The sequence below is a fragment of the Chlorocebus sabaeus genome, chromosome 11 (genome assembly GCF_047675955.1).
Source record: "Chlorocebus sabaeus isolate Y175 chromosome 11, mChlSab1.0.hap1, whole genome shotgun sequence".
Classification (NCBI taxonomy): Eukaryota; Metazoa; Chordata; class Mammalia; order Primates; family Cercopithecidae; genus Chlorocebus; species Chlorocebus sabaeus.
In genome coordinates this window covers 108,785,350-108,913,722 of record NC_132914.1, presented here as the reverse complement: position 1 = coordinate 108,913,722, position 128,373 = coordinate 108,785,350, and the positions used below count along the sequence as shown (strand labels likewise).

The 128,373-nt window shown below is 46.1% G+C and overlaps 2 protein-coding genes and 1 pseudogene across 11 annotated transcripts; 1 reads left to right on the top strand and 2 right to left on the bottom strand.

The window, feature by feature from the left end:
- Positions 1-10,385: 10,385 nt before the first annotated feature.
- Positions 10,386-79,983, bottom strand: ACAD10 (acyl-CoA dehydrogenase family member 10). 8 transcript variants are annotated; one of them, XM_008004737.3, is made up of 21 exons: positions 79,787-79,981; positions 71,408-71,607; positions 61,816-61,964; positions 57,896-58,090; positions 54,070-54,228; positions 51,412-51,571; positions 47,938-48,079; positions 42,748-42,816; positions 38,955-39,136; positions 37,147-37,297; positions 33,079-33,224; positions 30,138-30,311; positions 22,755-23,155; positions 21,550-21,690; positions 20,646-20,783; positions 20,447-20,537; positions 19,349-19,507; positions 18,135-18,307; positions 13,548-13,691; positions 11,734-11,811; positions 10,386-11,145 (listed from the first exon to the last, which is right to left on the bottom strand). In XM_008004737.3, the coding sequence occupies exons 2-21, from the start codon at positions 71,592-71,594 to the stop codon at positions 11,005-11,007; spliced, it is 3,180 nt and encodes a 1,059-aa protein (XP_008002928.1). In that variant the 5' UTR covers positions 71,595-71,607; positions 79,787-79,981; the 3' UTR covers positions 10,386-11,004. The 8 variants fall into 8 exon arrangements, with proteins under 8 accessions (XP_008002928.1, XP_072877211.1, XP_008002930.1 ...); XM_073021110.1 differs by having other exon boundaries at positions 20,447-20,783; XM_008004739.3 differs by lacking the exon at positions 20,646-20,783.
- Positions 79,984-80,046: 63 nt separating this feature from the next.
- On the top strand, positions 80,047-124,535 carry BRAP (BRCA1 associated protein). 3 transcript variants are annotated; one of them, XM_037996515.2, is made up of 12 exons: positions 80,047-80,316; positions 82,710-82,871; positions 84,205-84,403; positions 87,165-87,354; positions 94,083-94,196; positions 99,209-99,357; positions 105,334-105,409; positions 106,663-106,801; positions 107,148-107,257; positions 110,772-110,861; positions 116,754-116,857; positions 122,113-124,535. In XM_037996515.2, exons 1-12 carry the CDS (start codon positions 80,235-80,237, stop codon positions 122,474-122,476), a joined length of 1,779 nt encoding a protein of 592 aa, XP_037852443.1. In that variant the 5' UTR covers positions 80,047-80,234; the 3' UTR covers positions 122,477-124,535. The 3 variants fall into 3 exon arrangements, with proteins under 3 accessions (XP_037852443.1, XP_037852444.1, XP_072877217.1); XM_037996516.2 differs by lacking the exon at positions 94,083-94,196; XM_073021116.1 differs by lacking the exons at positions 106,663-106,801; positions 107,148-107,257.
- LOC140712710 (small ribosomal subunit protein uS13-like) lies at positions 119,724-121,985 on the bottom strand (annotated as a pseudogene).
- Positions 124,536-128,373: the final 3,838 nt, after the last annotated feature.

The window sequence follows — 128,373 nt, the reverse complement described above, 5'->3', positions numbered from 1 at the left end:
AGACCCGGCCCCGCGAACGCAGCTCGCCTTGGTTGAGCCCCCAATGTGTGCCTTTGACCCCAATGTGTACAGGCCCGAGCCAGGACGACCCTGACCTCCCCGGCTGATGCTCCAGGGGAAGAGACCGGTCGTAAATCCAAAAGCGAGATCATTTCGGAGATGAAGGAGATGAACGAGGTGACATGGATGGGGCAGAGGGCACTGCTTTTGTAAGTACCATGGTCAGGAAATGACAATGAGACCTGAATGATGAGAGGGAACAGCAAGGGCAAAGGCCAGGAGATGGGACATGGCACGTGTTAGAGAAATGGAAAGAATGAATGCAGCCCAGTTAACAAGGGGAGAGAGAGGGGGACAGGCGACCAGGGCCAGGGCAGGGAGGGTCTTGGAACGCAATCTCGGCCCACTGCAAGCTCTGTCTCCCGGGTTCACGCCATTCTCCTGCCTCAGCCTCCCAAGTAGCTGGGACTACAGGCGCCTGCCACCACGCCCGGCTAATTTTTTGTATTTTTAGTAGAGACGGGGTTTCACCATGTTAGCCAGGATGGTCTCGATCTCCTGACCTCGTGATCCGCCCGCCTCGGCCTCCCAAAGTGGTGGGATTACAGGCACGAGCCACCGCGCCCGGCCATGATTTGCTTCTTAACTCTTCTCAGGTGGATCTAAGGATTTTGCCAACTCTTTTTTTCTAGGGACATGCTGGGGTTGGGCACTGGGCATGCAGGAAGGAACAGAGGACACTGGCTGGGAAGGGAGGTGGGATACCCAGTCAAATGTGTGTATTTCAGCCAGATAAATGTCAGCAAAAGCCGGAGGAGTGGGTGAGAGGAGCTCAGCTGTGCCAGGAGAAGTGACAGGAACTGAGCTGTGCCAGAAGAGATATGTTTGGACAGCAGAGAATTGCAGAAAAGGGGCACATCTAGGCAACAAGCATCCAGGGAGCTGTTTGTGGCTGGAGCCCCTGGAGCTGAGGCCAGAGAGTTTGGCTAAAGCAAAATGTGGATTCCAGGGCCAAAGATGGCCTGCAGAGTGTGTGAATTTTTTTTGCTTTGCTTTTAAGGGCTAATACGATGCCAAAGGGATATTACAGCTAATTACGGTCTGCAAGAGAGATGCCCCAGAATTCCAGTAGAAATGCAATGAAGTCCCTGCTCATGTTGCTTCCAACAGGTGGACTCCTGGAATTCTCCTCCAGCTGGGAACTCAGGGACCCAGGCTCCTTTCTTTGCGGGACTCTGATTTGAATACCAGCTTCCACCAAAGTCGTCCTGGGGCTCAGCACCATTCCACACAAACCAGAGGAAGAAAAGGCATGGAGGGTGGCCCAGGAGAGGTTTCCGTGGGCTGAGCCTGCTTGCCTGGCTGGATTTCAATCACACAACAGTGCCTCCATGCAAGAGTCTGGGAAATGAGTGGCCCTGTGTGCCAGGAAGAAGGGAAATAGGTTTGGAGATCAGCTGCAGAGATAATCTGATAAGCAAGACTCCCTTCCTTCTCTGAATGCAGCCATGCAGGCCCCAAATTCCCCTTCCCAACAGCACCTTTTTTTTTTTTTTTTTTGAGATGGAGTTTCACTCTTGTTGCCCAGGCTGGCACCATCTGGGCTCACTACAACCTCTACCTCCCAGGTTCTAGCGATTCTCCTGTCTCAGCCTCCCAAGTAGCTGGGATTACAGGTGCATTCCACCACACTTGGTTAATTTTTTTATTTTTAGTAGAGATGGGGTTTCATCATATTGGTCAGGCTGGTCTCAAACTCCTGACCTCAGGTGATCCGCCCGCCTCGGCCTCCCAAAGTTCTGGGATTACAGGTGTGAGCCACTGCGCCAGGTACTTTTTTTCCCTTAATACTGTGTGTGGAGATCGCTTTGTCACAGCACATAAGGAACATGTCCCCATTCTCTTCGACAGTTTCATGGTATTCCTCTGGATACATGAAGTAGTTTTATTTCATGAATTTCCTATGATGGACATTTAGGTTGCTTCCAATCTTTTGCACTACAAACAATGCCACAATATATGTTCTTGATTTGCTTAAGAAATTAATAGAAATGAGGCTGGCACAGTGACACATGCCTGTAATCCTAGCACTCTGGGAGGCTGAGGTGGGTGGATCACTGGAGGTCAGGAGTTCAAGACCAGCCTGGCCAACATGGTGAAACCCCGTCTCTACTAAAAATACAAAAAAAAAAAAAGAAAAAATATTAGCCAGGAGTGGTGGCAATGCCTGTAATCCCAGCTACTCCAGAAGGTAAGGCAGGAGATCGCTTGAATCTGGGAGACAGAGGTTGCAGTGAGCCAAATTGTGCCACTGCACTCCAGCCTGGGTGATAGAGACTATGTCTCAAAAAAAAAAAAAAAAAAGGAAGAAGAAGAAAAAAGAAATTAGTAGAAATGGAACAAAGAATATTTACAATTTAAATACAGATAGGACTATATTACCCTCCAAAGAAGTTTGGTTAATTTATGCCCCACTCCCTGTCATGTCTGAGTTTCCTTACACCCTCACCAGTAGAAGTTTCAGGATTTTTGTTTAGCTTTGCTAATCTGAGAGACAAAAAAGTAGCATTTCGCTACCACATTAATTTGCTTCTCTTTTACAAGTGAGCTTGAACATTTTTGCCTAGATGAAGTCATGCATGTTTCCTCTGCTATGAACTAGCTGCTCATGTTTCTGGCTCACTTTTCTATTGGATTGTTGGTCTTTCTGAAATGGATTTGTAGGTACTTTATATGTATCCAGGCAATTAACATTTTGTCTATCATATATGGCACAAACACATCCTGCCAGTCATCTCTTTACTAGTAAGTGCTGGAAGTAGTTATTTCTGAACTACAGTATATTCTGTGTCATTGATCTCTCTATTCATGTGCCAGTATGACACTGTTTTCATCACTGTAGCTTTCTCCTTTTTGTTTTTTTCCCCCAAGACCAGGGTCTCACTGTCACCCAGGCTGGCGTGAAGTGGTGCAATCACAACTTGCTGCAGCCTTGACCTCCCAGGTTCAATTGATCCTCCCATCTCAGCCTCCTGAGTAGCTGTGACTACAGGTGCATGCCACCATGCCTGACAGGGTTTTGCTGCATCCCCACCCAAATCTCATCTAGAATTTGTAACTCTCACAATTCCCACGTGTTGTGGGAAGAACGTGATGGGAGGTGATTGAATTACGGGGGTGGGTCTTTCCTGCGCTGTTCTTTTGATAGTGAATGAGTCTCACGAGATCTGATGGTTTTAAAAACGGGAGTTTCCCTGCACAAGCTCTTTTTCTGCCTGCTGCCATTCATGTAAAACGTGACTTGCTCCTCCTTGCCTTCTGCCATGATTGTGAGGCCTCCCCAGTTATGTGGAACTGTAAGTCCATTAAACTCCTTTTTTCTTTTCTTTCTTTTTTTTTTTTTTTTTTTGTGAGACAGAGTCTCACTCTGTCACCCAGGCTGGAGTGCAGTGGTACAATCTCTGCTCACTGCAACCTCTGCCTCCCAGATTCAAGCGATTCTCCTGTCTCAGCCTCCCAAGTAGCTAGTATTAAAGACATGCCAGCACGCCTGGCTAATTTTTGTATTTTTAGTAGAGATGGGATTTCACCATGTTGGCCAGGCTAGTTTTGAACTCCTGACCTCAGGTGATCCATCTGCCTTGGCCTCCCAAAGTGCTGGGATCACAGCACCTGGCCTAAACCTCTTCTGTAAATTGCCCCGTCTCCAGTATTTCTTTATCAGCAGCATGAAAACGGACTAAGGCACCAGCTAATTTTTTTTTTTTTGGTAGAAATAGGGTCTCTTTATGTTGCCCATGCTGGTCTTGAACTGCTGGGCTCAAGCAGTCGGCCCACCTTGGCCTCCCAAAATGCTGAGACTACAGGCATGTGTCACCATGCCTGGCCGCCTCCTGTTTTAATAGCTTGTACTAATCTTTCTCTTAACCAAGATCTTTCAGCCTGGAAGTGAAGAGGTTGCACATGTGCCTTCGAGGGATTCCTCTGAGAACTGCATGGAAACTCAGTTGTAGAGGGGAGGCAGGTCACAGCCAGAGAGATGAGGAGGGCCCAGTTGGCAGAGAGAGCATGAAGGTGGAATTGACAGGTAGCTGTGTGGAGATGAGGGCGAGAGAGGAGTGGAGGGGGTGCTGAGGTTCCTACCATGTGCTCTTCTTCAGGATGGGGGAGCCAGGAGCAGCAGTAAACTTGGTTGTGGGGAGGGGAAGGAGAAAATGAGCTGACTTATCCACAGTCACATACATCGATACCGTGTGGGCAACGTGCTTATTCGTCCCTCCTGGTGTGTGTGGTGTGTGTCTCAGTGCAGGACACGCTGGTCCACAGGTTCATTTATTCTGGTTTGTCTGCGGTCTGTGGTGCTCACCATAACCTTAATCAGCAGCTCTCTCATCCCTGGTGCCCTACTGTTGATGCACCTCTTCCACCCACGTCCTGCCCTCTCTCCTTATGGAAATCTTCCCTATCAAGATCCAGCCCAAGTCCCATCTTCTGGGAAGACTTTTGTGACCATAGTAGCCTTCCTTAGGTGCTTTTTTTTTTTTTTTTTTTAAATTTTGAGACAGCGTCTCTCTCTGTTGCCCAGGCTGTAGTGCAGTGGTACCATCTCAGTTCACTGCAACCTCCACCTCCTGGGTTCAAGCAATTCTCCTGCCTCAGCCTCCCAAGCAGCTGGGATTACAGGCATGCACCACCACGCCTGGTTAATGTTTGTATTTTTAGTAGAGACAGGGTTTCGCCATGTTAGCCAGGCTGGTCTCAAACTCCTGGCCTCAAGTGATCCACCCGCCTCAGCCTCCCAAAATGCTGGTATTACAGGCATGAGCCACCGCATCCGGCCTCAGCTGCTTTCACACTGTCCTCAACAAAATACTGCAGACAAAGATCACCTGGATGTGCTGAAACTCTAATATAATTATGGCTCCTTGTGGCTCAGTCTCTCCAAAGCATGAACTAAAACTTAACTCTCAACCAAGATTTCGCCCTGACAGAGTGCTTTCCTCTCTTCCACGTTTCTTTCCATCTGTTTCCTGGTTCTTCATCGCCCCTTGTCTGTGGGCTCACTGGCAGGAATGGGGCCGGCAGAAGCACAGGCATTCTCTCAGTGCTGAGACCTTCTGTGGAAACACCTCAAGCCACTTAACTTCCTCTAAGATATTCAAATTCTTAGCTTTCAACTACTCTGAAATCTTTCATTGTTAGGGCACAACTGATGTGTTTTCAGGCTTAAAAAAATCCTAGTTCCACTTGCTCTCTAACAAAGATGGGGACTGAGGTCTCCTTCAGGGTCACTGACTGGTGAGATTCTAGATGTTTGGTTGTTTAGTTCCCATTCTGGGACACTGACTCAGTCTATGGAAGCTCGTTGTTGTTGTTGTTGCAAACAGTGATGTTAGGCGGGGAATTCAAAGCTCCATTTTAACAGGAAGACATCTGGCTGGGCGCAGTGGCTCACACAGTGGCCAACACTTTGGGAGGCAAGGTGGGCGGATCATCTGAAGTTGGGAGTTCTAGACCAGCCTGACCAACATGGAGAAACCCCGTCTACTAAAAATACAAAATTAGCCAGGCGTAGTGGTGCATGCCTGCAATCCCAGCTACTTAGGAGGCTGAGGAAGGAGAATCGCTTGAACCCGAGAGGTGGAGGTTGCGGTGAGCTGAGATAACACCACTGCACTCCAGCCTGGGCAACAAGAGCAAAACTCTGTCTCAAAAACAAAACAAAACAAAAAACAGTAAGACATCTGCCCTCACAGGTAGGAGGAAAAATGTGGTCAGCCCTGAGCCCCAGCTCTGCCCTCTTTGTTTGCATATGCTCTCTCTCTCTCTCTCTCTCTCTCTGTCTCTCTCTCTCTCTATCGGACACACAGCTGGCTCAACACCCCACATGCAGCCAAAGGCACAGGGCAGACACCCCCTGGTGGAGCCTGACCCCCTAAGAGGCAGTCGGGGGGGGCATCCCGGAGATTATTCTGGAAGTATCAGAAGCTCATGCACTTCTTGAGGGCACAGCATGCTCTCCTTGAAGATGTGAGCCTCATCATCTTCCTCCTTTCCTAGGGGAGGAGGCCAGTACCTCTCAGGAGGTGATCTTAACAATCTATGCCATGGAGTAGAAAGAGCTCCAGGATCTTCTGAATTTAGGTTTGAATTCACTGACAAGCTGTGTGATCTTAGGCAAGTTGTGCAACTCCTTTGAACCCCTGTCTTCTCATCTCTAGCAGGGGCAGAATAAAAGGATCTGCCAATTGTTAGAGAGTTCAAAATAACCAGCCGGGCACAGTGGCTCATGCCTATAATCCCAGCACTTTAGGAGGCTGAGGCGGGTCAATCACCTGAGGTCAGGAGTTCAAGACCAGCCTGGCCAATGTGGTGAAACCGTCGCAACTGAAATTACAAAAATTAGCCGGGCGTGGTGGTGCACGCCTGTACTCCCAGCTACTCAGGAAGCTGAGACAGAAAATCACTTGAACTTGGGAGGCAGAGGCTGCAGTGAACTGAGATCATACTACTGCACTCCAGCCTACATGACAGAGTGAGACTCTGTCTCAAAATAATAATAATATACAGATAGTTCTTGGCATCTGGTATGTACTAAATACCCAGTAGCTCTTATGATTCCAGCCAGGTGGTGTCCGCTCATTCTCCCTCCCCTGCGTATCAGGTTAGGGAAGTCAAGCCTTTCTCATCCTCGCTTCTCAAAGTGGGTCCCAAAACAAGGAGCACGACCTGCAAGTGTGTTAGGAAAGCAGGCCCACCACACCACACTCTGCATTTTAACCTGATCTCAGTGGCATTCCTTTGCTAGTTAAGTGTGAGAAGCATGGCACCTTAGCTGGTCCAGGCTAGTCCTCAGCCCAGATGAGGCCCCACATGCTTGCACCCCAGTGTGAGCATAGCCGAGACCTCCTCTTTAGCTGGTCCTGCTCCTGACTCCAGCCACACAGGAACAGCTGGTGTGTGCTGTGGCTTATGGTAAGCCACGCATCATCCCATTTAATCCTCAGGTGATTCTGGGAGGCAAGGACTGGTCTATTCATTTTTCAAATGAGAAATCTGGCCAGGTGTGGTGTAATTCCAGCACTTTGGGAGGCTAAGGTAGGAGGATTGCTTGAGCTCAGGAGTTTGAGACCAGCCTGACCAACGTGGTGAGACCTCTGTCTCTAAAAAAAATTTAAATAAATAAATAAAACAAGAGATCTAAGTCTCTAAGATGAAGGAACATTTCCCAAGGTTGCCCAGCTACTCTGTCACAGAGCCAGGATTTAAACCCATTTGAGGCCGGGCGCAGTGGCTCAAGCCTGTAATCCCAGCACTTTGGGAGGCTGAGACGGGCGGATCACGAGGTCAGGAGATCAAGACCATCCTGGCTAACACGGTGAAACCCCGTCTCTACTAAAAAATACAAAAAATTAGCCGGGCGAGGTGGCGGGCACCTGTAGTCCCAGCTACTCGGAGGCTGAGGCAGGAGAATGGCATAAACCCAGGAGGCGGAGCTTGCAGTGAGCTGAGATCCGGCCACTGCACTCCAGCTTGGGCGACAGAGCGAGACTCTGTCTCAAAAAATAAATAAATAAATAAATAAATAAATAAATAAATAAATAAATAAATAAAAATAAACCCATTTGAATTTGGGCCACTTGAATCCAGAGCCACAGTCCTGACAAAAATTCTCTCCTTGACCACACTCTTGCCAGCCTCCCTCTGAGCTCCCATCTCCACTAGACCTCAAACTTGGCCTAGAAAAACTGCAGACTTTCAACACAAATGCTTAAGTCCACATTCCCATACTCTCATGAAAAGACTTAACAGTTACATGGTGTCTAACAGCTCAAGACCACATCCCTGGGATGCCCATACCTGCCTGAGAAAACCCAAAGCTGCTGAAAGAAGTTACTGTTTGTTCCAGCAACATTAGAAGATGAACCCTGTCCCTGAGCCTCTGAGGGAGGGCAGGAGCCTAACCCTAAGAGCCAGTTAGCAAACCCAGACGGGTGTCACGCCAACCACGCTCCTTCCTGCTCTCCATAGTTCCCCTTCCTGACTCTTGAGCCCCCCTCCCAAACACCACCCCTCCCATCACCTACGCACAAATCCAAGTGGAGCTCAGTTCCCACTGGGCCCTGCTCCCTATGGCAATGACTTATGACTGATTAAAACCTGTCCCTGCTGGGTGCGCTGGCTCATGCCTGTAATCCCAGCACTTTGGGAGGTTGAGGCAGGCAGATCACTTAAGTTTGGAGTTCAAGATTAGCCTGGTCAACATGGCAAAATCCTATCTCTACTAAAAATACAAAAATTAGCCAAGCATGGTGGCGCATGCTTGTAATCCCAGCTACTTGGAAGGCTGAGGCAGGAGAATTGCTTAAACCTAGGAAGTGGAGGTTGCAGTGAGCCAAGATGGCACCGATGCACATCAGCCTGGACAACAGAGTGAGATTCTGTTTCAGAAAAATAAATAAAAACCTGTTCCTACCACTTTAGTGTCCACCTTTACCTCTGACAGCTCTTCACCATTGTGTCATCTGTCTAATGCTGATAGGATAGAAAATCCCCTGGGCCATTTCTCCATTCAGTCAACTTGATTAAAAGAAACCCTATCCCAGGTTACTTGCAGATGTGGGCCCCAGGCCGCTGGAGTCCGGGACTCACCTGTCCCAACGCACATCCATTTTGGTAAAATGGACGAAGGGGAGAAATCTGCACCCATGTCACAGCAGGGAAGGCAGCAGAAATACCAACCAGAGCGGTCTCTGAGTGACAGCTCTGGCACACCCAAGGCATTCCTGGGGAACTCTGAAGCCCTGGGTGGTGACAGACAACCCCAGGGGACTTACAATGGGGACATGCAGCAGAGATCGCTGGAGCCTGTTCTTTCGGTGTCACTCCCAGCTGCCATCTTAAAGGGGACCTGCCCAGACAAGTTGCCTGGAATTGTCTCTTTGCAGCCTCTGTAGGATTGTTGTGGAATGATCTGACAGTATCTGAAATCAGGCCCTGGCGAGCACAGGTCTTGGCATCCAGATGCCATCTGGCCTCCCAAAGTGTTGACATTATGTGTGTGACCCGCAGCACCTAGCCTGCCCTTTCTTCTTGTCAGGCAGGTTTGGCTGAGACACCTCTTCTGGAGAGAGTCCTCCCCTCAGCCTCCAGCCCCAGCAGTGCTTGCCCCATCACGTGCCCAGGCCTCCAGGGCACTAACCACCATCCCCTACTTGAGATGCAAACCCCAAAGGCCAGCAGTTGGCCTGATTTGTTTACTTGCACATTCCCCCAAGGCTTGGACTTGTGCTGGGCCCAGAGCTGGGGCTCCCTCAACAGTGGTGGGCAGAATCATCTAGCAAAGGTGGAGGGCCTGCAGGGACCTGCCTGTCTGCAGGCAGCATTCCCAGGGTCCCCAGGGCCTCCAGCCCTCAAGGCAGAGGATCTGAGGGAGATGTGGGGGTGCCCACAGCCTGACTCCCATTTTCCTCTCTGCAGCTGTGTTACTGAACAGGCAAGGTTAACCTCAGAGGCCATGAAAAACATTCTTAGGCCCACGAGACAGGCCAGGCCATGACCACTTCCTTTTCTTGAAGAAAACCCCTCCTCCTGGAGCCTAAGGGAGCACTCAGCTGCTGTGCTCCTGCCACACTGACCAGGAGGCCAGGAGGCCAGTGTGGCAGGCGTTGTGACAGGCATTTGTTTGGGGTTTAACTTCCTTGAGTAACAAGCAGTTTCTCAAGTGTGGTGAAGGGGGACCTGCCTCCCCACACCCCCACGCACACGGGTCTGAGGAGCCATTCACGGGCCCCTCGTGGTGCCGATAGTGCAGGGGCGCAGTCCTGGCTGGCCATTCTCAGGGAAGGCAGTTCCCACAGGGTCACCTCAGCAATGTGGCAGCCAGGGGGATGGTCCCTGCCCGTCTGGTCTAACCCGTGACAGGTTTTGGCTACACCACCACGAGTTATAAGACCAGTAGGCTGGGTCCTCACTGCCCCTGGCTCATCTTTGCATATCGCTGGGTTTCTCAAGGAGCTCAGACCGCAAGTGAGTGAGCGTTTCCACTTTCCTCAGAGAAGAGAGATTGCACTCCAAAGTGTAATGGCGAAAGCGCCACCACCTCCTGTTCCATCAGATATGATTCTGACTATGGAGCAGGTGGAGGCTGCAGGGGCCTCATATGCCAGCTCCTGGGTGAAGTGTATATGAGTACAGAGCCCTGGGCTACATAGTGAGGGAAGGCAGCCAACTCGGGAGTTATCGGACCCGTGGCCTCTGCACTCCCAGCATGTATGAGACTGAGATGGCAGCTTGGACCTCAAGGAAACACAGGCGGGAGGAGGCACGAAGGGAACCTCTCCACTCGATTCTCTTTGTATGACACAGAAAGTCCACAAAGCCTCTGAGATGTGTTTTCTTATTCTTTTGTGATCCCAAAACCCCTTTCCAAAACAACATTTAAATGAGTGTTCTGTGCTGTGTGTTCAAATGGAGACAATCAGATGCCAGTGGCTTTACAATGTGGGTTGCATTCCATTTTCCCAGGCGCCCAGGCCCTGGGTCTCCAGGCCGCTGCCCATCGTGGCCACCCCTCTGCTCACCAGGGAGGACAGACAGGAACCCTGCAGCTGCCAGAGCAAGCACGTCCCACAGCCTCGGGAGGCCTCCCAAAATGTGTCCAGATCCCCACAGGCAGAGAGAGGGACTGAGAGGCTGAAGTGAAGTGACCGTGCCTGCCCAGCCCGGGACTGAGAGCCTGAAGACCAGCTTTCCACACTCTGTCCTGGAACCCCCTTGGCCCTCAGCAAATCCCCTCCTCCTGGCCTGAAACAGACTTTAGGCTTCTTGCAGAGACGTCTTCTGTGGAGAACCAGAAAGCTTGAGCGCACCCTGACTGTCCTGGGACAGAGCTGCTGAGCAGGGTGCAGGAGCCACACACACCGGATCTTTCAAGGCACATCAGTGACAGATCTGAGCACGGCTGGTCCAGCCAGGACACTGGGCTCCTGCAGCCCCAAGCCTCTAAATGCGGTGCTTCAGCTCTAGCTTGGCCACCGTGGCCCGGTGCACCTCGTCAGGGCCGTCGGCAAAGCGCAGGGCTCGGGCCCAGGTGAAGAACTGAGCCAGTGGGTAGTCGCTGCTCAGGCCCGCCGCTCCGAAGGCCTGGCAGACACAGGGTGGAGGAAGGCGGCCCTGGGTCAGCCCTTGTCTCTGAGGGCCCCAGGAATGATAGCCTGCTTTTGATGGGCCATAACAACCATCTTCCCAGACTTCCCCCGTGGCACCTATGTGATACAATCACTAATATTCCACAGGGCTTCCGTGGGGCCACACCTGCCATCCCACAGCCTCCAGACTCCCCAGGTCCACTCTGCAGGTGCCTTCTGCCCCATGTTGGGGCCGGGGGTTAGGATCTGAGGAGGCGGCCTCCCTGCATGGTAAAGAGCCTGGGCTCCGGGCTTATGAAAACCCAAGTTCATGTGAATTTGAGGTCAGCTACTTGCAAGCTCAGTGACCTGGACAAGTCACTTTACTTTTCTGTGCTTGTTTCCTCACATTAAAAATGGGGGTAGGATGGCACCCCACACCTTGCTGGGTCATTCTGAAGAGGAAAAGGAAAGTCGCATGCATGGTGAGTGGGTGACACAGGGTGTCTGCCAGGGTCTACGGGAGGCTGGGTGGCTGAAGACAGGGGAGTTTGGCATCTGGTATTGATGGTTCAAATAAGCCAACTGTCTAGTCTGTGCTCACCTGAATCGCACGATCAATCACTCGGGAGGCCATGGATGGGGCGACCATTTTAATCATGGCTATATCCAAGGCTGCAGCCTGTAAGGAAGAGGAGACGTGGTTATAGAAGACCCAAGGGCAGCCTGGGTGGCAGAGTGAGACCCCCCGCCCCCCATCTCTACTAAAAATACAAAAACTAGCTGGGCATGGTGGCATGTGCTTGTAGTCCCAGCTACTCAGGAGGCTGAGGTAAGAGGACTGTCTGAGTCTGGGAAGTCGAGGCTGCAGTAAGCCAAAACTGCAACCCTGCACTCAAGCCTGGACAACAGACTAAGACCTCATCTCAAAAACAAACAACAGGCCAGGCACGGTGGTTCAGGCCTGTAATTCCAGCACTTTGGGAGGCCGAGGCAGGCAGATCACCTGAGGTCAGGAGTTCGAGACCAACCTGGCCAACATATAGTGAAATCCAGTCTCTACTAAAAAATACAAAAATTAGCTGGACGTGGTAGTGCACGCCTGTAGTCCCAGCTACTTGGGAAACTGAGGCAGGAGAGCTGCTTGAACCCGGGAGGCGGAGGTTGCAGTGAGCCGAGATCATGCCACTCTACTCCAGCCTAGGCGACAAAGCGAGCCTCCATCTCTCAAAAACAAAACAAAAAACCAAACAACAAAAAAGACCCGAGGGCAGAAAGCTTGGAATAATGATCAGATTCCCAGGAGGAAGTCAAACACCAGGGTCCACAACAGAGGCCCCAAGGTCTCACTGATGTGAGCTGGGTGAGGCTGCCCCTGCCTGGTATACGACTAGACAGCACCCAGGGATGAAGGGCGCCATGTTAGCAACTACTATCTTATGTTGCAAGATGTGAAGCAAGTGCTGGGAGAATGTGGCTGTCTTCCCAGATGATGGGGAACACAGCCAGCACACACTGAAGGGACAAGGGGGAGGGGCCTGTGCTTTGCTCAGGGTCATGGCCAGCTCTGCCTCCAAGCAGCGGTGGACCAAGGCCAGTCAGGGCTCTGGGAAACCGAGCTATAGTGATCTGCCCTGGGGCAGGGTGTTCAAGGGGGACACCCAGCAGCCTCCACCATATCTAGCACGCCAGTGTCAAAGAACCAGGAACTGTGAACCTGGGTTGGTCCCTGACGGCTGAGGATCTTGGGTGGGGGTGGAGGCTGCCCCACAGAAGGCTGGACAAAGCATGGTCAACATGGCATTGTACTTGGTCATCACAGGCACTTAGAAAGAGCCTTAGTTAGCCTGGGTAACATGGTAAGACCCGGTCTCTACAAAAAATAAAGAATTAGCTGGGCATGGAGGTGTGCACCTGGAGTCCCAGCTACTTAGAAAGCTGAGGCTTCAGTGAGCCATGATGTACCACTGCATTCCAGCCTGGCTACAGAGTGAGGCCCTGTCTCAAAAAATAAATAAATAAAAGGTTAAAAAGCGCCTTAGTTAATGACTAATGTCACACTTGAAAATAAGCTTCTATTTTGCTAATTCGATATTCAGATGAAGGCCAGTAGAGGGTCTCTTTTCCCTGACTTACTGTTAGGTTGTCCAACACCTCCACCAATGGCCCTGGGAGTCCAGGGCCACCCAGGGGCGCTATGGCCCCATCAAACCCACTGCCTTGGACTAAGCAGCTCATCAGGTCAGTAAAACACAAAGACCAGTCCTCTCTTCTTGTTCAATTTTTGAAAAACTGCCAAAACAGCTCCAAGTAGAGGTGAAATAGTTTCTAATGTCAAGAAGCCAGGCTCTCATGCTTTGCTGAATGAGGAGGAAGAATCTCTGCCTCTGGGAGGCCCCTTCGTGCCCCTGCCCCTACCTTGTTTCCTGCCAGGTCCATGAGGTGGGCAGCTCTCAGCACCAGCAGCCGTGCCTGCTCGATCTCCACGCGTGACTGCGCAATGTCCGCCAGCACTGTGCCCTGCTCCACCAGGGGCTTCCCAAAGGCCACGCGGGACTTCACCTGTCGACACAGGAGATGGGCTGAGGACACGCTGGGCTGGGGGTGGTCACAAGAGGCGGGGGCTGGTGGCCTGAAGAGTTGGGTGGAAGCAGACAGGACACAGCAGGGGAGGAGAGTGAAAGCAGGACCGTGCAGCTTCTCAGCCAAGGTGCCTGTGTGCAGCCATGGGCCATTTCCAGGGAGTAGGTCTGACACACAACCTTCATGTGCGCCACAGCCAGCCATAGCGCACAGGGTACCTGTAACAAATTGCTTCCAAGAACCCTTTATTCCAGCCATTGTACATCTGGGCAGGCCTGGCTACCAGACAGGAGCAGTTACAGATCTGAGCCAGCGTCTGGTCCAAGGCTACACCTGGAAATGAGGGAGTGACTGCAGGCACTGCACACGGCACAGGCGAAGGGTGCCCTCTGCTGACCGCAGCACCCCTTCCCACCCTGCAGCTCCAGTGGAAGCAAGGTCTCCTCAGCCCCCTCTCTTGCTCCCAGCCTTCTGCTGTGGGCGGCTGTATCTGCAATGGGGATTTTAAATTCTGAAAGTCACAAGGCATCAGAAAAGGTTCTAAGTATTCCTTTTTTTTCCTGTTTTATTGATTATTTTTCCTTCTTTTAAAAATTTTTTTGGAGACAGGTTCTCACTTTGTTGCCCAGGCTGGAGTGCAGTGGCATGATCTTGGCTCACTGCAACCTCCACCTCCCCTGGCTCAAGCAATCTTCCTACCTCAGCCTCCTGAGCAGCTGGGACCATAGGCGTGAACCACCACATCCAACTAACTTTTCAATTTTTTATAGAGACAGGATCTCACTACATTGCCAAGACTGGTCTCGAACTCCTAGACTCAGGCAATCCTCCTGCCTTGGTCTCCCCAAGTGTTGGGATTATAGGCATGAACCACCACACCCAGTCTAGTTTTTTTCTTTTTTTACTAAAAGAATCTACACAAATAATTTATCTCATGGCAGAAAAACTACCCATTTTCAGAACAAAAAAAGAGAGGACAGTAATTACGAACACTTAGAATCCCACCATCTAGTCACCTCTAGTTAATATTTGGTGGATATTCTCCTCTATCCTTCTAGACTTTTTGTATATATACTTATTTTTTCCAAAAACGGGAGCCATACTCTACATATTGTTTTGTAGCCTTTTTGTTTGTTTGAGATGGAGTTTCGCTTTTGTTGCCCAGGCTGGAGTGCAGTGGTGCAATCTCAGCTCACTGCAACCTCCGCCTCCCAGGTTCAAGTGATTCTCCTGCCTCAGCCTCCCAAGTACCTTGGATTACAGGTGCCTGCCACTACACCCGGCTAATTTTTGTATTTTTTAAATAGAGACGGGGTGTTTCACCATTTTGGCCTGGCTGGTCTCGAACTCCTGACCTCAGGTGATCTGCCTGCCTCGGCCTCTCAAAGTGTTGGGATCACAGGCGTGAGCCACTGCACCTGGCCAGCCTGCTTAAAACAATAACAACAACAACAAAAAAAACCAAAAACATTATTTTGCATCAAAACTAACAGCCTGTTTCTTTTTTTTTTTTTCCCCCCAGACAGGGTGTTGCTCTGTTACCCAGGCTGCAGTGCAGTGGCAGAGTCACAGGTCGCTGCAGCCTCGACCTCCCAGGCTCAGGAGATCCTCCCACCTCAGCCTCCTGAGTAGCTAGGACTATAAATGCGTGCCATCACACCTGGCTAATTTATTCATTTATTTATTTATTTTTGAGACAGAGTATTGCTCTTGTTGCCCAGGCTGGAGTGCAATGGTGTGATCTTGGCTCACCGCAACCTCCGCCTCCCAGGTTCAGGCAATTCTCCTGCCTCAGCCTCCCGAGTAGCTGGGATTACAGGCATGTGCCACCACACCCAATTAATTATATATTTTTAGTAGAGACAGAGTTTCTCCATGTTGGTCAGGCTGGACTCGACCTCCTGACCTCAGGTGATCTGCCCACCTCAGCCTCCCAAAGTGCTGGAATTACAGGTGTGAGTCACCACGCCCAGCCCCACCTGGCTAATATTTTTAATTTTTTAATTTTAATTTTTTTTTTTTGAGACAGAGTCTTGCTTTGTCACCCCAGCTGGAGTGCAGTGGTGCGTTCTCAGCTCACTGCAACCTCCACCTCCTGGATTCAAGTGATCCTCCTGCCTCAGCCTCCCAAGTAGCTGGGATTACAGGCATGTGCCACCAGGCCCAGCTAACTTTTTTTTTATTTTCAGCAGAGACACAGTATCACCATGTTGTTGAGGCTGGTCTTGAACTCTTAATCTGAAGTGATCCGCCCGCCTCAGCCTCCCAAAGTGCTGAGATTACAGGCATTAGCCACTACACCCGGCCTTATTTTTTATTTTTCATAGGGATGAGGTTTTGCCATATTGCCCAGCCTACTCTCAAATTCCTGGGCTCAAGCAGTCTGCCTGCCTCGGCCTCTCAGAGTGCTTGGAGTGAGTCACCACACCTGGTCACAGTCTTTTTTTAAAAAATTTAAATGTATATAGTGAACAATTTCTCCATGTTAAGGAACAGATTTCCACAGCATCATTTAAAGTCTCACTGTATGTCATCTCGTGGTTCATTTGTCCAACAGTCATTGTTATCCTTATAAGTTGTTCAGAATTTTGCTATCTGAATGAGCACTGTGGTGAACCTCCTAGTAGCAAATCTTTTGTAGATTCCTAATTACTCCAACCAAGTCCTCAGTGGAGGTGCCATGTTCATGCTATGTACTTTCTGCAGACTTCTGTCTGATTCATTCAGTCCAATTGTTCTGCCAGGTTGAATTTAATGCCGCCTGGGGCTGAAGCACCATACCTGAGTCCACAGACAGGAGCGTTTTACTTAGAAAGAAAAAATAACTGGTCAGTCTTAACTAAAAAGGGTATAAATCACAGGTTTGCTCAGTAATCAAAAATGCAGACTGCCTCTGTTCTTTCAATAGCAGTTCTTGTGAGACACTGGTTTTAGTCTCATGGTATGCGTCACCTTTCTGAAATTGATAATCACCAATTTGAATTCTTGTCCTGGCAGCAGCTGTCTTTTAACCTAGGTTTCCAAACTTTGGGGGCGGTGGGGTCATGGCAGAATAGTTTTCTGGATGTGCTGTGGAGGAGGGTGGTACAGGCCAGATGATGGAACCCTAAGGACAAAAACAAGCCACATGGGGTCTCCCTGGTGTCTGATTTATTTATTTATTTGTTTATTTATTTTTAAAGAGACAGGGTCTCACTCTGTCACCCAGGCTGGAGTGCAGTGGTGTGATCACTGCTCACTGCAGCCCTAAACTCCTAGGTTCAAGCGATCCTTCTGCCTCAGCCTCCCGAGTAGCTGGGACTTGTAGTCTGAGACATGCCAGCTGACACATGCCATCATGCCTGGCACTTAAACTCTTTCTTTTTGGCCAGGCGCGGTGGCTCACGCCTGTAATCCCAGCACTTTGGGGGGCCGAGGTGGGCAGATCACAAGGTCAGGAGATGGAGACCATCCTGGCTAACACGGTGAGATCGAGACCATCCTGACTAACACAGTGAAACCCTGTCTCTACTAAAAATACAAAAAATTAGCCGGGTGTGGTGGCAGATGCCTGTAGTCCCAGCTACTCAGGAGGCTGAGGCAGGAGAATGGTGTGAACCCAGGAGGCAGAGGTTGCAGTGAGCCAAGATTGCGCCACTGCACTCCAGCCTGGGTGACAGGGTGAGACTGCATCTCCAAAACAAAAAAAAAAACAAAAACTTTTTTTTGCCGGGCGGCACGGTGGCTCATGCCTGTAATCCCAGCACTTTGGGAGGCCAAGGCAGGCAGATCATGAGGTCAAAAGATCGAGACCATACTGGCCAACATAGTGAAACCCCGTCTCTACTAAAAATACGAAAGTTAGCTGGGCGTGGTGGTGCACGCCTGTAGTCCCAGCTACTTGGAAGGCTGAGGCAGAATTGCTTCAACCTGGGAGGTGGAGGTTGCAATGAGCCGAGATCACCCCACTGCACTCCAGTCTGGTGAGCAAGACTCCATCTCAAAGAAAAAAAAAAATTTCTTTTTTTGTAGAGACTGAGTCTTTCATTTTGCTTAGGCTGGTCTCAAATGCTTGGCTTCAAGCAACCCTCCTACCTAGACCTCCCAAAGTACTGGGATTATAGCCATGAGCCACTGCACACAGACTGATTTTTAATAATGTGCTAGCAGCATGACCTTTACACCTTGGAAATTTGCCCTCTGCTGCTATAGAGCCTGGCCTTTCCGGTCACCTCGACAGAATGGGTTCTATCCTGCTCTGAATCCAAACTGCAGCAAAGTAGCAGATGCAAAGCAAAGACAGGAATGCAACTTCTTGGCAAGGACATCACCTTGCTTCACCTGCTGGGACTGCACTCAGAAAACAGGTAGGAATTGAAGCCCGACAGCAGAGCAGAAGGTGGTGGTTCTGAGTCAGTGCTAGGCGCAGGAGGAAGCACTCACGCGGGCCTTCATGAGCGCCAGGGCCCTCTCTGAGAACCCGATCAGCCTCATGCAGTGATGGATCCTGCCGGGGCCCAGTCTGCCTTGGGCAATCTCAAAGCCTCGGCCAGGGCCCAGGACCATGTTCTCTTTGGGCACATGCACGTGCTCAAATCGGACTTCACCATGGCCACCTGAAAGACCCAAATGATCGCTGTGAGCAGTTGCCATAGTCATTTCCCTTGGATGTGTTTCTTCCTCACCTTAGTCTGGGTTATCTGCTGGCAATGTCCCTGCCCTTTATTTAGCTTTCTTACTGGGACATGGTTAAAGGGAAAAGGATGGCAGGAAGGAGCCTGTTAAACACAGAAAATGAATTACTGATTTATAATGGCAAATGAATATTCTGTGATTCCTTTTATAAAAACATAATGCCACCTTAAGCTGAAGCTCCTAGTGGTTTGTGATAATATAGTGATCCTATGAAAACACTGAAAGGAAAAACGTGAACACTGTTAGCAGAGAACCAAACTGGGAGCGGACCAAACCAGGGCTGTGACCTAGAGGTCAGCTGTACACACTGGGGCCTGGAAGAGTAGGTCTGGGGTCCACTTCCTGCCTCTGCCCTGTATGGCTTCCTGCATCACAGACTCCTGCTTACCTTCTAAGCTTAGAAGAGGGAAAAAATGGCCGGGCCCGGTGGCTTAAGCCTGTAATCCCAGCACTTTGGGAGGCCGAGACGGGCGGATCTCGAGGTCAAGAGATCGAGACCATCCTGGCTAACACGGTGAAATCCCGTCTCTACTAAAAAAAAAAATACAAAAAACTAGCCGGACGAGGTGGCGGGCGCCTGTAGTCCCAGCTACTCGGGAGGCTGAGGCAGGAGAATGGCGTAAACCCGGAAGGCGGAGCTTGCAGTGAGCTGAGATCCGGCCACTGCGCTCCAGCCTGGGCCGCAACAGAGTGAGACTCCGTCTCAAAAAAAAAAAAAAAAAAAAAAAAAAAAAAAAAAAAAAAAGAAGAGGGAAAAAAAAATGCATAAATGCCTGTCTGAAATCCGCCTGCATGGTTGATATTCATGTATGGAAATGAAATGTAGGAGCATGTGACTCTCCAAATATCATACTGTCAGACGTGGGATGTGGCAAGTCCTGAACAAGAGCAGGGGCTCCCCAACGGCATTTCCTGGGGACCAGACCCACACCCAGGGGTGACACCACCCCTGGACGTCTCACCTGGTGCATCCTCCAGTCCATACACTGTCAGAGGCCGGATGATTTTTATCCCTGGGGTATCCATGGGAACCAAGAGCACGGACTGCTGCTGGTGTCTTGGTGCATGTGGGTCTGTTTTTCCCATAAACACACAGAGCTGGCAACGAGGATCCAGGATGCCTGCCAGGAAAGGAGACAGACAGACCTCATCATCTGACACCAGGGCCATCAAATCTCTACACACGTGGTCCTGGCCCAAGAAAGGCACAGCAAGGAAGCAGACAGATCAAATCTTTAAGGCTCCATGTAATCAGATGAGCATCTGCAGACTGATGACCAGAAATAAGAGCAAATTGGGATTTGCTCTTATTTCAGTGAGGAATGAATCCAACATCATAAGAGCAAGTTTTTAAAAGCATTACATAGAGCAGAAAATATAATTTAGAGACAAGAGGATGAAAACTGCTACTTGATCCCTGCCAGCTGGCTCGGCTCCCACAGGTGTGCACACATAATGGCTCTGGGCCTGGGCCTTGGAATCAGGTGAACCTTTGACTCTGGGTTCTCTACGTGCCAGCTAGGGGCTCATATTCCAGGCAAGGGACCTAAGTCTGAGTGTGGTTTCCTCCTCTGAAAAATGGGGATGCTCATTCTTAATGTCCAGGGAGGTATGGGCTCTGGGAGGTAAGCGCCACAGCTACTTGTGGGGGCCCTGTAGAAGTTAACACTGGACACTCCCTAAGCGTCAGGATTGTCATTAACCCTTAGGATGTAACACATCTGATCAAGGAGCCAGGAAGCCACCAAGGAAGGGGAGCTGCCCAAGGCAGAATGAACAGCAGGAAGTGGAGAGATTCCTGGGGTCACATGCAGGGAGGCATCCGTCCATGTGTGGGCACCGGGGGACGTCCCTGCCCTGCAAAGCGCCGCCTCTGAGAACAGCGTGCTCCATGCAGTAACCCTCCTATTCTCCCAGCTGCCTCTGCTGGGGGCACTAAGTGACAGAATCTCCTTTGTGTCAACTTGAAAAAGCAGAGGCTCCTCCCAGGCATTGAGAGGTGTGCCTATCAGTGCAGACTCCCTGATGTGCATTTGAAAACTGCATTTTAGGCCAAATACCTGTGATCCACCATTTGTGACCATTTATGACATAGAAGCTGTCCTCCTCTCTGATGGAAGCCTCAATATTGGTGGCATCTGAAGAGGCAACCTGAGTGGGGAGCACATTCCAGTCAGAGCTGCCGGTAGACAGCCCGCGTTTCCTGCGGGGCTGACAACAACAGGGCCAGGCAAGTGGGTGGCAGCCCAGGCAAGGTACCTGGGGCTCGGTCATAGCAAAACAGGAGCGGGCTTTCCCCTCCAGTAGAGGCATCAGCCAGCGAGCCTTCTGCGCTTCGGTGCCATACCTCACCAGCAGCTCCATGTTGCCCGTGTCAGGCGCAGAGCAGTTACATATCTGAGAAGGAAAAGGAGCGTGACCACGACTGTCATGTCCTCTTCTAAAAAAAATAGGGTCAAGCTCTGTCACCCGGGCTGGAGTATTGTGGGATGATCATGGCTCACTGCAGCCTCGACTTCCTCAGCTGAAGCCATCCTCCCGCGCCTCAGCTTCCCAAGCAGCTGGGACTACAGGTGTGCACCATCACACCCGACTAATTTTTTATTTTTTTGTACATACAGGGTCTCACTATGTTGCACAGGCTGGTGTCGAACTCCTGGCCTCAAGTGATCCCCCACACTTTGGTCTCCAAAAGTACTGGGATTACAGGTGTGAGCCACCATGCCTGGCCTTCTCATGTCAATATTTCAAGCTTCAAGTTGGAAGGGCATGGTGGCTCATGCCTGTAATCCCAGCACTTTGGGAGGCCGAGGTAGGTGGATCACCTGAGGTCAGGAGTTCGAGACCAGCCTGGCCAACATGGTAAAACCCTGTCTCTACTAAAAATACAAAAATTAGCCAGGTGTGGTGGCATGTGCCTGTAATCCCAGCTACTCGGGATGCTGAGGCAGGAGAATCACTTGAACCCGGGAGGCAGGGGTTGCAGTGAGCCAAGACTGCATCACTGCACTCCAGCCTGGGTGACAGAGTAAGATTCCATCTCAAAAAAAAAAAAAGTTCAAGTTCATGCTGGTGCTTCTGAATCTGGTCTATCTGTTTAGGAGTGAGTTCTTTTGAAGATCAGGATGTTCCCACACACTGAGGAAAACTTTAAAGAAGGTACCTCAGGGGCATACAGGGACGTGCCCATGAGCTCACACAGATGTGCATATTCCACATTGGTCAGTCCTGCTCCGTATTTTTTCTCAGGATCAGCCTCCAAGGGTAGAAAAAGGTTCCAAAGTCCTTCAGCCTTGGCTTTCTCCTATCATGGGGAAAATAAGTCAGGAAACCATAGTGGAAGATTTCATTTTATTTTGAACCATGGAAAACAATGAAATGGATTGGAGGAAACAAGGCAGACAACCAAACATGCATGTGTGCCCAAAAAAATGATATGAGGAGCTGGGTGTGGTGGCTGCACCTGTGGTCCCAGCTACACAGGAGGCTGAGGTGAGAGGATCACATGAGCCCAGGAGTTTTGAGACTACAGTGAGCTATGATCACACCACTGTGCTCCACCCTGGGTGACTAAGCAAGACCCTGTCTCAAAAAAAAAAAAAAAGAAAAAGAAAACAGAGATGGTGGCTCATGCCTGTAATCCCAGCACTTTGGGAGGCCGAGGCGGGCAGATCACGAGGTCAGGAGTTTGAGACTAGCATGACCATCATGGTAAAATCCCACCTCTACTAAAAATACAAAAATTAGCTGGGCATGGTGGCATGTGCCTATAATCCCAGTTACTCGGGAGGCTGAGGCAGGAGAATCGCTTGAACCTGGGGGGGCGGAAAAGAAAAGTAGATGATGATTGCATTATGCTTCTGAGGATCTCAAGTAATTTCAAAACTAACACAATCCAAGGTTCACCTGATAAGGAACAGCAGGTGTTTCTGTTTATCAGCTTAAGTGATAGCACTGGGAGACAACACAGAAACTCAGCTCACAGTGGATTTGGCCCTCTAGCTGTGACATTACGGGCTCTCTAGAGAGAGATGTATTAGCTGATACAGCACTGTTTCAAATTTACGTAATTCAAATATGCATGAGATAGGCCCAACCTGCCCTGGCTTTCTAAGGCCAAGCATTCCGCTGCCTGGGCTGTGCAGTCACACCTGAGCCATCTGCCTGTGACACAGGCACAGCAAAAGCAAGAGATGGAAACTGAGTCATGAAGAGCTAGCTGGCTCTTTCTGAGATGATGGAAGCAAAGATCATTCAACTCGGCCCTCCTGTATCTTCACTGCCTGGGATGGCTCAGGTGAGCCCGGTGGGGTCAGGGAGGGTGTGCCATGGTATTGGGGTCTTACCACCTCACCACGGCTGCTTTACCTTGAGGTCTTCGATCAGTGGGGAGGGGCTCCACCTGGCTGCTGAGGCCTGGTGACTCTGTAGCTCTGGCTCCGCAGGGTACACATGCTGCTCCATGAAGTGCTTCAGCCGGTGATACAGCTCTCTGACAGGTGGAGAGAGGCTCTCTGGAGAGATAACCAGACCTCCCCTTGAGGCATGAGCTGGGGAAGCTTCTGGAACGGAGCTATAACTCCTGGTACCTATGGGGTACCACTGGGACTGGGACCTAGCCCACGTGTGGCAGGGCCTTGTTAACGGATTTTTGAAGGGCATCTCTTTGAAAACCCGGAACCCTTCTTTGACTGCGAAATCCCATGCCAGGTTAGACACAAATTCGGTCAGCTTTCCAGTTTGTTCCGCTTGCGCGGAGCTTGCTTGCCCTAAGCAGAATCAAAGAAAAACAGTGATTACTCCCACACAACCCATCACAGGGATGTTAACATGTGATGACATTGTCACTTCAACAGCTATTGTCATTTGCTGAGCACTTGCTAAATACCGAACACTAAGAGCCACTATAGCTCACTGAATCACCAAAGCAATACAACTGCTTTCACCTGCACTTTGCAGGCAAGAAAACTGAGTCTTAGAGAAGGAGGTGACTTGGACGAACTGGAAGTTAGGGGGCTGGGGGCCAGAGTCCAACTCAGGACTTCCTGCTCCCTGCTCTTGATCTCTGCTTTCCTAAAAGACTACATTTAATCAGTAACACCCCAGATCACCTCTGCCATTGCCAGTGGGCTATAAGAAGTCCTGCATCCTAGACCAACCTTGCTACAAAATTGATAACAGCAATGCCACAGCTGACTAGAGGAAGAGCCGATTTCTAGACACAACTGTCTCTGGATGGAATCAACTCCAGCATCACTCAACTCACTATTTGGCTCTCGCACCATCTCTTTCTTCTTTTAAAATGTGCATCAAGACTTTTTTTACAAACACATTTTTCTCCATTAAAAAAAATTAAGGTGGCCAGGTGCGGTGGCTCATGCCTGTAATCCCAGCACTTTGGAAGGCCAAGGTGGGTGGATTACTTGAGGTCAGGAGTTTGAGACCAGCCTGATCAACATGGAGAAACCCTGTCTCTACTAAAAATACAAAAATTAGCCAGGCATGGTGGTGCATGCCTGTAATCTCAGCTACTCAGGAGGCTAAGGCAGGAGAATCACCTGAATCTGGGAGGCAGAGGTTGCAGTGAGCCGAGATTGTGCCATTGCACTCCAGCCTGGGTGACAGAGTGAGGCTCCCATCTCAAAAAAAAAAAAAAAAAAAAAAAAAAAAATTAGGGTGTGGTGTACACACACCTCCTTAATGTAGAACTCTGCAAGTCTTAACAAACCCATAGTTGGGTAACTACCATTGCCATCAAGATACATAATATTTCGGCCAGGTGCAATGGCTCACGCCTGTAATCTCAGCACTTTGGAGGCTGAGGGCAGGCAGATCACCAGAGGTCAGGAGTTTGAGACCAGCCTGGGCAACATGGTGAAACCCTGTCTCTACTAAAAGTACAAAATTTAGCCACGTGTGGTGATGCACACCTGTAATCTTAGCTACTGGGGAGGCTGAGGCAGGAGAATCGCTTGAACCTAGGAGGTGGAGGTTGTAGTAGGGTGAGATCATGCCATTGCACTCCAGCCTGGGTGACAAGAACAAAACTCTGTCTCAAAAAAATAAATATTTATTTTTAAATAAGAGATGGGGCCTTACTATGTTGCCCAAACTGATCTCGAACTCCTGGCCTCAAACAATCCTCCTGTCTCAGTCTACCAAACTGCTGGGATTACAGGCATGAGCCACCATGCCCAGCTGAGACAGTCATTTTCATGCAGCTTTGGTGTTAAAGATAGTTTAAACTATTCCTTACAGAGTTAGGAACAAATTCTTTGCTACCCTGCTGAGAATTAGCCCACTGGACCTCACTAGGTCTCTACTGAGGACCTTCTTGTATGAACCTAACCCAGGGAAGTCAGTGGGAAACCAGATAGCCCCTTCCTTGCAGACACACAGTGCGGGCTGAGAAGTACAAGGGGCTGCATTTTCCCCTTATTCCTCGGACTGCACACAGCACATTGAAGGGGAAAGATACTTCCCTTATGTTCCCTATTATTCATAAGGATTTTCTTCTAATAGAGTAAGAGGTGTATTCTTAATTTTCTTCTATTTAGTTGGCTCGCAATCTGAGACCGCTACTTTGTCTCTGAAAAAGTCACTTGTATAAGCTTGGATTGATTTCGACCTATTGCTTCTGGTATATTTCCCAAATGTAGTTCTGGCAGAAGAGACCACATCACTGGTGTCCACTTAAGTTGCAGTCGTAAGTACTTTATAGAATTTCAGTGGCCATCTGCCAGAAATCTAATTTCTGCACCCACTTATTAAGGAAGGAGAAGGACACATGGGCTGGGCAGGTACATACTGTAAATCTTCTGCTCAGTGGGCTCTGGTCTCTCTCATCCCTTTCCCAATCTAATGCTGATCTGAGGTCTTTTGTAAATGACACCATAGAGAGAATGTCTTGGAAACAGATACCCCTTCTCTAAGCTCCACTTTCCCTGGGTAGTACCAAATATTTCAGCTGTTCAAACAAAAGTGATTTTAAAGCTAATTGTAGAAGACAAATGTACAGAAGTAATATTTATATTCATATAGTTGGGTTTTTCCCCATTCATCATACATTTTTATGTTATTCTTTCAAAAAATGGATTTTGTTGTTTTTATGTGAGAAAACTAAGCCATTTCCTCAGTGTGTCTGGATGGCTTCCTGGGGGAGGGAAAAGAGTGCACAGTAAGATAAGAGGAATAAAGGCTTGAACAAACAGACATTTTTCTGTCTGGTGGCAAAAGGTGGGGTGTTTTAGCTCTGGGCCGAGAGAAACCAGAAGCCACGACGATGGCTCACAGGATCTTAGAAACATGTCAAAGGAGAGGCTGAGAGACAGGCTGAGGACACTCAGTGGTGGAGATTCTAAAATGGGCAAAGTCTATTAAGCTCTTCCCAGGTCACTGGAGCAGAGCAGGGAGAAAACTCGGCAGCCTGCTAGGAAATGTCGGAAGCGACCAGGCCTATTCATCACCATAAGGACTTAGCAGCCATTCTGTTTAAGTACATATTTCTGGTTAGTGTTTATCGGAAAACCATTAAAAAAATGTGAAATGGTGGCTTACAGCTGATACTATATTTTCCCAAAAGAGGGAAAATATTGTTTCCAGAAATTCCTGCTTCCTGCATCCCCTGCTTATCAGACCAGGTAGAGTTAAACTAGAAATTCTCTGGGTACTGGTTTTTCTCCAGACAGTTTTCCCCACGACTGTGTATCTCCAGGACCACCTAGCACAGTGCTGGCTTTTAGTAGAGGCTTATATACTTGGGAATGAATGATCAGTTCTCCTACTGCAACTGCTTCTCTCAGAAGACTCTGGCAACCTGGCTGGGAACACAGGCTGCCAGTAAGCTTGGGGAGTCGCTGACTGCAAAGCTAAACACTCCCTCAGCACCAGCAAACCCCATGATGAGTTCCTCTCTCCTTCTTTCTTCTTGCCTTTTGTTTTTAGGTTTCACTTTTGGAAAATTTCTTTTTCTTTTTTTTTGAGATGGAGTCTCGCTCTGTCACCAGGCTGGAGCGAGCAGTGGCACAATCTCGGCTCACTGCAACCTCTGACTCCCTGGTTCAAGCTATTCATCTGCCTCAGCCTCCCGAGTAGCTGGGCACGCGCCACCAAGCCCAGCTAATTTTTGTATGTTTAATAGAGACAGGGTTTCACCATGTTGGCCAGGATAGTCTTGATCTCCTGACCTTGTGATCCCCCTGCCCCGCCTCAGCCTCCTAAAGCGCTGGGATTACAGGTGTGAGCCACTGCACCCGGCCTTTTGTTTTTGTTTCTTTTTTTTTTTTTTTGAGATAGAGTCTCGCTCTGCCACCCAGGCTGGAGTGTAGTGGCATGATCTCTGCTCACTGCAACTTCCGCCTCCCGGGTTCAAGTGATTCTCCTGACTCAGCCTCCCATGTAGCTGGGATTATAGGTGGCATCACCACACCCAGGCACTTTTTATATTTTTAGGGGAGATGGGGTTTCATCATGTTGGCCAGGCTGGTCTCAAACTCCTGACCTCAGGTGATCCACCTGCCTCGGCCTCCCAAAGTGCTGGGATTACTGGCATAAGCCATCACGACTGGCCTCCTTTTGGAAAATTTCAAAGACACACAGGAGTAGAGAGGCGCGAATAATGAGCCTGTGGGTTCTATTGCTCACCTTCCGCAATGATTGATGCCAGCCCAGTCTGGTTTCATTCCCTGCCATCCCCACTCCCACTGTCCTGGATTTTTTGGAGTGCATCCCAAATATCTCATCTAGGATTCTTTCAAAACTCCAAAGACAAGTACTTTTTAAAGAACCCACAATACTATTATCACCCTTAAAAAATCGTTGACTGTAACTTCTTCATATCATCGACCATCCACTCAGAATTCAAGTTTCACTGACTATCATCAAAATTTTTTCCAAATAATTTGTTTAAGAAAGGATCCAAATAAGGTCCCAACACTGTAACTGGCTAATGTATCTTTTAAGTCTCTCTCTCCCTTTTTTTTTTTTTTTTTTTTTCTGAGACAGTCTCATGTCGCTGCCCAGGCTAAACTGCAGTGATGCAATCACTGCTCGCCACTACCTCGGCCTCCCAGGTTCAAGCAATTCTCCTACCTCAGCCTCCTGAGTAGCTGGGATTATGGGTGCCCACCACCAGGCCTGGTTAATTTTTATGTTTTTTAGTAGAGACGGGGTTTCCCCATGTTGGCCAGGGTGGTCTCAAACTCCTGACCTCAGGTGAGCCACCCACCTCGGTCTCCCACAGTGCTGGGACTATAGGCGTGAGCCACCATGCCCAGCCTGATGTTTCTTTTAAGTTTCTCTCAATCTACAGGTTCCTTTTTCACCCTTTTCCTCCCCTTGAAATGTATGTGTTTGAAGAAACTGAGTTGTGTGCTCTGTGATGTTTTCCAGAATCTGGATTTTGTGAGTGGCTGTGCCCAGCGTGCTGCTGAACATCTCCCTCTGAACCCTGTGTTTTCCATGAGTTGGCAGCTAGCACTGGAGGCCTGGGCAGAGTTGGTGTGACTTTTGAGGGAAGCATCAGGAGGAACGTAATGTCTGGCTGTCTCTCTCTCTCAGTGGTGTTGGCTTTCATTGAAGCTTATTGCCCACATCCATTAATGCATTAGGAGTTGCAAATTGGTGATACGCAAATTCTACATTATTCTGTCCAGGATACTTCTCTAGAGAGAAACATTCCCTCATCCATTATTTGGATAGCCTGAGGTATGATTTGTTTAGGAAAGACAGGACAAATGCTTGACTCCCCACCCCCCAACCCCATTTACCAATTTTCAGAATAATAAGTTGCTTCCCTGGCATCCTCTGAGGTCATCAATGAGACTTTGTTGTCTCTGTTTTTGTATCACTACTCATGGACTTATTTATTTATTTAATTTTTATTTTTTCGGTGGAGACAATATCTTCCTCAGTCACCCAGGCTGCAGTGCACTGGTGCGATCTCAGCTCACTTCAACCTCTGCCCCCTGGGTTCAGGAGATTCTCTCTCCTGCCTCAGCCCCCTGAATAGCTGGAATTTCAGGTACCCACCACCACACCTGGCTAATTTTTGTATTTTTAGTAGAGATGGGGTTTCACCATGTTGGCCAGGCTGGTCTCAAATCCCTGACCTCAAGTGATCTGCTCACCTTGGCCTCCCAAAGTGCTGCGATTACAGGCCTGAGCCACCATGCCCAGCTACTACTCCTGGATTTAAACATACCTGATGTGTTTCATCCATTTCAGCTATCATCCTTGGTGATGCCCAAAGTTTCCTATTGTTAGCAAGTGGGAGCCTGTTCAGGTTGGCTCCCAAGTCTTTTTTTTTTTCTGAGACAGAGTCTAATTCTTGTCACCCAGGCTGGAGTGTAGTAGTACGATCTCAGCTCACTGAAACCTCTCCCTCCCAGGTTCAAGTGAGTCTCCTGCCTCAGTCTCCCAAGTAGCTGGGATTACAGGCACCCGCCACCACGCCTGGCTAGTTTTTGTAATTTTAGTAGAGACACAGTTTCACCATGTTGGACAGGCTGGATAGCCAAGATGAACCTGGAACATTTTGTCATACCAGCAAGCAAGGAAGTTGTCAAAGACCACAACGGTTTTACCTAAAGATTTGGGAGCTGGCCAGGCTCGGTGGCTCATGCCTGTAATCCCAGCACTTTGGGAGGCTAAGGCGGATGGATCACCTGAGGTCAGGAGTTCGAGACCAGCCTGGCCAACATGGTGAAACCCTGTCTCTACTAAAAACAAAGAAAAAAATGACCCGGGCATGGTGGCCTGTGCCTATAATCGCAGCTTCTTTGGATGCTGAGGCATGAGAATTGCTTGAGCTGGTGAGGTGGAGGTTGCAGTGAGGCAAGATCGCACCACTGCACTCCAGCCTGGGCAACAGAGTGAGAAACTGTCTCAAAAAAAAAAAAACAAAAACAGAAGCAAACAAACAAAAAAACTCACAAAACAAGAAATTTGCCTAATATAGTTGTTAAATATGCAAATGGCCACACACATATTTCATAGAAATTCTTAAGCATACAAAATTTTAAAATCAAAGTTCTGAAAAATACACATAGGATGATCACGTTTGTGCAAAAGTAGGAGGAGAGAGAGAAAATAGATAAACAGAAAAACTGGAGGGCCCAGGAAACTCTTAACGGTAACATTTATCTTTGAGAAATGGTGTTGAAAAGGGTGAAATACAATTTTACATAATTCTATATGACCAAATTTTGATCATGAGCATGAATGCTTTAACTGGAAAAATTTCTTTGTGCATTACTTTAATAATTAAAAAACAAGTTTAAATATTGTTAAATAAGCTGGGCATGGTGGCTCACACCTGTAATCCCAGCACTTTAGGATCACTTGAGGTCTGGAGTTCGAGACCAGCTCGGCCAACATGGTGAAACTTTATCTCTACTAAAAATACAAAAAAAAATTAGTGAGGTGTGGTGGTGTAGGCCTGTAGTCCCAGCTACTCGGGAGGCTGAGGCAGGAGAATCACTTAAACCAAGGAGGTAGAGATTACAGTGAGCCGGGATCGCACCACTGCACTCCACCCAGGGTGACAGAGCAAGACCCTGTCTCAAAAACAAATAATAAATATTGTAAAGAAAATACTCATGTGACAAATGATTGGATTAACTGAATCTCAGAGAATCGTGGCCAAACCGGTCTCTCCAAAGCCTCTGTGGCCCTGAGAGGGTTTCCAGGCGGAGGCACGGTCCTCACTGTGACTCACTCCCAAGCGATTCTTCAGGGCAGCCATCCCATTACCTGTGAGTGATCGCCTGTAGACTCCCTGTAGGATTGCAGCCACACGGAAAAAGGAAAAAGCCATATAGAAGTTCCAGTTCTCAGTGGGAGGGAGTCCCATTTGGAGGCAGTACATCCTGAAATACTCCTCTGCAGCAGGGATTCCCAGCTGTGTCAAGTCACAGTCATTAAAACCTGGGAGAAAGAGCCATTCATAGGTCGTCACTGACTTGACATACCCCTGTAGCTGGCAAATATTTAAATTCTGAAAATTGCCATGTCCCTTGAAAATTAGTTTCACGACCAGTTCCAGGGGTTAGCTTATTCCTGCATTGGCTCGTATTCCCTTAGATGGCTGGGCATCCAGGCATGAAGTCATTATTCACAAATTGGCTCTTACAGGTTTCAGACTCTAATGGCAGTAAAGGAAGGAATAGGAGCTTCCAACTCCATCTGGGCCACAGTTAAGGGTGGATGCATATTATCTTCAACCAGTCATTTGATCAAAAATGATGTGGAAAGAGCGATCTCAGGCTCAGCGCAGTGGCTCACACCTGTAACCCCAGCACTTTGGGAGGCCGAGGTAGGTGGATCACCTGAGATCAGGGGTTCAAGACTGGCCTGACCAATATGGTGAAACCCTGTCTCTACTAAAAATACAAAAATTAGCCAGGCATGGTGGCATGCGCCTGTAACCCCAGCTACCTGGGAGGGAGGCTGAGACGGGAGAATTGCATGAATCCAGGAGGCAGAGGTTGCAGTGAGCTGAGATCACGCCACTGCACTCCAGCGTGGGTGACAGAGCGAGACTCCGTCTCAAAAAAAAAAATAAAAAATAAACAATTGACTGGGCGCAGTGGCTCATGCCTCTAATACCAGCACTTTTGGAGGCTGAGGAGGGCAGATCACTTGAGGTCAGGAGGTCGACACCAGCCTGGCCAACATGGTGAAGACCCTGTCTCTACTAAAAATACAAAAATTAGCCAGGTGTTGTGGCACACGCCTGTAATCCCAGCTACTCAGGAGGCTGAGGCCGGGGAATCGTTTGAACCTGGGAGATGGAGGTTGCAGTGAGCCGAGATCGTGCCACCGTGGTCCAGCCTGGGCGACAGAGTGAGACTCCATCTCAAAAATAAATAAACGAGTGACAGAGGGAGACTCCATCTCAAAAATAAATAAACAAATAAATAAATATAAAAATAAACAAAAAGATCTCACCAAATTATGAAAATGATAATTATAGCAAATAAAACAATTTCACAGGCCGGGCACAGTGGCTCATGCCTGTAATCCTAGCACTTTGGGAGGCCAAGGCGGGCAAATCACGAGTTCAGGAGATTGAGACCATCCTGGCTAACACAGTGAAACCCCATCTCTACTACAAAAACAAAAAATTAGCTGGGCGTGGTGGCAAGTGCCTGTAGTCCCAGCTATTCGGGAGGCTGAGGCAGGAGAAGGGTGTGAGCCTGGGAGGCAGAGCTTGCAGTGAGCCAAGATCGCACCACTGCCCTCCAGCCTGGGCAACAGAGTTAGACTCCGTCTCAAAAAAATTCACTTATTTGCTCCATCTGTGACATTTTCATGATTTAGAAGCATGTAATATATTCTATTCATAGAAATTAATCTTAGGAGTATACCTTATATATAGGCAAAGATATTACTACAAAGACATTCACTGCCTTTCTTCATAGGGGTGGGGGAGGTAATATTTAAAAATTGGAAACAAATCGAATATCTAAATAGGAATTAACCCAAAAGTCTTCCCTTAATTCTGTTTTTTTTTTTTTTTTTTTTCTTTTTTGAGATGGAGTCTCGCTCTGTCGCCCAGGCTGGAGTGCAGTGGTACAATCATCTTGGCTCACTGCAAGCTCTGCCTCCCAGGTTCACGTGCCATTCTCTTGCCTCAGGCTCCTGAGTAGCTGGGACTACAGGCGCCCACCACTACGCCCGGCTAATTTTTTTGTATTTTTAGTAGAGATGGGGTTTCACCATGTTAGCTTGGATGGTCTCGATCTCCTGACCTTATGATCTGCCCGTCTCGGCCTCCCAAAGTCCAAAGTGCTGGGATTACAGGTGTGAGCCACCGTACCCAGCCGTCTTCCCTTAATTCTATACAATAAGATTATATGCTCTCATTAAAAATTATGCTGTAGAAGAAATATGTAATGTCATGAAAACATGTCTACAGTATACAATGAAGTGAAAAAAAGCATGTCATTCGATCATGTTACATTTTTGTTTTAGGAAATGTACATATACACACAAGAAAAGATGACATGGATAGATACTGAAATGTCAGCAAATGGTTATCTCTGGGACTACTAATGATATTAATTGTTTCGTTGTTGTTGCTATCTGTTGGCTCTAGGATTTTTATAATAAATGTGGCTTGTTTTTGGTTTTTTTTGAGATGGAGTCTTGCCCTGTTGCGCAGGCTGCAGTGCAATGGTGTGATCTCGGCTGACTGCAACCTCCGCCTCCCAGGTTCAAACGATTCTCCTGCCTCAGCCTCCCGAGTAGCTGGGGTTATAGGCGGATGCCACCACGTCCAGCTAATTTTTTATTTTTAGTAGAGATGGGATTTCACCATGTTAGCCAGCCTGGTCTTGAACTCCTGACCTTGTGATCCGCCCACCTTGGTCTCCCAAAGTGCTGGGATTACAGGCGTGAGCCACCGCACCCAGCCATAATAAATGTGTTTTTAATTTGAAACCCTAAATAGAAGTTAGCTGTGTAAAAGCATAAGAGGTGCCTATACAAGCATACTTTTCACTTAACACACATTCTATATCTACTTCCCCGCAAATGTGACAGGAGTGCATTCCAGCTATGTTTCCCACCAGAACCACCAGGACCTCACTTTCACTTTCCTGTCCAATCATGGACTACTTCAGCTGAGTTTGCTCCCAAGTGCTTTGAGAACTGGCTTGCTCCTCCACTATCCTCCAGCAGCAGTTCCTACCTCTCAGCACGGGAAAACTGGACGGCAGGTAATGAGCCAGGCAGCTGTAGGCCACATCGACGAGGGGGTCGCCCAAGGTAGAAAGTTCCCAGTCAAGGACAGCAAGCACCTCTGGCTTTTCTGGATGAAACACCAGGTTGTCGAGCCTGAAAAGCCCCAGGAGGAACAGAGACAGCACTAAGAAAACTGCCGGCTAGGGAGGATTCTGCGTGGTCTGTTTGCCTTTCAGACTGGCTCCCCACCCTCCTATCCCCTCTGTGCCTGGGAGCCTGAGCTCCCTGGGCTGTGTGCTCCAAGGACGCCCTTGCCCTCTGGCTTCCAGCTGGACTCAGCCAATCAAAAGCAGGAGATGGGAAGGGGCCTGGTTATTTATTTCCCCAGCTCCTTCTCTGCAGCCCTCCCCAGAGAGCTAGCCTCTCTGGGTTCAGAGAATTACTCCCTCCCTGTGATGGTTTTAAAACAGATCTGTAAATCCTTTGACACTCCTCCCACAAAAGGTAGAGTCTTACGCTTGGCCCAGTGAAGCATCTTGCTTCTAACAGATACAAGACACATGGAAGTGATGCTGAGGGACTCCCGAGACTAGACTAGGTCAGAAAACGTGATACAGCTTCTGCCCAGCCCTCTGTCCCTTGAAACACACTATTTTGGAGCCCTGAGCCCCCAGGTAAGAAGTCCAGGGTTGAGGGCAATGGCTCATGCCTGTAATCCCCACATTTTTGGAGGACAAGTTGGGAGGACTGCTTAAGCTCAGGAGTTCAAGACCAGCCTGGGCAACATAGCAAGACCCTATCTCTACAAAAAAAATTTTTAAAATTAGCTGAGCATGGTAGTGCACGCCTATAGTCACAGCTACTCAGGAGGCTAAGGTGGGAGTATCACTGAGCCCAGGAGTTGGCAGCTGCAGTCAGTTATGTTCCAGCCTATGAATAGCTACTGCACTCCAGCCTGGGTGACAGTACAAGATCCTGTCTCAAAGAAAAAAGTCCAGTTACCCAGAAGCTGCCACGCTGCAGAGACGATGTGGGAACCATAAAGAGACAGAAAGAGAGGCCCAAGGAGCCTGGCTGTTCATATCTTCTCTGCCCAGGGCCAGCATGCTAGCAAGCCTTCAGAAGATTCAGCCCCGCCCAACAGCCGCCCTACTTTGAAATAAGCTGTCCTGTCCCCAGACTGCAAAGATTCATGAGCAAAATGACTACTGTCGTTGTTGATAGCCACTCAGTTCTGACAAAGTTTGTTGTAGAGTAGCAATAACCACAGCACATGCTTGCCCTGTCAGACTGACTCCACACTGTTCTTCAGTGTTTCCTCTAAACCACACTACAACCCTATATTGAACTCTCCCCTAATAGCCTCTTTCATGCTTTCTGTTTCCTGCCAGGGTTGTCTGTAATGCATGCTTTATTTAAAAGAAAAAGTAAACATCAAGCATGCAGAAAAATACAGAGAATGATATAATGTCAGAACTCATGTGTCCATCTTCCAGATTTAGCAGATATTATATCTGCTTTTTTGTTATATTTGCTTCAGATTTTTAAAAAAATGACAGATTTACTGCTATCCTGAAGTTAGTATATATCAGTCTCAGACATTTCTATATTTCTCTTATCTATACCTGTACCTATATACCACATATAGTGTTCTTTCAATTATTTTTAAGTTTTCATAAATGATTTATTACCCTTTTGAAACTTACTTTTTTCTACTTAGCATTATCTGTTTGAGACTTATGACTTATGTACAGCAAATTGATTTATTTTACCCACTAAATAGAATTCCAACATATGGCCAAACTACATTTTATTTATCATGTATTATAATTACAAGCATGACCAAAACAAACATCTTTGCCTGAGTCTCTTGGTGCAAAGCTGCAGCAGATGCTTCTTTACAAAAAACAATGTGTTGCAGCATATTCCCATCTTCCATGTTACTGCCCATTACTTTTCTTTTCTTTTCTTTTTGAGATGGAGTCTCACTCTGTCACCCAGGCTGGAATGCAGTGGCACGGTCTTGGCTCACTGCAACCTCTACCTCCCGGATTCAAGTGATTCTCCTGCCTCACCCTCCCAAGTAGTTGAGATTACACGGGTAAAACCACACTCAGGTACTTTTTGTATTTTTAGTAGACATGGGATTTTGGCATGTTGGCCAGGCTGGTCTCGAACTGCTGACCTCAAGTGATCTGCCCGCTTCGGCCTCCCAAAGTGCTGGGATTACAGGCATGAGTCGCCTACTACTTTTCAAAGTAGCTGTGGCAGTTTATGCTTTCACCACCAGTGATTCACTCCATTAGCAAGAAATATTCTTCCATCCACCAAAAATCAGAATTATCTCAACTATGTTGATCAATAAGCAGCAGCACACTCTCTAAAATCAGAGGATGCCTTTTCTGGAGGCAACATCCTAAATGATCATCATATTTCACTATAGCTAGGGGACGGGGTGCTCAGACTGCACTGGACATCTCCTGCCTGCTGTATACTTGATCACATTCGTAGATCTTTGAGGTGCCAAGAGAAGCAAAGACAAGGTCCACGGAGCAGCTGTTATGGGCTGGTGACACAAAGGCCACCTGAGGTCTTCCCCACCAAAGGAAATACATGGCAATAGCTGGCAAGGAAAGTGTTGTCAGGCAAGTGCTCTAGAGTCCCAAGTGGAGAAAGATGGAGGAGGGGGTCAAATGCAGCCCAACTGCTTGCCAAGTTCAAGGCAGTGTGGGGGAAGCACTTGGCCCCATCAGTCTCTGATGCAGGAGCAGGTTCCCCAAGCTCCCATGATGACCACATGACAAAGAAAGCTCAGCTGTCCACTCTCAGACCCAGGGGGATTCCCAAAGGTGGCTGGATAACAGAAGAAGCCAGGAGCGAGGGACACAGGTCAAGCCAATGAAGACAGGCCAATCAAATCTGGAGGGCAAAGAAGTGTCTTTAAGGCTGGGCACGGTGGCTCACGCCTGTAATCCCAGCACTTTGGGAGGCCAAGGTGGGCAGATCACTTGAGGGCAGGAGTTTGAGACCAGCCTGATCAACATGATAAAACCCCATCTCATATTTTTGTATTACTAAAAATATATTGTATTTTTGGATTTCTAAAAATACAAAAGTTAGCCGCACATGGTGGTGCACACCTGTAATCCCAGCTGCTCGGAAGGCTGGGGCGGGAGAATCGCTTGAACCTGGGAGGTGGGGTATGCAGTGAGCTGAGATCATGCCACTGCACTCCAGCCTGGGTGACGGAGTGAAACTATCTTAAAAAAAAAAAAAAAGAAGAAGCTGAAAGGTCTTTAAAATTTAAAATTAACCTTCACTGTCTAGCCTTGTTTAATAAAAGGCCTGGGTCCCCACATGGGCAAAATGATAAGCCAAATAAGGCATTCTTGCATCAAAGGCAGGTCTCCAGGTACTGTGAAGCAGAAAACACGATAAACACTACCCTATAAAAGTACCTAATGGGCAGTTTTCACAGCAAGAGATGATAAGATAAAGCTATCATCTCTGCCGCCGGATGCCAGGCATACTGAAGTTCCCATTTTAGCCGCGCTACAGACTCATCACATACCCCCAGAGACTCTGTCACTCTTTCAATCCTTTCACTACACCCAGTGAGAATGTCCATCCCCAGGCCTCTTGGGAGGTGAGTGGCACCCTCACTCTGCCTTACTTTCAGATGAGATCAGGTCTCTTCAGGGGCTGTAGACTCTGCCTTACTTTCAAACAGTGGGTCTCAACAGAGAAATGCTGCCCTCCCTGGGAACACTGGACCAGGTCTGCAAAGATTTTTGGTTGCCACACTCTGCGGGGAGGGGTGCTACTGGCATTGGGTTGAGGCCAGGGATGATGCCTAACATCCTACAATGCACAGTAGCTCCCACCACAAAAACTTACCCAATTCAACACGTCACGGTGCCAGAGCTGAGAAACCCTGCCTGAAAAGGCCACACACAGAGAGGTGCTTTGTAATAGGAATAATTCCCGACTGTAAATTGCAGCAAGACCAATTGCTCAATTCCCCCTTGGAGTGTCCTTGCTGTCATTTTTCAGCTCTCCCTGCCATCACATCTACCTGAAGTCCCCGTGCACCAGTGTGGTCCTCTGCTGATGGGGAAGATGGAGGGGGAGCCACTCGATCAGCCTCTCCATAGCTGGGATGGTGCTGGTTTCAGAAGCCCGATACTGCTTAACCCAGGTTCGCACCTGGCGTGGAATATAGGCCCCTGTGGGAAAGATGATTAGAACATGGTATGCAATTTCAGCAACCTCTGAAAGTAATGGGAAAAAAAAAACAGTGCAGTGAAACCCTTTGTCATGCTCTGCAGTGGGTGGTGCGGTGTCTTTGAACACGTTCCTAAGACTGGAGAATTTCCCACATGATGCTCCTGCTGCCCCAAGGTGGAAATCATCGGCTGTTTGGCTGGATTAGTGTGGTCTGAATGCTGTTCCTAGCTGTGTGGTCTCCAAATATGATCTCTGGTCCTCTTAAAGACCTTATGGCCGGGCATGGTGGCTCACACCTGTAATCCCAGCACTTTGGGAGGCCAAGGTGGGCAGATCATGAGGTCAGGAGTTCGAGACCAGCCTGTCCAACATGGCGAAAGCCCGTCTCTACTAAAAAATACAAAAATTAGCCAGGTGTGGTGGTGGGTGCCTGTGATCCCAGCTACTTGGGAGGCTGAGGCAGGAGAATCGCTTGAACCCAGGTGGTGGAGGTTGAAGTGAGCCGAGATCACACCATTGCACTCTAGCCTAGGTAACAAGAGCAAAACTCCGTCTCCAAAAAAAAGATCTTGTGTGCTTCCTAATAGCCTTTCATAAATCACTTTTCGGCTAAACAACAGTGGTTAGCTGAGCAAATCAACCCTGGAGTCAGACTGCCAGGCTTTGAAACCCAGCTCTGCTGTTCTCTAGCAGTGTGATCTCAGGCAGGTTACTTAGCATCTCCATGCTTTAGTTTCCTCATCTTGAGATGGTCCTCATAGAGCCGTTGGGAGAATAAAATATGTAAAGCCCTTAGAACTGTTCTTGGCATGTGGTAAGTACTACATGAGGGCTGGCTGCAGTGGCTCATGCCTGTAATCCCAACACTTCGGGAGGCCAAATCACTTGAGCGCAGGAGTTTGGGTAGAGCCTGGGCAACATGGCGAAATCCTGTCTCTACTAAAAATACAAAAATTAGCTGGGCATGGTGGTGCATACCTGTAGTCCCAGCTACTCAAGAGGGAGAGGTGGGAGGATCACTTGAGCCCAAGAGGTTGAGGCTGCAGTGAGCCAAGATCACGCCACTACACTCCAGTGTGGGCTACAGAGAGAGACCCTGTCTCAAAAAACAAACAAAAAAACTATCCCTGTTGAAACTGGACACGGTGGCACATGCCCAGAGTCCCAACTACTTGGGAGGCTGAGACAGGAGGATGGCTTGAGCCCATAAGTTTGAGACCAGACCAGCCTGGGCAACATAGTGAGACCCCCATCTCAAAAAATATATATATTCCTGTTGAAGAGTATTTAGGGAAAAGGGTAAGAAACAGAGAAAAACACATTTTAAATACCTTTGGTCAGTATCAGAAAAAAAATTTAAATGGTCTAGTGAGATAAAAGTAGCAGGGAATTGGATAGTAGAATACTTCAGGGAAAAAAAGAAAAAATGAAAAAAAAAAGTTGCAGGGAAGAAAGATTGTGTAGTTCATAAAGGGATTTATCGAAGGCCCAAATACCTAAGTCAGCAACACCTCCATTAAAACTAAATTGGATTTCCAAGGAAGAAGCTAAGTGTGCCTTACGCATGGTGTGTTAATACCCAAAATGATTCAGATCCTAAAAGCAGAAGCACTAGTGATGAAACAACCAGCATGGGAGACGTGGCATCCTGCTCACCTTGCTTCCCATAGTCTTCAAGCCCCACAGCCTGGGGATCCACACTGTGAATTTTGCACAGGACTGTGTTCATAGCAGTGTATATGGCTCGCCTGTGGCTGGGTTCCAAGCCTGGCAGGGAAGGGTCTTTGTAGATGAGACCTGGGCAGTACTCCATCACATAGAATGGGGTGCCAACGACACTGGGAGGAACACAGAAGGGGTTTCAGGGATCAGAGTCATAATGTGGCAGGCTGTTAGTCATGACCCTATTCTTTGTCACTGTCCCTGGGTGTACGGGTTGAGATCTGGAGAAGAGTTCAGACCCAGAGCACTGGATACTTCCTTTTTCCTTTCACATAAGCACAGTGCATTAGAAGTATCCTTCTTGCAACGGATTGATCCACATACATACACACGTGCATACACACACATGCACACCCATCTGTGCTTCTTGGACAGCATGCTTTTCTCTTCTCCCTGGTTCGTTTGTATAAGCCACAGGAATGGATTCAAAGTGTAATAATGTAGCAAGCAGCAAGCCTCAGAGAAGGACCTCTGGAGTCACACAGAACCGGTTTTTATTTCTTATTTTTTAATTTTTTTGAGATGGAGTCTTGCTCTGTTGCCCAGGCTGCAGTGCAGTGGCGCGATCTCGGCTCACTGCAACCTCTTCCTGCTGGGTTCAAGCAATTCTCCTGCCTCAGCTGGGACTCCAGGTGCGTGCCGCCATGCCTGACTAATTTTTGTATTTTTAGTAGAGATGGGGTTTCACCATGTTGGCCAGGCTGGTCTTAAACTCCTGACCTCAGATAATCTGCCTGCTTCAGCCTCCCAAAGTGTTGGGATTATGGGTGTGAGCCACTGCACCTGGTCAGAACCAGGTTTAAATCCCAACTCTGCCCTTAGTTGAAGAGTGACCCTGAGAGACTTATTAAACCTCTTTAGGCTTTGTTGTTGAGATGGAGTCTCGCTCTGTTGCCTGTTGCCTAGGCTGGAGTGCAGTGGCACGATTTTGGCTCACTGCAACCTCTGCCTCCTGGTTTCAAGCGATTCTCCTGCCTCACCATCCCGAATAGCTGGAACTACAGGTGTGTGCCACCACACCCGGCTAATTTTTTTGTATTTTTAGTAGAGATGGGGTTTCACTGTGTTAGCCAGGATGGTCTCAATCTCCTGACCTCATAATCCGCCTGCCTCAGCCTCCCAAAATGCTGGGATTACAGGCGTGAGCCACTGCGCCCAGCCGTGTTGTTGTTTTTTAATCTGTAAGACATACCCACTTCAAAGGGTAATTGCAAGAATTAAGGGCGCTTCCAGGGTATCTGTTACTTAAAAAAAAAAAAAAATGAATTAAGGAACAAACATACAGAGTGCCTGGCATGGTCTCTGGTTCCAACAAGGGTTCAGTAAGTATCCCTTCTTGTTATTGAGGTTATTTTTATCATTTTTCGGTGGTATGAATGGTGTATATACTACCCAGCAGTACTAAGGTGACCCAATGACATGTCACTAATCCATCTTTTGGTCATTACTAGCAATCAGTTTACTACTCTACTGTACTTTACTTATTTATTTATTTATTTATTTATTTATTTATTTATTTATTTCAGACAGAGTCTCACTCTATCACCTAGGTTGGAGTGCAGTGGTGCGATCTCGGCCTACTGCAAACTCTGCCTCTCGGGTTCAAACGATTCTCCTGACTCCAGGCACGTACCACCATGCCCAGCTAATTTTTGTATTTTTCAGTAGAGACGGGGTTCCACCATGTTGGCCAGGCTGGTCTCAAACTCCTGGTTTCAAGTGATCCATCCGCCTCAGCCTCCAGTTTACTACTCTAAAAAATTGTTTTGAAAATTCTACCATTGGCCGGGCGCGGTGGCTCAAGCCTGTAATCCTAGCACTTTGGGAGGCCGAGACGGGTGGATCACGAGGTCAGGAGATCGAGACCATCCTGGCTAACACGGTGAAACCCCGTCTCTACTAAAAAATACAAAAAAACTAGCCGGGTGAGATGGCGGGCGCCTGTAGTCCCAGCTACTCGGGAGGCTGAGGCAGGAGAATGGCGTAAACCCGGGAGGCGGAGCTTGCAGTGAGCTGAGATCTGGCCACTGCACTCCAGCCTGGGTGACAGAGCAAGACTCCGTCTCAACAAAAAAAAAAAAAAAAAGAAAATTCTACCATTACAAATGTTTCAAGTTGAAAAACTATTAGAAAAGATGTTTCCAAGAGAATTGGGGAAATTTGAACATGGGCTGGATATTCAGTATTATTATTAAATAATTGTTAGTTATCTTACGTGTACTGATGTTGTAGTTATGAAAGACAATGTCGGCCAGGTGCAGTGGCTCACACCTGTAATCCAGCACTTTGGGAGGTCAAGGCAGATGGATCACTTGAGGTCAAGAGTTTGAGACCAGCCTGGCCAACAAGGCAAAACCCTGTCTCTATTAAAAATACAAAAATTAGCCGGGTGTGGTGGTGCATGCCTGTAATCCCAGCTACTTGGGAGGCTGAGGCAGGAGAATTGCTTGAATCCAGGAGGCAGAGGTTGCAGTGTGCCCAGACTGTGCCATTACACTCCAGCCTGGGCAACAGAGTGAGACTCCATCTCAAAAAAAAAGGAAAAAAAGAAAAGAAAAAAAAAGACAGGGTCTCACTCTATCATCCAGCCTGGAGTGCGGTGGTGTGATCACAGCTCACTGCAGCCTCCACCTCCCACCTCAATTGTTCCAGGTAAGTAGGTGGGACTACAGGTGTGCACCTCCACACCTGGCTAATTTTTTGTTTGTTTTTGTAGAGATGGGGTTTTGCCATGTTGCCCTGGCTGGTCTCAAACTCCTGGGCTCAAGTGATCTGCCTGCCTCAGCCTCCTTAAGTGATGGGATTACAGGCGTTAGCGACTATGCCTGGTCAATGTCTTTATTCTTGAGAGATGCATGCTGTCTGAAACTTATTTCAAAAGGTTCAGCCAAAAAAAAATCATTATATACATGTTAAAAGTATACCTGTATATACACACACATATATAGAAAATAAATGTGGCAAAATGTTAACAATGTTTTAATTTTTGATCTAGATGAAATATACACAGATATTCATTATATTATTTTTTCTTCTTTCACCTTTTCCGAAGGTTTCAAATGTTTCATAATTAAAACGTTAGGAAAGAAGTGACACTCAAAAAGCATGTTACAAAGCTGTTTAAAATAGTTTAGGTCCAGGCACAGTGGCTCACACCTGTAATCCCAGCATCATGGGAGGCCGAAGTGGGCGGATCATCTGAGGTCAGGAGTTGGAGACAAGCAAGGCCAACATGGTGAAACCCTGTCTCTACTCAAAAAATAAAAAAACTAGCCGGGCATAGTGGGGGGCGCCTGTAATCCCAGCTACTCAGGAGGCTGAGGCAAGAGAATCATTTGAACTCAGGAGGCAGAGGTTGCAGTGAGCCAAGATTGGGCCACTGGACTCCAGCCTGGGTGACAGAATGAGACTCCATCTCAAAACACCAAACAGTTTAGAAAGACTCTTATAAAAGAATAAACAAAAACAAGCAACATGAAACTAGATAAATATGGATTTTTTGAATGTTAAAAAAAGATGTTTTCTACCAATTCTCCCTAAAGCAGGCATATACTTATCTGGCAGGATAACTTAAATATCTGAGAACTTCTGGGAGAGGTTGCTATAAAGTTTCTTTGCCCTCCTACCCAAATTTTATTTGTCTTTAATGAATTGGAATTTGTGTTAGCATATGGGCTGTTCTCTCCTGTAGCTTGAATGTGCGATAGCAAAAACATCTGAACTTTACCTTGAATCTTCACAGAGATCAAGAACGTTAGGTACAGGTACTCCAGCATTTGCAAGGGCTTTCATAATCCTGCCAGGACAAATGAAAATAAACAAAACCGCTGGCTGAATTGATGAGATTTTCTTCAAGTTACTTTTCTTTGTTGGTTTGTTTTGTTTTTTGAGACACAGTCTTGCTCTGTTGCCCAGGTTGGAGTGCAGTGGCGCGATCTTGGCTCACTGCAACCTCCACTTCCTGAGTTCAAGCCATTCTCAGGACTCAGTCTCCTGAGTAGCTGGGATTACAGAGGTGCACCACCACGCCCAGCTAATTTTTGTATTTTTAGTAGAGACAAGGTTTCGCCATGTTGGCCAGGCTGGTCTCAAATTCCTGACCTTAGGTGATCTACCTGCCTCAGCCTCCCAAAGTCCTGGGATTACAGGCATAAGCCACTGCCTGAAATTACTTTTCTGAATTAAAAATGGTACATAAATTAAAATGAAATTCTAAAAAATATTCAATTGACCCAAAAGTAAGTAAGAACAAAAAAAATGATGGGACAAACAAAAAACCAATGGTGAAATTATAGACCTAAATCAAACACATCAATAATTACATTAAACTCAATAGATGAATAGATTCCAATTAAAAGACAGAAGTTGGCCGGGCGCGGTGGCTCAAGCCTGTAATCCCAGCACTTTGGGAGGCCGAGACGGGCGGATCACGAGGTCAGGAGATCAAGAGCATCCTGGCTAACACGGTGAAACCCTGTCTCTACTAAAAAATACAAAAAACTAGCCGGGCGAGGTGGCGGGTGCCTGTAGTTCCAGCCACACAGGAGGCTGAGGCAGAAGAATGGCGTAAACCCGGGAGGCGGAGCTTGCAGTGAGCTGAGATCCGGCCACTGCACTCCAGCCTGGGCGACACAGCGAGACTCCGTCTCAAAAAAAAAAAAAAAAAAAAAAAAAAAAAAAGACAGAAGTTGGCTGGACATGGTGGCTCCTGCCTGTCTCAACTAAAAATACAAAAATTAGCCAGGCGTGGTGGCGTGCACCTGTAATCCCAGCTACTTGGGTGGCTGAAGCATGAGAATCACTTGAACCCAGGAGGTGGAGGTTGCAGTGAGCCAAGATCGTTCCACTGCGCTCTCGGGTGGGTGACAGTGAGACTCCACCTCAAAAATCAAAAAAATAAATGAAATAAAATAAAAATAAAAGACAGAAGTTTTCAGCCTGGACAGAAAAGCATGACCTAATTATATGATGTCTACAAGAGATATGCGCTGAATATATAAACATAGATAGGTTGCAAAAACAAGAATGTAAATGGAAGCATTATGCAATCACTAAGCATAAGAAAGCTGGTGTGGCTACTTTAATATCAAATAAAGCAGGCTTTACAACAGTGTACCACCAGAGACAAAGAGAGACATTTGAAAATGATACAACTGCAAGTTCATCAGAAAGGTATTACAATCATAAATATGTATACATGCTGAACAACAGAGCTTCGAAATACGTCAAGTAAAAATGATCAAAATTAAAGAGAAAAAAATGAAGAAATCCACAAGTCTTAGCTGAGATTTTAACACTCCTTTCACAGTAATGATAGAATTAGACAAAACTAGATTTATCTAAAGACATATATCTGAACCGACTACCAACCAACCTGATCTGATGGATATTTGTATACCACTAACTCAGATATTGCAAAATATACATTATTTTCAAGTAAACACAATATGTTTACCACGATAAGTCATGTGCTGGTCCATAAAATAAATCTCAATAAATTTCAATAAAAATTAAAATCTAGCCCAGCATGGTAGCTCACACCTATAATCCCAGCACTTTGGGAGGCCAAGGTGGGCGGATTACCTGAAGTCAGGAGTTCAACACCAGCCTGGCCAATATGGCAAAACCCTGTCTCTATTAAAAGTACAAAAATTAGGGCTGTGCATGGTGGCTCACACCTGTAATTCCAGGACTTTCGGAGGCCGAGGTGGGCGGATCACAAGGTCAGGAGATCGAGACCATCCTGGCTAACATGGTGAAACCCCGTCTCTACTAAAAATACCAAAAAAATTAGCCAGGTGTGGTGGCAGGCGCCTGTAGTCCCAGCTACTCGCGAGGCTGAGGCAGGAGAATGGCATGAACCCAGGAAGCAGAACTTGTAGTGGGCTGAAATCATGCCACTGCACTCCAGCCTGGGCAATAGAGCGAGACTCTGTCTCAAAAAAAAAATAATAATAATACAAAAATTAGTCAGGCATGGTGCCTCACACCTGTACTTCCACCTACTCAGAAGGCTGAGGCAGGAGAATCACTTGAACCCAGGAGGCGGAGGTTGCAGTGAACCGAGATCATGCCACTGCAATGAAGACTGGGCGACAAGAGCGAAACTCCGTCTCAAAAAATAACAAACAAAAGGCTGGGCGCGGTGACTCACGCCTGTAATCCCAGCACTTTGGGAGGCTGAGGCGGGTGGATCACGAGGTCAGGAGATCGAGACCATCCTGGCCAACATGGTGAAACCCCATCTCTACTAAAAATACAAAAATTAGCCGGGCATGGTGGTGTGTGCCTGTAGTCCCAGCTACTCAGGAGGCTGAGGCAGAAGAATCGCTTGAACCTGGGAGGCGGAGGTTGCAGTGAGCCAAGATTGTGCCACTGCACTCCAGCCTGGGCGACAGAGCAAAAACTCCGCCTCAAAACAAAACAAACAATAGAAAAAAGTAACAAAACCAAACTGTGGTTCCCAGATCAATGTGATTGATAAACCCCTAGCTAGACTAACGAGAGAGAGAATACAAATTATCAATCAATACCAGCAGTGATAAAGAAAGGATATCACTAGGGTGGGCATAGTGGCTCACGCCTGTAATTGCAGCACTCTGGGAGGCCAAGGCAGGTGAATCACTTGAGGTCAGGGGTTGTAGACCAGCCAGGCCAACATGGTGAAACTCCACCTCTACTAAAAAGAGTAAATTAGCTGGGCATGGTGGCACGTGCCTGTAATCCCTGTTACTTGAGAGGCTAAGGCAGGAGAATCACTTGGACTTGGGAGATGGAGGTGGCAATGAGCCAAGATCATGCCACTGCACTCCAGCCTGGGCGACAGAAAAAAAAAAAAAAGGGTATCACTATAGATCCTACATATATTAAAAGGATAGTAAGGGAATATTATAAATAATAAATTCAATAGCTTGGGTGATATGAACAGACTCCTTAGAAATTACAACTTACCAAAACTAAAACAAGATGAAATAAAATATCTGAGTAACAATATTTTTATTAAATTAATAATCAAAAACCTTGGCCAGGCACGCTGGCTCCTGCCTGTAATCCCCAAAACTTTGGGAGGTCAACGTGGGAGGACTGCTTGAGGCCAAGAGTTCAAGCAATATAGTAAGGCCCCATTTCTACAAAAAAATTTTTAAAACTAGCCAGGCATGATGGTATGTGCCTGTAGTACTTGGGAGGCTGAGGCAGGAGAATCACTTGAGCCCAGGAGTTCGAGTTTATAGTGAGGTATCATTGCACCACTGTACTCCAGCCTAGGCAAGAGTGACTCTCTGCCTAAAAAAAAAAAAATCAGCTAATACTATATATGCGATTTGTATCTGCCTTTACTATCTTAAAATTTTATCATACACATTTGTTATTATAGGCATAGTTTTACTAGCTGCAATAACAGCATAATCATCAAGGGTGAGCTATGAAATCTCATGGACTGGCTATAAAGCTAGACTCTAGCACTTGCTTACTAGTTTTATGACCCTGGGTATGCTGGTTAATCTTTTTTTTTTTTTTTTTTTTTTGAGACAGGGTCTCACTTTGTGAGTGCAGTGGTACGATCTCAGCTCACTACACCTCTGCTTCCTGAGTTCAAGTGATTCTCCAGCCTCAGCCTCCCGTGTAGCTGGGACTACAGGTGCAAGCCACCAACACCTGGCTAATTTTTGTATTTTTTGTAGTCAGGGTTTCACCATGTTGCCCAGACTGGGCTCGAACTCCTGAGCTCAAAGCAATCTGCCTGCCTTGGTTTCTTTAAGCCTCACTCCTCCTAGTCATAAATGAGGATTATAACAGTAACATATCATAGAGTTGTGAGGATGCTCTGCAGTAACAAGACATTCAAAGCATTTATTTTAGTGCCTGGCACACACTAAACATTCAATAAATGTTAGCTATTACTATTTCTGTCATTGCAACGAGTAGATATACCAAGGTTTACTTATTTCCTGATTATGGTACAGATTATAGTACAGATTATAGTACATTTAAGTAGTTTCCAAACTCTTTTGTTTGTTTCTTGAGACAGAGTCTCACTCTGTCACACAGGCTGGAGTGTGCAGTGGTGCCATCTCGGCTCAGTGCAGCCTCCACCTCCCAGGTTCAAGAGATCCTCTCACCTCAGCCTGCTGAGTAGATGGAACTACAGGCATATGCCACCACACCCATCTAACTATTTGTATTTTTGGTAGAGACAGGTTTTCACTATGTTGTCCAGGCTGGTCTTAAACTCCTGAGCTCAAGTGATCTACCTGCCTCAGCCTCCCAAAGTGCTGGGACTACATTAGCTACTGCTCCTGGCCTTCCAAATTCTTCTTATTAAACAACTTTGTGGTGAGCATATTAATACATAAAGCTGTTTCCCCCTACTTAGAATTATTTCTTTAAGACAGAGACCCAGAATTGGAATTACTAGGTCTGAAAGTATGAAAACTCTGAGGCTTTTAATAAATTGTATCATATTGTTTTCCAGAATAGTTCTAATTTACATTTGGCTTTTTTGGGGATTGGGGCAGGGTCTCACAATGTCTCCCAGGCGGGAATGCAATGACGCCACAGTAACTCACTATAGCCTCAACCTCCCAGCTCAAGCAATCCTCCCACCTCAGCCTCCTGAGTAGGTGGGACTACAGGTTCCTGCCACCACGTGCAGGCTAATTCTTTTTTTTTTTTTTTTGGTAGAGACAGGGTTTTGCCGCATTGCCTAGGCTGGTCTTGACCTCTTGGGCTCAATGATCCTCCTGCCTCGGTCTCCCAAGGCACTGGGATTATAGGTGTGACCCACAAAACCTGGTCCATAATTGTAGTTTTAAATGTCTTGGGGTGTTTTTATGGAGTGCTGGCTTTTCTGTTTAGGGCTGAGCTTGTGCACGGTGGAGGCTGGTGGGCAAGTGCTCCCCTGGCCCTGAAAACTTACCTGAACTCCCTCTCTATGGCATGGGCAGATGGAAGGAGTGTCCCTGGGGGCTTCTTCCTCAGAACCAGATCACGATTAGCCAGCCTGATATAGTAAGTTGGATTTGACTGCCCGTGATCAAACTGAAGGAGTTCCAACGGGCCTGCAAGTTTGAAAACAAAGAAAACTCAAACCAGCCCTGGAGGACAGATCTGAGCAGACATTCTTTCTTTCTAATGAATTCTGCATTTGGGCTTCAAAATATCCTCATCTGCCATGCAGTGCAAGAAAAGCACCTCTTACCTGCCTACCAGGAGTGACTGAGTCCCAGGTCTACACCCCGCCAACTCAGGTCCAGGATCACATGCCACTACAGTTTGTCAAAGGCCATTCATTTTATACCACAGTAATTTTCTCATTTTGTGCAGGTGTCCAATTTTGTCCTTCCTGCCAACTCCTGCTCCATGAATAAAAACATGCTCATTCTGTTTATCAAGCACAAATGCAGCCATGGCAACCCATCTTGCCAAATGGAATGCTTTAAGCCTGAGGATGAAAGGTGCCCTTGCACGTCCCTCTGCCTGACACTGCTGGGACAGCTGAAAGGAGTGACACAGAGGCCTTTGGCCTGACACAAAGCTGCTTTCATGAGATGCAATTTCCCACTGCACTAGGCTGAATTCCATGGCTCCCTTGCAGGATCCTGGCTGAGGTGAAAGTAATTCATTCTCAGCTCCATAAGAAGACTGAACCCTGGGTGTAGATTGATTTCACTTGGTTAGAAGAGCAGGCAAGCAACAGAAGTCTGCCTGAGTTCTTCCGGCTGGCCAGAGTGGGTATCACAGTTGTGCAGAGGCCACTACCAATAATCCAATTGCTGGAAAACATCCTAACGTGAAACTCTATCAATAAAAGCCTTTTTCAAGGAGCAAGTGGGTGAAACCTTTATCACCTGGGAAAAATGTCTTCTTTGGCCGGGCGCGGAGGCTCATGCCTGTAATCTCAGCCCTTTGGGAGGCCAAAGCGGGTGGATCACCTGAGATCAGGAATTTGAGACCAGCCTGACCAACATGGTGAAACCCCATCTCTACTAAAAATATAAAAATTAACCAGGCATGAGCCGGGCGCGGTGGCTCACGCCTGTAATCCCAGCACTTTGGGAGGCCGAGGCGGGCGGATCACAAGGTTAGGAGATCGAGACCATCCTGGCTAACACGGTGAAACCCCGTCTCTACTAAAAATAGAAAAAATTAGCCGGGCGCAGTGGCGGGCGCCTGTAGTCCCAGCTCCTCGGGAGGCTGAGGCAGGAGAATGGCGTGAACCCGGGAGGCGGAGCTTGCAGTGAGCCGAGATTGCGCCACTGCACTCCAGCCTGGGCGACAGAGCGAGACTCCATCTCAAAAAAAAAAAAAAAAAAAAATTAACCAGGCATGGTAGCGGGTGCCTGTAATCCGAGCTACTTGGGAGGCTGAAGCAGGAGAATCACTAGAACCCAAGAGGTGGAGGTTGCAGTGAGCTGAGATCATGCCATTGCACTCCAGCCTGGGCAACAAGGGCAAAACTCCATCTCAAAAAAAATTAAATTAAATTAAAAAAAATTTTTAAGTCTCTTTTTTTTGTTTTCTTTTGTTTTTGAAATGGAGTCTTGCTCTGTCATCCAGGCTGGAGTGCAGTGGCACTATCTCAGCTCGCTGCAACCTCTGCTTCCTGGGATCAAGCAATTCTCCTGCCTTAGCCTCCCCAGTAGCTGGGACTACAGGCATGCGCCACCACACTCAGCTAATTTTTGTATTTTTAGTAGAGATGGAGTTTCGCCATGTTGACCAAGCTGGTCTCAAACTCCTGGCCTCAAGTGATCTGCCCACCTCAGTCTCCCAAAGTGCTAGGATTATAGGCATGAGTCACCACCCCTGACCCAAAAGTGTCCTCTAAAGCACACAAGGCACCTGGTTTTCGGAGGGCAGAATGTGAAGGAGGAAAGAGAAAACTTCTCTCCAAGAAATGGAGACAACTTGTTGCATTTTAAAATCATGCAACTTTTTTTTTTTTTGAGAGAGTCTTGCTCTGTTGCCCAGGCTGCAGTGCAGTGGCACGATCTCAGCTCACTGCAACCTCCACCTCCTAGGTTCAAGTGATTCTCCTGAGTAGCTAGGACTACAGGCATGTGCCACCATGCCCAACTAATTTTTGTATTTTTCCTTTTTTTGGGGGGGGGGGATGGAGTCTCACTCTGTCGCCCAGGCTGGAGTACAGTGGCACTATCTCAGCTCACTGCAACCTCGGTCTCCCGGGTTCAAGTGATACTCCTGCCTCAGCCTCCCGAGTAGCTGGGATTACAGGCACCCACCACCATGCCCAGCTAATTTTTTTTTTTGTATTTTTAGTAGAGATGGGGTTTCGCCATGTTGGCCAGGCTGACCTCGAACTTCTGACTTCAGGTGATCCACCTGCCTCAGCCTCCCAAAGTGCTGGGATTATAGGCATGAGCCACTGAGCCTGGCCCCCTTTCATTCTTTTTCTTTTTTTTTTAAGAGGGAGTCTCACTCTATCACCCACGCTAGAGTGCAGTGGCGCAATTTAGGCTCACTGCAACCACTGCCTCCCGGATTAAAGCGATTGTTGTGCCTCAGTCTCCAGAGCAGCTGGGACTAGAGTTGTGCACCACCACACCCAGCTAATTTTTGTATTTTTAGTAGAGACAAGGTTTCACATTGTTGGTCAGGCTGGTCTCGAACTCCTGGCCTCAAGTGATCCGCCTGACTCGGCTTCCCAAAATGCTGGAATTACAGGAGTGAGCCACTACACCCTGGTCACCAATGCAAATTCTTTTTTTTTTTTCCTGAGATGGAGTCTTGCTCTGTTGCCCAGGCTGGAGTACAGCAGCACAATCTCGGCTGACTGCAACCTCTGCCTCCTGGGTTCAAGCAATTCTCCTGCCTCAGCCTCCTGAGTGTCTGGGATTACAGGCACCCACCACCATATCCAGTTAATTTTTGTATTTTTAGTAGAAACAAGGTTTCACCAAGTTGGCCAGGCTGATCTTGAACTCCTGACCTCGTGATCTACCTGCCTCGGTCTCCTAAAGTGCTGGGATTACAGGTGTGAGCCACCATACCCCGCCTGCCAATGTAACTTCTAAGTCATCTTCACAAAATGGGCTGTTATCTCAAAGCATTAGAAACTGTAAAATCCTCTGAGCACATACTGCAGTCCCCAAGTTCCTCTCCCTGTTGAAAGCAGGCAACCACTGCCATACCACACTCTCAGGTGTAAGAGTGGGATAGGTATACTTTTGGAGATCCACAAATAGGGAAGTTAATGCTTTTTCCCAAGCAAAACTGAAAGCAGCGCTCAGATGCATCAGGCCCAATGGCTCTTTTCCTCACTGTAAAGCTTCTTTGTCTCCAGCCCATTCCATTAGGGTTGAAAAGTGAGAAACAAACCAAAACCTTCGCCTCAGAGAGAGTTACCAAAACATGAAAGACACCCACATACCTGTGGTCTGGATACCCAGTAAGTCTTTGAGGTACTTCTTCAAGGAATCTTTCGGAATTTCCATCGTCTTTCTCACAGGCTGAGTGTTTGGAACACCTAGTCTCAATGTAAAACCCAAGAGAGCTTCTAATTCCTTTACTGCAGTCTCTGGGTCATTAACCTGGTTTCAGAGAGAATATGTATATGTATATATTTTGTTGTCGTTATTTTTCCCTTCTTTTCACAGAATGTTGAGAATATATATACATTTTTTTAAAATTTTACAATTCATGGTAGTACAGGTGTAGAGAGTATATATTGAACAGGTGCCAGCAGTCAACCCTAGCCTCAGGGGCTCCTATCTGTTTCCTAGGAGGTGTCCGAAATGTTTGTTCCCCAGTGCCATAAAGACACAGCACTTGAACACAAATTTACTCAGGAAGGCCATTTTTACTTCCTGCAGAAAGGGTACACTCGCCAGCAGTTTTGCCACAAGAGTACACCAAACAAAGGAGACAGGGTCATTTATAACCTGACGCATCCACCCTACTGCTGTGTCTAGTTTCGCTGGAATGGGACTTTTAAATTCTGTATTTATCCTGATTGGCTAGCAACCTAGAACCTTTTTTTTTTTTTTGAGATAGAAGTCTCACTCTTTCGCCCAGGCCGGACTGCAGTGGCGCTATCTTGGCTTACTGCAAACTCTGCCTCCTGGGTTCACGCCATTCTCCTGCCTCGGTCTCCTGAGTAGCTGGGACTAAAGGCGCCCGCCACTGCGTCCGGCTAATTTTTTATATTTTTAGTAGAGACAGGGTTTCACCGTGTTAGCCAGGATGGTCTCCATCTCCTGACTTCATGATCCACCTGCCTGGGCCTCCCAAAGTGTTGGGATTACAGGTGTGAGCCACCGCACCCGGCCTAGAACTTTTTGAAAGAGGCAAAGATAGAGGAGAACAAAGGAAGGAAGAAGTAACTTGTGGAATGCTGAGAAAAGTAAAAACACCTTCAAATAAGGAAGAGGAACAGGCTATGACCTAATGCTTGCTTGGACCAGTATAAGCATGCCAGGGCAAATATTTAGGCTAAATTGTGGGAGTAAAGAACATAAAGTACATTGATTTCTTTATCACAGCTAGCAGATATTTAAGAATGCTAGCACGGGTCTTCAAATAAATTTTGCTTCTAAGAGAAGTTACTATTTATTCCTACTTAAGTGGGGAGGAAAGTCTTTGAAGAGGAACCTCTACTTTACTTTTTACAATTCCCCCCTTTTTATTTTATAATTTCTCTTCAAATTTGTTTAATACGTTTTGATTTAATTGCTTTGTTTGTCCCACTAATAGAAGTAATTTTTCCAAATAGGGTGGAGGAGAGTTAGGAGTTAACTCTGTACAGAGTGGCAGAGACAAGATTTTGTATAAAACTTCAAAGGCTGGGCACGGTGGCTCATGCCTGTAATCCCAGCACTTTGGGAGCTGAAGCAGGCAGATCACAAGGTCAGGAGTTTGAGACCAGCCTGACCAACATAGTGAAACCCCGTCACTACTAAAAATACAAAAAAATTAACCGGGCATGGTGGTGTGTGACCGTAATCCCAGCTACTCAGGAGGCTGAGGCAGGAGATCACTGGAACCCAGGAGGCAGAGGATGCAGTGAGCCGAGATTGAGCCACTGCACTCCAGCCTAGGCAACAGAGTGAGACTCTGTCTCAAAACAAACAAATAGCCGGGCGCGGTGACTCACACCTGTAATCCCAGCACTTTGGGAGGCCGAGGCGGGCGGATCACGAGGTCAGGAGATCGAGACCATCCTGGCTAACACTGTGAAACCCCGTCTCTACTAAAAATACAAAAAATTAGCCGGGCGTGGTGGCGGGCACCTGTAGTCTCAGCTACTCAGGAGGCTGAGGCAGGAGAATGGCGTGAATCCAGTGAGGGCGGAGCTTGCAGTGAGCCGAGATCACGCCACCGCACGCCAGCCTGGGTGACAGAGTGAGACTCCATCTCAAAAAAAAAAAAAAAAACCTTTGAAGGCCGGGAATAATATAACAGCCTACAAGAATAAGGACACCAATAACAAGAGCAAACGAGGTGAGAACTGAAGTTAAAACTTCTTTTTATCCACTGAACCAATGTTTTATTATTTTAGAAAATGGGTGATTTATTTTAGAATTTTTGGTTTAGAAGTTTATCAGATAGGGAGGTTAATACTGTAGCACTTTTGTTATAGTCCATCAGGGACAGTATTATTAGGAACGAAGGTACAATATTGAGTTTTAATTATGAAACAAACATCTTTTTTTTTTGCTAATATTATTATTTTTTTTGAGATGGAGTCTTGCTCTGTCATCCAGGCTGGAGTGCAATGGTGCAATCTTGGTTCACTGCAAGCTCTGCCTCCTGGGTGAACACCCCCACAAAGGTCTTAAGCCTACCATTCACCTCCTTTCCTATCTCTTTTCTCAAGCTGCCTTCTCAGTACCTGTTTGTCTTGCTTCTCATTGAAAATTCAAGCAGCTAGTCACATAGATTTCATAATTAACACAAAATAAGATGACTATGGAAATGTAGGGGGAAACCCTAAGGAAAGCTAGAGCTACAAATGTAAAAAGATTACAGAGAAATATGTTGCACTAGTGGCTCGTGCATGGGAGGGGGGTCAAAAAATAGTGACTATTACCTTAATGGTGTGAATACCAAGGCTGGCAGCTGCTTTTAGATTTGGTCCAAGGTCATCAAGAAAGATAGACTCAGAGGGCTGCAAGCCGAGCCGCTCCAAGCACAGCTTGTAGATCCTAGGGTCTGGCTTACAGATCCCTTCCACGCAGGACTCCACGACCTGATGGAGGGACGGGAATGAGAGATGAATGTCCCTAAAGGTGGAGCTCCCACACGCATGCTGGTAAACTTTTTGAAAGGAAAAGCATAAGAAGGACAGTTGAGATTTATTATAACAAGTAATTTAAGATTGTTATGATATAAAATGATGTTGCCTTCTTAAATTGAGGAATTTAACAATACTGGGTTACAACATGGGGGCAAACTCGAGAAACCAAAATGTCTGTTTCAGACACTGTGACCCTGTGCAAACAAGCAAAGCTATAATGGGCCTCAGTGTCATCATCAACAAAATGGGAATAATATTAATAGTCATCTTACCTATCTTAGCTCAGTAAGTTGTGAAACTTAAATGAAACTTAAGTGAGTTCCAAAATGATAAAGCATTTGGCTAATGTCACATCTTGGGGCTAAACAAAGCAGAAGAAAAGCTGTACATGTCGGCTTTATGGGAAGTAGTTCACCATTTTTTTTTTTTCCAGAAAGAAGACACTGTCACAGGTATAAAATAAATACGAACTTAGTGTTTATTTTAGAGGTTTAAAAACCCATCCATACTCCATTTAGACAGAAATTCCATGGGAGGGCTGACACTGTTCCTGACATGCTAAGAGGCTCCTATACTCTGATGACCTTGCTTCAGCCACGTATCTGATCTGCAATGGGTGGAGGGTGCTGGTGAGAGTACAGGAGAACCCGGGAAAGCCTTCTCGGTGTCAGGCTGTCTCTGATCCACTGATTCCCCGAAAGTCCTTTTAGTGTCCCCAGGGCTTAATCTCCTATAGTGTGGGCCCAAGACAGCCACATAGCCTATAACCAATACCCTCTGATCTGCCCTAAGAACAGAACTAAATCTCTGACTTGCCATTTGGAATGACCCAAGCTCTCCAAGGCCAAGGACAAACCCAATGGCCCCTCTCTCTATCCCACACTTGCATTCTGGGTTGGGTGAGAACTGCCCTTTCAGGTAAATAAATGTCCGGAATAAACTGGACCTTTCTACTTTCTCTTGTCTTCTAAGGACCTGAATGAGCTTAAAAAAAAAAAAAAAAAAAAAAAAGTCTAAGAGGCTACCCTAAAGAAAACGTCAATAGTGAGAAGTACAGAAGCAGGGTGTCTCAGACACCGATCGATGTAACGTACCAGATGGAAGCGGCAGAGCTGTACTGGCTAAGACAAGAGACAGGAAAGTGGAGGGAACTGTGGGGGATGGGGCAAAGTTCCAGGAAGCAGACAGCTCCTCTCACTAGGTGAATTACATTTGGGGGAAGTAAAATAAATTCTTAAGATTTGTTTGATAAGATCTCTAGCCTTCTCTTTCTGTTCTATTTTGCACATGATGGCATGAACTTATTCAGGGTTTCTATTACTTTCTTGGCAAACCAGGAACTGTGGGAACAAGGCCAGTGTTTTTCCAAATGTGGATCAGATAAAAATGATTTTATTTATCAAGGCTCTATCCCAGGAAGATGGAGGGGAAGCCTCCTTCTCAAGGTAAGCATGACGGAGGCTGTGTGGTAAGAGAGAAGCATGGACAGAATCCGAAGTCCAAGTCCCTCACTGCATCTTGGGGTGTCTCACCCCAGCTGCACGGCAGAATCACCTGTGGAGCTTTTTTGAAATACACATGCCTGGATCCCAACTAGACATACTCAACAAAAGCCTCCAGGGAAACAGACCCAGAATCTTTACAAACTTCCAGGTCATGTGATGTGTAGGCAGAGTTGAAAATCTTTAATCTCACTGGCCCAACGAAGGGTACAAATACAGCCAGGCATAGGCAGATGTAGGGCTAAGGGAATATGCCACTTCCTGGAGTCCAGCCAAAGTAGCTCTTCCAAAGATGGAAAGAATCAGAAAGGGGCTCTGGTAGCAAAATGTCCAATACTTGAGTTATCAGAGAAATTTCATTCAATGTGTTCCAGAGGTTACCATGACTCTCACTATATTTGGTGAGCTGTTCCCTTTTGCACTGACTCGGAATATCTTTGGAGCAATGGGCCAGGGGAAGGGTTCTTCTGATCCATCACAACTCTAAAAGGTGCTGGAAGATCAACTGCCAATCTGGGCTTTGGAGTCTCTAAAGGGAATTATCACTGCTGTTGGTCATAAGACAAAAATAAACATTTTTAAAGTATCCAAATAGGGCCGGGCATGGTGGTTCATGCCTGTAATCTCAGCACTTTGGGAGGCTGAGGTGGGTTGATCGTTTGAGACCACCCTGGCCAATATGGTGAAACCCACTCTCTAATATTAATAAAAAACAAAAACTAGCCAGGCGTGGTGGCATGCACCTATAGTCTCAGCTACTAAGAGGCTGAGGCACAAGAATTCCTTGAATCTGGCAGGTGGAGGATGCAATGAACTGAGACTGAGCCACTGAACTCCAACCTGGGTGACCGAGAAAGACCCTCTCTCAGGGAAAAAACAAAGAGAGTACCCAAATAGGGGCCAGGCATGGTGGCTCATGCCTGTCATCCCAGCACTTTAGGAGGTCAAGGTGGGTAGATTACTTGAGGTCAGGAGTTCAAACTTTGGAGTCTCTATCCCAGGAAGATGGAGGGGAAGCCTCCTTCTTCCCTGGCCAACATGGTGAAACCCTGTCTCTACTAAAAATTCAAGGGTGGTAGTGTCAGGGGCAGTGCATGCCTGTAATCATAGCTACTCAGGAGGCTGAGACAGGAGAACTGCTTGAGCCTAGAAGAGGGAGGTTGCAGTGAGCCGAGATGGTGCCACTGTACTTTAGCCTGGGCAACAGAGCAAGATTGTCTCAAGAAAAACAACAACAACAACAACAGGAAAAAAAAAAAAAAAATATATATATATATATATATATATATATAAAAAAATAGGCCAGGCACGGTGGCTCATACTTGAAATCCCAGCACTTTGAGAGGCTGAGATGGGCGGATCACTCGAGGTTGGGAGTTGAAGACCAGCCTGGCCAACACGGTGAAACCCCGTCTCTACTAAAAATATAAAAATTAGCCAAGCATGGTGGCACATGTCTGTAATTCCAGCTACTCAGGAGTCTGAGGCATGAGAAAGGCTTGAACCTGGGAAGCAGAGGTTGCAGTGAGCTGAGATTGCGCCACTGAACTCCAGCCTGGGTTACAGAGCGAGACTCCATCTCAAAATAAATAAATAAAAATAAATAAATAAGTAAAGTACCCAAATACAGCCAAGCATGTCAAAACTATAGGTTTATCACATGACAGGTTGGGATACACACATGGAGCAGATGGATTTAGTACGGAAGTAAATCAGGCCAAGGAAGGCAGTAAAGTTTTATTGGACAGCACTGGTCTAGGAATTAATGTCACAGAAATAGGAGGCAACATAGTTCGTCCTAGAAAAGGCCAAAGGATCCATTAAGATGTAAGGGCTGATAGAGATGCTTGTGTTATATGAAGACTAAGGTTCGAATTTAGAATGTAAAGCTGAAGTGTCAACCGGTTATCAAATGCCATAAATGTCTGACCTTGCTAAGAACACAGTGTTATTTTAAAAGGTCTCTTTTCAACCTATTGCATTTAAAACTAACTTAGTCAAGTGTCTGAAGGAAAAACTCCCTCACTCAAGACCTGTTAGAAGGCAGCATTTAACGCTGCACCCTGAAGCGAGGGCACAGATTCTGTTCCAATGGTTTTCAATTAGCTCAAGCTTACCACATCAAACTGTTTCCGGTCCAGGGGCAAAAAGCTTTTCTGGTTGGGAAGATAAAAATTATTGCTCAAGACTGCAGTCTGAAGACCTTTTGCCCGAATTTGAGTTATGGCCTCAGTCATCACTGGGAACTGCTTTGCCACTCCCTCACTAGTCAGCAGAGAGAAAAATGAGTCCACAGGCACGGAGGTTTTTGACTAAAAACAGGAGAGGGCAGGGGAGAACAGCAATCATTAAGAGTGACAAACACTCGTGGCCAACAGAAAAAAAAAATAAGCTTATTCCTGGAGTCCTTCTGCTCTCTGGCTACAGGAGCCGAGGCTCATAGCTTGCTGCCTGCAGGAACTGTGTTCCTTACTTCCTCAGCCCCTGTGCTGAACTCTCATATAAGACTTTTAAAAGTTACCTAGGACTAGAGTTACAGGCTAGGCACAGTGGCTCACACCTGTAATCCCAGCATTTTGGGAGGCTGAGGTGGGAGAACTGCTTGAGCTCAGGAGTTTGACACCAGCTTGGGCAACAAAGTGAGATCTAAAAAAAAAGTTTTTTAACTTAGCCAGGCTTGGTGGCGCATACCTGTGGTCCCAGCTACTCAGGGGGCTGAGGTAGGAGGATGGCTTGAGCCTGGGAGACTGGGGCTGCAGTGAGCTATGATCAAGCCATTGCACTCCAGCCTGAGCAACAGAGTAGGGAATGGAGCTATTTATATCAATATTACAATTAAATGAGTTCTTTATTCTGCTCATGGTTTGCTAGTTGAAAAAAAAAACCCAGTTTATCATAAGAGGATACAGTGAACTCTAAAAGTATATTAAGTATATGTAATTTAATTTTTAATGCTTGAGAAGTCATTTAATGCTTTTTGTATTGCCTCAGCATCACCATTATGAACTTTAGTTTCTGATCAATTTTTTTCTTGTTTTTAAATTCAATCTGTGTGGGTTTTGAAAACTCTTATAAGACGGGGCGCAATGGCTCACGTCTGTAATCCCAGCACTTTGGGAGGCTGAGGCGGGCGGATCACAAGGTCAGGTGATCAAGACCATCTTGGCTAACATGGTAAAACCCTGTCTCTAGTAAAAATGCAAAAAGTTAGCCAAGCGTGGTGGCACGCACCTATAGTCCCAGCTACTCGGGAGGCTGAAGCAGGAGAATAGCTTGAGCCCAGGAGACAGGGGTTGCAGTGAGCCGAGACCATGCCACTGCACTCCAGCCTGGGCAACAGAGCAAGACTCCGTCTCAAAAAAAAAAAAAAAAAAGAAAAGAAAACTCTTATATTATCACATTTCAAAATCTGCAAAGGCAAGTCTGCTATTTTATATATACATATACACACACAGATTTTAGAACAGCTTTACTGAAATATAATTCACATGCCATGCAAGTCACCTATTTAAGGAGTGCAATTCAGTGGTTTTTAATATATTCACAAAGTTGTGCAACCATCACTGCCATCAGTTTTAGGACATTTTCATTACTCTAAAGAGCAAACCAGCCAGGTGTGGTGGCTCACACCTGTAATCCCAGCACTTTGGGAGGCAGAGGCAGGCAGATCACAAGGTCAAGAGATCGAGACCTTCCTGGCCAACATGGTGAAACCCTGTCTCTACTAAAAATACAAAAATTAGCTGGGGCTGGTGGCGCATGTCTGTCCAGCTACTCGGGAGGCTAAGGCAGGAGAATCACTTGAACCCGGGAGGCAGAGGTTGCAGTGAGCCGAGACTGCTCCACTGTACTCTAGCCTGGGTGACAGAGCAAGACTCTGTCTCAAAAAAAAAATTTTTTTTTTAAATAGTAAACCATACCCATTAACAGTCACTCCTCATTTCCCCCAAGTCTCCCTGTACTAGAAAACCACCAATCTACATTCTATCTCTATGGATTTGCCTATTCTGAACATTTCACACAGATGGAATCACACACCATGTGGTCTTTTTTGACTGGCTTCTTTCACTTTGCATGTTTTCAAGGTTTCCTATTATATATACACATATATGTGTATATATATAAATTGTGGAAAACATATGTAACACAAAATTTACCATTTTAACCTTGTTTTTTGTTTTTGAGATGGAGTCTCACTCTGTCACCCAGGTTGGAGTGTAGTGGTGTAATCTCGATCTCAGCTCACTGTAACCTCTGCCTCCCAGGTTCAAGCAATTCTCCTGTCTCAGCCTCCCAAGTAGCTGGGATTACAGGTGCCCCCCACCACGCCTGGCTAAACTTTTTATTTTTAGTAGAGGTGGGGTTTCACCATGTTGGCCAGGCTGGTCTTGAACTCCTGACCTCAGGTGATCTGCTCTCCTTGGCCTCCCAAAATGCTGAGATTACAGGCATGAGCCACCGCACTTGACCATTTTCAAGTATACAGGGCAGTGGCATTAAGTACAGTCATGTTGTCGTGCAACCATCACCATCACCACCATCTACCTACAGAACTCTTCTTACTATATTTTAAATTATATTTTAGTAGACCCATTACAGTTACATGAGCTATATAAAGAGCTTAGAACAGTGCACAGTACAGAAAAAAATGTTCCATATTATTATTGTTTTAAATAAGCTGTTTTATCAAAGCCATTATGTAGATAGCTCCTGTTTTGGTATCTGTTGGAGGGGAGCTTTCAGATTGCTGAATGCATGGAGGTGCTGGGAGAAGGGTGGCAGGCCCAGAAAGGGTACAATGGCTCTAAAACCTTTGCCCCCAGGTATCTTGTTATCTGGCTGTTCTTTCGTATCCTTCATAATATCCTTTATAATACGCTAGAAAACATTAAAAAAATACATGCTGGCCAGGCGCGGTGGCTCAAGCCTGTAATCTCAGCACTTTGGGAGGCCAAGACGGGCGGATCATGAGGTCAGGAGATCAAGACCATCCTGGCTAACACAGTGAAACCCCGTCTCTACTAAAAAAATACAAAAAAACTAGCCGGGAGAGGTGGCGGGTGTCTGTAGTCCCAGCTACTCAGAGGCAGCTGGGGCAGGAGAATGGCGTGAACCCGGGAGGCGGAGCTTGCAGTGAGCCGAGATCCCGCCATTGCACTCCAGCCTGGGCGACAGAGCAAGACTCCGTCTCAAAAAAAAAAAAAAAAAAAAATATATATATATATATATATATGCTGGAGGAACTTAGTAAAGATTTTTTTTTTTTTTTTTTTTTGAGACGGAGTCTTGTTATGTTGCCCAGGTTGCAGTGCAGTGGCATGGTCATGGCTCACTGAAGCCTCAGTCTCTAGGGCTCAAGCCTCAGCCTCATGAATAGCTGGGACCAGAGGTGTGTGCCACCATGCCTGGCTAATTTTTTTGATTTTTAGTAGAGACGAGGTCTGGCTATGTTGCCTAAGCTGGTCTCAAACTCCAGAGTTCAAACAGTTCTTCTATCTCAGCCTCCCAAAGTGCTGAAGTTACAGGCGTGAGCCACCACACCTGGCTAAGAATATTTTTAGTTATTCATATATAAATTGAACACCTGGGGTGAAATAAATAACTTTTTTTTTTTTTTGAGACAGAGTTTCGCTCTTGTTGCCCAAGCTGGAGTGCAATGGCATGATCTCAGCTCACTGCAACCTCCACCCCCAAGGTTCAAGCGATTCTCCTGCCTCAGCCTCCCAAATAGCTGGGATTACAGGTGTGCGCCACCACAGCCAGCTAATTTTTTGTATTTGTAGTAGAAACGAGGTTTCACCATGTTAGCCAGACTGGTCTCAAACTTCTGACCTCACGTGATCCACCCTCTGGCCTCCCAAAGTGCTGGGATTATAGGCATGAGCCACAGCGCCTGGCCTAAGAAATAACTTTAAAACATGTAATGGGTTATAAGGTTTCACTTTATTTTCAGTTTAACTAACTTATACATGAATGTTGCAACCACTACTCAAGGCAAAAAGAAAAATATGGAAATGTAGGTATGTTTATCACTCACCATTTCAGAGCATAGTCTCCCAAATTCTCGTAAAAAACCCTCTGCTGTTATTTCTGCTCTCATAAATCTCATCCAGGGCCCATTTTCACCACCTTCCATCAAGGCCTTTAAAATAGTTCCAGAAGGGATATGATTCTGTACCTCCCATTCTATAGGAAGTAAAATACGCAAAAGTGGAATACATTGATACACAATGGGGTTTAGGGAGCTCAGGAAAATTACCATACCAGTTCCTATGGCCTCGCCGTACTGCCAGGGTGGATGCTGTTGGAAATTTGCAGACATTCACAAAATGCAAAATCTCAACCTTAGACACCCAGAGGAAGAACAATACTAATTTGTACGACAGAGAGCACACTGCTGTGAAGCATCAGGTCCTTAGTGCTTGCTTGAGAGGACTCTGGGCACTGCATGATGAATTTTCTTCCTTGGTCTCATATTCATCAGACCATATGTTAGGTCACTTACCTGGACCTGGCAGAGACTATGGAAGCACAGGAAGGAATAAGCCAGATCCTGGTGGTCCCCAAAACATGCCCTTCCTTCTATAAGCTATAGTAATTCTTCACAGCATGGAATGGATACACTGAAATGTTTGCCTGAAATGCTGTCTTTGTGGATAAGGAAGGAAATGTCTTTTTTTTTCAGAAAAAGGCTCACTCAGTCACCCAGGCTGGAGTGCAGTGGTACAATCTCAGCTCACTGCAACCTCCGCCTCACAGGTTCAAGTGATTCTCATGCCTCAGCCCCGCAAGTAGCTGAGATTACAGGTGTGCACCACCAAGCCTGGCTAATTTCTGTATTTTCAGTAGAGACGGGGTTTCACCATTTTGGCCAGGCTGATCTCAAACTTCTGACCTCAGGTGATCCACCTGCCTCAGCCTCCCAAGGTGCTGGGATTACAGGTGTGAGCCACTGCGCCTGGCCAAGAAGGAAATTTCTGTCCACAAAGAGATAAGGCAGTGGATGGATCAGCATCAGTATCTGTGGAATACTGGGAACATTTGTGCAAGGATTGTTTCTCCTCATCCACAGTTGCTTTTTCTGTCTACAGTACAGATGCTGGGGGCAAATATATACATACAACATTCATACTTATATATCTAAGACAAAATACACTTTACATATAGCTTTTGTTTTGCAATTAAAACACCTTTGTTGTTTTTTTCTGATAAAGTAGTGCCTGTGCATTGAAAATTTTTCAGACAATATATTTCATAGAAAGCTATACAAAAGAAAGTAGGCTGAGTGCAGTAGCTCACACCTATAATCCCAGCACTTTGGGAGGCCGAAGTAGGAGGACTGCTTGAGGCCAGGAGTCTGATACCAGCCTGGGCCACATGATGAAACCTCGTCTCTAGAAAAAATTTAAAAATTAGCTTGGTGTGGTGGCATGCACCTGTAATTCTAGCTACTTGGGAAACTGAGGTGGGAGGATCACTTAAGCCCAGGAGTTTGAGGTTGCAGTGAGCTATGATGGTGCCACCGCATTGCAGCCTGGGGACACAGAGCAAGACCCCATCTCTTTTTTTTTTTTTTTTTTGAGACGGAGTCTTGCTCTGTCGCCTGGGCTGGAGTGCAGTGGCCGGATCTCAGCTCACTGCAAGCTCCGCCTCCCAGGTTTACGCCATTCTCCTGCCTCAGCCTCCTGTGTAGCTGGGACTACAGGCGCCCGCCACCTCGCCCAGCTAGTTTTTTGTATTTTTTAGTAGAGACGGGGTTTCACCGTGTTAGCCAGGATGGTCTCGATCTCCTGACCTCGTGATCTGCCGGTCTCGGCCTCCCAAAGTGCTGGGATTACAGGCTTAAGCCACTGCGCCCGGCCAAGACCCCACCTCTTTAAAAAAAAAAAAAAAAAAAAAAAAAAAGAAGAGGAAGGGGAAGGAAGGAAGGAAGGAAGGAAGAAAGGAAGGAAACAGGACAAGCAATCCTATCTTTCAGAAATAGCCAATGTTAACAATCTGGTATATGTCCTTTGAAAATAACGAGACTGTTAAAACTCAATCCAAAAAATACTTCTTTAATTTTAGAGCTAAAGCATATAGCATTTTTCACAGCCCTGGAGTTGGTAAGCATGTGAGGAAACTAGCACCTCATATGCTGTTGATGGGAGCGTAAACAAGCACAACCTCTGCAGACACAGCAATTTGATAATTCCTGTCAAAATCTGAAACGCACATACATTTGATGTAGTAATTCTACTTCCAGAAATTTCTTCCATACATATTTATGAAAGTAAGCAAAGGTTATGTACAAGGCTGTTTGTGCAGAATTGTTCATAATAAAAATAACTAGAAAAGTTAAATGTATATTAATAAAGTGCTTATTACATCAATTATGATATATTCAGATGACGGAATACCACACAGATGTTAAAACATATAAACTTGCCCAAAGGTCAGCAAAATATGGTTTGGGGGCAAATCTGTCTCCTATCTATTTTTTTAAGAGATGGGGTCTTGCTGTGTTGCTCAGGCTGGCCTCGAACTCCTGGGCTCAAATGAACCTCCACCTCAGCCTCCCTAGTAGCTGGAACTATAGGCACACACCAGCATGCCTGGCTCTACCTATTTTCATAAATAAAGTCTTATTGGAACACAACCACACTTGTTTACTATTGTCTATTATTCCTTTCTTGCTGCAATGGTAGAAGTTAATAGTTATGACTGAGAGTATGGCTCACAAGGCCTATCTAGCCCTTCTTTATTTATTTTTTTTTAAGATGGGGTCTTAAAATACAAGTAGCATTTACAACAGCAAAAAAAAAAAAAAAAAAAAAAAAGATGGGGTCTTGCTGCTGCCCAGGCTGGGGTGCTATGGCACAGTCATGGCCCACTTCAGCCTCAAGCTCCCAGGATCAAGTGATCCTTCTGCCTTAGCCTCCTGAGTAGCTGGGATTACAGGTGCATGCTACCATGCCGAGCAATTTTTTTTATTTTTTGTAGAAATGGGGATCTCACTATGTTGCCCAGGCTAGTCTCAAACTCCTGGCCTCAAACAATCTCCCACTTCGGCCTCCCAAACTGCTGGGATTGTAGGCATGAGTCATTGCATCCACTATGTCTAGCCCTTTACAGAAAAAGTTTGCTAAGCCCCAAACTAGATCATAGACATATGTCAACTGATATGAAAAAGATGGCAAAATATCATACTGAGTCAAAAAAAGGTATGGAACAGTCTACAGCATATGATCCAGTTTGTATACACACACACACACACACACTCACACACACGGGCAATTTTTTGAAAATAAACAAGAAACTTTTCACAATGATAATCACTGAAGTCTGGAATCAACTGGGAAAGGGTAGAGGTGGCAGCAGGAAATTTCCTCTGTATTTTATACTCTTTTAGCAGTTACTATTCAATAAATGGGGTTGGCATAACTAGGTTTCAATATGGAATAAAAATTAAATTAAATACTCTTTCAGGCCATCACAAAACCAATTCCCAATACAGTAAATATCCAAGTCAGAAAAATAAAATTCTAAAAAATTGAAAACAATACAGAAGGCTAGGCATGGTGACTCATGGCTAAAATCCTAGCACTTTGGGAGGTGGAGGTGGGCAGATTGTTTACACTCCCAAGTTCAAGGCCAGCCTGGGTAACATAGTGAAACCCTATCTCTACAAAAAATACAAAAATGAGCCAGGTGTGGTGGTGCGAGCCTGTAGTCCCAGCAACCTGTGAGGCTGAAGTGGGAGGACAGCTTGAGCCTGGGAGGCAGAGGTTGCAGTGAGCCAAGGTCACTCCACTTTACTCTAGCCTGAGTGGCAGAGTGAAATTTCATCTTGAAAGAAAAACAAAACTTTGGTACAGCTAAAACCATTATCAATAAAATCAAAAGACAATGCATAAACGAGAAAATATTCGCAAGTGATACAACAGATAAAAGGTTATTACTGGCTGGGCGCAGTGGCTCACGCCTGTAATCCCAGCATTTTGGGAGGCCGAGGCAGGAGGATTACCTGAGGTAGGGAGTTCAAGACCAGCCTGACCAACATGGAGAAACCCCATCTCTACTAAAAATACAAAATTAGCCGGACGTGGTGGTGCATGCGTGTAATCCCAGCTACTCAGGAGGCTGAGGCAGGAGAAGTGCTTGAACTTGGGAGGTGGAAGTCGTGGTGAGCCAAGATTGCGCCATTGCATTCCAGCCTGGGCAACAAGAGCAAAACTCCATCTCAAAAAGAAAAAAAGGTTATTACTGAAAATCAGCAAGGAAAGTGAGCAAATCATGGAAAAACTGAATGACCAATAATATTAAAAAAAAAAAAAAAAAAAGAAAGGCTCACTACTCAGGAGGCAGAGGGATCACTTCAGACTAGGAGTTTGAGACCAGCCTGACAGCCTGGGCAATACAGCAAGACGCTCTCTCAGAAAACAAACAAACAACAACAACAAAACAAAGCCAGCCAGATGCAGTGGCTTGTGCCTATAATCCCAGCACTTTGAAACCCTGAGGCAGGCGGGTCATTTCAGGTCAGGAGTTCGAGACCAGCCTGGCCAACATGGTGAAACCCCATCTCTACTAAAAACATACAAAAAATTAGCCAGGCGTGGTGGTACACGCCTGTAGTCCCAGCTACTAGAAAGGCTGAGCCATGAGAATAGCTTGAACCAGGGAGGCAGAGGTTACAATGAGCCAAGATCACACCACTGCACTCTAACCAGGGTGACAGAGTGAGACTCCGACTCAAAAAAAATAAAAAATAAAAGGCTCAAACTCAGTCACAATCAGGCAAATGAACATTAAAATAACAGAAAGAAAAAAAAAAAAAAAAAGCCAGGCCCGGTGGCTTACGCCTATAATCCCAGCACTTTGGGAGGCTGGGGCGAACGGACCACGAGGTCAGGAGATTGAGATCATCCTGGCTAACACAGTGAAACCCGTGTCTACTAAAAATACAAAAATTTAGCAGGGCATGGTGGCAGGCGCCTGTAGTCCCAGCTACTTAGGAGGTTGAGGCAAGAGAATGGTGTGAACCCAGGAGGCGGAGCTTACAGTGAGCCGAGATAGCATCACTGCACTCCAACCTGGGCGACAGAGCAAGACTCTGTCTCAAAAAAAAAAAAAAAAAAAGAGACCAACCTGGTCAACATGGCGAAACCCTGTCTCTACTAAAAATACAAAATTAGCCGAGTATGGTGGCACACACCTGTAATACCAGTTACTTTGGAGGCTGAAGCATGAGAATTGCTTGAACCTGGGAGATGGAGGTTGCAGTGAGCCAAGATCATGCCATTGCACTTCAGCCTGGGCAACAGAGTGAGGCTCTGTCTCAAAAAAAAGGAAAAGGAAAGAAACGACAAAGATGGAATTTTCATCTATCACACTAACAAAAATTTTAAAGTCAAACATTCTGAAATTTCAAAATCATTATACCCTCTGAATTCAATTTTTTTTTTCCAAGATGGAGTCTTGATCTGTCACCCAGGCTGGAGTGCAGTGGTGCTATCTTGGCACACTGCAACCTCTGCCTCCTGAGTTCCAGCAATTCTCCTGCCTCAGCCTCCTGAGTATCTGGGATTACAGGCATGGTTTACCATGCCCAACTAATTTTTTTTTTTTTTTTTTGAGACAGAGTCTCGCTCTGTCGGCCAGGTTGGAGTGCAGTGGTGTGATCTTGGCTCACTGCAAGTTCCACCTCCCGGGTTCACACCATTCTCCTGCCTCAGCCTCTCAAGTAGCTGGGATCACAGGTGCCTGCCACCACACCCAGCTAATTTTTTGTATTTTTAGTAGAGACAGGGTTTCACCACGTTAGCCAGGATGGTTTCAATCTCCTGACCTCGTGATCCACCCGCCTTGGCCTCCCAAAATGCTGGAATTACAGGCGTGAGTCACCGTGCCCGGCCTAAATTCAATCTTAAAGTGTTTGAGCTTTGGTATGAAAATGCATTTTTGGAGAAAAATAAAGTAAAATAAAAAACTAAAATGTTTGGGCTGTACTTTGAATTCTTTGTTGTGTGTACTAATTTTATAGTAAACTAATAGCTTAAATCAAGCTTTTCTGAAAAGGGCCAGATGATAAATATTTTAGGCTTTGAAGGCATTAGGGACCCTGTTGAAATTACTCAGCTCTGCCAGTGCAGGGCAAAAGCAGTCATGGACAATATGTAAACAAATGGGCAAGACAGTTTTCTAAAAAAATTTCATTTTTATGGACATTGAAATGTGAATTTCACATAATTTTCACATGTCACAAAATATTATTCTTGTTTTGATATTTTTCAATTAGTATTTCAAAACATAAAAGTCATTCTTGGCTGACAGGCCATACAAAAACAGACAGCAGGTGAGGCATGGTAGCTCACGCCTGTAATTCCAATGACTCAAGAGGCCAAGGCAGGAGGATCACTTGAGCCCAGGAGTTTGAGACTAGCTTGAGCAACATAGCAAGACCCCAACTCTATAACAAACAAAAATTAGGCACAGTGGCTAACACCTGTAGTCCAGCTACTTGGGAGCCTGAGGCAGGACTGTTTGAGCCCAGGAGTTTCAGACTGCAATGACAGTCTTGCTCTGTCTCCCAAGCTGCAGTGCAATGGTGTGATCTCAGCTCACTGCAACCTCTGTTTCCCGGGTTCAAGCGATTCTCCCTGCTCAGCCTCCAGAGTAGCTGTGATTACAGGTGCCCACCACCATGCCTAGCTTATTTTTGTATTTTTAGTACAGACAAGGTTTCGCCATGTTGGCCAGGCTGGTCTCAAACTCATGACCTCAAGTGATCCACCCATCTCTCGTCCTCCCAAAGTGCTGAGATTACAGGCGTGAGCCACCGCACCTTGCCAATTCTAGCGTATTCTTATCAAATGACCCTTGATATGGTTCATTTGAAATAAACATCAGAAGCTCCAGTCAAGCAAAAGACAAAGTATAAGGCATCACTATTTTTTTCACACACCTACCCATCAAATATTTCCTGAATGACTGAGACAGCCTGCAGAGCTAACACTGCAACAGTGAAGTGAAGAAATCCCAGATCTGGGGTCCTGGAATCCAAGAGCCCCATAGAGGAGACATGAACACATCCCATTGCAAACTAAAATGTCTCGGTGAAGGTGAAACTTGCATGGGAATTGGCTATCCAGGAACATTCTGCCCAGGTTGCAAATGAGGTTGGAGAAGTCTTGACAGAAGAGGACTCTTGAAGTTAGTAACAACCATGAGATTTATTGAGTGTTCAAAAGATTCCAGTCATTGCTGAATAATATCCCCTTAAATTTGCCATTAAAAGCATCAGTAGGATTTGAACAGGCAGAGGAGACAGGGAGGAAACAGAGCTTGCAAAGGCACAAACATGCAAATGCGCCTGGCATGCCTGGGGAGCATCAGGTAGTCCATAGCAGGAAAGCTAGAACTGAGAGGAGCCCTGAATCCCAGGCGAAAGCTTCCAGACTTAATCTAGGGGACTACATGCAGGCATTCAAGGTTTTCAAGCCAGGGATGAAAGGAACAAGATCTATGCTTTATTTTTATTTTATTTATTATTTTGTGACAGGGTCTCACTTTGTCACCCAGGCTGGAGTGCAGTGGTGCAATCTCAGCTCACTGAAGCCTCAACCACCTGGGCTAAAGTGATCCTCCTACCACAGCCCCTCAAGTAGCTGGGACTACATCCATGCACCACCACACCCAGGTAAGTTTTTTGTATTTTTCGTAGAGATGAGGTTTCACCAGGTTGGCCAGGCTGGTCGTGAACTCCTGTGCTCAAGTGATCTGCCCACCTTGGCCTCCTGAAGTGCTGAGATTATAGGTGTGAGCCTCTAAGCGCAGAAGCAAGATCTATGTTTTAGAAAGGTAATTCTGGAGCTGGGAGGAGATTTTGTAAAATCCAGAGAGCCAGAGGCAGGGAAAGAGTTAGGAGGCTGATGACATCATTTGGGTGAGAGAAGGCAAGGGTGGAGGCAGTGGGAATGGAGAGAAGTGAATTGGTTCTTAAGATACTCTGGAGAAACTCAAGAAACTTTCTGTTCACTGATCTTTATGTTCTTCCCCACTGCCTTTTTTTTTAGAGACAGGTTCTCTAAAAAAGCCTGATGCAGTGGTGCAATCCTAGCTCAAGATGGGGTCTCACTGTGATGCTCAGGCTTGGTCTTTACGTTCTTTGTAAAAGAATAGATTCAGCTGTCTGCAGAACAAGAATATTTGGGGGTGGTAAGGAGCAGGGGGAGCAGACAGTCTGGAACAGCCCCTGAGGTGAACATGACAGAGATATGAGTGAAGGAACAGAGAGGCTCAGGTGTAGCACCAAGGGCCCACCTGAGGCTGGAGCTCAAAACTAGCTTGTGCAGCCAGTTTGCACGGCTGAGTAATTTGGTCAGCAGTGCTGGAAAGCCTAGACATGCAGGCATAGAAAACCTGTGCCTGGGTTGATTCAGGATGGAGAACTGGCCAGCTGGCCACCGCAGAAGCTCAAAAGGAGAGGGATGGCTGTCTGTCTGCCCCTTTGTCCTTCTTGCTGGCTGGCATGAGAATGTGGTAGCAGCAGGTGAGACAGCCAAGACAGACCACGAGGTGAGACTTGAAATGAAAAGTCACAGTAGAGCAACATGCTAGAAAGAGCTGGAGTCCCTGATACCACAGAGTCACATCACACAGTGCCCCAGACCACATACCTGGGCTTTTATGTGCAAGAGAAACTTCTAGCTTGTTTCAGTCACTATTTTTTTTAGGTTTTCTACTGCTTGAAGCCAAAACGACTCTAACTAATAAAAGCTGAACTGAGTAGAAAAGAAGTAAAACCAGGAAGGGGCAGGTAAAGAGAAGACCAGAGACCAGAGGGCTGACCCTTACCCTGTCAGTCCAGAAGCAGGTTTAGAGGGAGTGGGGTAGAACAGAGGAAAGCTGTAATCAAAAGGGGACTTTCAGCATTCTAGATTTCAGAAGCAGCACAGTTCCCAAGAAAAAGTGGTTCAATTCTTTGGGTTTTTTGTTTGTTTTTGAGTAAGGGTCTTCCTCTGTTACACAGACCGGAGTGCAGTGGCATGATCATGGCTGACTACAGCCTCAACCACCTGGACTCATGTGATCCCCCCACCTCAGCCTCCTGAGTAGCTAGAACTACAGGTGCATGTCAACGTGCCCAGATAATTTTTAAATTTCTGCAGATATGGGGTCTCATTATGTTGTTCAGGCTGGTCTTGAACTCCTGGGCTCAAATGACCCTCCCACCTCGGTCTCCCAAAGTGCTGGGATTACAGGCCTCAGTCACTGTGCCCTGCCTTGGTGGTTAAATTCTAATCACAGTACTCATGGCAGCTCATCATTGATTGAGAATTTAGGATGCACTGAGCAATCACTGTGCTAAGCAAGTGCTTCCCATGGATAACTCTCCGCCAGATCCCAAGGAGGAAGGCACTACCATTAGCTCTCATTTAATGATGAGGAAAGTAAGATCTGGAGAAGCTAAACCGTGCGCCCAAGACACTCAGCCCTCTAGTGGTGCTTGGAATTTGACTCGAGAGCCAGAGCATGGCCTGCTAGGACACACTGCTGCCCAAGTGTTCCCCTCTGCCTTCCTGATCACCCTCCAGTCTCCCACCGCCACCCTAGTCCCCCAAAGTGAAACAGAATGAATAGCTCACCCGCAGCGACTCTCCCGGGAGAAGGAATGAGAACTCCGCCCATGTCGAAAATCACTGCTCTATAGGTGCTGCCTCCAAGGTGCGTCCATCGGTGGGACCCTTGGTGCCTGCGCTGGATGTGTTTCAGGAAGGCTGTCCTCCACGCCCACTGGAGACAGGAGGACTGGAAACAGCTCCTTACACACATGGTAAAGCCGAGGCTGTGTGGGAAGAAGGCACAGGGCGTGACGTGCCTGCACTGCCTCCCACGCAGGCCTCCATCCTGGAGTCAGAGGGGCCAGCCAGACATCTCTAACCCATCTCCAACAGGCACTTCGAATCACACCCACAACTGACCTCAGTGTCTCCTCCCTCCCTGGCTACTCGGTCAAGGGCTCCATCGCCCACTTGGCTGCCCAAGCTAGAAAGCTGGGACTCGCCCTCACTTTTCGCAATTTCTTTTTTTTTTAGAGACGGAGTCTTGCTCTGTCACCCAAGCTGGAGTGCAGTGGCACAATCTCAGCTCACTGTGAGCTCTACCTCCTGGGTTCACGCCATTCTCCTGCCTCAGCCTCCTGAGTAGCTGGGACTATAGGTGCCTGCCACCACGCCCGGCTAATTTTTTGTATTTTTAGTAGAGACGGGGTTTCACTGTGTTAGCCAGGATGGTCTCAATCTCCTGACCTCGTGATCTACCCGCCTTGGCCTCCCAAAATGCTGGGATTACAGGCATGAACCACCACACCTGGCAACTTTCCGCAGTCTCTACCTCACCACGCCCCATATAGTTCTGTGCTGTGAAGTCTTCCTCCTGAAAATCTCATCTACCTCTTTGCATTCTCACGGCCACCATCTTGCCCATGGATCCTAACTGGCCCCCTTGCCTCTTCTCAGACCTCTCTCCAATTTTTTCTTCACCCTCCAGTCAGAGTATTCTTTCAAAATTGCAAATCTGGGCCAGGCACAGTAGCTCATGCGGGTAATCCCACCACTTTGGGAGGCCAAGGTGGGTGGATCACCTGGGGTTGGGAGTTTGAGACCAGCCTGACCAATATGGAGAAACCCCATCTCTACTAAAAACACAAAATTGGCTGGGCATGGTGGCACATGCCTGTAATCCCCTCTACTCTGGAGGCTGAGGCAGGAGAATCACTTGAATCCGGGAGGCGGAGGTTGCAGTGAGCCAAGATCGTGCCATTGCACTCCAGCCTGGGCAACAAGAGCAAAACTCCATCTCAAAAAACAAACAAACAACTCTTTCAACGGCTCCTTATTGCCCTTAAAATAAACTCTCAATTCCTAAGCCTGGCTTAAAAGGCCCTCTAAGGTCTACTCCCATCAGGCACAATGGCACGGGCCTGTAATCTCTTCACTTAGGGAGGCTGAGATGGGCAGATCACTTGAGGTCAGGAGTTGGAGACCAGCCTGGCTAACATAGCGAAACCCCATCTCTACTAAAAAACACAAAAATAAGCTGGGCATGGTGTTGGGCGCCTGTAATCCCAGCTACTCGGGAGGCTGAGGTAGGAGAATTGCTTGAACCTGGGAAGCGGAGGTTGCAGTGAGCTGAGATTGTGTCACTGCAGTCCAACCTGGTTGACAAAGCCAGACTCCATCTCAGGAAAAAAAAAAAAATCTCATTCCTTTTTGCAGCAACTCCCCATTTTTTCTCCTCAACCTGGGATGATCTGGACACGCATATCTACATGCAGTTTCCTGAAACCCATGTTCTCCTCCTTTGCATTGCTGTGTTCCACCAGCTGCCTGTCGTTTGGGTTGTAGTTTACCAGTCACTGTCTTCATGAAGCCTCTTCTGGAAGTCAGAAAAGACTCATTAGGAGTCTCTCCTGTGTGCTCCTAAGATGTCCTGTACTCGCCTCCTCCTAGCACTTACGATGACACCCTCACACCACAAAACACTATCATTTCCACTTACAGATCACTGCAGCAATCTGGTAACTGTTCCCCAAACTTACTTTCAAACGGTTCAGAAAAAAAAAAAGACAGACACAACACACATACATGCACACGTATACAGATGCACACCTATATACACCTGTGTATAGAGAAAACCAAACATGGCCAGACGTTAATAGTGAGTCTAGATGAAAGGTATAACGGGAGATTATTGTTCTTTTGACTTTTCTATAAGCTTGAAATAAAAAGATGGGGAAAAAAACAAAATAATGAAAGCAAATTCTAGTTTCTTCATGAAAATTTTTAAGCTTTTGATGTGATTTCTACAGTTAAAAAGCTTACTAAAAATCAGGAGAGTGCAAAACAGGTTGTTAAGACAGCCTCTGAGTTTAGAGGAGTCAATTCCGTGGGGCCAAAAGGACTCCATAACTATGTAGTTTGAGCATCCCCCATCCAAATATCTGAAATCTGAAATGCTCCAAAATTAGAAACTTTTTTATTTTATTTTTGAGAGTCTCACTCTGTTGCCCAGGCTGGAGTGTAGTGGCATGAATTTGGCTCACTGCTACCTCTGCCTCCCGGGTTCAAGTGATTCTCCTACCTCAGCCTCCCAAGTAGCTGGTACTACAGGTGGTACCAGGCACCACCATACCTGGTTAATTTTTGTATTTTTAGTAGAGATGGGGTTTCGCCATGTTGGTCAGGTTGGTATCAAACTCCTGACCTCAGGTGATTCACCTACCTTGGCCTCCCAAAGTGCTGGAATTACAGGCGTGAGCCACAGTGCCCGGCCAGGACTCAAAAAACTGCACAGGTTGAGCATCCCTAATCCAAATATCCAAAACCCAAAGTGATCCAAAATCCAAAACTCTTTGAGCCCCCACACGATGCCACAGTGAAAAATTCCACACGTAAGTACTTAACACAAACTTTGTTTCATGCACAAAATTATTTAAAATATTGTATAAAATCACCCTCAGTCTATGTGTATACAATGTATATGAAACATAAGTGAATTTCATGTTCAGACTTGGGTCCCAACCCCAAGATATCTCATTATACATATGCAGATATACCAAAATCCAAAATCTGAACTACTTCTGGTTCCAAACATTTGGGATAAGGGATACTCAACCTCTATAAGCACCTAAAGAAAGGACTCTTAAGTGGTAAATCCTGAATATAATGTGTTTCTCATGTATAGTCAGCCCTCTGTATTTGTGAGTTCCACATCTGCAGATTCGGCCAACCACAATAGAAAATATTCTAAGTAAAACAAAACACACACACACAGTACGGGCGCAGTGGCTGACACCTGTAATGCCCAGAACTTTGGGATGCCAATGCAGGCGGATCACCTGAGGTTGAGAGTTCGAGACCAACCTGGTCAACATTGTGAAACCCTGTCTCTACTAAAAATACACACACAAAAAATTAGCTGGGTGTGGTGGTGCACACCTGTAATCCCAGATACTCGGGAGGCTGGGACATGAGAATCACTTGAACCCAGGAAGTGGAGGTTGCAGTGAGCCAAGATTGCACCACTGCACTCCACATTCCAGCCTGGGTTATACAGCGAGACTCCATCTCAAAAACAAACAAACAAAAAAACCCAATCAAATAACAACACAACAACAAATGCAAACAAAAAAATACAGGCTAACAACTATTTACATAGTACTTACACTGTTTTAGGTATACATATATATGTATGTATATATTTTGATATGAGTATAATTTGATACGTATATATTAAATATATATATTTGTTGATATGGTGTCTTCCTCTGTCACCAGGCTATAGTGCAGTGGCGTGATCTTGGCTCACTGCAAACTCCGCCTCCTAGGTTCAAGCGATTCTCCTGCCTCAGTCTCCCAAGTAGCTGGGATTACAGGTGTGCGCCACCACGCCCGGCTAATTTTTGTATTTTTAGTGGAGACAGAATTTCACCATGTTGACCAGAATGGTCTTGATCTCCTGACCTCGTGATCCACCCACCTCAGTCTCCCTAAGTGTTGGGATTACAGGCGTGAGCCATCATGTCCGGCCAGTATTATAAGTAATCTAGGGATTACTTAATTCATATCCTGCTTGCCCTGAGAATACTGTGCTGGCAGCGTGCTGCACATTTTTTGCTCTTTTTTTTTTTTTTTTTTGAGACAAAGTCTCGCTCTGTCGCCCAGGCTAGAGTGCAGTGGCGTGATCTCGGCTCACTGCAACCACCTCCTGGGTTCAAGCAGTTCTCTTGCCTCAGCATCCTGAGTAGCTGAGACTACAGGGCTTGCCACCACATCCAGCTAGTTTTTTGTATTTTTAGTAGAGAGGGGTTTTCACAATGTAGGCCAGGCTGGTCTTGAACTCCTGACCTTAAGTGATCCACCTGCCTCGGCCTCCCAAAGTGCTGGGATTACAAGCATGAGCCACTGTGCCTGGCCAAGTACTTTTTTTTTCTAAACGGGAAATGGGTTAAAGCATATAGGAGGGTGTGCATAGGTTATAAACAAATGCTACACCATTGAATATCAGGAACTTGAGCATCCACAGATTTTGGTATCTGCAGGGAGTCCTGCAACCATCTGCTGAGGATACCACCATGCAATGACAGTAAGTGGAAATTTGCTCAATTTGCGGGCAATATTTGAAACTAAAAATGTCAAGGTTCATTCGTATTTTCAGTTTTACTTACGTTCCTATGCCAAGGCCAACGTTTATGATAGAAGGAGAAATTTACTTACACACTTGTAAAAGTGGTCAATACATTTTGTGTGAGGGCTTAGTGGAGATGAAAAATGCTTTTGGGGCCTGAAGGGGCAACTTTAATCCTTATGGAGGACACTGTCCTCCACGTAGTCCCGCTAACCAACATGTGGGCAATGTTCCCACAAGCAGTCTCCTTATTCCTTCAACTACAGAAGACTGTTCTGCTCTAGCCACTTCCCAAGGCAGGAAATGCTGTCATTTCTTGTACCTCTTGGCCTTGGTACCTGCTGCGCTCACTGACTGGAACACCTTTCCCTGCTTTATCTGTTAGATGAATTTCCATTCACTTTGACATCATAACCTCAGTTTTAGCTCCTCTGGGGAGCCTTTTCTTTTCTTTTTCCAGGTAGAGTGTGGGACTTTTTTATTTCACTCCCATTGCCTCTTCTCCAAATCTTCGGCAGAGCACTTACCCCATTACACAGTAACTGCTTTCATTTTTTTTCTTGAGACAAGAGTCTTGCTCTGATGACCAGGCTGGAGGGCAGTGGAGCAATCTTGGCTCACTGAAGCCTCTGCTTCCCAGGTTGAAGCAATTCTCCTCCCTCAGCCTCACATGTAGCTGGGACTGCAGGCGAGCACCACCATGCCTGGCTAAGTTTGTTTTTTTTTTTGAGACAGAGTCTTGCTCTGTCTCCCAGGCTGGAGTGCAGTGGCTCGATCTCGGCTCACTGCAAGCTCTACGTCCCGGGTTCACATCATTCTCCTGCCTCAGCCTCCTGAGTAGCTGGGACTATAGGCGCTCGCCACCTCGCCCAGCTAATTTTTTGTATTTTTAGTAAAGATGGGGTTTCACTGTGTTACCCAGGATGGTCTCGATATGCTGACCTCGTGATCCGCCCACCTTGGCCTTCCAAAGTGCTGGGAATACAAGGTTTTGTACTTTTTTTTAGTAGAGTCGGGATTTCACCATGTTGGCCAGGCTGGTCTTGAACCCCTGACCTCAAGTGATCCTCCCATCTCAGCCTCCCAAAGTGCTGGGATTACAGGCAAGAGTCACCGTGCCCGGCCTGTTTTCACATCTACGTGTTCCTGAACTCATAAGCTCCTTTTAAGACAAGGACTATCTTATTCATCTCAGTATATATATATACATTCCCTGGGACTTAGTACAGGTTTTAGACACATAGCAGGTGCTTCATATGAGTTGGAAGGATGCATAAACTGGAGATATCAGAAAATAAGGAAAAGCTAGGTACAGGTTTAATCCTTGGCAGCCACAAAGAGCTGTAACATTCCCAACCTGCCCAACTCTGGCTAACAGTTCTAGTTCTCTGTTACTGGTATCTACCATAGAGAAGATTTGTCAGGCTGGGCGCAGTGGCTCACGCCTGTAATCCCAGCACTTTGGGAGACCGAGGAGGACAGATCACCTAAAGTCAGGAGTTTGAGACCAGCCTGACCAACAAGGCGAAACCCCATCTCTACTAAAAATACAAAAATTAGCCGGGCATGGTGGCAGGTGCCTGTAATCTCAATTACTCGGGAGGCTGAGGCAGGATAATCACTTGAACCTAGGAGGCGGAAGTTACAGCGAGCCAAGATCGTGCCATTGCACTCCAGCCTGGGCGACAGAGCGACACTGTCTCAAAAAAAATAAAAAGATTTATTTATCTTCTTTCTGACACTCAAAATGGGATTAGCATGATAATGCAGACTTGCTACCTAAATGATGCTCTCATAAAAATGCACACACAGTGTGTGTTGTCATACATTAAGAAGATGCTTGGGGCCAGGCGCGGTGGCTTACGCCTGTAATCCCAGCACTTTAGGAGGACGAGGCGGGCAGATCACGAGGTCAGGAGTTCGAGATAAGCCTGACCAACATGGTGAAACTCCATCTCTAAAAAAAATACAAAAATCAGCTGGGCGCGGTGCTGCGCGTCTGTAGCTCCAGCTACTTGGGAGACTGAGGCAGGAAAATCACTTGAACCCATGAAGCCGAGGTTTGCAGTGAGCCGAGATCATAGGGAGCCGAGATCGCACCACTGCACTCCAGCCCCGGCAACAGAGTGAGACTCTGTCTCAAAAAAAAAAAAAAAAGGTTTGTTTAGTAAAGAGATACAGAGTATTGGTTCTGGATTCAGATTGCCTGGATTTCAATTCCAGCTCTCCCACTACTACCTTTGAAATCCTGAGCCAGTTACTCTTTCTCTGAGCCTCAGGTTACACCTCTGTAGAATAGGGACATAGTACCAGTTTCATAAAGTTGTTGTTACCATCACCATCGCATGAGACAAGGTATATGAAACACTCAAATTGGTACCTGGCACATGTTGAAATGTTATCTACTACAGTAATATACTAAAAAAGTTCACAAGAGGTCTCATAGGTTTTATGCATATAGTATGTGTGTATGGTTTATGCACTTTCACCTAACCCTGTGATTCTTCAACGGGGTTTTGTTTTTTAACCCCAAGAAGACATTTGGCAAGGTCCAGAGACATCATTGGTTGTCACCATCTGGGGAGAGGTGCTACTAACATCTACTGGGTCAGGCCAGGAATGTTTCTAAACACTCTACAATGCTGAGGACACCCCGCCCCCTTGCCAAAAACAAAAAAGAGTAATCAGGACCCAAAATGTCAATACTGCAGAGTTGAGAAACCCTGATTTAAACAGGGCATGTGGAAACGTATTTCATAGGATGTAGTCACAAGATCTATATACACATGTATCTTGTAGTCATGTCATAGACATATAGTCCACATACACACACATCTAGAATGTACTATGTACTTAAATATGTATTATACAATGTACCTAGAGTAGCATCCTGTCATGTATGTGTCCCATATGCATTAATTGTGTCAATATCTACATACAGAAGCCAGTTTGACATACTGGAAAGAATGCTGAGCCTCAGAAAAGCTAATGTTATCTCCATATACATAATTCCATTTCATCCTCACAACTGCATGAGGATATATCATGCCAACTTTATGCAATGACTATACTATCAAGACTGCACAACTGCTGATGTAGGTCGACCTCACAGTACAGACAGGAACTGTGTTTATCTTATACGCCAATGTATCTCAAGCATTCCAAGGGTGTCTAGACTCTCAGTAAACATTTGTGAAGTGATAGCACTTTGGGAGACCAAGGAGGTCAGATCAACTAAAGCCAGGAGTTTAGGTGGTTAGGAGTTAGGCGAGGGGAGGAGTCAAAGCGGGGAGGAGGACCCAGGTCTAACTGCAGCACTGCGCTCCTAACCAGCAGATCGCCATCTTTTCTCTTTTTTTTTTGAGACGGAGTTTCGCTCTTGTTGCCCAGGCGGGAGTGCAGTAGCACAATCTCGGCTCACTGCAACCTCTGCCTCCCGGGTTCAAGCGATTCTCTTGTCTCAGCCTCTTAAGTAGCTTGGACTACAGACGCTCGCCACTACGCCCGGCTAATTTTTTCTATTTTTAGTAGAGAGGTTTCACCATGTTGGCCAGGCTGGTCTCGAACTCCTGATATGAGGTGATTCGCCCGCCTCAGCCTCTGGGCTGGGATTACAGGCGTGAGTCACCGCGCCCAGCCAGACCGCCATCTGAATAGCGATCGAGTCACCACTCTCTAAGGCCCCTTAGAAGCAACTTCACCTCTCTGAGCCTCATTGTACCTATCTGTAAAGTGGGAGAGAAACAAAACCACCCATACTAGGTTTAAAGAGAGGAGTCAAACACAACCAAACGGGCAAAGTTCTGCGTAACAGATAGCTCGGACAATTCAGAGACCTCGCGGAGCCAGGGATCCCGCGCCGTCAGCCGAGGTGGGTTAGGACCAGGCCTCTAGGGCAGGCAGAGGTTAACTCGCGGCTGTACGAAAACACGCAGCTCGGCCTAACTGCGGGACCCCAGCGTTAGCAATCGCCACGAGGTCCTTCCGCTCCGACCTCCTCGAGATCCCGTACGGAAAGGAAGTGGCTGACCCCATGCCGCGCAGCCCAATCGCGGTGCGCGGTCCTGCGCGCATGCGTAAACCGCGGGTCAGCGACGGCGGCCGGGAGGCGGAAGTGGAGGTTGTTGTGGCTCCGAGGGCTGTTCGAGGAGCTGCTGCTGCTGAGGCGGCGGCCACTGCGTTGAGGCGGTGGCGGGGCTGCCGGCCCCGGGCCGCTCGGCCTCTCGGCTCGCCTTCCAGCCTCGCCTGAGCCCGCCGGGGCCCGCGCCGGCCAGCGCCTGCCCTATGAGTGTGTCACTGATTGTCATCCGATTGGAGCTCGCGGAACACTCGCCCGTCCCCGCCGGCTTCGGCTTCAGCGCCGCGGGTGAGTCCCGCGGCCTCGCCGCATTCCCTGTAGCCGGGTCTGGGTCCGGAGGGCTCCCTCTCCCAAAGTACTGGCCCGGGAAAAGCCCGCGGCTAGGGCTCTTGCCTCAGGAAGACATGGAGAGGTGATCAGGATCCCTCTCCCATCCACCCTTGAGAGGCCTTCCCGTTTGTTATCTCAGGGAAGCCCTGCCCCCGAACCTCCTTCCCTGTGCCGTCTGAGGGCGTTCCGTTTATACCTGGCACGGCTCCCTCTCGAGAGAGTCGAGTGGTGTGTTTGTCTCACTTGCTTCCCTCTGGGCTTCGTAAAGGCAAGGACTGGGTCCCCAGCAACGCTGGACGGTCCCTGGATTAATTAAATTGTTCCCTTTTGGAAGGACATCCATTTAGGTGCCCCCAACCATAGTCATAACTAAAATTTAGACACTCCCTATATGCCAACACTGTACTAAGCACCTTTTGTGTATTGTATTCTTTAATTATCTTGGCAACAGCTCTGAGAGGCAGATGGTTGTGGCATGTGCCTCTTACACATTGGGAAACTGAAGTTTAGTGATTTAAATCATTTGCCCAAGGTGAAATGATGGGTGAAACTGGGATTCTCACTCAGTGAGCTGGACTTGAGTCTGAGCTTTTCACACCAGTAACACAAGGAAGCTCCTTAGTGGGGAATGCAGCTCTAGCTCTGTTCCTTGGTCCTCAGATAATTAACTAATAATAACGTTCATTCAAGAAATACTTGGTCGGGCGCGGTGGCTCACACCTGTAATCCTAGCACTTTGGGAGGCTGAGGCGGGCGGATTACCTGAGGTTGGGAGTTCGAGACCAGCCTGGCCAACATGGTGAAACCCTGTCTGTACTAAAAATACAAAAATCAGCTGGGCGTGGTGACAGGTGCCTGTAATTCCAGCTCATGGAGAGGATGAGGCAGGAGAATCACTTGAACCCGGGAGGTGGAGGTTGCAGTGACCCAAGATTGTGACACTGCGCTCCAGCCTGGGTGACAAGAGATAAAGTCCATTTCAAAACAAAAAAAAACCCAAAAACTTACGCTCATATTTGCTGGAGCTTTTATTGTGTGCTGAATCGGACAGGGTCTCTGCTTTAATGGCAGCAGCAGTTTTGTGGAGGAAACAGATTATTTAAATAAGTGCAGAATACGTGTAGAATTACAACTGTGGTAAGTGCTGTGAAGGAAAGGAGAAACAGTTTGGGAAACTATTACAAGAAGATATATTTGGTTTGGAGAGAGGGATGGGGTCAGGTAGAGATGGTGTCATTGGAAACTTCCTGAGAATATGACCTTTGGAGCTGCAAATTAAAGATTGAATATGATTTTATAGCTTATGAGCACCTTTCCAAAGGCTAAAAGTGGCTTCTGAGTTCTGAAAGTCAGCTGAATTGATATTAGCCGCATATAGACATCCGCGTGGGTCAGTCATGTAGTCATTTATTCCTCAAATATTTAGAGAGCTTCCTCTATGTGCTCCGCACTGTGGTTTAAGTGCTGGGAATACAGTGGTGGGCAAAACAGGCCTTGTCCCTGCCCTGACAGAACATATATTCGGGATATTTCAGTTAAGCCTCCAAATACCATATCCCTTTTCATGTGTTTCATTGATTTAAGACAGTAATCACAGATTTTCATGGTTTGCTTCATGGCATGAGCATAAGCCAGGATGTTTAAGACTACCCCTACAAGTTTTTGAAATTTTGTTTATTAATGGACTTGATATCTTCATTTTGGGCTGAACACAATTTCATTTTATCAGGTGTTACTAAAATGTTAGCTCTTCTGGGCATGATCACTGTTGAACCTTCTCTAAGGCTCCCCCTTTGGCAATTTGCTTTAAAGTGCATGATTTCGGGCCAGGCGCAGTAGCTCACACCTGTTATTCCAGCACTTTGGGAGGTCAAGGTGGGCGAATCACTTGAGGCCATGAATTCTAGATCAGCCTGTCCAACATGAAGCCCTATCTCTACTGAAAGTACAAAAATTAGCCAGGCGTGGTGGTGCGTGCCTGTAATCCCAGCTACTCGGGAGGCTGGGGCAGGAGAATCACTTGAACCTGGGAGGTGGAGGTTGTAGTGAGCCAAGATCACGCCACTGCACTCCAGCCTGGGTGACAGAGTGCGACTCTGTCTCAAAAAATAAAAATAAAGTGCATGATTTCAGAACAGCCCTGCATTTCTGAGTATATTGTCCTAGCTGCTTACTGACTGTTTGCTGGGTACTGCAGTGGTCCCAGAGGTGAGTGAGATGGATACTACAAAGGCTTTTTATCATCTTGGCAGGAGGCAGGAGAAAGAAAAGGGAAACCTAATGATGGAGGAATAGAGAACAGAGAGGAGCTTGTTTTATTACCTTGTATTAATCATTCATGTATTCTTTAGCCGGGGAAATGTCTGATGAGGAGATTAAAAAGACGACACTAGCTTCAGCTGTAGCTTGTTTAGAAGGGAAGTCACCAGGAGAGAAAGTATCAATTATCCATCAGCATCTCGGCCGTCGAGAAATGACAGATGTGATCATTGAGACCATGAAGTCCAACCCAGGTATGCTTTTAAAACCCTGGACTCTCTTTTGTAATGTGAACCCTGCTTTCCTATTTTATACACGGTGTTTAATGAGCCTATGATTTCAACATCTAGCATACTTTTGTCTTTCACTGCTTGTGTGCTTTATATGACACTGTTAAGCCATATTTTAGTGTTTCTAAATATTTCTTCCAAATTAATCCTAACAGTCAGGGTTGACAATTCAGTTCAGTGCAGGGGGGACGTTTTTTTCTTTTTTTGAGGCAGGGTCTCTGTTGCCCAGGCTAGAGTGCAGTGGTACAATGTCGGTTCACTACAACCTCCGCCTCCTGGGCTGAAGCAGTCTTCCCGCCTCAGCCTCCCAAGTAGCTGGGATTATAGATGCCCTCTACCACAGCTGGGTAATTTTTGTATTTTTAGTAGAGACAAGGTTTCACCATGTTAGCCAGGCTGGTCTTGTACTCCTAGTCTCAAGTGATCTGCCTGCCTTGGCCTCCCAAAGTGCTGGAATTACAGGTGTGAGCCACCACACCTGGCCACTGGGGAGAATTTCTTACCACCTAGTTCAGTGGCAGATCATTAATGTGTCTAAATAAACATGTTGTGCCTTCCCCTGCTCTGCTAGCTCATTTTTTTCTTTCTTTCTTTTTTTTTTTTTTTTTTTTTTTTGAGACGGAGTCTCACTTTGTCGCCAGGTGGGAGTGCAGTGGCACAATCTCGGCTTACTGCAACCTCCACTTCCCGGTTTCAAGCGATTCTCCTTCCTCTCTCAGCCTCCCAAGTAGCTGGGACTACAGGTGCACGCTACCACACCCAGCTAATTTTTGTATTTTTAGAAGAGACAGGGTTTCACCACGTGGGCCAGGATGGTCTCAATCTGTTGACCTCGTGATCCGACCGCCTTGGCCTCCCAAAGTACTGGGATTACAGGTGTGAGCCGCTGCACCCAGCCAGCCAGCTCATTTCATCTGTGGAAGTGGATGTGTAGATAGTACTACATCTCCAACATGGAGGTGTTCAGAACTGGTAGGTTTGGATTTCAAACTTAGTAACCCTGCATGTTTGTCCCAGTTAGGATTTCATGATAGAAGACACCTGCTTGCATTATGGTATTGCCAAATGTAATAGCCATCCTTAAGTTTCTGAGGGTGTTAATGAGATTTTTATGGGGCAAAGAGAGCTTTAAAGTATGATGCTCTCATAAACTCAGCTGTTCTATAAGTAATAGCTCTAAATGCATTACATTATAATTATCAAAGTTTATTCCTCTGACTTGAAATTTTAATCTAGTTCAAGTCCTTGAGCATATGTCCTATCCATTTATAATCTGCTATTTTTTAAATGGTGAAAGATGAACTAAAAACTACAGTGGAAGAAAGGAAGTCTTCAGAAGCCTCCCCCACTGCACAAAGAAGTAAAGATCACAGTAAGGAATGCATAAACACTGCCCCAGATTCTCCATCCAAACAGCTTCCAGACCAGATTTCATTCTTCAGTGGAAATCCGTCAGTTGAAATAGTTCATGGTATTATGCACCTATATAAGACAAAGTAAGAAAATCCTTTTTTCTTGGGGGTTAGTCTAATTTTTTTTTTTGCTTTAGTGTAGTCTCTTGCCCTGAAGGAAAGTGGGTATTTTAAGGTTCAAAATAATACTTTTGTGTATTGTGTGTTAGAGAATTCTCAGATGTTTTACATTTGATTAATCTTGTGGATTGGGTCAAAGCTTTTCCTTATAAAAGAAGTGCCTGTAGATACACTTAAGGGAATATGTGGGGAAAATGTTCTCTTTTTTTCTGTTTTGAAACGGAGTTTCACTCTCGTTGCCCAGGCTGGAGTGCAATGGCGCGATCTCGGATCACTGCATCATCTGCCTCCTGGGTTCAAGTGATTATCCTGCCTCAGCCTCCCAAGTAGCTGGGATTACAGGTGCCCACCACCACACCTAGCTAATTTTTTGTATTTTTAGTAGAGATGGGGTTTCACCATGTTGGCCAGGCTGGTCTTGAACTCCAACCTCAGGTGATCCGCCCGCCTCGGCCTCCCAAAGTGCTGGGATTACAGGTGTGAGCCACCGCGCCCTGCCAAGAAAATGTTTTGTTTTGTTTTGTTTTGTTTTGTTTTAAGACAGAGTCTCGCTCTGTCGCCCAGGCTGGAGTGCAGTGGCCGGATCTCAGCTCACTGCATCATTCTCCCGCCTCAGCCTCCCGAGTAGATAGGACTACAGGCGCCCGCCACCTCGCCCAGCTAGTTTTTTTGTATTTTTTAGTAGAGACGGGGTTTCACCATGTTAGCCAGGATGGTCTCAATCTCCTGACCTTGTGATCTGCCCGTCTCGGCCTCCCAAAGTGCTGGGATTACAGGCTTGAGCCACCGCGCCCGGCCAGAAAATGTTTTATTAGCAGATAGGCATGGAAGGTGATGGGGAATTGAAAGGACAAAGAAAATGATCCTCAGCATCTTTGTAGTCTCATGTCCCCACCAAATCTTTACTGAAGAGGTTGCTAAGAAGTCAGTTAACTCATTTCAATTTTATTACCTCTTTTTACCATTTTCTGTGGTTCAAATAAGGCTTGCTGGAGCCCCAAGGAAAGGAAGCATTTGGCTAGATAATCCACAAGCCCAGCCACTACCTCCTTGGGTTATCAGTGGCTGATACCTTAAGGCCATTCCTGTGCTAACTCATTTGCCGGATCCCTACTGGGAAAACAGTGACTATTCAGGTAGCCATTTTGTTTTTTGTTTTGTTTTGTTTTGAGACAGAGTCTCACTCCGTCACTCAGGCTGGAGTGTAGTGGTGCAATCCAGGCTCACTGCAACCTCCTCTCCCGAATTCAAGCAATTCTCCCACCTCAGAGTAGCTGGGACCACAGGTGCACACCACCATGCCCAGTTAATTTTTTTTTTATTTTTTTATTTTTGGTAGAGACGGGGTTTCATCATGTTGGCCAGGCTGGTCTCAAACTCCTGACCTCAAGTGATCAGCCCACCTCAGCCTCCCAAAGTGCTGGGATTACAGGTGTGAGCCACTGCGCCCGGCCCAGGTAGCCATTCTGGATCACAACTGTCAAGTGAGTTTTACAGCATTTCAAAAAACAAATTGCATTGTGGGAGGATTTTCTTTCCTCTCTATTCCAGCTATCCCAACTTGGTAACATTTCCTGTAATACTCAGTTACATCCTCGTAGTTTAGAATTCTCTCTTGCTGGGCGTGGTGGCACACGTCTGTAATCCCAGCTACTTGGGAGGCTGAGGCAGGAGAATTGCTTGAACCCAGGAGGCAGAGGTTGCAGTGAGCCGAGACCGTGCCATTTCTCTCCAGCCTGGGCAACAAGAGCAAGACTCCATCTGAAAAAAAAAAGACATAGAGAATTCTCTCTTATATTTAGAGCTCTTTTTTTAGGCCCTTTAAGAGAGGTCCATAGCCAGAGTTGTGCTTTTAAGTTAATCAGTGACAGATTTTTTTTTTTTTTGAGACAGAGTCTTGCTCTATCGCCCACGCTGCAGTACAGTGGCGCGATATGGCTCACTGCAAGCTCCACCTCCCATGTTCACACCATTCTTCTGCCTCAGCCTCCCAAGTAACTGGGACTACAGGCACCCGCCACCAGGCCCGGCCAATTTTTTGTGTGTTTTTAGTAGAGATGGGGTTTCACCATGTTAGCCAAATGGTCTTGATCTCTCTTTTTTTTTTTTTTTTTTTTTTTTTTTGAGACGGAGTCTCGCTCTGTCGCCCAGGCTGGAGTGCTGTGGCGCAATCTCGGCTCACTGCAAGCTCCGCCTCCCGGGTTCACGCCGTTCTCCTGCCTCAGCCTCCCGAGTAGCTGGGACTACAGGCGCCCGCCACTGCGCCCGGCTAATTTTTTCTATTTTTAGTAGAGACGGGGTTTCACCATGGTCTCGATCTCCTGACCTTGTGATCCGCCCGCCTCGGCCTCCCAAAGTGCTGGGATTACAGGCGTGAGCCACCGCGCCCGGCCGGTCTTGATCTCTTGACCGCGTGATCTGCCTGCCTCAGCCTCCCAAAGTGCTGGGATTACAAGCTTGAGCCAGTGCGCCTAGCCACCAGTGACAGATTATTATTCAAACATAGATAAGAGTAAAACACTGCAAATTTGCCTAATGCAGATTTATAACCATAGTAAACATTGAAGTGAAGATTAAAAAGTCCAGTGGGGGGGTATAATGTAGAACAATTCATTAATGAAATATTAAAATTTTATTTTTTCCTGTTTTCTTGGACATAAAAGTTGTCTACTGTTGTTTAACCATACCTCATCTATTTACGACCCTCTAATTATTGTTTTGTTAGTAAGATGACCTCCTTAAAAGAAGATGTGCGGCGCAGTGCCATGCTGTGTATTCTCACAGTCCCTGCTGCAATGACCAGTCATGACCTTATGAAGTTCGTCGCCCCATTTAACGAAGTAATTGAACAAATGAAAATCATCAGAGACTCTACTCCCAACCAATATATGGTGCTGATAAAGTTTAGTACACAGGTAAAAGTTATTAAAGTTATTAAAAATCTCTTTGCCACAGAAACTGTGTTATTGAAACTGTATGATGGTAGCTGTTTTGATTTATGGCATTTTGCACTTAAGATTCTTGATATGTCTTCTAAGATATAATTCTAATTCTAGATGTATTTCTAAATTCATTAGCAGAAATACAATTATAACGTATACCCATGGTATTTTTATTTATTTTTTTTATTTTTTTCCAGTAGAGATGAGATCTTGCTATGTTTTCCAGGCTAATCTTGGCCTCAAGCAGTCCTCCTGCCTTGACCTCCCAATGTTCTGGCATTACAGTTGCTCTGAGCCGCTGCATCTGGCCTTATGCCCATGATTTTTTATAGATCAGATTCGGTATAAAATCTAAGGTTTTGCCAGGAGACAGAGGTTACAGAAAGCTGACATCACACCACTGTACTCCAGCCTCGGTGACAAGAGTGAGACAACATCTCAAAAAAAAAAAAAAAAACCCTAGTTTTTTTTTTTTTTTTTTTCTTTTTTGAGACAAAGTCTCACTCTGTCACCCAGGCTGAGTGCAGTGGTGTGGTATTGGCTCACTGCAACCTCCGCCTCCCGGGTTCAAGCAGTTCTCCTGCCTCAGCCTCCTGAGTAGCTGGGACTACAGGCATGCACCACCATGCCTGGCCAATTTTTGTATTTTTTGTCTTTTTTGAAACAGAGTCTCGCTCTGTCGCCCAGGCTGGAATGCAGTGGCCAGATCTTGGCTCACTGCAAACTCTGCCTCCCGGGTTTACGCCATTCTCCTGCCTCAGCCTCCCAGGTAGCTGGGACTACAGGCGCCCGCCACCTCGCCCGGCTAGTTTTTTTGGTATTTTTTAGTAGAGATGGGGTTTCACCATGTTAGCCAGGATGCTTTCGGTCTCCTGACCTCGTGATCCGCCCGTCTCGACCTCCCAAAGTGCTGGGATTACAGGCTTGAGCCACCGCGCCTGGCCAATTTTTGTATTTTTAATGCAGACGGAGTTTCACTATGTTCGCCAGGCTGGTCTTGAACTCCTGACCTCGTGATCCACCCGTCTCAGCCTCCCAAAGTGCTGGGATTACAGGCATGAGCCGTCATGCCCGGCCTGCTTGTTTTTTTAAACAAGTGGTAACTATTCCAGAAAAGCAGTAGTTCCCAAACTTTTTGAAGTTAACACCATCTTATTATTTTCCATTAGCCCCACTTCTTTCATTCTCTTTTTTTTTTTTTTTTGAGACAGAGTTTAGCTCTTGTTGCCCAGGCTGGAGTGCAATGGTGCGATCTTGACTCTCAGCAACCTCTGCCTCCTAGGTTCAAGCCATTCTTCTGCCTCAGCCTCCAGAGTAGCTGGGATTACAGGCATGCACCACCACGCCCGGCTAATTTTGTATTTTTAGTAGAGACGGGGTTTCTCCATGTTGGTCAGACTGGTCTCGAACTCCAGACCTCAGGTGATCTGCCCGCCTCGGCCTCGAAAGTGCTTGGATTACAAGCGTGAGCCACCATGCCTGGCTTCATTGTCTTTTTAATGAAGTGGAAGAGTGTACCTGTTCTGTGAGCCCCAGAGAGAAGCTTTAGTGTGGAGTTCTGTCTACAAGAGAGTACACAGTTAATATGTTTTATCTTTACAAAGTACCCTATCATTTAGGGAGACATTTAAAACACGTTTCAATTATCCTGTAGATTTAAAGTTTACAAGTTGACATTAAGAACAGAAAAGCACTTGAATAGCTCCTTTCACTGACCGTCAGAAAGCCTTCCAAGGTTGCCAAGGAGCTTTGCAAACCATGAGAAAATCCTGCCTTGAGCCATTTCAGTCTGGTAGCACATGTAATAATAAGGATAACGATGATAATATCCAGCGTTTATCGATGGCTTCTGTATCACTCACTATGCTAAGTGTTCAATACGCTTTGTCTCATTTAATCCTCACTACAATCCCTTGCGGAAACGGTATTGTTATCCTTGTTTTACAGATGTGGGGGGTGACTGCAGAGGGAGATAAGTGGTTTGCCCAGGGTTACATAGCTAGACATAAATGGCAAGCAAGAGTGGCATCCTCACTTTTAATTCCAGGGACGCGTTCCTCTTCTAGTAGGAAGTGAGATGAAGGTGTGGGGAAGGGAGGCAGTTGGTTGTGAGACATTCGATGACAGCAGTATTGTTAATAGTTTCTACTTAACAACCAGGGCAATAAGCAAATAACAAAGGAAAAGACCCAGACAAAAATGTTCAAGAACATTTAGGTTTTTAAAATAGTCTGAAGTCTTATAAATGCACCACACTCACCTGTTTAATAAACCCACACAGTTCCCTACAACAAGTACTGCCCTTCGTAATGTGCAGGTAATACTGTGAATATTTACTGTGAATGGATTTTCCTTGTACTTCTGCACTGTCCTTCCCCTTCTGTCTTTTGATCAAGTGAAGGTTGCTCAAGTTGACAGATGTTTTTCTGTGACTGTGAAACAGGTTGCTGCATGTTCTTCCCCGTGGGGCTAGAGCCCTTTATCTTGGTATCATGAGTTGTATTGTTTATTGCTAACTCTGGATCTTAGGGGCTGATCCCTATCATCCCATCAAGGATTTTCTAAGACCTAATAATACCCTCTTGGTGTAAGACTGGAAGTTAAACTAATATCGACTGTAATGAGAATAGTGGGCTCAGTAGCTACCAACTATGAAGCACTTACTAGAGACCGGATCCTGTGCCAAGTGCTTTCCATGCATTGTCTCCTTAAATTCTCTCAACGATGCCATGTTGGCTGGGTGCAGTGGCTGATGCCTTTAATCCCAGCACTTTGGGAGGCTGAGGTGGGTGGAACACTTGAGGGCAGTTGTTTGAGACCAGCCTGGCCAACATGGCAAAAGCCCATGTCTACTAAAAATACAAAACTTAGCTGGATGTGGTGGTGCACGCCTGTAATCCCAGCCACTTGAAAGGCTGAAGCAGAAGAAACGATTGAACTTGGGATGCAGAGGTTGCAGTGAGTCAGGATCATACCACTGCACTCCAGCCTGGGCAGCAGAGCGAGACTGTCTCAAAAAAAAAAAAAAGATGCCGTGTATTTTACAGTTGAGGAAACAGGCACAGATATGTCACTTGCCCACAGCTAAACAGCTAGTAGGTGTCAGAGTTAGGGTTCAAACTTGGGCAGCCTGACTCCATAGCCTGGGCAGCTAACTACGTTTTTATTCTTTTCCTCACCACAGATTTTTAATTAAGGACTCATAAGCCTTCTCTGTATCTTTGGCAATTTTTGAATTTCTGTTGGCCTTAGCTTTAGCTGGAAGAGTTGTGAGGCCAGGTGTGGTGGCTCATGCTTGTAATCCCAACACCTTGGGAGGCCAAGACAGGAGTATCGCTTAAGGCCAGGGGTTCAAGACCAGCTTGGGCAACATGGCAAGACCCTGTCTCTTAAAACAATTTTTTTAAAAGATTAAAAAAAAAAAAAAAGCAGGGGAGTTGTGCTTACAAACTTGTAGTGTGACCGTTAGGAAACTTTGTCTTTGGGTAAAGAATTTACAATTCTTCAGGACATAGGAAAAACAGAAGGAAGTTCAGTTTTGTTGTTTTGGGGGGCAGAAAAGTACAGATGACCAGTTAATAGAGTATGTTGGCTCCTTTTCACATGCATGCTTAGTTACCACAGCCTTAGCAGACGCCTCCTTGGAGAAGTAGAGGTATGTTCTCAACTCTGTAGTTGATTCCTGTGACAGTGAAGGACCTTGATCATAATGGATTTGTCTTTTTCTGAGTTCATCCTCAGAAGAGAACAATAAAACCAAAGGACTAGAAGGAAACAAAAGCCAGGTTTCTTTAAAGTTTTGGGTCCATACAATGCAAACATTTTCATCCCCATAAAAGCTGTTTCTTCTATGTTCTTTGCAGTTAGCTTCAGGCTTTTGTTTAGTGCGTTTAGGTGGTGAGTTGAAGTAGGTACCATATGAATTTTGTTCCATATTCTTTACCTAATACATGGCACAGGGCCTGGCACATACCAGATGCTCAGAAAATACATAAACAGGAGAAGGTACATTTCTAATACCAAGATTTTAAAGAAGAGATCAATATGTTAACTGGGAAATCTCAGCTATGTAGTGATGTTGTCGTTTCAAAAAAGTACTTTTTTTTTTTTTTTTACTTTTTTCATTTCTGCCACAATCATCCTAGTTTAGGCCACCATGGCGACTCACCTGCATGCCTCTTTTCGTTTTTTATTTTATTTAATTAATTATTAATTTCTTTATTTACTTGGAGACAAGGTCTCACTCTGCTGCACAGGCTGGAGTGCAGTGGCACGATCTCGGCTCACTACAACTTTCACCTCCTCCTTTGGGGGCTGAGGTGAGAGGGCTCAAGTGATCCTCCCACCTCAGCCCCCAAATAGCTGGGACTACAGGCTTCCGCTCCCATGCCCGGCTAATTTTTGTATTTTTTGTAGAGATGGGGTTTCCCCACGTCGCTCAGGCTGGTCTTACACTCCTGGGCTCAGGTAGCAGAAAGGAATAATTCATTGAATGGTTTTGGTCACATGTCTTATCCTTTCCTCTGAGGAGGCCTGGTCATTTACTGAGCATTTGCAGAGCTTAGACCCCAGGAGGTCTCTGCCAGCCCCTGGTGGTGCTTGAGGCTCTGAAGAGATGAGAGAAGGCCCTGACTTTCAGACAGTCGGTTTTCTCCTGGTGAATCCATGTGCTGATCTTGCCACTTACTCAGCCAAAAGCATTTCAAGAAGAAGCTGTTGCTCCTGAAGAATGGGGGAAGCCATATTAGGTTGTAACCTCTTAGTATTAAAGAGGCTTCTTGTCCAACAGCTGGCTTTAAACATTTTGAAATTAAAATGCACTATGCTCAATACACTGATTATTTCCTTAAGTAAAGCCTCTCCACCCCAACCTGCCGCCAATTTGCCCCTCCAAAATAAAAGTACATTCAGAATTGATCACCCTTCCTCAGCTGCTTAGCTCACTTGGTCATGTTAAGAAAGCATAAGTAGCCGGGCACAGTGGCTCACGCCTGTAATCCTTGCACTTTGGGAGACTGAGGCGGGTGGATTGCCGGAGCTCAGGAGTTCAAGACTAGCCTGGGCAACTTGGTGAAACCCCATCTCTACTAAAATACAAAAAATTAGGTGGATATGGTGTCATATGCCTATAATCCCAGCTACGCAGGAGGCTGAGACAGGAGAATTGCTTGAACCCAGGAGGCAGAGGTTGCAGTGAGCTGATCTTGTGCCATTGCTCTCCAGCCTGGGTGACAGTGAGACTCTATCTCAGGTAAAAAAAAAAAAAAAGAAAAAAAGAAAAAAATGTTGGGGGGAAGCATAAGTAATCAAGAATTCACAATTACCTCATTTACCTCATTGGAGGGGAATTAAAAGCTACTGAGAAGCTTACAGTGTCTGTGAGATTCAGAACCTTGTGAGGGTGGACAGGCAGGACTATTTTTGCCTGGTGCAGCACTGAATCTCTTCGTTAAGGTTGATGATGCAGCGTTTCCTTTTGCAGAATTCCCAGAAGCAGCCTGTCAATGTTGGTAGGGCCAAAGCACACAACTTTCTCTGTTTGGGCTAATGCCTGTGTGGGAATTAAATCCAGACAAGCCTTGGCCTCCCTGCTTGCCTCAGAAAATTGGCTGAGTTTAAAAACTAGAGTCATCTCTGTTGCTTTCTACTAAGGCTAGACTAGGAGGTTCTATTTACCTGTGTCCATTTCATAGACGCACATGTGCCTTTGCAACTTTGCCTCAAGGGGGCTGTTTCTCCACATTTCAGCCATTTTCTACCGCTAGGGAATGCGACTGTTAGTATTTTAAAGGCTGGTCCATCTTGGGCTTCTTGACGTTGACCTAGAGCTTTGCTTTTGGTATTGGACACTAGGTGGCGGTTTAAGACTTATTTGGTTTATTAAAGAGTAGTTGGTTTTTCATCTCATACCACTTCCCCTGGTCTTTTATTTTTTTCTAACATAAATGCTGACATTTTTTTTTTTTCTTCTTTTTGAGACGAAGTTTCGCTCTTGTTGCCCAGGCTGGAGTGCAGTGGCGCGATCTCAGCTCACTGCAACCTCTGCGTCCTGGGTTCAAGCAATTCTGCTGCCTCAGCCTCCCAAGTAGCTGGAAATACAGACATGGACCACCGTGTCTGGCTAATTTTGTATTTTTAGTAGAGACAGAGTTTTCCATGTTGGTCAGGCTGGTCTCAAACTCCCGACCTCAGGTGATCCGCCCGCCTCGGCCTCCCAGAGTTCTGGGATTATAGGCTTAAGCCACCACGCCCAGCCCAATGCTGACATTTCCTTAAAGAGTTCTTTCATAACAAGCGTCACTTATTTGGTTCCAGGCTTTGCAGAAATGAGTATTTACTTGCAGCTGCACAAGTGATGACTAGAGGAAAAAAAAAACTGCTATTAAGGGAAATGTTGACTGTTGCTGGTTGAATATTAAAATTGTACCAGCTTTCAGCTTGTTGCACTTCAGTACCTTCTGCCAATTCAAGTAAAAACTCTGTTGTAGCCCAGGAAATATTGTAAACATAGACTATTGACTTACAGAGTGCGATTTGCCTACCAATCAGCTTCAGTAGATGTGACTTTTGGTGGTTGCTTTCTCTCCTATGTATAAATTTTAAAGCCGATGAGAATGAATAGAGCCATGCGTATTGAATATAAAGCAGATTTTCAGGGTATCTGTCTTAATTTTTTTCCTTTTCCCCATTGGTGTACATAGGCTGATGCAGATAGTTTTTACATGGCATGCAATGGCCGCCAGTTCAACTCAATAGAAGATGATGTTTGCCAGCTAGTGTATGTGGAAAGAGCTGAAGTGCTCAAATCTGAAGATGTAAGTGTGAATTGTTCCTATGTTTAATTAAAATATATCAGATTGGTATAAAATTGAATGCTAAGGTATCTGTGAAATAACCAGAATAGGCCAGTCCATAGACACAGAAAGTAGACTGGTGGTTGTCAAGGCTGCAGGAAGAGACGAATGGGGAGTGCCTGCTAACAGGATACAGGATTTCTTCTGGAACTGATGGAAGTGTTCCAGAATTAGATAGTGGTGACAGTTGCACAACATTATGAATATACTACAAGCCAATGAACTGTACACTTTAAAATAGAGAATTTTATTGAATTTCATCTCATTTTCTAAAATTTTAAAAAATGTAAAAAAGAGAAAAAATGATACTGCATTGTTGAAATTGAGTGTTTATCAATTCTAGATCAGTGAAGCCTGAAGCTGAAAATAAATGTTTTTGTTTTCAATAGTAACCCTTAATTGTCTTCCTAACTCTTGTTTCTGCCTTTTATTTTTGAGACAGGGTCTCGCTCTGTCACCTAGGCTGGAACACAGTGGTGTGATCTTGGCTCACTGCAGCCTCGATCTCTCCGATTCAAGCATCTGCTAGCCTCATCCTCCTCGGTAGCTGGGACTACAAGCATGCGCCACCATACCTGGCTAATTTTTAAAATTTTTTGTGGAGACAAGATCACCCTGGCTGGGCGTGGTGGTTCATACCTATAATCCTAGCTCTTTGGGAGGCCGAGGTGATGGATCGCTTGAGCGTAGGAGTTCGAGACCAGGCTGGGCAACATGATGAAACCCTGTCTCTACAAAAAATAACAAAAATTAGCTGGGTGTGATGCTGAGCACCTTTGGTCCCACCTACTCGGGCCGCTAAAGCAAGAAGATCTCCTGAGTCGGGGGAGGTCCAGACTATAGTGAGCCATTACAGGCTCACACCTGTAATCCCAGCACTTTGGGAGGCGAAGGTGGGTAGATCACCTGAGGTCATGAGTTCAAGACCAGCCTGACCAACATGGAGGAACCCCCATCTCTACCAAAAATACAAAATTAGCCAGGCATGATGGCGCATGCCTGTAATCCTAGCTACTCAGAAAGCTGAGGCAGGAGAATCACTTGAACCTAGGAGGCAGAGGTTGCGGTGAGCCAAGATCACGCCATTGCACTCCAGCCTGGGCAACAGGAGCGAAACTCTGTCTCAAAAAAGAGAGAAGCAAAACGTTATTGGCTGTTTAAAACTGCAAGCAGTTACTCTCTTAACTCGCTTATTACCTAAACTTGTCTGGCTCCCAGGAACAGCCTTATGGAGACAGGGAGTATTGCATTGGGAAGAAAATGTTGCTGAACTATTGACTGAAAGTAAATTTAGATAAAATTACAATGCAGCTTTTTTCCTTATATGCATTTGTTTTGTTTCAAGTCATCATAAACTAGGTATTGCATTGCTATCAGTGGATACAGACGTTTAGCTCTTAATAGATTTTTTTTTTTTGGCCGGACGCAGTGGCTCACGCCTGTAATCCCAGTACTTTGGGAGGCCGAGGTGGGCGGATCACAAGGTCAGGAGATCAACACCATCCTGGCTAACATGGTGAAACCCCGTCTCTACTAAAAATACAAAAAAAATTAACTGAGCGTGGTGGTAGGCACCTGTAGTCCCAGCTACTTGGGAGGCTGAGGCAGGAGAATGGTGTGAACCCAGGAGGCAGGGCTTGCAGTGAGCCAAGATTGCACCACTGCACTCCAGCCTGGGTGACAGAGCGAGACTCCGTCTCAAAAAAAAAAAAAAAAAAAGTACAAAAAATTAGCCAGGCATTGTGGCGGGCACCTGTAGTCCCAGCTACTCGGGAGTCTGGGGCAGGAGAATAGCATGAACCCGGGATGCGGAGCTTGCAGTGAACCGAGATTAAAAAAATAATAATAAAGAATTTTTAAAAAATGTAACCTGTTGAATATTTGAAATAGCCCACTTCACCTTAATGGGTCTTGTGTATCTTCATTAGTCTTCAAAGAAAAACCATTTGCTACTGAAGTAAATCAGTAGTTTGAATGTGCTTCTCTTGTTTTTTGTTTATTAACTAGTTGCTGTAAACATTTCCACCAGAACTTGAGGCAAATCATAAGGAAGCTTTTCTTTTAAAATACGAACCACCACCACCAAAAAATTAAATGTACATATTAAGCATTTGGCTGTTTTTATTTATTTAAAAGTATAAACACCAAAAAAAAATTTTAACATTGTATGAAGATGGAAAACAAGAAGATGCACTTTCTTTAACTTTGTCTAAGGATTTAAATTACTAACTTGTGAAATCCAGTTTAAATTGAACTTAACTACTGGCTTCCTCCCCGACCCAGATGGAGTCTTGCTCTGTCACCCAGGCTGGAGTGCAGTGGAGCAATCTCGGCTCTCTGCAGCCTGTGTCTCCCAGGTTCAAGCGATTCTCCTGCCTCAGCCTCCTGAGTAGCTGGGATTACAGGCACGTGCCACCACACCCAGCTAATTTTTGTATTCTTAGTAGAGACGGGGTTTCACCACGTTGGCCAAGCTGGTCTCTTGACCTCGTGATCTGCCTGCCTTGGCCCCCAAAGTGCTGGGATTACAAGTGTGAGCCACCGTGCTGACCTGGCTTTCTTACTAGTAAAATTACGTGATTTAAATGTATATATAAAATAATAAATGGCCTCTCAAAAAGCACATGCTAGATACTGGAATAGAAGGAAAGAAAATGCATCTTCAAACATTTTTTTGGAATCTCACCACATACGCTTTGTGAGATTTGTGTATCGTAGGGTGTTTGTTTTTGTATTTTGTATTGCATATGCTTTTTTTTTTGTTTTTTTTGAGACGGAGTTTCACTCTGTCACCTAGGCTGGAGTGCAGTGGCGCGATCTCAGCTCACTGCAACCTCCGCCTCCCAAATTCAAGCAATTCTCTGCCTCATCCTGCCAAGTAACTGGGATTACAGGGCACCCAGCACCACACCCGGCTAATTTTTTGTATTTTTAGTGGAGACAGTGTTTCACCATCTTGGCCAGGCTGATCTTGAACTCCTGAACTTGTGATCCACCTGCCTCAGCCTCCCAAAATGCTGAAATTACAGGTGTGAGCCACCCTGCCTGGCATCTTTCTTAATGTGACAGTTAAACACATTTTTTTTTTTTTGAGACGGAGTCTTGCTCTGTGCCCCAGGCTGGAGTGCAATGGCGCAATCTTGGCTCACTGCAAGCTCCACCCCCCCGGGCTCACGCCATTCTCCTGCCTCAGCCTCCCGAGTAACTGGGACTACAGGCGCCCGCCACCTCGCCCGGCTAATTTTCCTGTATTTTTAGTAGAGACGGGGTTTCACCGTGTTAGCCAGGATGGTCTCGATCTCCTGACCTCGTGATCCGCCCTTCTCGGCCTCCCAAAGTGCTGGGATTACAGGCTTGAGCCACCGCGCCCGGCCTAGTTAAACACATTTTTAAAAGCATAGTCACAGAAGAAGCATACAGTATAAAAATTTCCTTGAAAATTCCTACAATATTATATTTGGAGGCAGCTTCAGACTGTTTTATTGGTGGTAACTGCTCGCTGAGCTCTTTTAGTTGGTAATAACTCCAGAGAAGCATGCTGTGTGTATTCCTAACACTTGTTCACTAGCATTTAAGTTTAGAATAAGCCCCAAGTAAAACAATGGAAATGTATATAGAACTCTTAGTTCTTACATGATTTAATTATATCAAAATACATGAATTTAACTTACTTTAATGTAGGCAAACTATCCATTTTTGTCCATTTTCCTGTTTGTTAACATAACTCTCCTACATACTCATTTCCTGACCCAAATGAAATATTAACCTAAGGTCAAGCTGGGAGAGAGAAACATCTGAGATGAATGTCTTTACTAAAATACCAATAAATTTGTCAAACTCAAAAAATTTGATGTGATAAAATTGGGCATCCTTTGTGCTGGATGCTGCACGAGGCCTCAGTTTTAGAGATTCCTTTCTTAACGTGGCTTCTTGAGAGATTTCCTGTAAGTATCTACTCTTCAGGGACTATAGTTAATGTGCTTTTTCTCTGTCCATAAGTGTGTGCTCCCCGACCTATGCCTAAGTAATTCCTTCTCCTCTTCTGGCTGGAAACGTCAAGTCAAGCAATGTCTTAGGAATGCCTTTCCTGACCATCTAGACTGTCATGCCCCGTAATTCACACCCTGTTGTGGCTTCCTGTACTGTTTGCTTTTTAATTTGATTTTTGTCTCTCCCTCCACTAGATTCTAAGCTCTGTGGGGACAGGAACTGACTGTTTTTTGGACTTAATGAATCTGTTTTTGCTCATCACTGTTCCACACCTAGAACAGTGTCTGTCTGCTGCACATAGCAGGGGCTCAATCTTTATCTGTCAAATGAGGGAATAAAGAAAAATCAGTGTTGTTGGTGCTGTTATCACTGAGTAGAAAGTGTTAAGTTATAACTTACTCTATGGAAAAATCCTTCAGGTCTAGCTATTCTTTTGTTCCTTTGTATTCTATTATAGTCGTAGACACTTAGAGCTTGAGCTAGGAGTCTGGTCACATTTGAGATTTATATGTTAAGGTTTTGGCAGCAGTCTCCCTTCCTGGAATGTCAGTTCTGTGAGGGCAGAGATCTTTGTTTTGTTCACCGCTGTATTCCCAATACCTGGCACAGTGCTGGAATATAGGAGGTACTTGTGTGTTTCTTGAATGAATGAATAAATGAATGAAAATATTACCAATTTAAATTATTTGCTTAGAGCAATGATATTGAGGGTATCCTGCCAGGAGTCAAAAAAGCAACTAGAAAATTAGTATTAAAAGAAGAAAGGCCTGGCACAGTGGCTCACGCCTGTAGTCCCAGCTACCAGGGAGTCTGAGGTGGCAGATTACTTGAGCCTGGGAGGTCAAGGCTGTAATGAGCCATGATTGCGCCACTGGGCTCCAGTGTGGGTGACAGAGCGAGACCCTGTCTCAAAAAAAAAAGAAGGAAAAATAAAGTATTGCTGGTAGATGAAGAGTAAGGTTTATGTGAGGTGTTTCCTGTAGGGCGCCAGCCTCCCAGTGATGGACCTGACTGAGCTCCCCAAGTGCACGGTGTGTCTGGAGCGCATGGACGAGTCTGTGAATGGCATCCTCACAACGTTATGTAACCACAGCTTCCACAGCCAGTGTCTACAGCGCTGGGACGACACCACGTGAGTGCAGGGGCCGAACCCCACTGTGTACAAGCCCATTGTAACCCTTCCCAGAATTAAAAAGAGCCACCAGGGGCCGGGCGCAGTGGCTCACGCCTGTAATCCCAGCACTTTGAGAGGTCGAGGCGGGCGGATCACGAGGTCAGGAGATCGAGATCATCCTGGCTAACACAGTGAAACCCCATCTCTACTAAAAATGCAAAAAATTAGCCGGGCATGGCGGCAGGCGCCTGTAGTCCCAGCTACTCGGGAGGCTGAGGCAGGAGAATGGTGTGAACCTGGGAGGCGGAGCTTGCAGCGAGCCGAGAACGCGCCACTGCACTCCAGCCTGGGCGACAGAGCAAGGCTCCGTCTCAAAAAAAATAAAAAATAAAAATAAATAAAAATAAAAAGAGCCACCAGCAGAAATGAACCATTCCAAGTATTTGACTTTATTCAAGAGGTCCTTTTTCTCCTTCCGTATCCTAAGTTCAGGGAATCAGCATTCTGAGACCAAGTCCTTTTTTTGTGTGCTGATTCTGAACCCTTGTGGAATTCCCCAAAGCAGCATGAGTTGTTCTTTCCTTCCAAGAGCCAGAAAGTGGGGGAAAAAAAAAAAAAAAAGCAAAAAAAAAAAGCAAAGCTTTGTTTGAGGCTCTCATGCTGCAATGAAATCTAGATCTAGAATCTCTTGTATCAGCTGCACTTGGTGTCTGCCATTCACTCTGGGCTTCTTATCAGCTGGGCTACAGCAGCCTAATATTTTAGCTCTGCTGGGCTCTTGATGGCTTGGCAGCCAGTAGAAATAGCAGTTACTAAGTATGAGATCTACTCTACAGTCTCCTGATTCCCAACGTACCAGGTCTTAGTCATAGGTGATGTTACTACAGACAAAGAACAGGTGAGGCCTGTACCTTTTTTTTAACCCCCTAAATCCAGGGTGGTTGCTCCCCTTGCAGACTGCACTGTGGGACTTAACCAGAAAGGTGTATCAGATGCTGGCCTTCTGGATTTCCCAGCACAGAGGAGAACCCAGAATGAAATCACACAAGTAAATAAATCACAGCCATAACCAGTGTTACAGAAGAGCAGTGTGCAGCACTGGGACTGAGAACTGGGGCCCTAATGAAGCCAGGACTGCCTGAGAAGCGGCATCTCCAGGAGGATAATTAGGAGTTAAGCCGGGTAAAGAGCAGAACCCAGAGAAGGCAGTGGGGGAAGGGGAAGATCATGTTCCCAAGCACGGAAGTGATGAGGGGTGAAAGTCTACAGGAATCTTTGTCTACCCACTAGTGGCCTGGTGGCTGGAAGAAGAATGTCAGCTTCACAGAGCAGGGGCTGTGCCTTGCTTGCTCATTGCTGTACCTCTCATACCTGGTAGGGGACGTGGCACACAGGAGGAGCTTGGTGGACACTAAGGATAAATAAACTGGGTTTCAGGCTGGGCGCGGTGGCTCAAGCCTGTAATCCCAGCACTTTGGGAGGCCGAGACGGGTGGATCACGAGGTCAGGAGATCGAGACCATCCTGGCTAACCCGGTGAAACCCCGTCTCTACTAAAAAATACAAAAAACTAGCCGGGCGAGGTGGCGGGCGCCTGTAGTCCCAGCTACTCGGGAGGCTGAGGCAGGAGAATGGCGTAAACCCGGGAGGCGGAGCTTGCAGTGAGCTGAGATCGCGCCACTGCACTCCAGCCTGGGCGACAGAGCGAGACTCCGTCTCAAAAAAATAAAAATAAAAAAAAAATAAATAAACTGGGTTTCTGCAGCTTATCACTGCCCTGCTTATTTAGCTGGACAAGCGTCTTGCTCCAATTCCATGGAGTTCTCAGTCAATTCTTGGGTATCATTTGGGAGTTTTTCAAGGAATTGTCCAGTTGCCTTGAACAAAGCCATACTGAGATATGTGCATTCCTTAAAGTGTTTATCTGTATCTTCAGTCCATCCGCTATACCAGTTAAGTTCTAGGCACTTCTTTGTTCCCCACCATTCCACTTTTACTTTTTTTTTTTTTTTTTGAGACAGGGTCTTGCTCTGTCACCCATGTTGGAGTGCAGTGGTATGATCACAGCTCACTGCTGCCTCAAACTCCTGGGCTCAAGTGATCCTCCCACCTCAGCTTCCCAAGTAGCTGGGACTACAGGTGTGCACCATCACACCCAGCTAATTGTTTTTTTGTTTGTTTTATGGAGATGGGGTCTCATTATGTTGTCTAGACTGATCTTGAACTCCTGAGCTCAAGCAGTGTTCCTGCTTTGGCCTCACAAAGTGCTGGGATTATAGGCATGAGCCACGATACCCATCCCCAGTATACCTTTTGATATAAATGAACTGTTTTAGAACCATAGCATTTTAAAGTTGGAAGTTTCCTCAGGGACCATTTTTTCCAACCACCTGAGTTTATACAGGAGGAGGACACTGAGGCCCAGAGATAAGAATTTGCAAGCGAAAAGTGTCAAGGCCGGAGAATGCTGGAACTGGGACTAAAATTCAACCTCTCATATGGGGTGTAAGACAGGCCATTTGCCCTCAAAATCATGCAGTTCATTTAGTGAGTTTTGAGCCTTGGTATAAGCATAGAACTGTGAGAGATGCTGAGACAGAGGAAGCAAATTCAGGTCCTCTTTGGGGTGGTTTGGTCTAAGAGAGTTTACACTTGTACATAAATTCATGTGGTTCAGGGTGGAGATTGGAAGAGAGAGTGATGGCATCCCTAACCAGGAGTACTCAGGAAGGGCTGCAGTAGGAGGCGGTGTTCGTCTTTTTGATACAGAGAGATGTCAGAGAAGGCTATTCTGGGAAGAGCTCCCAAAGATCTCATCAGGAAAATAAGATAAAATTATTTTTTGCAGAGAAAGGCAGGAAGAATTTAATAAACTGTTTATTATTATTATTATTATTATTATTATTATTATTAGAGACAGAGTCTCACTCTGTTACCCACGCTGGACTGCGGTAGCGTGATCTCGGCTCACTGCAACTTCCACCTCCCGGGTTCAAGCAGTCCTCATGCCTCAGCCTCCTGAGTAGCTGGGGCTGCAGGCGTGCACCACCACACCTGGCTAATTTTATATTTTTAGTGGAGATGGGGTTTTGCCATGTTGACCAGGCTGGTCTCGAACTGCTGACCTCAGGTGATCCACTCACCTCAGCCTCCCAAAGTGCTGGGATTACAGGCATTAGCCACTGTGCCTGGCTGATAAACTGTTGATTATTTTTTAGTAGACAGATGAGCTGGTATATCATAGAATGTTAATTGTTTATTTATAAGTTTATTTTTGTAATTTTTTTTCTTTTCAAGATCAAATTTACATTTCAGAAAGATCATTTTGATCATTTGGGCACAGTGTAGAGAATTGGATTTCAGAACCAGTTCTGAAATCTAATTTTGTTGTTGTTGTTGTTGTTGTTGTTTTTAGAAGGGCTTTCTCTACATTGGCCAGGGTAGACTTGGCTTCATGCCATCTTCCTGCCTCGGCCCCCTGGCCTCCCAAAGTTCTGGGATTATAGATGTGAGCCACTGCACCTGGCCTGTTTTCTTTTTCAAGCACTTTCACAGCCACCACACAGACCGAAGGAATGAGACAAAACCAATTTCCATCTCTAATAAGACTGCATTCTGCTTTCTGGCTACCATTTCTTTCTTTGAGTTTGTCTTCTGCCTTCTCTTCTGATGCTGAAGGAAGAAGTGGACTAGATCCTTTCCTTTCTTTTACGCAGATAGAGCTGCGTTATCTGTGACGCACACTTTGTTCTTCCTGTTTATTCCCTTTTCTTGGTTTTATTTACTCAGTTGGGTAACAAACTGTTACTAGTTTTATCTTTTTTTTTTTTTTTTTTAGACGGAGTTTCACTCTTGTTGCCCAGGCTGGGGTGCAGTGGCACAATCTCGGCTCACCACAACCTCTACCTCCCAGGTTCAAGCGATTCTCCTGCCTCAGCCTCCCAAGTAGCTAGGATTACAGGCATGTGCCACCACGGGGTTTCTCCATATTGGTCAGGCTGGTCTCAAACTCCCAACCTTAGGTGATCCACCCGCCTCTGCCTCCCAAAGTGCTGAGGTTACAGGCGTGAGCCACCGAGCCCAGCCACTAGTTATATCTTGAAAATTGTTTCTTCCTGGTGCCAGTTTAATCAGCCTCAGCTATAACCCACTTTCTGTCCTAGTTGCCCATCTGACAAAAATACTCATGACTAGTATTTAGCATTATTATTACTTTTTTTTCTTTGAGACGGAGTCTCGCTCTGTTGCCCAGGCTGGAGTGCAGTGGCCGGATCTCAGCTCACTGCAAGCTCTGCCTCCCGGGTTTATGCCATTCTCCTGCCTCAGCCTCCCGAGTAGCTGGGACTACAGGCGCCTGCCACCTCGCCCGGCTAGTTTTTTGTATTTTTTTAGTAGAGACGGGGTTTCACAGTGTTAGCCAGGATGGTCTCGATCTCTTGACCTCGTGATCCACCCGTCTTGGCCTCCCAAAGTGCTGGGATTACAGGCTTGAGCCACCGTGCCCAGCCTAACATTAATTACGTGGAGTATAATAGAAAACAGTTAATGGACTTTTTCAACTTTGTTTTTATTGGCTTTTTGTAAATTGAGACATGAATGCCTGATAGAGCACTGATATCTTCCACATGATGTTCATGGTGCAGTGAGATATCATGTGCATTTCAATAAGTATATTAATACCTTGTGTTTAGCCAGGTGCGGTGGCTCATGCCTGTTATCCCAGTACTTTGGGAAGCCGAGTGGGCGGATCACTTCAAGTCAGGAGTTCAAGACCAGCCTGGCCAATACGGTGAAACCTCATGCCCACTAAAAATACAAAAATTAGCTGGGCGTGGGGGTGCACGCCTACAGTCCCAGCTACTTGGGAGGCTGAGGCAGTAGAATCGTTTGAACCTGGGTGGCAGAGGCTGCAGTGAGCTGAGATCGCGCCACTGCACGCTAGCCTGGGTGACAGAGCAAGACTGTGTCTTAAAAAAAAAAAAAACTTTGTTTTTTACTACGGATTTTAAATCCAATTCTTAGGAGCAACCTGGAGAAGATAGGGTACTTTTTGAATGATTTAAATCTTTGGGAAATGGGGATAAGGCAGTTGTTTGGAGTAAAAATACATTATAGGCCAGGCACGGTGGCTCACGCCTGTAATCCCAACACTTTGGGAAGTTGAGCAGGCAGATCACCTGAGGTTGGGAGTTCGAGACCAGCCTGACCAACATGGAGAAACCCCGTCTCTACTAAAAATACAAAATTAGCTGGTGTAGTGGCACATGCTCCTCGGGAGGCTAAGGCAGGAGAATTGCTTGAACCTAGGAGGTAGAGGTTGCAGTGAGCCGATACCACACCATGCACTCCAGCCTGGGTAACAAAAGCAAAACTCCGTCTCAAAAAAAAAAATACAAGCCAGGAGTGGTGGCTCATACCTGTAATCCCAGTACTTTGGGAGGCTGAGGCCAGTGGATCATGAAGTCAAGAGATTGAGACCATCCTGGGCAACATGGTGAAACCCCATCTCTACTAAAAGTAGAAAAATTAGCTGGGTGTGGTGGCGCATTCCTGTAGTCCTAGCTACTCGGGAGGCTGAGGCAGGAGAATCACTTGAACCTGGGAGGCAGAAGTTGCAGTGACCTGAGATCACGCCACTGCACTCCAGGCCAGGCAACAGAGCAAGACTCTGTCTCAAAAAAAAAAAACCATTATAAATAATCAGACATGAAATGAAGTCCTAATTGTAACCTGCAAATACTTAGCTCTTTGATCATCTAACCTTTAGACAGAAGAGCAGAAAAGGACATGAGGCAGATCCCAATTTCTCTGTTCTTCTCTGTTTTATCGAGATTTTGTATATTTTTATTTTGTATATTTTAAGTGATATCCTTAGTTATGATAAAAATAGCATATAAGAGGAGGAGGATATAAAATCCAGTGTTTGACTTTTGGATTCTGTAACAGCTGTCATTTATATTTAACCTGCACCATTATCTTTTGGTGTCCTGGATAGGTGTCCTGTTTGCCGGTACTGTCAAACGCCCGAGCCAGTAGAAGAAAATAAGTGTTTTGAGTGTGGTGTTCAGGAAGTAAGTAATGGGTGATGGAAAAGAACAAAGAACGCAGCTTTAATTGTCATGAGTTTTCTTCTGCCTGGTATGACTTAAGTTCTTTATTTTAATTTTTTTTTTATATATTTTAAGAGACAGGGCTTACTCTGTTGCCCAGGCTGGTCTCGAACTCCTGGTCTTAAGCAGTCCTCCCACCTCAGCCACCCACAGTGCTGGGATTGCAAGTGTGAGCCACTGCACCCAGCCTAAATTCTTTTAAAGTTTTGAGACTGATTTTTTTTCTTTTTGTCTAGGGTCAGGCAAGACATGAATACACAAATTATATTACTCCTGAGCTAAATTTATTCCTTTTTTCTTTGCACTTTTGAAAGGGTTAGGCTTTTACTGATGAATTGTGAATTTTTTTCTTGCTGTTCACATAAGTGCTTCTTAGAAATCAGCAAAAAAATGACCCATAAAAAAGCATCCTTGATTGTTGGGTTTTAAACATACATTTAATCAGGCTCCTGTAGGAATAGTTTTTTCTTTCTCTCTTTTTTTTTTTTTTTTTTTTTTTTTTTGAGACAGGGTGTCATTCTGTTACCCAGACTGGAGTGCAGTGGCATAATCATAGTTCACTGTAACCTCAAATACCTGGGCTCAAGCCTTCCTCCCATCTCAGCTTCCCAAGCAGCTGGGACCACAGGTGCATGCCACCATGGCCTAGTGTTTTTGTTTTGTTTTGTTTTGTTTTGTTTTGGTGGAGTTGGGGTCTTGCTATGTTTCTCAAGCTGGTCTTAAACTCCTAGGCTCAAGCGATACTCCTGCCTCAGCCTCCCAAAATGCTGGGATTACAGGTGTGAGCCACTGTGCCAGACAAGCAATTCTGTCTTCTTGTGCCTCAGGCCCCCTCCCACTCTGAGTGAGCTGGATTGATTGTTTGTTTGTTTGTTTATTTTAAGACGGAGTCTTGTTCTTACCGCCCAGACTGGAGTGCATTGGCATGATTTCGGGTCACTGCAAGCTCCACCTCCTGGGTTCAAGCGATTCTCTTGCCTCAGCCTCCTGAGTAGCTGGGATTACAAGCACCAGCCACCACACCCAGCTAATATTTGTATTTTTAGTAGAGATGGGAGTTTCACCACGTTGGCCAGGCTGGTCTCAAACTCCTGACCTCAGGTGATCCACCTGCCTTGGCCTCCCAAAGTGCTGGGATTACAGGTCTGAGCTACCGCGGCCGGCCAGATCACTTATTTTTATTTAACTAATTAAGATCTTACCTCTTCCGGCAGAATCTTTGGATTTGTTTAATATGCGGCCACATAGGATGTGGACGGTATGTCAGTCGACATGCTTATAAGCACTTTGAGGAAACACAGCACACGTATGCCATGCAGCTTACCAACCATCGAGTCTGGGACTATGCTGGAGGTGAACACCACTCTCTTTTCTAATTTGGACTCATTCTGTGTGGAAACTTTGCCTTTGCAACCTCTTCACTTTCCCTCCCAGCTTGAAATGTCATCTTCTGACAGCTGTTGCAAACCCAAATTCTCAGTTTCCCTGAGGGCACTATTTTTCTAGGAATGGCTTGAATCATACACATTATAAAGGGAGTTAATACTTCCATTCTTCCTTTCTCCCTCCCCTCTAAAAGTCAAATGATTTGACACTTTTAAAGAAATATTATAAAGATTGATCTGAAAAAAACAAAAATTTTGTCAGAGTTAAAAGTTTTCATTATAAAGAAACACACTTTTATTGACTCTTTCTTTAGATAACTATGTTCATCGACTGGTTGCCAGTAAAACAGACGGAAAAATAGTACAGTATGAATGTGAGGGGGATACTTGCCAGGAAGAGAAAATAGATGCCTTACAATTAGAGGTAAGAGACTGAATGAGTTACCACTCAATATCTGTTTCTACTGCTGTTTACTATTCTAATTTGAAATATTTGTCATTTACCTGGATGTACGTTTTTTAAAAAAAGTTTGGTCATGGCCAGGCGCCGTGGCTTATGACTGTAATCCCAACACTTTGGGAGGCTGAGGCAGGCGGATCACCTGAGGTCCGGAGTTCAAGAGCAGCCTGGCTAGCGTGGTGAAACCCCATTTCTACTAAAAATGCAAAAAATTAGCTGGGCATGGTGGCACACACCTGTAATCCCAGCCACTTGGGATGCTGAGGCAGGAGAATTGCTTGAACCTGGGAAGCAGAGGTTGCAGTGAGCCGAGATCATGCCATTGCACTCCAGCTTGGGCAACAAGAGCGAAAGTCTGTCTCAAAAAAAAAAAAAATGTTCGGTCATTGCTGTGAAGTGTTATTAAAGTATTTTTATTCTGTTTTTCTTTGAAAGTCTAAATTTCAGCTGGGCGCAGTGGCTCACGCCTGTAATCCTGGCACTTTGGGAGGCTGAGGCAGGCGAATCACCTGACGTTAGGAGTTCGAGACCAGCCTGGCCAACATGGTGAAACCCTGTCCCTACTAAAATTAGCCGGGCGTGGTGGCTCATGGCTATAATCTCAGCTACTTGGGAGGCTGAGGCACCAGAATTTCTTGAACCCGTGAAGCAGGGGTTGCAGTGGGCTGAGATTGTGCCACTGCATTCTAGCCTGGGTGACAGAGCAAGACCCTGTCTCAAAAAAACAAAAAAGAGGCTGGGCACGGTGACTCAAGCCTATAATCCCAGCACTTTGGGAGGCCGAGGCGGGCGGATCACGAGGTCAGGAGATCGAAACCATCCTGGCTAACACGGTGAAACCCCGTCTCTACTAAAAAAAAAAAAAAATACAAAAAACAAAAACAAAACAAAAACAAAAACAAAAAACATGACTCATGGCCAGGTACAGTGGCTCACGCCTGTAATCCCAGCACTTTGGGAGGCCGAGGCAGGCAGACCACGAGGTCAGAGGTCAGGAGATTGAGAACATCCTGGTTAACAGGGTGAAACCCTGTCTATACTAAAAATACAAAAAATTAGCTGGGCATGGTGGCACGTGCCTGTACTCCCAGCTACTCAGGTTGAGGCAGGTGAATTGCTCGAACCTGGGAGGCAGAGGTTGCAGTGAGCCAGGATGGTCTTGATCTTGTGACCTCGTGATCCGCCCGTCTCGGCCTCCCAAAGTGCTGGGATTATAGGCTTGAGCCACCGCGCCTGGCCATGAGTCATGTTTTATATACATTTTGAAAAAGGTTGTTTTAGAAACGTACCTTAACCTTAGGAGGAAATGGACGTTTGAAAATTTGCTTATTTCAAGACTTAAAAGTCTGATAGTCTGTAAAATGGCCTAAAACGAGGTTTATATTATCTTTAATAAATTATTGTATTAATAAAAAAAGATCAAACACCTTTTTTTTTTTTTTTGAGACGGAGTCTCGCTCTGTCGCCCAGGCTGGAGTGCAGTGGCCGGATCTCAGCTCACTGCAAGCTCCGCCTCCTGGGTTTACACCATTCTCCTGCCTCAGCCTCCCGAGTAGCTGGGACTACAGGCGCCCGCCACCTCGCCCGGCTAGTTTTTTTTGTATTTTTTAGTAGAGACTGGGTTTCACCGTGTTAGCCAGGATGGTCTCGATCTCCTGACCTCGTGATCCACCCGTCTCGGCCTCCCAAAGTGCTGGGATTACAGGCTTGAGCCACCGCGCCCGGCCGATCAAACACTTTTAAGTATTTAGAATAAGTACATCCTCCGCATTAAGTATGTACATGCATTCTGTTCATACAAGAAATACTGGCCAGGCACGGTGACTCACACCTGTAATCCCAGCACTTTGGGAGGCCGAGGTGGGTGGATCACCTGAGGTCAGGAGTTTGAGACCAGCCTGGCCAACATGAAACCCCACTTCTACTAAAAATACAAAAATTAGTTGGGTGTGGTGGGGGGCGCCTATAATCCCAGATACTTGGGAGGCTGAGGTAGGAGAATCGCTTGAACCTGGGAGGCAGAGGTTGCAGTGAGCCGAGATGGTACCATTGCACTCCAGCCCAGGATGACGAGCGAAACTCCGTCTCCAAAAGAAAGAAATATTTATTAGCCAGGCGTGGTGGCTTATGCCTGTAATCCCACCACTTCAGGAGGCCAAGGCTTGATCGCTTGAGTTCAGGAGTTCAAAACCAGCCTCAGTAACATAAAAAGACCTTGTCTCTACTAAAAATAAAATTTAAAAACAAATTAGCCAGGTGTGGTGGCATGCACCTGTAGTCCCAGCTACTCAGGAGGCTGAGGCAGGAAAATCCCTTGAGCCCAAGAGGTTGAGGTTGCAGTGAGCCATGATTGCACCACTGCATTCCAACCTGGGCAACAGAGTGAGACCCAGGTTTAAACAAAAAAAAAAGAAAAAGAAAAATATTTGCTCTCACCCACTGGTGCTAGTGCTGCAAACACAGCATTGAACAAACTCCCTGCTCTTGTGGAGCTTAGGGTTCAGTAGCATAGACATTCTTCTCCTTGCCCTCTCTGTAGCCTGCAGACATGTTTATATCTCTTCTAGTCTTCTAGAATGGTTTTTCCAAAATGGAGATGTGACCTTACCACTCCTTGGCCTTGGGTTCCCCGTTGCCCATATTTGTCGATATTATAATACCCCAAAGCCTTCCACTGGCGCCATGTCTTCTAACCTGGCACACCAGCCTTATTAGTGTTACTCGTTCATTTCTGAAGAGATTCTAATGTCCACAGTTCTGTCTTGGCCAAGTAGTTCTCTGGACTCGTATCTCTGTCTTTATCTGTTCTCCTCCTATCTGTCAGTGCCCTCTCAAATCTCGGCTTCTCTCAGATCTTACTGTCATATGCCATCTGTCCCTTCCCTGTGGTTACACAGCACTGTTCATTGATTCATGCAGTCACGCAGCAAACAGTTCTTGACATCCACCGTGTGCCAGGCACTGGAGATACAGCAGTAGAGATATAACCCTCACTTTCAAAGAGTTCACAGTCCAGTCAGGGAGACAGGCAGGTAAATTGGTGATGAAGTGTTGCTGTCCTGAGTGCTGTTACTGATAGGCACAGTGCTAAGGGAGCTGAAAGGGGGCGCCTGACTCAAGTGCTGGATGGGACAGGATGGGACAGGACTGCTTCATGGGGGCAGGGAGACAGGTAAGTTTGAGTTATACATAGATTTAAAACCACTGTGGTTCTTGTTAAAGTCAGCTTGACCAGAATAAATTTTTTTATAAGTACATTTATTCTGACTAGATTGTAAACCGCAGGAGGACAGAAGCATAATGTCATTTCTGTCCCCTCATCCAGTATATATTGAGAAGAGTGGAACCAGGGTGTAAATATACATTCTGTTGGTTAGTTTTAGTTTTCTGTGGATCATTAAAGATCAGATTTTTAAATTGGATTTCAGAGATTGACAACAGTGACTTACATTTTGGTCTTTATTCTCTATGTTTCTAGTATTCATATTTACTAACAAGTCAGCTGGAATCTCAGCGAATCTACTGGGAAAACAAGATAGTTCGGATAGAGAAGGACACAGCAGAGGAAGTAAGTCTATTTGGTTTGGTGACTGCTGAAATGCCACATGGCAGGGCACTTTGATGGGGGGTGTGGAAGGCAGAGTACAGGGAAAGAGGAATCTTACCATCTTCCCGTCTCAGGCTGGTAACAGGTGGAAAACTTTTGCCACTAAAAAGAAACTTTGGTTTTAAATGCTTGACTGTTTTGATATTTTGGGGTCTTAGGGGGTTTTGTTTGCTTTTTTTTTTTTTTTAAACCTCAATCTGGTTTTCTAGTGCTTTGTGAAGTTCCACTAAAAAGATAGAAGTATCTACATAAGGGTTTGTCATTTGAGTCAGGCACTTGGGAACCGTTGCCTTTGGGAGCTAAACATGAACTTCTAAGGCAGTGAAATAGCGCAGAGCCCTTTTAAATGGAAGGAAATAAAATTGGGCAGAGATATTGGCACTTGATTATTCACCCTGAAGGTCTAGGGCAGCAGTTTTCAAATTTTAATGAAATAGTCCTTTAAAAAAGATGCCATTCACTACTTTAGCAAAATTAAACAGTGGTATGATTTTGGTGGAAACTTAGATGGAAGGCCCAGAGCTCTGTCTCCAGTATGTGCAAGGAACCCTGTGACTTCCAAAGAAGGTAGTCTGAAAACTAGTAAGCACCTGTGTATAATTGTGTATAATTATGGCTCTAGGAACCTTTCTTTGGACCTAGGGACACTGTCTGTAATTCAGTGATTACCTTAGTATGAAATAAAATCTTGTAAAATTTCTCGATTACTTTAGTAACTTTGTGAGTCCCCACCTATACTTGGGCCTTCAGATAGGCAGTACAGAGCTGGGCTTGGGGCCCACCTCTGAGGTGGCTAGGAATATCCTGGAGCTTAGCAGGCAGGGCCATGGGCCCCAGTTTCTGGATATGCCATAAGTGGGCAAAATCAGGGTTTGTAAAAATTAATGCTTAACATCAGCTTTAGGCCCGGTATAGTGGCTCACACCTGTAATCCCAGCACTTTGGGAGTCTGAGGCAGGCAGATCACTTGAGGTCAGGAGTTCGAGGCCAGCCTGGCCAACACGGCGAAACCCAATCTCTACTAAAAATACAGAAATTGGTCAGGCGTGCTGGCAGGCGCCTGTAATCCCAGCTACTCGGGAGGGTGAGGCAAGAGAATTGCTTGAGCCCAAGAGGCAGAGGTTGCAGTGAGCCAAGATCACACCACTGCACTCCAGCCTGGGCAACAGACTGAGACTCCATCTCAAAAAAAAAAAAAAAAAAATCAGTTTTAAAATGATTTGCAGTTAAAAGTTATGGATGAAATTCTTGCAAGAGCCTTCTAATCAACACAAGTGCCCTTCCGAAGGCACTCAAGGTCACTTGACTTTACTAGTTCTGAATAGGGCTTGATTAGAGTATGTGCAGGGAGGACCGCCTCCCAGTGCTCTTGATGGAGGCAGAGCACAGGTCACTGCCGCATACTGTAAAGTCATGGCTCACAGGAAGTGCATTGGCAACTCTGCTGCACCTGCACTCATGGGTTTTTCCATAGGATATACCAGCGTGACTATCTCAAGTGCTTCATCCAGATGCTTGAGAGCTAAGCTCAGGATTCTCTCTGCCCTGCAGGATTCTTTAGGGTTAACTTCATTCCCTAAAACATGCCAATGAAAAGCAAGTCAAGGGGCAGGGAAACGAAACACTGAAACTCATGTTTGCTTTTAGGTCAGGTGAAATGGAAGCCAGAGCAGCTCTAAATAAAACGTTTGGGGTGCTTAAAAGGGTGCTTTTGTTTTCTGGTAACAAATGTCATTTATCCATAAGTTAATTGATGATGCAAACCTTTTGTTCCACCACCGTCCTTCTTTTGGCCAGTCTCTTGTCCGTTAGCACCCCCAGCAGTAGAACATGTTCAGGGAGAACCAGTAACCCAGACCCTGGGTCTCACTGACAGAGATTCTTGTTTGTGGGCCTCCTGTTGGTGTGAAGGAGGAGTGTGGATCAAGGTCGAAATTCATTGTAGGCTTCAGTTATAAACACTGTTTCTTTCCCCCAGTGCCTTAGGTAGGGCCGTTATAGTAGCATGTGAGCAGAGCCTATTCTAGATGACGAAGCTCACAGACACTCAAAGGTTCTTAGTTTTCATGGCCATGTATGAAGAACACATGGTAGGTAGAGGTAGTTGTAAGGTGAACTCCTCTAGAAGTGTATCTTTTCTTGTGGATGTCTAGCTTCATGTTAATCAGTATTTTGCCAGCTGTGGATTGTAAAATGAGTTTGGTGGACCACAACTAGCATTTTTATTAGATAAAATAGTGTAGATGTAAATATTAGGGTGTATTACAATTAACTTTTTTTTTTTTTTTTCTGAGATGGAGTTTTGCTCTGTCTTCCAGGCTGGAGTGCAGTGGCAACATCTCGGCTTGCTGCAAACTCTACTTCCCAGGTTCATGCCGTTCTCCTGCCTCAGCCACCCGAGTGGCTGGGACTCCAGGCACCCACCACCACGCCCGGCTAATTTTTTGTAATTTTAGTAGGACGGAGTTTCACCATGTTAGCCAGGATGGTCTCGATCTCCTGACCTCGTGATCCGCCCGTCTTGGCCTCCCAAAGTGCTGGGATTACAGGCATGAGCCACTGCGCCCCGCTGACAATTAATATTGTTTTGTGAAACTCGTTTCAGGTTTGTGTGTGGCATGGATGTTTCTTACTGTGGGCTAATGGTCAGAATTTTTCATTTGTTTTTTGAGATTGCGCTACTGCATTCCAGCCTGGGCAACAGAGTGAGACTCCATCTCAAAGAAAAAAAAAAAAAAAAGAGAGATGGGGAGCACTTATTATGTTGCCCAGGTTGATCTCCAACTCCTGGGCTCAAACAAACCTTCTGCCACGGCCCTCCCAAAGTGTTGGGATTGCAGGTGTGAGCCATGGCACTGGACCAGAAATGTTTTAAAAAGCACTAATTTAAATCGTTAACATTTGTCTGTAGCAATATTAAAAACCTTTTTGGCCAGGCGCAGTGGCTCACGCCTGTAATCCCAGCACTTTGGGAGGCCAAGGCAGGCAGATCACAAGGTCAGGAGATCAAGACCATCCTGGCTAATGTGGTGAAACCCCGTCTCTACCAAAAATACAAAAAATTAGCCGGGTATGGTGGCGGGTGCCCATAGTCCCAGCTGCTTGGGAGGCTGAGGCAGGAGAATGGTGTGAACCCAGGAGGCGGAGTTTGCAGTAAGCTGAGATTGCACCACTGCACTCTAGCCTGGGCGACAGAGCGAGACTCCATCTCAAGAAAAAAAAAAAAAGCACACAACAAAAAAACCTTTTTAGGGTTACCTTTGTATTTTCATATTTTCATCTTGATTTAAATATGTTTAGCTTAAGTATCTTTACTGTCCAAGACATGCACCGTTTGGTTCCTTATGATAGTAATTTCTGTCCTTTTCAACTTCCTTTAACTGACGAGTCAGTTTAGGAGAAAATTTCAAAAGGATCTAGTGCTCTGTTATTTTAAAACAATATTGAAGAGAAAAGTAATACCTAAATAGAATTTGAGCAATTTTAAAGCTATTTTGATTTTTATGACATAGAACAACATTTAGAAATCTGTCTTCCAGCTGGGTGTGGTGGCTCACGCCTGTAATCCTAGCACTTTGGGAGGCCGAGGTGGGCGGATCATGAGGTCAGGAGTTCAAGAACAGCCTGGCCAATATGGTGAAACCCCTTCTCTACTAAAAATAAAAAAATTAGCTGGGCGTGGTGACATGCACCTGTAGTCCCAGCTGCCCAGGAGGCTGAGGCAGGAGAATCGCTTGAACCCGGAAGATGGAGGTTGCAGTGAGCCAAGATAGTGCCACTGCACTGCAGCCTAGGTGAGAGAAGGAGACTCCGTCTCAAAAAAAAAACTCTCTTCCGTGTTCTTCCAATGGAGGTTGACTGTAAAGTTAATTTGAATGGAACATTTATTTTTGTTTTACTGTATTGTATTGTATTTTTTTTGAGATGGAGTCTTGCTTTGTCACCCAGGCTAGAGTGCAGTGGCGAGATCTTGGCTCACCGCAACCTCCACCTCCCTAGTTCAAGCCCCTCCCTGCCTCAGCCTCCTAAGTAGCTGGGATTACAGGCACCTGCCACTGTGCCTGGCTAATGTTTGTATTTTTAGTAGAGATGAGGTTTCACCATCTTGGCCAGGCTGGTCTCGAACTCCTGACCTCGTGATGCACCCATCTCGGCCTCCCGAAGTGCTGGGATTACAGGGGTGAGCCACCATGCCCGGCTTATTATCATTATTATTATTATTATTAAAGCTAGTGTTATTAGAGACTTGCTAGGCAGGCTGTATAGAAAATGATTAAAAAGAAAGGTCCAGCTGATCCCTGGGCTGTATGACCTAAATTCTCAGCCACTTTCAGTTCCTGTTATATTGCCTTGTGGTTCACCCAGCCTCCCGACTTTGCCTTCCCACCTAATCTTTTGCTAGTGTCCTCAGACCAGTGGAGTTGAGGAAATTCCCAAGTTCACAGATCTTCACACAGGAGTGGATCCAGTATCTACCTAGCCAGACTCCAAAATACTCTGGGATAGGATTGCTGCCATCTGACATGTTATACATCAGAATTTTTAAATTCCCTTATGTTTTTAAGGCTGTGTAATATGAATTAGTCTATGTATATTGATTTTATAAATAGGCTCAAAAGAACATGGACTGCTTATGTTCCATGTGGCTTCATGATACTTGAAAAAATTATTGGGAATTGGAAAAAATAAACGACTAGAGTCAACTGTCACAAGTTTCTTATATTACCAATGTTTGTCTCTACAAAAAATACAAAAATTAGGTCAGGCGCGGTGGCTCATACTTGTAATCCCAGCACTTTGGGAGGCCGAGGTGAGCAGATCACTTGAGGTCAGGAGTTTGAGACCAACCTGGCCAACATGGCATCTCTACTAAAAAATACAAAAATTGCCAGGCGCGGTGGCTCACGCCTGTAATCCCAGCACTTTGGGAAGCCGAGGCGGGTGAATCACGAGGTCAGGAGATCGAGACCATCCTGGCTAACACGGTGAAACCCTGTCTCTACTAAAAATACAAAAAATCAGCTGGGCGTGGTGACGGGCGCCTATAGTCCCAGCTACTCAGGAGGCTGAGGCAGGAGAATGGCGTGAACCTGGGAGGCGGAGCTTGCAGTGAGCCGAGATCGCACCACTGCACTCCAGCCTGGGCGACAGAGTGAGACTCCATCTCAAAAAAAAATAAAAAAAAAATTAGGCGGGGCATAGTGGCTCATGCCTGTCATCCCAGCATTTTGGGACGCCGAGGCAGGTGGATCACCTGAGGTCAGGAGTTTGAGACCAGCCTGGCCAACATGGTGAAACCCTGTCTCTACTAAAAATACAAAAATTAGCCGGGCATGGTGGCAGGCACCTGTAGTCCTAGCACTTTGGGAAGCCGAGGCGGGTGGATCACCTGAGGTCAGGAGTTCAAGACTAGCCTGGCTAACATGGTGAAAACACATCTCTACTAAAAATACAAAAATTAGCCAGGCATGGTGGCACGTGCCTGTAATCCCAGCTACTCGGGAGGCTGAGGCAGGAGAATCGCTTGAACCGAGGAGGCGGAGATTGTAGTGAGCCAAGATCATGCCACTGCACTCCAGCCTGGGAGACAGAGCGAGACTCCGTCTCAAAAAAAGAAAAAAAAAAAAAGATCTCCCAGCATTTTTAATCCTATTACAGAAATTCTTTCAAATGATTACCTCACCTTTTCTTTATATTTTTTCCCTGTCTGGAAACTGCCATATCTCACCTTTTCTAATTTTGATTTGTCAGAGTTACATACATATAATTGGGGGGGGAAAATATGATGTTAGTCCCAAAGAGCACACCACATTACCTTTGTGAAATGAATCTGATTTCTGTTTGCTCTCTCAGATTAACAACATGAAGACCAAGTTTAAAGAAACAATTGAGAAGTGTGATAATCTAGAGCACAAACTAAATGATCTCCTAAAGGAAAAGCAGTCTGTGGAAAGAAGGTAGGTACAATTGGTCTGTTCTGTTGTAACAGGCTCTATAAACAGACAGTTTCTTTCATTCCTATGGAAACACCCTCATTTTCAAATATACGTATCACCAGGTTTTCAGGAGTCTCCCTATGTATGGAACAGGCTTCTCATTTATTAAAAAATGTGGGGTTTCATACCAGATGGATGCCATGTGGAATGCAATGCTCTCTCCTGATGTCTGTGCGCCTGAAGTGTGTGCAGATATCTTCCATTTTTGCCTGTGAAAAGCAATTTTCTTCCATCCAGAGCCTTTGGCTTCTTTGAGCCATTGTGGCTGTGAACTGGCAGTTAGGAAGGAGACTGTCTAAGCTGGAAATGTTATATACTGTGGCCTTGGGCAGGAGTTAAAGGCAAAAGATGTTGAATATGGAGCATAAAACTCATAAACAGCATAGCAATAACATTCCTTATTTACTATTATTTGGGAAGATAGTTGCTACTGATTGAAATTACCAGCCAGGCGTGATGGCTTACGCCTGTAATCCCAGCACTTTGGGAGGCTGAGGCCGGCAGGTTGCTTGAGCCCAGGAATTCAAGACCAACCTGGACGACATGGTAAAACCCCATCTCCACTAAAAATACAAAAATTAGCTGGGCATGGTGGTGCATACCTGTAGTCCCTGCTACTCAGGAGGCTGAGGTAGGAGGATCACATGAGTCCGGGAGGCAGAGGCTGCAGTGAGCCAACATCTCACCACTGCACTCCAACCTGGGCAACAGCGAGACCCTGTCTCAACAAAAATAAATTTTTTTTAAGCTATTGTAAAAACAACACTACAAAATTAATAGAAGGAAAAATTTAAAATTACCCTATACTTTCAGCACCCTAACAAATTGAACAACTGTGTTAAAGAATAAAGAATAGAGTTTAAACTGGAAGGGTTTTTTTTTTTTTTTTGGAGACAGGGTCTTTCCCTCTCACCCGGGCTAGAGTGCAGTGGCGCGATCTCAGCTCACTGCAACCTCCGCCTCCTGGATTCAAGCGATTCTCCTGCCTCAGCCTCCCAAGTAGCTAGGATTACAGGAGCACGCCACCACGCCCAGCTAATTTTTGTATTTTTAGTAGAGATGGGGTTTCACCATGTTGGCCAGGATGGTCTTGATCTCTTGACCTCATGATCCACCCGCCTCGGCCTACCAAAGTGCTGGGATTACAAGCATAAGCCACTGCACTCGGCCAGCTCACTACATCTTCCACCTCCCTAGGCTCAGGTGATGCTCCCACCTCAGCCTCCCAAGTAGCTGGACTACAGCTGTGCACTACCAGCCCTGGCTAATTTTTTTTTTTTGAGACGGAGTTTCACTCTTGTTGCCCAGGCTGCAATGGCGTGATCTCGGCTCCCCGCAACCTCTGCCTCCAGGGTTCAAGCGATTCTCCTGCCTCAGCCTCCGGAGTAGCTGGAATTACAGGCGTGTGCCACCATGCCTGGCTAATTTTGTATTTTTAGTAGAAACGGGGTTTCTCCATGTTGGTCAGGCTGGTCTCAAACTCCTGACCTCAGGTGATCCACCTGCCAAAGTGCTGGGATTACAGGCGTGAGCCACTGCACCTGGCCTCTGGCTAATTTTTTGTAGAGATTGTTTTACCATTACAGGTGTGGGCCACCACACCCTGCAAAACAGGAAGTTCTTTTTCACCCCCTAGATCCTGCTATCTAGTGTTAACCATTATTATCCAGTACTAGTGAATATTTATTCTAGATGTTTAGCTCTGCCCACATAAATATCTCACATGCATAATCTTTTCTCTGCAAAAATAGAATGTAGGTGTTATCTTTGATAAAATATGTTTTTGGACTTTTTTTCATACTAGCACATCTAAATCTGTCCTGATCTTTGTGTAACATCTGCATGCTGTTTCATTGCATGGATGTACCATAATTATTTTTGTTGTTGTTGTTGTTGAAATAAGGTCTTGCTGTGTTGCCTAGGCCGGAGTACAGTGGTGTAATCATAGCTCACTGCAACCTCCAGCTCCTGGGCTCAAGTGATCCTCCTAGTCTGAGCTTCCTGAGTAGCTAGGACTACAGGTGTGTGCCACCATGCCTGCCCAATTTAAAATTTTTTTGTAGAGATGGGGTCTTGCCATATGGCCCAGGCTAGTTTTGAACTCTTGGCCTCAAGTGATCCTCCTGTCTTGGCCTCCGAAAATTCTGGGATTATAGGCATGAGCCACTGCACCTGACCTACCATAGTAATTTTGACCAGTTCCCTATTGATTGTGTCAGGTTGTGTCAAATCTCACAGTACTATAAGCAATACTGTAAAGAGCATCTTTCTCCCTGTCTCTTTTTGCCCAATCCTGAGTATGTATATTCTATGGGATAAATTCCTAGAAATGAAGTATCTGTGTCAAAGGGAATGCAATTATTTATTTATTTATTTTCTTATTTATTTATTTATTTTTTTTTTGAGACGGAATCTTGCTCTGTCGCACAGGCTGGAGTGCAGCGGCATGATCTTGGCTCACCGCAGCCTCCACCTCCCAGGTTCAAGCAGTTCTCCTGCCTCAGCCTCCCGAGTAGCTGGGATTACAGGCACACACTGCCACACCCGGCTAATTTTTGTATTTTTAGTAGAAACAGAGTTTCACCATGTTGGCCAGGCTGATGTTGAACTCCTGACCTCATGATCCACCCTCCTTGGCCTCCCAAAGTGCTGGGATAACAGGCATGAGCCAACGTGCCTGGCCCAAATTTTTAATTTTTATAGATATTGCCAAGTTGTCTTCAAAAGAGTTTATACCAGTTCATGCTCCTGTGCCAGTATGTAAGTGCCTCTTTTCTCATGTCTCAGCTCTTGGGTGTTCTGATACATAAAAATAGTATCTTAAATAGTGGAGTTTTTTTGTTTGTATTTTTTGTGTGTGTGTGCTTTTGTTTGTTTTGTTTTTTTTTTTTTTGAGACAGGGTCTTATTCTGTCAAACAGGCTGGAGTGCAGTGATGCAATCACAGCCCACTGCAGGCTCAAATTCCTGGGCTCAAGCAATCCTCTGCCTCAGCCTCCCAATTAGCTGGGTCTACAAGTGCACATCACCACACTTTAAATTAAATAGCTAATTTATTTAATGTTTGTTTTGTAGAGACGGTGTCTCACTATGTTGACCAGGCTGGTTTCAAAGCAACCCTCCTGGCCTTAAGTGACCCTCCCACTTTTGCCTTCCATAGTGCTGGTATTACAGACATGAGCCACTCTACTGGGTCTCAGATGGTGTGGTTTGTTTGTTTGAGACAAGGTCTCATTCTGTCACCCAGGCTGGAGTGCAGTAGCATGAACACAGCTCACTTCAGCCTTGACCTGCTGGGATCAAGCAATCCTTCAGCTTCAGCCTCCTGTAAATCTGGGACCACCGGTGCACGCTACCACACCTGGCTAATTTTTTTGATTTTGTGTAGAGACAGGGTCTTACTTTGTTGCCCAGGCTGGTCTCGAACTCATTTCCTCTTTCATTTGCTGAAGCGATCCTCTCACCTCAGCCTCCTGGAGTGCTGGGATTCCAAGCATGAGCCAACGCACCTGGCCTCAAATGATGGTTTCATTTGCAATTCTTTTTTTTTTTTTTTTTTTGGTATATAAACTATTTATTAACAGACAAGGTCTACAGACTTACTTCTTCTTGGACACATCCACGGTGCGGCCACGGCGGCAAGTGGTCTTGGTGTGCTGGCCTCGGACACGAAGGCCCCAGAAGTGGCGCAGCCCTCTATGGGCCCGAATCTTCTTCAGTCGCTCCAGGTCTTCACAGAGCTTGTTGTACAGACCATTGGCTAGGACCTAGCTATATTTTCATCCTTTGCATCCTTCTGTCTGTTCAAGAACCAGTCTGGGATCTTGTACTGGCATGGATTCTGCATAATGGTGATCACACGTTCCACCTCATCCTCAGTGAGTTCTCCCGCCCTCTTGGTGAGGTCAATGTCTGCTTTCCTCAACACCACATGAGCATATCTTCGGCCCACACCCTTTATAACAGACGGCAAAGACTATTTCCGCCGCCCATCGATGTTGGTGTTGAGTACTCGCAAAATATGCTGGAACTTTTCAGGGATCACTAGAGACACGGCGGCAGCACAAGCAGCGGTGTGTAGGCCTCCTGTGGAAGAGCTGCAATTCTTTACTTATGAGTAAGACTGGACATCAAGAAGAGGGCACTCCCAAGTCTAAAGCCCTTTGGTTAGAATAAGTGCCCTTTTTTTTTCCCTTCAGCAAATGCAATGAAGTCAGAGTACTTGACTCTCCAAGAATGCCACTTTTCCTCATAACTTCCTTATCACAGTTATCATCTGCAAGGCACCTATTTAACCACTGACTGCAAAACAAAGAAGCAGTAGAATTTTTACCATCAATCACAGAATAGTTTCTGCTACTGAAAAATTTCTGATGCTTTTTTAAAAAGTGTCTTAAAAGTACATTTGTGGGCTGGACGTGCTGGCTTACACCTGTAATCCCAGCACTTTGGGAGGCTGAGGCCAGTGGATCATGAAGTCAAGAGATTGAGACCATCCTGGGAACATGGTGAAACCCCGTCTCTACTAAAAATACAAAAATTAGCTGGGCACAGTGGCAGGCACCTGTAATCCCTGCTACTTGGGAGGCTGAGGCAGGAGAATTGCTTGAACCCAGGCAGCAGAGGTTGCAGTGCGCCACTGCACTCCAGCATGGGCAACAGAGTGAGACTCCATCTCAAAAAATAAATAAATAAAATAAATATATAGTACACTTGTGGACTGGCGCAGTGCATCATGCCTTTAATCCCAGTACCGTGGAAGGCCAAGGCAGGTGGATCACCTGAGGTCGTGAGTTCAAGACCAGTTTGGCCAACATGGCGAAACCCAGTCTCTACTAAAAATACAAAAATTAGCCAGGCATGGTGGCGGGTGCCTGTAATCCCAGGTACTTGGGAGGCTGAGGCAGGAGAATCACTTGAACCCAGGAGGTGGAGGTTGCAGTGAGCTGAGATCGTGCCATTGCATTCTAGCCTAGGCAACAAGAGCAAAACTCCATTTCAAAAAAAAAAAAAAATATGCTTGTGTTAAGTAAAGCAAAATTCTTGCTTTGCGTAGCTGATTGCGATGGCAACAAACCAGTCTCCCTCATCATGGGAGAAAGGGGTCTGTCCTAAAGGGATTCTGAAGTTATGGTTTCTCTGTTCAATCCCGGAGCAGAAAGGGTACTGTGTCAGCAAATGAAAAATGTGCTTTTGTCTTCCTTTGTTTTTCTAAAGGTGCACTCAGCTAAACACGAAAGTGGCCAAACTCACCAACGAGCTCAGAGAGGAGCAGGAAATGAACAAGTGTTTGCGAGCCAACCAAGTCCTCTTGCAGAACAAGTTAAAAGAGGAGGAGAGGGTGTTGAAAGAGACCTGTGACCAAAAAGATCTGCAGATCACCGAGATCCAGGAGCAGCTGCGTGATGTCATGTTCTACCTGGAGACACAGCAGAAGATCAACCATCTGCCGGCCGAGACCCGGCAGGAAATCCAGGAGGGACAGATCAACATCGCCATGGCCTCAGCCTCGAGCCCTGCCTCTTCTGGCGGTAGTGGGAAGTTGTCCTCCAGGAAGGGCCGCAGCAAGAGGGGCAAGTGACCTTCAGAGCAACAGACATCCCCGAGACTGTTCTCCCTGGCACCGTGAGGGTGTGCTGGGACCTTCAGCTAAATGTGAGGGTGGGCCCTAATAAGTACAAGTGAGGATCAAGCCACAGTTGTTTGGCTCTTTCATTTGCTGGTGTGTGATGTAGTGAATGTAGAGGGTGCTGACTGGAGAGCTGATGGAAAGGGGCTGCGTTTGAAAAGGTCTTAAGAGTTCCCTAACCTCAGACATTCTAATGACCATTTTGCCTTCCTGCTCGGTAGAAGCCCCAACTCTGCTGTCCATTTTTCCGTTGTATTTATGGAGTTGGTGTATTTGACATTCAGTTCTGGGGTAGGTTTAAGATGTTAAGTTATTTCTTGTAACCTCAAAGGTAAGGTTATCTAGCACTAAAGCACCAAACCTCTCTGAGGTCATGACAGCTGCTTTAAAGAGAGGTTTCCATTGGCTACTAAGGAGTTATGAAAATTCCCTAGCAATAGTGTCATATCATTATCATCTCCCCCTTCCTCTAGGGAGTGGAGGAATTGCTTGAATGTTATCTGAAAAGAGGCCTGGTAGTAAACCAGGCCCTGGCTCTTTACCAGCAGTCATCTCTTCTTGCTCTGGGGCTAGCCAGGAAAAACAAACAACCCGGGGCACATTAGGTAGACTCAGTGTAGGAAAAATGGTGGCAGCTCCACTGTTTATTTTTGGTGACTTCATATGTCATTATGAACTGCAATTAAGGAGTAGGCTTAATGGCTGTTCCCAAACTCAAATCTCAGAGTGGATATCCTAGCACTAGCAAGACTGAGTGGGGAGATTTCTCATCCATGTGAAAATGTAGAGTGAGGCCTCTGACTAGCTAATTGTGTATTTTGCTGGGTTCAGTATTTTCTAAATGTTTACAAAATACTGGGCTGCATGTTCAGGTTGCAGCTAGAGGGAGCTTGGGCAGATTTTCAATTATGCTTTCAAGATATAACCAAAGGCTGTTTCTAAATCCTAAAATTAGAATTTCAACAGACCCCCCTTTAAAACAGTCATATAACGCTTGTGTGGGCCAACAGAGGGGCTGTGTGCTCTCTCTGGAACCATAAATGTCAAGTAATTCATAACCTGCAGTAATTGAGCAAACTTAAGACCTGTGTTGGAATTTAGTTTCTTGAAGAGGTAGAGGGATAGGTTAGCAAGATGTATTGTTATATGAGGGGTTTTGGTTTTTGCTTTATAATTAGCCAAAGGTTTTCAAATGATCACATTTCAGAATAGGTTTTTAGCCTGTAATTAGACCTCATCCCCTTTGACCTAAATGTCTTACATGTTACTTGTTAGCACTTCAACTGTATTGCTAATCACCGTCCATTTTTGTGGGATATGCTGCAGCATTTCCCAAAAAACTTTACCTGTAATGTTGCAAAATGAATGTACTCAGACATTAATTTTTACTTAGGGCAGACCAACTCTTTGAGTCTCTCTTGGACTTATATATACATATATCTTAAGAGTGGGAATGTAAAGCATAACCTAATTCTCTTTCCTATAGAGATTCTATTTTATTTAAAATCTATTTTTACACTAGTTAGAATCCTGCTGTTTTGGCCAAGTAGTTGTCTTGCATGTCTGACCTTGCAGAAGCTGCGGTGGATCATAGCATACTAATGAAGAGAATTAGAAGTAGTTTACAAAGCTCGCTCACTCATTTCTCTGTGATCCCCTCTATCCAGCGGCTCCACCACCACCTGGGAAAACAGATTTTTCAGCACAGGTGGGATAAATGCTCTGAAAGGCTGTGCACAGAGGAATGAGCAGATAGGCAAATGTTTCCAAACTACTTGAAGGTTTTAAAAAAAAATGTTCCAGAAAAAAAAAATCTTACCAAGATATGTAAAGAAAATGTGTGTGTGTGTGTGTGTGTGTGTGTGTGTTATAAAAACAAGGAGTCATGTTTGAATTTCACAATATCACATCAGACAGAAGCTGTTTTCTTCAGGATGGAAATGAACCACTTAAAATACCCATACTACCTTGAACAATGAAATTGAATTAAAATAGCCAAACTTTGAAATTATTCTGCCCTGTGTGAAATTTGTGTCTCTGACTGACATTTACTTGGGAGCATGTCTCTAATAATCTAAGAAAGTGTCAGCCGGGCACGGTGGCTCAACGCCTGTAATCCCAGCATTTTGGGAGGCTGAAGTGGGCAGATCACCTGAGGTCAGGAGTTCAAGACCAGCCTGGCCAACATGGTGAAACCCTGCCTGTACAAAAATACAAAAATTAGCCGGGCATGATGGTGGGTTCCTGTAATCCCAGCTCCTGGGGAGGCTGAGGTGGGAGAATCGCTTGAACCTGGGAGGCGGAGGTTGCAGTGAGCTGAGATCGTGCTATTGTACTCTAGCCTGGGCGACAGAGCAAGCCTCCATCTCAAAAAAAAAAAGAAAGTGGGCCAGGCACGGTGGCTCACGCCTGTAATCTCAGCACTTTGGGAGGTTGAGACGGGCAGATCACGAAGTCAGGAGATCGAGACTATCCTGGCTAACACGGTGAAACCCTGTCTCCACTAAAAATACAAAAAAAGGCCGGGCGCGGTGGCTCAAGCCTGTAATCCCAGCACTTTGGGAGGCCGAGACGGGCGGATCACGAGGTCAGGAGATCGAGACCATCCTGGCTAACATGGTGAAACCCCGTCTCTACTAAAAATACAAAAAACTAGCCAGGCGAGGTGGCAGGCGCCTGTGGTCCCAGCTACTCGGGAGGCTGAGGCAGGAGAATGGCGTGAACCTGGGAGGCGGAGCTTGCAGTGAGCTGAGATCCGGCCACTGCACTCCAGCCTGGGCGACAGAGCGAGACTCCGTCTCAAAAAAACAAAAAAAAAAAACAAAAAAAAAATTAGCCAGGCCTAGTGGCGGGCGCCTGTAGTCCCAGCTACTTGGGAGGCTGAGGCAGGAGAATGGCATGAACCCGGGGGGCGGAGCTTGCAGTGAACTGAGATCGTGCCGCTCTAGCCTGGGCAACAGAGCGAGACTCCATCTCAAAAAAAAAAGTGTCAGGGCCGGGCGTGGTGGCTCACTCTTGTAATCGCAGCACTTTGGGAGGCCAAGGTGGGTGCATCATGAGGTCAGGAGATCGAGACCATCCTGGGTAACATGGTGAAACCTCATCTCTACTAAAAATACAAAAAAATTAGCTGGGCATGGTGGTGGGTGCCTGTAGTCCCAGCTACTCCGAGGCTGAGGCAGGAGAGTGGCGTGAACCCGGGAGGCAGAGCTTGCAGTGAGCCTAGATTGCGCCACTGCACTCCAGCCAGGGCGATAGAGGGAGACTCCGTCTTTAAAAAAAAAAAAAAAAGCGTCAATGGCCTTAATTGAAAAAACAACGTAAAAATCAACCCCTTGGTTGGGTGTGGTGGCTCACATCTGTAATCCCACCACTTTGGGAGGCTGAAGTGGGAGGAATGCTTGAGGTCAGGAGTTCAAGACCAGCCTGGGCAACATGGCCACACCCAATCTCTACCAAAAAAAAAAAATTGTTTTCAATTAGCTGGGCATGGTGGTGCACACCTGTAATCCCAGCTATTTGGGAGGCTGAGGTGGGAGGATTGCGTGAACCCAGGAGTTCAAGACTGCAGTGAGCTGTGATTGTACCACTGTACTCCAGCCTGGGCAACAGACCATGTCTCAAAAAATAACCCTTAACAATATAGTCAGCATCTAGATTATTCATCTTTCCACTCCCTTCTTCCAGATTCCCAAACTAGTGAAAGGTAGCTGAACTGGGCAGGGGACGTCCTAGGCACACAACTCTTGCAAACTAACAGCAGATTTTTTTTTTTTTTAAAGACAGTCTTGTTCTGTCTCCCAGGCTGGAGTGCAGTGGCTCCACCTCGGCTCACTGCAACCTCCACCCGCTGGGTTCAAGTGATTCTCCTGCCTCAGCCTCCTGAGTAGCTGTGATTATAGACATGTGCCACCACGCCCAGCTAAATTTTTTGTGTTTTTAGTAGAGACGGGGTTTTGCCATGTTGGCGAGGCTGGTCTCGAACTCCTGATCTCTCAAGTGATCCACTTGCCTCAGCCTCCCAAAGTGCTGGGATTATAAGCATGAGTCACCGCGCCCAGCCATGAAACGCAATTTTTACACCTGAGACTATTTCCCATGCCCTACACTAAGCTGAGATTGTTTAGTGGGGTGGTGGGGGTGGTGGTGGTGGTTCTTGGTGGGAAACCGTCATTAATGTGACTCGTTAGGATACATTGATCAATATATAAACACCGAAGCAACTACCCACTCTCTGCTTGCATGACAAAAGTTGTCCTCCTCAAAAGGGCTGAGAAATTGATTTCCACAGCCACCTAGTAGAGTGTGGAGAACTTGGCAAATCACGAATGAACAACCTTCTGTCATCATTTAGAAACCCCTCTCCTAGTACAGTCAGGCTCCACAAGCTACAAATACCATCCATGAGATTTGGCTGCTGCCGTGCACGATGCCACGTTGCTTGGGCTGGTGGCATATTTTGGCTTGTGCGATGAAGTCCATGGGCTTATCTAAAAAAGGAAAAAGTCACTCTTGTTTTCTCCAGGATAAAGCTGAATTAACTGCTGCATAGTGACTCTGCTGCATCACTTCTCTTGGCAGCAGAAGGGAAATTAAAATCTTAAGAATCAGCTCCTGCACCTTAACAGTGCTGGGGTCCTTTAAACTACCACCCGGAGACCAGGCTGTCACCTTAATCGAGTTTAGGAAGCTACCGAGTATTCTGTGGCAGACTTTTTCTGCTGGCCAGTTATTTTCATGCTTGCCTGTGAAAATTCTTGAAATAGGAGATCCAGAATACCTATATAATGGTTACATCAACAGATGCATTTTTGTTTTGTTTTGTTTTTGTTTTTTGAGGCAGAGACTCACTCTATGGCCCAGGCTGGAGTGCAGTGGCGCGATCTCAGCTCACTGCAACCTCTGCCTCCTGGGTTCAAGCAATTCTCATGCCTCAGCATCCCAAGTAGCTGGGATTACAGGCACCCACCACCACGCCTGGCTAATTTTTGTAATTTTTGTAGAGATGGGGTTTTGCCGTGTTGGCCAGGCTGGTCTCGAACTCCTGACCTCAAGTGATCCATCTACTCGGCCTCCCAAAGTGCTGGGATTATAGGCATGAGCCACTGTGCCCAGCCATTTTTTGTATTTTTTATATTTTGTATTTTGGTAGAGATGGGCTTTTGCCACTTTGGCCAGGCTCGTCTCAAACTCTTGGCCTCAAGTCATCTGCCCACCTCGGCCTCCCAAAGTGCTGCGATTACAGGTGTGAACCAATGCGCCCGGCCCAGATATGGCTTGGACAGTAAAGAGTGAAGCAGTAATAGGGAGAAAAGCTTGTCCTTTAGGAATCCCAAGTTTTATCCTAGAGCCAAGGCCAAGTGTCTCCTTCTCCTCTGCAAGGTGAAGTTGATTTTGCACCTCCCACCCCCACGCACTGGCCTCCCCCAAACCGTGTTCTGTAGTCTCCCTGGAGCAAGTGAAAAGCATTCTTTGCATTTGGGCATTAGTGGACTTCAGAGAAGTTACATAAGGCTTTTAATTTTTACTGGAGTGGGGGCTGGCCTCTCTCCTGATGAATGCCATAATCAACAACTTTGTTTTTTTTTTTTTGAGATGGAGTCTCGCTCTGTCCCCCAGGCTCGACTGCAGTGGTGCCATCTCAGCTCACTGCAACCTCTGCCTTCTGGGTTCAAGTGATTCTTGTGTCTCAGCCTCCCGAGTAGCTGAGATTATAGGCGCACACTACATGCTGGCTAATTTTTGTATTTTTGGCAGAGATGGGGTTTCACCCTACTGGCCAGGCTGGTCTCAAACTCTTGACCTCAAGTGATCTGCCTGCTTCAGCCTCCCAAAGTGCTGGGATTACA

Excerpts from the sequence above, each read along its gene's own strand:
- BRAP (XM_037996515.2), top strand. The coding sequence starts at position 80,235 with ATGAGTGTGTCACTGATTGTCATCCGATTGGAGCTCGCGGAACACTCG. Across the intron at positions 84,404-87,164 it reads ATGCACCTATATAAGACAAA|TAAGATGACCTCCTTAAAAG; the intron begins GTAAGAAAATCC and ends TTGTTTTGTTAG. Across the intron at positions 94,197-99,208 it reads AAGTGCTCAAATCTGAAGAT|GGCGCCAGCCTCCCAGTGAT; the intron begins GTAAGTGTGAAT and ends TGTTTCCTGTAG.
- ACAD10 (XM_073021110.1), bottom strand. The coding sequence starts at position 71,594 with ATGTGTGTAAGGAGCTGTTTCCAGTCCTCCTGTCTCCAGTGGGCGTGG. Across the intron at positions 21,691-22,754 it reads CACTGATCGAAGACCTCAAG|GAGAAAGCCAAGGCTGAAGG; the intron begins GTAAAGCAGCCG and ends TCCCCATGATAG. Across the intron at positions 11,146-11,733 it reads TGATTGATCGTGCGATTCAG|GCCTTCGGAGCGGCGGGCCT; the intron begins GTGAGCACAGAC and ends TGTGTCTGCCAG.